Below are 123,354 nucleotides of genomic sequence, written 5' to 3'. Positions count from 1 at the left end.
AAAATTAGTTCTTTTTCTTTTTGTCCCTTTTTTTTTTTTTTTTTTTTTTTTTGAGAGAGATCTGCCTCCTGTGTGCTGGGATTAAAGGTGTGTACCACCACATTCTAAGTCAGAATGGGTTCTTAAGAGGACCCTTACCTAGACTGAGTCAGGAAAGGCTCCCTGAAGGACATGTGCTGAGTCCTGGGGAGAAAGGGGAATTGGTCCCCTACAATGAAGTGGAGTAATTGGTGTGGAGTCAGATGAACTGTAAGGGGAGACTCAGATTAAGGTGGACTGTGGTTCAGAAATGATTGATTGAGGGCATTCTTCCTCCCCCTTTAAGAATAAGGTTTTACGGTCCCTCAGGAGCACTGTCTTGGAGCTTGCTAGGTAGATAGGCTGAAACTTAGGGTGACTGTCCTGCATCTGCACCCTCGGTGTCACAGGTGCATGAGGCCTCACGTCCTTTTCTCTTCACATGGAAGCGTTGGTGCTGCAAGGGTAGTTTCACATTGGCAACCTGGGCTCTTCAGAGGTCAAATCTTAGAGCTCAGCCACTGTCCAAGCCTTGTGCTGTTACGATATGACGTTGCCACCCACACACGTGTTGAGCCTCATCTATAGCTGTCCTGCAATGCATTCCTGCTAAGCTCTGAGAACTTAGAGGGTCATGACTTCAGGCTTTTAACACCAAAAGGCTCAAACTACCTACACTCAAATCAGAGCCAGCTCTGGGCTTTCAAAGCCAGAGGCTTCCGGTTCTAGGCCTGGAGAACTAGATACTCCAAGCTTTCAAAGCTAGAGCGCATAACTGTGGTGCTTAGGTCTCCGACTCTCTCTGTTCTAGGCCTTGCATGGCAGCAAGCAGAACCTAGTGTCCCTCACTTGCTTAGGGTGTTGGGACACTAGCAGGACCAGGGCCTGGGACAGTTGTCCTTGCTGTCAACAATCTCTAGTCCTTTATAGCCCAGCTCTACTGTTTCTGCTGTAGCCATCCCTCCCACCCCTACCTCCCCCCTCCAGCTCCCGTTGCTTTCTCATTGTGTTGGACATGTCTGGGGCTAAAAGCCAAGGAACGTCTTTGGTTCTTTGTGTAACCAGCTCGGCCTATTCCACATGCACAACAGACCACAAACACAATAAAAGGCCATCCGAGAGAAGCCTTTTATTAAGGTTTGATGTAATATCAAGGGATAATACACAGAAGAGAAACCTGGACTGATCTGACAGGGTTGGGAAAGAGCTTGCCTATGTGTCTGGAAAAGAGATGTGGCCCACAGCCTGGCATAACAAGACTCTTAGGCCCCCTGCGTGACAATGGCTACTGGGTGAGTAAGGGACTTGTTTTACTTGTAGTAGTCTCTTCCAAAGGCTTGTACAAGCTGCCTGCGTAGTTATGACTGGAGTGAGACCCCTTCAGTCGTGAATCATGGCTTCCATAGTGGTGAGCTATGGTGGCAGTTATCCTTGTTCTCTCTCTCTCTCTCTCTCTCTCTCTCTCTCTCTCACACACACACACACACACACACACACACACACACACACACTTTTGGTTTTTCAGGACAGGGTTTCTCTGTATAGCCCTGGGTATCCTGAAACTTGCTTTGTAGACCAGGTTGGTCTTGAACTCAGATATCTGCCTGCCTCTGCCTCCTGTGTGCTAGGATTAAAAGGCACAAGTCAGGCTGGAGAGATGGCTCAGTGGTTAAGAGCACTGACTGCTCTTCCAGAGGTCCTGAGTTCAATTCCCAATATTGGCTCAGAACCATCTGCAATGGGATCTGATGCCCTCTTCTGGTGTGTCTGAAGACAGCTGCAGTGTACTCATATACATAAATCTAAAAACAAACAAAAAAGTTTAAAGGCATGAGTCACCATGCCCAGCTTTTTTTTCCCTCCTCTTTTTGAGGCGGAGTCTCATGGAGTTGGCCTGGAATTTTCAGTGCAGACTACAGTTCTTGGCCCATTCTTCCTCCATTTCCTGAGGGCTAGAATTCCATTTATGTGCCTCTGTACCTTGGGTCTAGTTTGCTGAGGGTGATCCCAGAGTGTTCCGAACTCCACACAGCCATGTCAGCAGCCTGCTGTCCTGTTGTGTAGCATGGCTCATTTTAAAGGTGCCACGCAGTTGCTCCTGCCTCCCAGAGAGCCCTGCTGATCTCCAGAGTCAGGCTTCCTCCCTTGAGCTCTCATTGTCCCTTCTGATCCTTTTAAACCATGGCCTCCTCCCAACGTGGTGTGTAGGTCACACTGGCAACCCCACATCTCTCTCAGCCTTTGGGTCTCCTGCAGCCCGTACACCTGGGCACAAAGCAGACGCTCAGCTGCATCTGTGCTGAGAGAGCATCTAAGCCCCTTGTTAATAAGACATATTAACGTAGCAACACTACTGTCTGCTGGGTGCTTGGCCCTTGTCTTATGTTACTTTGCTATTGGAAGGTTGACAATACCCCACTCTTCAGATGGGGAAACTTACTCAGGCAGGGTGAAGGGATATTAAATGGCCAATATGTGTGTCAGAACTCATTTTGCCTGCTCAAGTTAAGATCCGTACGTGCAGATTATATTTACTCCCCAAACCTGGCCTGAAAACAGAACCTATGGTCTTTGCTCAGGTTAACCAAACCTCATCTGAGCCACAAACCTTAGTCCATTTTCAAATTTACATCACAAACCAATCACAGCTCCCCAACCCTAGTCCTATTTTTTAAAAGATTTATTTATTTAATGTATATATGTATATTGTATCTGTCCCCAAATGGAAGAGGGCATTGGATCCTATTGTGGATGGCTGTGAGCCACCACATAGTTGCTGGGATTTGAACTCAGGACCTCTGGAAGAGCAGTCACTGCTCTTAACCAATGAGCCATCTCTCCAGCCCCCTTAGTCTTATTTATAAAAGAGTTTAATAATAGCTTTCAATTTTTAAAAGAAAGGAAAAGTAATCCCTACATGTATAATGTTTCTTATGCTTAAAAAATCTACAGGAAACATTTGTTGGTTTTTGAATTATGAGAGAGAAAAAAAAAAAAACAATAGCTGGTAAAGGTCAGGGCCCAAACTTGACCCATGTGGCCTGTCCCTAAGCCCCTGTTGGTCTCCTTGCTCTGGATCTCTGTGCTATCTGGAGCCCCCCAGGAAGGTGGTCTGCCTAGGGCATGGGTCCCACCCTGGGGGAGAAGGCATTGTGGGTAGTGAGCAGAACCAGGGGAGTCAAAGCCAGAGAACTCAATCTGATGTGGTGGCTCTTTAGAAGCAAGAAGGGAGCCAGGCACAATGGTGCATGCCATTAATTTGAGCTCTTATGCGGCAGAGTTGGGCAGGTCTCTGTGGGTTGGAGGCCAGTTCAGTCTACACGTGAGTTCTAGGACTGCTGGGGCTAAACAGAGGAACCCAGTCTCAAAAACAAAACAAAGAATATAATCAAGAAAGGGGGTGATGAAGAGGAATGGGTTCAACAGTGGGGATGTAGAGAGGCCACAGGGCATGGGCTAGCCCCCTAGGCAGGTGGGAACTGCTAGAGTCCAGATCCACTGGTCTGTGTCACAAACGGGGTGCCACCACAGTGGAGTGGGCAGCAGGAGGGGTGGGACAAAACATAGGGGAACACAGAAGAAAAGTAGAGGTTGGCCTCTGGCTAGCATTTACGTGCACTGAGTTCAGTGGACACCAGGCCCCAGCATCAGGCATAGGAGCCAAGTGCAGTATTCAGTAGGCTTGAGGTTGGGATGAACCCGCAGGAAGAGGTTCTTAAAAATTGTCAAGGCCAGATATCAAAATCTGGCACCTCCATTCTTCAGCTGTGTGTCCTTGGCTATAATGATGACTCCCCTGTGCCTTAGCACTGATAGTTCTAGAATATTCCAGAGGTGAAATGAACAGACAGGTCTAGCTTACAGGAAATAGCTGAAGTGTACCGGTCTTGTTTCTGTCATTGCTTTCCTCCCCTGAGGCTCCTCGTTCCAGAAGCCTCGGCTCCACTGAACTCTGCTTGTGCTCTAAACTGTGTACGTATTTTGGGCACCTGGGTACTGGTGTTTGGATGATGAAGGTCTTCTGAAGCCTTTCTACACTTTCTGCTTGATTAGCTTTTCTCCAATGCAGAGGCCATTGTGAGTATTTCTCAACCATCCTTCTGGGGGTGGCCTCCAATATCTGCCTCTCCAGAAAGTCCTTGGCAAAAGTTCAGATCCATGTCCCCTAAGGTCTTGTGTGAGCGTGGCCTGGAGATCCCAAATTTGATCTGCTCAAATTGTGTGTGTGTGCGTGTGTGTGTGTGTGTGTGCGCGAGCGCGCTTGTGTGTGTGCACGTGCCTGGATCTCACTTGTAGACTAGGCTGGCTTAGTCTAAGAGATCCATCCCTCTTGTGTGTGGAGGCACGTACACATACACACGAGGAGGTCAGGGGACAACTTTTGAGTCAGTCCTAACGTTCTACTTGTTGAGGAAAGGACTCTTGTTTCTGCTGCTAGGCAACTTGACTCTTGAGTCTCCAGGTGACCTCCTGAACTATGTCTTCCTTCTTTCTGGGATTACACGTAAGGCATCTGTCTGTTTGCTTTTTTGTTGTTGTTTTCTCCCTGAGACAGGTTTTTCTGTGTAACAGCCCTGGCTGTCCTGGAACTCACTTTGTAGACATTTGGTCAGGCAGGGTGGCATATGCCTTTAATCCCAGCATCCGGGAGTCTTTCTTTTTCTTTTTATCTTTCCTTCCTTCTTTCTTTCCTTCTTTTTTTTTTTTTTTAAGATTTATTTATTTATATGAGTACACTGTTGCTGTCTTCAGACTCACCAGAAGAGGGCATCGGATCCCATTACAGATGGTTGTGAGCCACCATGTGGTTGCTGGGAATTGAACTCAGCACCTCTGGAAGAACAGTTGGTACTCTTAACCACTGAGCCATCTCTCCAGCCCCAATATCTTTCGTTACTTTTTGCTTTAGACAGGATTTTGCTATGTGGGTCAGGTTGGCCTTAAACTCAAGCACGTCCTGCCTCAGCTTCCTGTGAGTCTACATCACCATGCTGAGCTGCTCCGGGTTCTGGAGAGCTCACCGTGGTACAAGCGAGATGTCATGCAAACAGCAGACTGTCCTGAAGCCACCATGCGGTGAGAAGTGCAGAGAAGGACAGGAAGAAGTCCCAGACTAAGTCAACTGGTGGGCGAGGTGTTTAGCCATTATCTGGTTCCTGAAGTTCTCCACTGACCATGTCTGGCTGCTGTTGGATCCAGTACAAGGGGGGCCCTGAGCTAGATATACATAGCTGAGCCCCCTCCAAGTCTCTTGTGCATTTACATGGGAAGGATTATAAAATGATTGCTGTTACTTTAAGACAGGAAGGTGTGGGCACTTGTTACACAGCAGTGCTAACCCCATGGGTTTCTCAGACTTAGCTGACAGATAATAGTTCCCATTTACTGCTCAGTTCCCAGCACCTTTGGCATGTACCACAGATACTTGGTGTATGAATGAGTGAAAGCTGTCAGGCATGGTGGCTCATACCTGTAATCTCAGTTCTTCAGAGGTTAAACAGAAGGGTTGTCCTAAGTTGGAGGCCAGCCTGAACCACACGGTGGAAGTCTGAAAGGAGAAAAAAAAACACCAGGTATGTTGGTAACACACTTATAATCCCAGCACTTTGGAGGCTGAGGCAGGACACCGGGCTCTCTTGGACTACACAGTTTCAGGCCAACCTGAGCCACACAGTGAGGAGAATGAATGAACCAGTGAGACAGCTCATTGCTACTGAAGCCTGACAACTTGAGTTGAGCCTCCAGTCCACAGCAGCCCGATGTGCACATCTGTAATCCTAGTCTTCTCACATCTGGATAGGAAACAGAAGAGTCACCCACCAGCCTGCAGCACCGAGGGGCAAACACCAGGGACTGCCTCAAGGACTGGAGAGAAGGAAGAGTCCCGAGCGTTGTCCTGTGGCCTGGGCACATCTGCACTCAAACGCCCATATCGTGCGGCTAAAGAGGTGGCTCAGAGGACTTAAGTTCAATGCTGGTCCCAGCACTCACAACTGCCTGTAACTCCAGGGGCTTACAATGGCCTCTTCTGGCTTGTGGGGTCACCCACATGCTCATGGCATACATTCAACCAAACACACACACACAAATCAATAAGGAATAAGAATCTAAAACAACATCCATGTCATGTACACACACAACACACAGAACACACACACATGTAACAATAAACAGTTAAAAAAAAACCATGCCAGGGCAGCATGGTGTGTGAGGAATTAAAGGGCACCCAGCTCAGCCTGGGAGGTTCAGAGTCTCCTTGGAGGGGTGCTGTGTCCTTTGGTAGGGCTGAGGACCCAGAAAATACCTGCATACCTACTAAGTGTGTTTTCTCAGAAGATTCCTGGTTTGGTGTACATCCAACAAGCCCATCCCCACAGCTGTCCCCCCCCCCCCCCCCCCCCCCCCGTCCTTCCCCTAGTCCTCCCTCCCTCTCCAGGCCTGCAGGCTCACTCCTGCCTCTAACTCTAGGTCTGGCTGAGGAAAATTAAGTCAATGGGGAGGGAGGAGTTGACAAATAGAAGGTCTGGTAATTGAATTTTCCCTCTCCCTCTCTGCCCACAGAGCAGGAAGAATGGCTCTCAAGACTAGCTTTCCCTGCTCAAGGGAGCCCTGGCAGCTTCACCCCTCCCTGCCTAAGCCCATGAAAGGGATACAGAAGCAAGCAGAACCTTGTAGCATCTTGAGAGCTAAGCTCTGTACAGAGGAGGAAACTGAGGCAGTGGCGATCACAGGTCTTGCTCCCTGGGTGCACAGTGTGCTAAAACAGAAACCAGGACTGGAAGACATGGGCCAGATAGGTCATCTCTCCAAGGTGGGAGCAAGTTGCTGGGAGGGTTCATGTGCTGTAGTACTGCCCTCCCCAACCGCAAAATCCCAGGGTTCGTACCACCCCCACTCCTCCCCATCTCTGTCAATTCCTGAGTCCAGGTGAGTTTTTCTACAGGCCCGCTAAGTTGCTGGGCTGGTCTTCTTGAAGATCTTTTTTCAGGTAAAACACCTCTATGGGTGCAAACCTGTGTGTGTGTGGGGGAGCAGGCAGACAGACAGACACAGAGGCGGGGGGGGGGGAGTGGGGAGAAAGAGAAAGAGTGTACAGTTGGTGCTGAAGGGTAGAGAGAAGGCTAGGGCTGGAAGTAGCCACAGGCTGCCAGGATCACTGTTCTGAAAAGCGGGGAGAGCGGTATGCACCTCACTGGTTAAGGGGAATTAGAGAGGGCAGAGTCCCTTGTCTGGCTCCCAGTCAAAGGTCTGCTTTGCTTCACTGGAGGGATGAAGTTCCTTCACTGGAAGGGTGAGGTTTCTGGGAGATTAGGTTGTAGTCATAGGCCAAGTGTCAGGAGTCAAACCAAAGAAGCTTGGACCCAGATAGGCTTCGCCCACGCGGAGGCGGCTTCGGGGCGAGGCGGGACGGGAGGGTGGGGAGTGCCCGCCAAGGCAGGGGGGAGCTGCGACGGGCGCCTGCCCCCGCCACCCGGCCCAGCGGGCGTGGGCGCCGCGGCACCGCCTAGCTGAGCGGCGGCGGCTGGCTGCTGCGGGAGCGTTTGATTTATTAAGCTAATGTTCTAGCACATTTTCTCCATCCCGTAATGAGCTGTTTCCACCAGGGGGTGTCTGCAGAGCGACTGCGGCTTCCGGCCGCTCAGGGAGGAAGGCTGAGCTGGCGGGCGGCGAGGGGGTGTCTGTGGGGTGTGGTCTGTGCTCCTCTGGAAGGGTGACTTGCAAAGCCTGGGCGGGCAATCCGCCGGAGAGGTGAAGGAGAGCCACGACCCTGCAGCCTTCTAAGGATGCAGCTTTTCTCTCTCCTCTTGCTCAGATACCTGATATCTGCAGAGGACTGGCTACCAACCCTCTCAGCTCCTGGCATTAAGCCCTGAGTGACCCTCACCCACAGTCTGCCCACTGGTTAGCTAGCTCCCTTGGCTGGATTTCTATGGCTTGACGCAACAGACATGACCTTTGCGTTCAGACACATCTAGGTTCAAATCCCATCCCAGCTACCTTCTAGCAGTGGCCACTGGACGTTTTTTCCATTTTTTAAGTGGTGATGAAGACTGGTCTGTGGGGCTACCGTGGAGTTTAGTGACGGTGTCAATGATCCCTAGACACTAGGGCAGACATCCTGGGCAACTGAGCTGACAACACATGGGACAACAGCACCAAGACCTCACCTGTACCCACAGGCCTCACCTGCACCCACAGGCCTCACCTGTAATTTTTTTTTTACATCGGTTTTTAAAGACATGGTTTCTCTGTGTAGCACAGAGTTTTCTGCACAGAGGGCACTTGATGTTTTCTCCCAGGAAACTCCCTTAGCCTCTTTCCACAAGTCGCTTCTGACAGCAACTCCTTCACACCTGCCCTTTGTTGCTCTTTTTCCTGAGCCCATTCCTGACACCTAGAAGGTGCTTATCAAGATGTGGCCCTTAAGGACAAGTGTTGACAGTGCTGTTCCACTGACTCAGGCCTGGGAGGGACAGTGGCCTCTTGAGAGATGTCTCAATCTGCTTTCTGTTACCAACAGCACAGGGCCACAGGAGGGGTGAGGTGGAAAGAGAGGGGATTTATTTTGGTTTGAAGTTCTGGTTTACTGTTATGGGCCACATCTGGCAATGGCTTTTCTGCTGGCAGTCTTCCAAGGGGCAAGGCATCATGTGGTAAGTCTCTCTCTCTCTCTGTTCTGGTCTCTTCTAAAGTCATCAGGATTTAATCATAGGCCTCTGTTCTGATGAACTTTTCTAATCCAACCACTTCCTTTATTTTTAAAATTATGTTTATTTATTGCGCATGTGTGTGTGTGTGTGTGTGTGTGTGCGTGCGTGTGGCACATGTGTGCAGGTCAGAGAACAATTGCAGGAGTCCATTCTTTCCCTCTGCCATGTGGGTTTTGGGGATTGAACTCAGTTGCCACGTTTCTATGACAAACATCCTTACCCACTGAGACTTCTTGTAGGCCCTAGACATACCTTTAAATAGCACCCTTGATTAAAGTTTCACTCTCTTAATGCCCCACAACTGAGATTAGATTTCAACATGATCTGGTAGGGACAAACCACTCAAATATCAAGTACCATCTCTTCACTGATTAAGAAAGCAAAATCCTGTTCATAGCAGTGAGGTCTGTGGGTGCAGGGATAGGGCTACAGGTGAGGTCTGTGGGTGCAGGGATAGGGCTACAGGTGAGGTCTGTGGGTACAGGGTTAGGGCTGCAGGTGAGGTCTGTGGGTGCAGGGTTAGGGCTGCAGGTGAGGTCTGTGGCTGCAGGGCTAAGGGCTATATCACAAGATGCCTTGACCAGCTCATCTTCCTAGAAACTGGTCCCAGCAAGGGCACGGGGTGACTTGTCCAGCCACCTAGGATAAAGTGCCAGAGCAAAATGGAACACCTGTGGGCTTGATTGTTTTTACTGCTGTTTTTACTTCTCCCTGGAGGCAGTGGAGGGGTCTTGGGTTTCAGCAGCTGAAGGTGTCTCCCAGATTCCTTCTTGCAGAGCCATGACTCTGGGTGGTTGGAAAACTTGAGAGAAGTCTTTCAGCTGGGCTAAGTCAGCAGTGCGGGAGGGGGGCAGGGTCTGCCTGAGGTCCACTGCATGCCCGTACCTGCTGTCTTCTTCCTGTTTCCCTCTGAATTCAGAGCCTCCCTGTGTCTACCTACCTCCCTAAGAGAGCTGAGCCTCAGCAAATCTTCTGTGAGCCGGTGGGACGAGTGAAGATTGGAGCTGAGCTGGGTTAGGCCCTTTTTGGTTGTGAGCTGTATCAAAGAACCCGGAGCCACATGTACAAGGCAGTTCGCTTTCCGGTCCCCTGCCCCGTCTTTCAACTTCATTTCTAGTTGAACATGTTGCCCCTACGCCATTCCCTGTTCTGCTGGGCTTTCTTCTGCCTCTCACTTCTCAGCTGCTACAGCTAATGTTCCCTTTGTGATAGCTTCTCTCTGCTGCCTGCCACACCTCCTTAGCAAGGCTGGTCCTCATCCTTTCCTGACCCAGAGAAGCCCGAGAGGCAGCTTGGCTCCCATCATGTCCTTGTCGGACGCCACTAAGAGTTTCTTGTTTATTGCGTAACTCCCGCCATCCTCTGCCACACTGAAGTATTCTGCATCATTTGAGCAGGGACCTGACTGTCTTGTCCCTAGTGCTTATCTGCCCACCCTGTTTATATTTTATTTGACTAGACAGGGTCTGTGTAGCCCAGGGTAGCTTTGAATTTGATATCCTCCTGCCTCAGTAACGTGAGTCCTGAACCATCTTCAGATTTCTTTCAGGGGAAATGAGACACAAAGTGCAGAGGTCTTGAGAAACCTGTGGCTGAGGAAGCAAGGACATGGGATGTGTGGGGACCAGGCTGTCATCTTAGGGGTTGGGCCATGGAGACGAGGACAATCCTTTTGGCACACCTGGAGGTAACTGTTGGTGGTGGTGTTGGACTTGATATAACTATAGGTGTTGGTCTCTAGATAACTGCTAATGTTGTACTGCGGCTGTGCTCAATTAGAAATTAAATTGAAGATGCAAGAATGACATTCATAAAAGCAACCAGAGCGGCAGATGTCTGAGCATTTAAGACCTTGGAGACTTAGTGTAGGCCTCCCGAAACAACCAGTCCCTACTCAACATCAACAGGGTGTAACTTTAATTTTTTTCAAACCTTATTTTTTAATATTTATGTATTTATTATATATAAGTACACTGCAGCTGTCTTCAGACACACCAGAAGAGGGCATCAGATCCCATTACAGATGGTTGTGAGCCACCATGTGGTTGCTGGGAATTGAACTCAGAACCTCTGGAAGAGCAGTCAGTGCTCTTAACCGCTGAACCATCTCTCCAGCTTTGGTTCTTAAACTCTTTAGCCTCCATTTTAACCCACCACCCACAAGAGGTAGTGGAAAGAAAGGGTGCTGGGGATGTGGACCTGTTTAGAAAGGTTCTTAAGAGCAACTCCCATCTGTGTTGTCTGGAAATCAGCAGTTCAGCTCACAGGTCATCCGAGGCAGTTCGAGCCACTCGCAAACACTTCACAGATACCTGAGCAGTCCAGTTCAGCAGAGTCGAGTTAGCAACAACTGTGACAAGACCTAGCAGAGACAGCCAGTCCTCCGCCTCTGCTTGAGTCAGCAAAAGAGAGCAGCAGGGACATCAGGAGAAGTTCTTGGCTGTGCTTCTCTCAGGGAAGTGAAGATCGTTGAAGAATTGAGACCCACAAGCACTGCGCAGCTAGCTGTGCCAGCAAGCCTAGCTCTGTGTCCATCACTTTGTGGAGTCCTGTTTATACCCTTCAAACATCACGTGTCCTCCATGTGCCTTGCCTCAGCACATGCATCCAATTAGTTCGCAGAGTCCTGACAAATGCAGCTCAACTACACAACATATCACGGACCAATACATGCATGTCATTAACAAAGAGTCCTTTATCATATGTCTTTTCATGTGCTTGCTGTAATAGAACATCCTCTCTCCTGTGTCTGCTTCACAAGTCCGCCTTAGCCTTTCACACCTATGTCCACTTTAACAAATTGTTTCTTCACGTGTTTACCCCAGCAAAACTCCGTCTAAGAGACTTCCCAAAGAATCCTTAAAGTTTCTACTTCAAGAGGGACCAGCAAAAATCAGAAAAATACTGACAAGGAAGGGCCAGTGAGATGGCTCGGTGAGTCAAAGAACCTGCAGCTAAGCCTGAAGAGCAGAGTTCAAATCCCGAGACTCACAAAGTGAAGTAGAGAATCGACTCCCACTAGTTATCTGTTCCCGTCCCTTAATACTGACAGGACAGGGAACTAGGAACTAGGGGTAGATATCATTGGTCCAGTCTTACCCAGCCACTATGTGGCAGATCTGACGTTAAGTCCAGAGAGTCGACTCTTGGCATGCTCTCCTAGACTCCTCCCCCTCCCCCCAGAAACCACATGGTACACTTCTGCTGCTCCCAGGATCCCCACTTCAAGTCCAAACCCAGCACTTATGTTATGTGGAGGCGGGGCATAGCAGGAGGACTGAAAGCTAGCCTGGGCAACATAATGAGACACTGTCTTAAAACCTAACAAAACCACAAAGCAGACTTGTTACCACTGTGTGGAATGTGGCCAGGCTCTTGAAACTTGACTTCTGACTCCCACCCACCATGTACCCTTAAGGGTCCTTCTTTCTCTTTTTCTCTCCCTCTCTTCCTCTCTCCCTACCCCCCTCTCCCCATTCCTTTTCTCCTTTCCTCCCCTTCCCTAGTTCTGGGGCTTGAACTCAGGGATTTATGCATGCTAGGGATGAAGTGGAAACCTTAAGAGTTCTTTGGAAGGTCAGTTGTGTTAGACGTTGTTTTGAAATATGAAGGAACGTTTAGCCGAAGCGGACACAGGAGAAAGGATGTTCTGCTAAAACAAGCATGTGACAGGACACGTGATGAGGAAATTTTTGCCAACAACACACATGTATCGGTCTGCCTTGCATTGTGTAGTTGAGCTCCATGTGTCAGGGCTCAGGCTGATTGGATGCACGTGGTGAGGCAAGACCTGTGCTGAGTCAAGGCACGTGGAGGACACGTGACATTTGGAGGGTATACACAGGACTGGAAGAAGTGACGGAGGCTGAGCGAGGCTTGCTGGCACAGCTAGCTCTCCAGTGCTTGTGGGTCTCACTTCTTTGCTGATCTTTGCTTCCCTGAGAGAAAGGCACGCCTAAGAACTTCTCCTGGTGCCCCTCTGGGTTCCTCCTGTTGACTCGAGCTGAGGCTGAGGACTGGCTGTCTCTGCTAGGTCGTGTCACGGCTGTTGCTAGCCCAGCTCTACGGAACTGGACTGCTGGTGTATCTGTGAAGTGTTTTGAATAGTTCGAGCTACCACTGCTGACCTGTGAACTGAACTGCTGATTTCCAGACAACACAGGTGGAAGTTGCTCCAGATAACCTTTCCAAACAGGTCCACTCCTCCAGTATCCTTTCTTTTCTACTACCACAGGTGGGTGATGGGCTAAAAGGGAGGTTAGGTTAAAGCATTTAAGAGCCATCATTAAAAATAGGATTTGAAAAAGTTCAAGTTACATAGGGAAGTAGTCTACTGTCGAGCTACTCCCCAACACCCCCCAAAGGGTTTCTATCCCTCCCTCCTTCCTGCCTTTGTTCACCTCCCCCTCTTATTCCTGCCTCTATCTTTTTAAAAAAGATTTCTTTTATGTAAAATTTTGTATAAGTTTAGATGTCTGAGTGGTTGTATATACACCATGTGTGTGCAATACTTTTGGAGGCCAGAAGAGGGAGGCAGATCCCTTAGAACTGGCTTTAGGGGCAGTTGTTAGCTGCCTGGCATGTGTGCTGGGCACCAAACTTTGGTCCTCAGTAAGAGCCGCAAGTATCTGGACCTCTGAACTATCTCTCCAGCTCTTCTTTCTTCTGAAAGAACTTGTCATCTTTTTGCCTCCACCTTCTGATTCCAAGCCTGTGCCACGACATTTGACCTTCCAAAGGACTGTGTGTGTGTGCGTGTGCACACACGTGCACTATATGTGTGTTTAGGTGGGTAGTACCTGTGTATGTGTATGAAGACCTGTCTTATTCCCTTTAGATAAGGTCACTTGCTGAACTTGGGGCTAGTGGCCGGAAAGCACTCAAAACACTCCCGTTCACATTCCACCCCAGTATGTAACTAAAGTTACACTAGCACTGCTGTTAGAGGTATGCTTGGCTTTTTCACACTCGTGCAGAGGATTTCGAATTAGGTCTTCATGCATGTTCAGTTTGTGCTCTAACCACTGATCCATTTCTGCAACCTGTTAAAGAGCTTTAAAATACATACAAACACATAAACATACACACACATATATATAAACATACATATGTACATATATATGCTTATATACATTCATACATGTAATGTAAGTGTAAAAGTTATTTATTTTATGCACAGTGTGTGTGTGTGTGTGTGTGTGTGTGTGTGTGTGTGTGTGCAGAGGTCAGAGGACAACCACTGGGAGCTGGCTTTCTCCTTTCCCCATGTAGGTTTTGGGGTAAAACTCAGATTATCAGGCTCAGCGGCAAGTGGTGTTATTCACTGAGTCTCTCGCTGCTCCCCCTTTCCACAGTTCCCGTGACTCCATGGGGCAGAGTGGACATGAGTGACCAGTGAGGGGGCTTACAAGTGGGGTAAAATGACAGGTGTGGGCTTGGACATAGGGACACAACATCTAGTGAGGACAGACCAGTGGCCCACCCTGCTTTCTCTCAGTTTTCAGGCCCAGTCTTTGTTTCCTGGCTTCTGGGCCAGTTCTCCAATGCATAGATGCTGAGCCTGGCTTAGAGCTGAAACCCTGTCCCAGGTACTCTGGGCTGTGAAGAGTCGGGGCATGGGTATCAGGCTAGGCTCCACGAGGCTGTCACCATGTGACAAAGGTAGGGCATTAGAGGAGAGGTGGCAGGACAGTCCGGCCAGTCTGCATGATGTGGGGGTGGGTGAGGCTGGAATGTGGGTCTGGTTTTGCTTTCATTGCTCTGTGGCAGGCCTGGCAGAGCAGGCAGAGGGGCAGCAGCACAGTCAGAGGCACAACACGAGGCTCCATTCGAGAGCAATGGCGATGATCTTTCCTCTGGATGCTCTCCCTACGGCTGCTGCCGAGCCAAGGGCTCTCCATGCTGTCCTGGCTGTGCTGTCCTTTGTAGACTATGTTTGGGACTTCCACAGCCTGATTGAGATGTTAAATCTTGGGGACATAAAAGTGCTGGTGAGTACCTGGCTGTGCTTCCGGCTATCATGGGGGCAGAAGAGGCTGAGCCTGACCCCGTTTTTAGGTCTAGATGACAGCAGTTTTTCCAATTACTGTGAGTGTCTTGGCTGGGGAAACTATCCAGCAGAAGAAACGGGGAGGGGGTGCTGGAGAGATGACTCTCAGGAGCATTGGGGGCTCTTCCAGAGAACCCAGGTTTGCTTCCCAGCACCCACATCACAGCTTACAACAGTCTGGGGGTCCAACTCTGGGGGTCTGGCACCTTCATAGACATATGTACAGGCAAAACATCAATGCACATAAAATAATAAGTCTTTGAAATAAAGAAGTGTGAGACCCTACGGTGGGGGCTGATGGAGCCCAAGGGTGGGAGGGGTCTGTTCTAGGTATCTTTCTTGTTTCAAATTGATTTCTTCCTTAGGGACAAATGTTACTACTACTACTGTTGATTTTATGTGATTATGGACAAAGAAATCTAAACATGGAGGAAGTAAGTCTTTATGATCCTGTTTCCTAGCTATAGTCACGGTCAGGTTTGGTTACTGTTGAAGTTGTTGGGCTTTAGAGAGATCTCTTCTAAGATGCTTCCTCTCCATAGGCTCATTCAAACCTCCCCCCAAAATCTTCCTTTGTGCTAAAAATATAAGGTGATGCTTTTTCCTGCAGACCTGGTCATGCTCAAGGGAAAGGGGGTCCTAGCCCTGCCTGACCTTGGCTGTCCTCTGTCTCATTTAGGGGTTTGCCTAGACTAAGGTGTGATGTCCTAGCTCCCTCTCCTCCTGCTTCTTCCATAACCAGAAGATGCCTGGACTAGAAGGTTCTGTGTTTCCTGTGCAGCCAGTATCCAAGGTGGCCCCAGGATGGTGCCTCAAGGGTCCCTCCAGCTGGAACCTCACATGGCTGCTCTAAGAATACTCAAGTGGCCATGGGGAGAAAGTGCATGGATGGGTCCAGGGTCCTTGGCCATAGCCAGCACCCGTCTGCCTGCCATGGCTCTGGGATGCTTTAGAAATATACACTTAAACTTGGGCTCGAGCGTTGCTCAACTCCAGCTGTTCGGTGCCAGTCTGTGCCAGTCCATGCATCTCAGGCCTGATTCATCCTGTGTACCGAGTTGTGGTGGAGGGCGGGTCAGAGATGACTCAGTTTGAAGCCTGCTGGGATAGTCCTTTACCAGAACCCTGCTGGTTTGTTAGAATCCCAGCTGCACGGGCTGGTGAAATGGCCCAGCCTGGGAAAGTGCTTGCTGCTAAGATGACCCCAGTTTGATGGATGACCTGGAACCACATTGTAGAAGGTGAGAACCAGCCATGGGTTGTCTTCTGACCTCCATGTAGACACTGTGGCACATATCCCTAACCCCCCAAAATAAAATATGTGTGACTTAAAAAGTTTAAAAAGAATTTCTGCCTAGCAGTGGTGGTGCATGCCTTTAATCCTAGCACTTGGGAAGCAGAGGCAGGTGAATCTCTGTGTGTTCCAAGTCAGCCTGGTCTACAGAGACAGTTCCAGGACAGCCAGGGCTACAAAGAAAAACCCTGTAGCAAGCAAGCAAGCAAGCAAGCAAGCAAGCAAGCAAGTCAGCAAGTCAGCAAGCAAGTCAGCAAGCAAGCAAACAAAGAAACAAAAGAATTTCAACTGTGTATCTCTTGCCAACAGTTTCTTATTTGTGTTTGGTTTTACTGCTCAGCCCTGAGGGACAAAGCCATTTCTCCCTGGAAGCATGCATTTATCCCCCAGCCCACCAACTGCAAGCAGATAGACTCTGCTTCCCCGGGCTTCAGTATTTGGTCACGGATGCAAGAGAGTGAGCCCCACTCACTCCTTTTCTGTGTGGCCTTGGGGAACTGTTTTAGCTCCCCTGAGCCTGAGTCCTCATCTGTAAAATGCTGACGGTTCACTCTCAGTGGGGTTATATCACCACTCAATGAAGTACTATACACACCAGTGCTGAGCCCAGAGGTGGCACACTGTGTGTAGGAAAGCCTGGCTATCCTGCAGCCCCCCACCCAGGGAGTCACTGGGCTGGGAAGTCACTGTGGTTCCCACAGGTCCATAAATGTGTTGTGTGTATGTGTATCCACACTATGCTTATGGGGGTGTGTGCTATGTTTGTGTGCACCGAGGGTGGGTATGTGTAAACAGAACTGCGTGGGCGAGCCTGGGCACCTGTCTCCACATGGCTGAGTGCGCACGCGTTTTCCCAGCACTATTAGTAGAAAGCTGTAATTACGCTTTACGGGCGGCAGCAACGGCTGGGCTCCCCTAGCCATTAAGCTGCTCATCTGGGAGAGGGGGGAACCAGGACCACCCGCACCCTCCCAGTCCCTGCATGCTGCATGAGCATGCAGCCACCCCCTCTCTCACCATATGCCTGTGTTTTACAGTTCTTTGGTGCGTGGTGCTCATCGAGTGGCTAATTAGCAAAATGAATTAATTGACATCCATACGTGTAATTAGCAAATGCTTATAAGCAGCTATTCTCCTTGGGATGTCTAAATTTCCAAGGGTCAGATGCTGGGGGCTGCTGTGGGGGGTAAATAAGAGATGAGAGCTGCTAGTGTGAGCTCCAAGACCTGCCTGGGGGGGGGGGGGCTCAGTGTGCTTGCCAGGCTGGAGGAGGGGGGAGGGTGGGGGAAGGAGGAGGAAACTGACTCTATACCCTGGCAGTCAGGGGTCCTGGGTTCTGGTGTCATACCCGTGATTTTCTCTGTGACCCTGGGTAGGATCTTTGCCCCTCTGGCCAGCCTCTGCTTCTTTTGTGTTTTATGTTAGGACGTATGTGCACAGGAAGGTGGAGGCCAGAGGATAGCCTGGGCTATCATTGCTTAGGTGCCACCTGTTTTGTTTTTCTGATTGGTTCAGGGTCTCTCAGCGGCCTGGTGTTTGCTAAGCCGGCTAGGCTACAAGCCGGTGTGTCTCCAAGGTGTCTCCCATATCTTCTCAGAGTGGGATTGTAAGCATGTGTGAAACTCATCTTTTTTTTTTTTTTTTTTTAACATGGGTTCTGGGGATTCAAACGCAGGCCCTCATGCTTGTGTGGCAAACGTGTTACCCACTAAGCTATCTCTCTGGCCTCAGTCTTTGCTTCTAATAGGAACAGATGGGACCTGCTGGTCTCTGAGAAAGTTCCTGGATCCCATCTTCTTTCTCAACCAAAGCTGAGCATTCTGATCACCAACAGGCTGATGCAAAGAAGGGTGTTGTGTTTCCAATTGTTCCAGCCATACATCACCACATCTCACACACATGGGGCCTGGTCCATGCTGTGTCCTTCGCTTCACAAGCTCTCATCCACCTTCTCTGCCACTGGGGCACTGAATGGCTCTAGAGCTATGTTTCTCAACCTGTGGGCCAAGTCCTTCGGTGGGGCAAGGGTGGGGGTGAGGGGTGGTCAAAAGACCCTTCCACAGCTGTCCCCATAACCATGGGCAAATACAGATATTTACATCATGATTCGTAACAGTAGCGACGTTACAGTTATAAAGTAACAGCCAAAGAATTTTATGGTCACCACAACATGAGGAACTGTATCAAAGGATTTCAGCATTATGAAGGTTGAAACACTGTTCTAGAACCTTCTGGAATGATAACATGTTCCAACCTGCCCTGTCCTCTGCAGGGCCTTGCCTCCAACCTTCTGTGACATCCTGGCACTCAACAGCTGACTTTCCAATGCATTAACTTTTCTTTCTGAGTCTAAGCATCCACTGTGGCTAAAGGCCACTGCCCTGGGCAGGAAGGCTAATTTCATTCATTAATTCACCCATTTACTGAAGTGTCTGTTGGACACCTGCTGGCAAGGAGGACACTCTAGGGGGTAGTGCTGCTTCCAGTAGAAGCTCAGATGTGGAGGTGCTGAGGAGTGAGCTGAGTTAGTGTGAACAAGTTAGTCAGAGATGCTGAGTGTGAGCAAAGCCAGGAGGAAGGGGCTACTTGAGCGAGGAAGCCACAGTCATTAGAGTGGTAGAGGTTCCCCTAGGGCTCCACTCCAGGCAGGGGCATGAGATGCCAAGCACACACCTTCCGAGGCCACCAGGCTTCATTGGCTGGAGGAAGACCCAGGGAGGTGGGAAAAGGATGGTCTAGGGGAGGACTGGATGGTACCAGGCATAAGCAGGTTACCTCTCCCCAAGGGGAGACCTCTGCCTTCTCTGAGCTATCCCAGGTTTTCTGTCTCTGCTCCCCAAGGCCTGTTCTTCCGTGCCACTGATGCTTTTGGATCTTAGGCCCCCTCCTGTCTTTTTAATTTTTGAGTTAGGGTCTCTATGTAGCTCTGGCTGGGCTGGGATTGTGTAGATCACTCTGGCCTTGGGTTTTCAGTGATCTTCCTCTACCTTACAAGTGCTGGGATTGCAGATAACATGTCTTTTCTTCGTTTCTCCCTTTCTTTCTTTCTTTCTCTCTCTTTTCTTCCTCTCTTTTTTTTCTGTTTTTTTTTTTTTTTTAAGATTTATTTATTTTTATGTATATGAGTACACTGTCCCTGTCTTCAGACACACCAGAAGAGGGCATTTGATCCCATTACAGATGGTTGTGAGCCACCATGTGGTTGCTGGGAATTAAACTCAGGACCTCTGGAAGAATAGTCAGCGCTCCTAACCATAGAGCCCTTTCTTCAGCCCCAGAGTCATTTTCCATCTCTGGCCCCAGCTGCTTTTCAATAGCCTAGAGAAGTAGGCAGAGCAGGAATCCACATTTTCTCATTCTACAGCCGATCAAGCAGGGACCCAGGTAGCCCAAGTGTTGAAGAGCAGGATCTTTGCCGGTGGAGGCTGTAGAATACAGATGTTGTATATAGCTCTGAGGTCAGACAGCTTGGGTTTCAGTGAGATGTTAGTCTGAGCCTATACTCTTGTTTGTAACACGGAGTATAACTGTCCAGTTTCCAGGGGAATATTCATTTAGTACTGTTGACAGGTTATCCTGGAATCTGATAGGCATACAGAGTTCCTTCTCAAAATGATGCCTAGTTATAGAAGGTTCATAGGAACCCTGGGGCCCTCCAGCCCCCATGGGTGCACTGAGAACAATGGACTCACTCGTAGGTGAAGGAGTGTAAGGAGGTGAAGGGGCTGGGGAGAGGGTGAAGGAGTGGAAGGAGGTGAAGAACCGTCTAAGGGCTGGGGAGATGCTCAGGAGTTAAGAGCCCTGGCTGTACACTCTGGAGGAGCAGAGTTTGGATCCCAGAACTCACATAAGAAGCCAGGTGTCCTGTGTGTGCCTGTAATGCCAGCTCCAAGAGTGATGGTGGAGACAGGAGGATTACTGGGACTTGTTTTCCAGCCTGAGAAAATGGGATCCCCAGGTTCAGGGAGAGACTTGCTCGGAGGAGTAGGTCGAGAGTAATAAGAACAGTAGAGCTGATGCTGATGCCCTGGACTCCTTGTATGTACACGCTCACACCCATACACACTCACATATGATCAGACACACACACACAACCATCCATATACACACCCCACACCCACACTTCTATCCAAACTCACACACATACACCACATACATATGCACAGCATACACACACAGACTACACACACATAACCACCACATATTCATACAGACCACACACATGTACACACACACATACATACTACACACACCATAGACACATACAGATACACACATACACATATACACCACAGACACACTCACACCATATACACACATATCATACCACACATACCACATATCTAGACTACAAACACATCCTCACAACCCCCACCCTTTACACGTATACATACACATAACACATACACCACACACACAGACCACACAGACCATAGACTCATACATACAAAGACCATACCTCTTCACACACACACAATCAGACACACACTACACACACACCACACTTCCACTCACATATACACACCACATACCACACCACACACACACACACACACACACACACACACACACAAGTGAGAGAGAGAAAGACATGAAGTTGGGAGGGGTTCTGAAGGGAGATGGAGGGGTAATGAGAATGGGATGGCAGAGGTAGACATGGTGAAAATACATTGTATTCATGTGTGAAATTCTTAAGAATAAAACAAACAAACACACAAATAAAAGCAAAGCATCGGGCTGGAGAGGTGGCTCAGAGGTTAAGAGCACTGACTGCTCTCCCAAAGGTCCTGAGTTCAATTCCCAGCAACCACATGGTGGCTCACAACTGTCTGTAATGAGATCTGATGTGTCTGAAGACAGCAACAGTGTATTTACATATAATAAATAAATAAATCTTTTAAAAGAAGAAAAAGAAAGAAGAGTAAACTAGGGGAACACCATGGTGCTGAGGTGAGAGAGGGTGGTTGGGAGAAGGAGAACGTTTATGGAGGCGATGGGAGGGGGAGGGGGAGGGGGAGGGAGATGGCATTAAGGGAAAAGGATAACATCTAAAATGTAAGTGCAGAGAATATCCAATAAAAGAAAATTTTAAAATTAAAAAAAAAAAAAGAAAGACGAGCAAACAACCACCAAAAGAAAATGGTTTTAAAAATGAAAATAGTTGTTGAAGCAAAATAAAAATAAAATATTCCAAAAGTTAAAATAATAGAATGGAAACAGCAGTGGAAATTCGAAAGACCAATATTTAATGATTTAATGACAAATTAAAATAAAAACCCCAGAAGAAATAATGATTTCCTAGACACAACCTATAGATGAAAAGTGTCTACCAAACGTTTAGGCAAATCCCCAAAATCCTAAATAAATAACCGAGATGTGAGGCAGGCAACTGCCACCAAGCCAGATGATCTGGGTTTGATTGTAAAACCCACATGGCGGAAGGAGAGAAGTGAGTTCTGAAAGATGTCCTCTGACCTTCACGTGCACACCGTGGCGTGCACGTGCGCCATGGCATGCGCGTACTGCTCCCTCTCCACCAGAATGTAACAAAACTTTTAAAAGAACTTCAGAGGCGCCTGTCATCAAATCTGATGACCCCCGTTTGATCACTGGAATCTACATGGTAAAGAAGAAAACCGGCTCCGGAGAGTCTTCCTGTGACTTCCACACGTACACACGCACACAGAAAACTCCAAGATAAGCAACATAATTCAAATTTAAAAACCGTTCAAACTAGAAGAGAGTGTGTGATCATTTGGTCCAACCAAGTCAATGTGGCCTAGCATTCAAGGAAGAGACCCGCACAGTTTCCCCGTCCTTAGGGGGAGGTGGGGTTGTGTTGTGTGTGTGGCACTGAGCTTAGAGCTGACCACAGGGTCAGAAGAAGACAAGGGCCATCTGAAGGGATGAGGAAAGTGTTGGTGATGAGCACAGAAGTGTGACTTGTCCAGACTGACCGGTTCAGACTTAGTTCGTGGATCAACCCAGAAGACTGGTATGAGGAAGCAGGAAAAGGAGACAGACACTCCTGGGAAAACGAGCAGGTCTCGAGGAAAGGAAAAGCAACGACGGGAACCCACATGGCTCTGACATCACCAACATCCTCGCAGCCCGTAATGAAGCCACACCGTTTGATAGGATCGATCTATCAGTTTTCTGAAGGTTTAATTATGATCAGAGGACTGAATTTTATGTCAGTTACTTTGACAAGCTGACAGTTCAGACAAGGGAAGAGAGATAGAGGGGAGAGGAGAGCTGGGGTAAAGCGAGGGCCTCAGCAGCTTCCGTTTTCTTCAAAGTGTGTGTGGAGGTCGCACACAGTGGTGTGCAGATGATGGAGCAATGGCAAAGGGTGTGTTTGTATGGCTCGCCCTGGCGAGGTAACCAGCCAGGAACTAACTACACGTGTGGATGGAGGGAGAGGGGGCTACAGAGGGGTGTGTACTAGCTTATTACTGACCACAGAGCAGCAGGCCATATGTTTGCAATGTTTAAATTGATAAAGAATTATGGCATGAACACTCTACACAGAAGAATGAAGCTAGGCCCAGCAAGCCTAACCTACTCAGGGGATTGAATCAGGTGGATCTCAAATGCAAGGCCTGCATGGGCTACAGTGGTTTTTGAGTGATTATGCATGCATGGTGTGTGTATGTATGCACGTTTGCACGTGGGTGTGCATAAATGTGGAAGCCAGAGGTTCATGTCTGGGCTTGTCCATCTCATATACTGGGGCAGAGTCTGTCAGCTGAACTCCCAGCTCATTAGTTCAGCTGGTTTGTTGGGATTACTGGTGGGCAGCTGTGCCTGTCCGGCATTTACATGTGTGCTAGGATTCAAACGCTAGTCATCACATGTGCACAGCAAGAACTTCACCCACTAAGCCCTCTGCGTTTTAAAATAACTTTTAAAAATTCATCTTTAGAATTTAATGTAGGACTGGAGAGATGGCTCAGTGGTTAAGAGCACACTGACTGCTCTTCCAGAGGTTCTGAGTTCAATTCCCAGCAACCACATGGTGGCTCACAACCATCTGTAATGGGATCAGATGCCCTCTTCTGGTGTGTCTGATGACAGCTACAGTGTGCTCATATACATAAAATAAATCTTTAAAAAAATAATTTAATTTAATTTTGTCGGTGGGTATGCGCACTTACGTAGAGGTATCTTCAGCCGCCAGAGATCTTGGATCCTTGTGGAGCTGGAGTTACAGGTAGTTGTGAGCCACCTGATGCTGGTGCTGGGAATTGAACTCTGGTCCTCTGGAAGAGCAGTATGTATTCTGCACCACTGAGCCACTAACTCTGTGTATATATGCATCATGTATGTTCAGATGTGGGTTTGTGAATGTGAGTGCAGTTCCTCCAGAGACCAGAAGAGAGCAATGGATCTCTAGGAACTGAGTTACAGGCAGTTGTGAGCCCCCTGGTGTGGGTGTTGGGAACTGAACTCTGGTCTCTGGAAAAGCAGTAAAGGCTCTTGACCAGCGAGTGAGCCATCTCTCTAGCACCTCCTCTCCTATTTTAAGAAGATGATGAGATGAACCCGTGGTTAAAGGCATTGGCTACTAAGTCTGACTACCTGAGTTCAAGCCTCATAAGCCACGTGGTGGAAGGGGACAGCTGCCTCCTGTAGTCACTTCTGTTTGTCTTCCTGTGTGAGACCCAGTAGTACCTGTCTACCAGCTTTTCCCCAGTGACAGCATAGAGAGCAAATTCCTGGACAATGCTGTGTCTTGGGAGCAGAACTAGTGGTTAGGGGGGACAGAGACTGACATTTCACCACCAACTGTAAGTACTCTTTAATTTTCTCTACATATATTTAGGTTTAAAAAAATTAATGAGGGCTTTTGAGATAGCTCAGTGGTTAAGAGCATTGACTGCTCTTCCAGAGGTCCTGAGTTCAAATCCCAGCAACTACATGGTGGCTCACAGCCAGCTGTGATGAGATCTGATGCCTACTTCTGGTGTGTAGGCATACATGCAGGCAGAATGCTGTATAAGTAAGTAAATATTAAAAGTGTATAATTTTTGTATAAATATGTATAAGTAAATCTTTTAAAAGTATAAATAAATATGTATAAATAAGTATATTTAAAAAAAAACAATGAAAAATTTAGTTGTTTAATCTTGGAGAGATGGTTAATTCTTAAGAGCGCATACTAGAGGGGCATGGTAGCCCAAGCCTTTAATTCTAGCACTTGTGAGGCAGAGGCAGAGACAGGAAGATCTCTGTGAATTCAGGGTCAGCCTGGTCTACAAAGCAAGGCAAGGACAGTGGGGCTCTGTTACAGAGAAACCTTGTCTCAAAGACAAAAACAAAAGAATGTGTACTGTTTGCAGAGGACCTATGTTTAATTCCCAGCAGCCATGTCAGGAGGCCAAGAACTACCTCTAATTCCCATTCCACGGGGATTTGGTGCCCTCTCCTGGACTCCTTGGGCACTGCACTCGCACATGCCCATACTCCCCTCCCTCTCCCCACCATATACACATGATTTAAAAATATTTGTTTCATCTTAAACAATTGTGCTTTAGCAAGAGGTTTTACAAAAACAACAAAGAAACTGAAGATCAAAGAAGTAAAGCACATGCCCGGGTTGGACAGCCAGTTTGTGGCAGAACTGGATTCAGACGCGAGTCCTTGGTTTTAGTCTAGGGCTTAGCTCTTTTGCTCACAGAAGTCTCTCTGAGTACATATTTGGGGCTGGCATGGAATCAGATGCCAGGGCAGAGGTGAGTCTTCCCACTGTTCATAGTCCTAAGTGCAGGAGGGCAGACATGTCAAGGAACCCATATAAATAATGTGGTGGGTATATGATCATGTCATCTAAAGTTTGGAAATGAGAACTGCTTTCTTGTTTTTTGAGGTTTTTTGTTTGTTTGTTTGTTTTTTAAAACCACAATCAATTAACACTACTGTCTCTTTATTCTAACCCCCCCTTTATAGAACTCCCACTAATGTCAGGAGGTGTTGGAACAGCTGTGGGCTCTTGTGATGTAGCTACAGAGAAGTGGTGAAGAGCCCACATGTAGAATGGATTTAGTAGAATTTATCTAGGTAATTGGTTTTCAGTCACTCCCAATACAGTTATGTTATTGTCAGCTATCTGACGTTGGACCGGAATAATAATAGATACATGATTAATACAAAAGAAGCAGGAAAGGAAGGTAAAGAGAATATAAGTAGATAGGACAAAGAAAATCTCAACAAAAAAGGTAGATCTAACCTAAGTCTATCAATAACCACATTACATGTAAATAGCCTAAACATTCCAGCAAAATGGCATAGATTGTCGCATTAGATAAAAATACAAGACTCAGGCAGGGCACTGGAGAGATGGCTCAGCCATTAAAAACACTGGCTGCTCTGTCAGAGGGCCTGGGTTAGATTTCCAGCACCCACATGGTGGCACACAATGGCCTGTAACTCCAATTCTTTGGGATTCAGTGCCCTCTTTTGGCCTCTCTGGGTACTGCTGCATGTGGTGCACAGATAGTATGCAGGCAAAAATATCCATACTCACAGAACAACAACAACCACCATTAACAACCAACACCACCAACAAAATGTAAGATCCAAGTACATGTGCTTATAAGTAATATACTTCAAGTATAACAGTATAAACACACAGACAAAACCCAAAAGTTTTATAAAAGATATAGTGTGCTAAAATTAGTCAAAAGAAAGCAGATTTAGGAAAAAAAGAACACCATTATTAAATTAGTTACTTTTTTTTTTTTTTTTTTTTTTTTTGTTACTAAACAACCTAAGGAAATAAAGACTTGCTTTGGTTCACAGTTTGAGGGTAAAGTCCATCACAGTGAGGAAGCCATGGTGGCTGGTCAGAGAGAGAGAGATGGATGCTGGTGCTCACGTTACTTTTTCCTTTTTATTCAGGGTGTGTCTTTTCACCCTTCGATCCTTACTAGAAAAACCCTTCATGGACACACCCAGTGTTGTGATTCCACAGTGAGTCTAATTTCCTTGAAGTTAACAGTCAAGAATAACTATCACATAGATCAAGGATAAAAGAATGTAGTTGGGCCAGAGAGATGGCTCAGCAGTTCAGAGCACTGACTGCTCTTCCAGAGGTCCTGAGGTCCTGGTTTCAATTTCCAGCAACCACATGGTGGCCCACAACCATCTGTAATGAGATCTGATGCCCTCTTCTGGTGTGTCTGAAGACAGCTACAGTGTACTCATATAAATAAAATAAATTCTTTTTAAAAAAAATGATAGGATAATTGTCTTAGAATTTTTATTGCTGCGAAGAAACACCAAGTCCAAAGAGCAAATTGTGGAGGAAAGGGTTCTTTTGCTTACAATTTCACATGCTGTTTATCACCAAAGGAAGTCAGAACAGGAACTCAAGCGGGTCAGGAACCTGGAGGCAGGAGCTGATGCAGAGGCCATGGAAGAATGTTGCTTACTGGCTTGCTTCCCCTGGCTTGCTCAGACTGCTTTTTTTTCTTTTCTTCTTCCTTTACTTAGAAAAGGATTTATTTATTTTCTTTATATTTATTTCTTATATATGTTCCTATATATCAAAAGTGGGCACCAGATCTCACAGATGGTTGTGAGCCACCACGTAGTTGCTGGGAATTGAACTGAGGACCTCTGGAAAAGCAGCCACTGTTCTTAACCACTGAACCATTTCTCCAGCCCAGACCACCAGACAACTTTCTTATAGAACCCAGAACTACCAGCCCAGGGATGGCACCAATCACAATGGGCTGGGCCCTCTCCTACTGATCAGTAGATGAGAAAATGCCTTACACCTTTCTCTCTGATGCCTCTAGCTTACATATAAAACCAGCCAGTACAAGGATCATTTTGTTAATCAACCATAAGAATTATATATGACTGTACACTTGATTTTGAAGAATCAAACTACATGAAATAAAATTGAATAAAACTTCAACAAGAAATTAGCAAATACTTAATTATAATAGATTTTAGTATCTCCTTTTTCAATATTTGGTGAACAAATATCAATAAAGATTAAAAAGATTGGGATTGGAATAATACTACCAGTTCTCTCTCTCTCTCTCTCTCTGTCTCTCTCTCTCTCCTGATAGACCTGGATGTCCTTGAACCCACTATTAGATCAGGTTGGCCTCAAACTCACAGAGATATGCATGTCTCTGCCTCAAAAGTGCTGAGACTAAAGGTCTCACCAACACACAAATATATATATTTATTTTATATATAACTATTACATATAAAATATATCATATAAACATATGACAATATATAAATATAACATACAAATACATAAAATATAGATTATATATTTATAATAAATATATACATATAATTATATAATGTTTTTTATTTTTATTATAAAATACATTTACTTTATATATTAAATATATATATACTTTTATATATTCAGAATATATTATATATATTTCCATTTTTCACTTCTATAAAGTAGGCTTTTAAAGATTGTATATATAAGAGAAGTCAGGTGGTATTTGTAGTTCTGTGCTTGGCTTACTTCACTTAACATAATGCCCTAAGGTTCATCTGATCACTGCAACAAACTGATGTGATAGTTAGCTTAAATTGTCAATTTGACATAATTTAAAATAATTTGGAAAGGGAATCTCAAGGAGGGATTATATAGATTGTTTTATGGGCATGCCTGTTGGAGAGTACCTTTTAAAATTGATTGATTGATTGATTTATAGACAGAGTTTCTCTACATGGCCCCAAGTGTCCTGGTTGGCCTATGTGCATGTCTATAGGAGAGTACATTATCTGTCTGCCTGTCTGTCTGTCGTCTGTCTATCCATTCTCTCTACATAGCCCTGCCTATCCTGGAACTCAGTATCAAAACCAGGCTGGCCTTGAACTCATAGAGATCCACCTGCCTCTGTCTCTTGAGCACTGGGATTATAGACATGGGCCGCTAAGCTCCACTAGTATCTTGATAATTTGAATTGAGGTGAGAAGAACTGCTCACTGTGGGAGGCACCATTCCCTATGACGAGGACTCTCATTATATAAGACTGGAGAAAGCCAGCTGAGCACTACACTGGATATCGCAGTCAGTTGTTCTCTGCTTGTGAGAATGGATGCAATGTGACCAGATCTTTCAAACTTCTGCAGCTGTGACTTCCCTGCCAGGATGGGCTGTAATCTGGAATTAGGTGTCAAATAAATATTTTTTCCCTTAGGGTACCTTTGTTGGGTGTTGTGGTCTGAACATGCTTGGCCCAGGCAGTGGCACTATTTGGAGGTGTGGCCTTTTTGGAGGGAGTGTGTCATGTGTGCATAGGCTTTGGGATTCTTGTCCCTAACTGCCTGGAGGTCAGTCTTCTCCCAGCTGCCTTTGTTACAAGAGATAGAACTCTCAGCTCCTCCTGTACCATGTCTGTCTGCATGCTGCCATGCTTTCTGCCATGATAAAGGACTGAACCTATGAACCTATAAGCCAGCCCCAATGAAATGTTGTCCTTTATAAAGTTGCCGTGGTCATGCTGTCTGCTCAAATCAGTAAAACCCTAAGATATCAGGATATTTTATCACAGTAAAGACAAAGAAAACATAAGCAACTGGATATCTTTACGTTTTATTTTGTTTATTATTGTATATGATGTGTATGTGTTATGTGTTTGTGTGGTGCGTGCGTGTATGTGTATACACACGGATATGTGTATTGAGGGTAGAGGACAAGTTTTGGAGGTCGGTTCTCTCTTCACACTATTAATTTCTGGGATCAAACTCATATCGTTATGCTTTTTTCCCCCTTCAAGACAGGATATCTCTGTGTAGCCCTGGCTGTCCTAAAACTCTTTAGACCAGGCTGTCCTCAAACTCAGAGATCCACCTGCCTCTGCCTCAAGAGTTCTAGCATTAAAGAAAGACTCCACCACCACACTGGTTTTTGTTTGTTTGATTGATTGATTTTTTTTTGAGACAGGTTGTCTTTATGAACTGTCTAGCCTTGAACTCACTATGTGGACAAGGCTGACTTTGAACTCACAGAATTATACCTACTGGTGTCTCCTTATCAATGGGATTCAAAGTTTACAGCACTACACCATTTTAAATTAATTAACAAAATTATTACATTTTATTTATTTATCTTGTATGAGTCTGTGGGTGTATGGTGGGAGGTGTGTGTTTGTGTATGTGTGTGTGTGTGTGTGTGTGTGTGTGAAGGTCAGATGACAATTTATGGAAGCTATTTTTTTTTTCTTTAACTTGTGGGTTCCAGAGGTCAAACTCAGGTTGCCAGACCTGGTAATATGCATCATTCCCTGAAAGGCTGTCTCACCATCCCCAGAGACATATTTTATTTTAAAATTATATGTATGTGCATATGTCTGTGTGTAGGTGTGTGCACACACATGCAGGTGTCCTAAGAGTCCAGAGACATCAGATCCTCCTGCAGCTGAAGTTACAGGAGCAGGTGAGCCATCCACTGCAGGTGCTGATTCTCAGAAGAACAGTGTGTATTCTCTCCAGTTCCTTATTTACCTAGTGTGTGTGTGTGTGTGTGTGTGTGTGTGTGTGTGTGTGTGTAGGTGTGAACGAGGGAATGTACAATGTGCATGTGGAGGGCAGAGAACACATGGGAATTGGTTCTCTCTTCCACCATGTGGGTCCCAGGAATTAAACTACAGTCATCAGCCTTGGTGGCAGGTGTCTTTATTTGGTGAAGTACCTTGTTGGCCTAATAATTCACTTCTAACTAAAGTATAGACCAGTGGTTCTCAACATTCCTAATGCTGTGGTGATCCCCCCAACCATAAACTTATTTTCGTTGCAATTTTATAACTGTAATGTTGCTACTGTTATGAATTGTAGTGTAAATACCTAATATACAGGACATCTGATGTGATCCCTGTGAAAGGGTCGTTTGACTAGGTTCCCAGAGGTTGAGAACAGCTGCTGTAGATCAAGAAAAGTCATAAGAGCCAGACAAGATTCATTAGCTTAGCCACAATCAGCAAGGTTCCAGGCCAATTCTAACCCCAACCCTGTCTCAAACAAAGCGAAAGATGCTAGAGGCGTAACAGCAAAGGATGCCTTTTGACCTCCATATGATGAACCATTCATTACCACCTTAAATGTACCCACTCACGACACGCATGAACACATACCCCACCAATCCAAAACGGTGCAACCAGTATGGCCATTGCTTTTTTTTTTTTTTTAAATAAAAGACAATTTAAGGGGGAGGGGGCTGAAGAGATTGCTCAGTGGTTAAGAGCACTAACTGCTTTCCAGAAGTCCTGAGTTCAATCCCAGCAACCACATGGTGGCTCACAACCATCTGTCATGGGATCTGATGCCCTTTTCTGGTGTGTCTGAAGACAGCTATAGTGTACTTATATATAATAATTAAATAAATAGTTTAAAAAAAAAGACAGTTTAAGGGCTGTGTAACTCATTGGTAGAGTGCTTGCTTGGAATACACAGAGCTCTCTGGGTTAATCCTTCACCACCCCATCAAATGGCACGCCTGTAATCCCAGCACTTGCTGGTGGCAGCAGGAGGATCAGGAATTCATAACCATCCTGGGCTATATAAGATTCTGTCTTAAAAGGAAGAATAACAAGGCAGGGCTGAGGGCTGGGATGACAGAGTCTTAGGCCATGCGTTCACTGCCAGCTGCTAAAAAAGAAGGAAAGAAAAAGAAAACCTAATGTCTATAGGATTTGCCACTTAGTTCTGGTGTCACCTTAAAAGTAAGCCATGGTTTGTAGCAGCCTAGTCACGTTCTGCCTAAGTGAGAAGTTCCCTTCCCTGCAAGATCTGACAGTCCCACAGGGCCCCTGGTGTCCCTGGATGTGTCTCATGTGCACTTTGTAAGTGGCCTCACTGTCATTTGTGTCTTAGACACCCAGGTATCTGTTGAGCTGTGGCTGAGCCTTATTGGTGCCAGCTGAGCCAGAGCTGGTGTGTGGCTGCTGCCAAAACCCATGGGTGGGTACTTGTGGCTCTGGCTGTGAAGCCCTTACTCTTAGTGTGCCATGGTCATATAAGTGAACAGAAAAAGACCTTTGTTGTCACCAGATGTCCCCACTGGAGGGCTTCTGGGACCCAGTGTGAGTGGCTCTCTGTTCACAAACAGCTATCCTTTTGTCCCCTGAGTGTCTTGGGCAGGACAAGTTCCCAAGGGCCTCTTTGGGTCTCTGTTTGGAGGGTCAGACCCCTCCTGGCCTCACATCCTTGTAGAATGCACTGGACTGCCAAAGTCCCCTTCCATTCTGCTTCTCTTTCAGGGATCACCACTGAGATCTATCTGGTCCCGTCTCGGTTTGACAGACCTGCCACTGTCTCTAACATGGAACTGGTGGACATCTTAGGTGGTCCAGACCTACATCTGTGTTCAGTAGCGTGTAATTCATACTGTGTATAGAGTAAGGCAAATTCGGCACTGATGGGGGCGTTGGAGAGATGTGGTGAGGGACTGCATCCTTAGCTCTAGTCTATCTGGAAACCCTTTGTGTTACCAGGGGCTCTCCGTGAGGAGTGCAGTGGGTGGCACAGCCTTTGCCCAGTTCTGAACCATCTATTTTTCTGTCTCCCCACTCACCCCAATAATCCTAAGGGCATACCGGGAGTCCTGTTTAGTACCTCATCCCAACACACAGCCAGGACTGGTAAAGTTGTACTTGAATAGTAGGTACTACTAAGGTTAGTAGGCACAGCTTTAGAAGAAGCTGTCAAAGCCAAGCTGTGGGGGTCACATGCCTTTAATCCCAACACTAGGAAGGCAGAGGCAGGTGGATCCCTGTGAATTCCAGGCCTACAGAGGTCTACAGCACTAGTTCTAGAACAGCTAGGGCTACCCAAAGAAACTCTGCCTTGAAAAAAATACAAATAAGAGAAAAATAATAGTAGTCAGGCTTGCTCTCAGTGGTGACCAGGTGCCCACTATTCGACCTCTGCCCTGTGACCAGGGATTGACAACTCTGGGGCTGAAGTGTCTACTGCCATTCGGGTGGCAGCCTGTCCTTCAAGATCTCCCACCGGGGGCCTGGCCCTCTGGGATCTGCTGACCCCGCGGCCCCAGGCGGCCCCACCCGTTCCAGGCAGGGTAGGGAGGGCAGAGATTGGCCCAGGAACTCGTCAGGCGGCTCCCGCCTTCTAGCCTACAGCCTGCGCTTCCGCCAAGCTCCAGTCTCCCTGCAGTCGCTGCTCCGGGCACCCGGGACGTCCCGGGCTCGGCCGGCCCGCCAGCTGTGAGGTCAGGATTGTCCCAGCACTTGGGGGACGTTGTGAAGGGGCAGAATGTTCTGATGAGTCTGTTCTGCGCGCCGCTCCTCCCCTTCTGGAAGGGTACACGTGTCCCTGGCGTCTCAGCTCCATGGGTCGCCTCTCTGCACGACTCTCCTAGGGCAGGTCAGTCTTCTGTTGGGGACTGGCCTCCACTCAGCCGAGGGGTGCTTAGGCGCGGGCCTCCGCGAGGATGGGGGCGGGGTGGTGTTGAAACTGGACCACCAGGGACCTGAAGGCTCAGACTCCCCAGGTGCAACCTTGTGATGACTCACTTGCCATAGCGTGAGGTGAGAACAATTCCTGAGCAAAAGCTCAAAGAAGCTGGGCCAGGCCCAGCCTCTCAGCAGCGGGCCATGTGGGAGGTCCACCTTCAGCCTGAGCTGGCAGAGACTAGAATCCGTGTATCGGAACCTACCCAGTAGGATGGTTTTTAGGACTGGCTGAGCATTGCTTCTCCGGTGGGCTTCCACCCTCTCTCCACCTCCATCACCGCCGGCTGTCCCTGGGTCAGCCAGTGCTCTTTGCCCCGCCGCTTTTTCTCCACCGAGGGTGGGGTTTGGAGTGAGGGCCTGGCTCTGAATACTGTCACCTCCGTTTCCTCTTCTGCTGGTGTCACTACATTTTTTTCTTGGCCCGCCCTTCATTGGTGCCCCACCCCCATCTTTATCTCAGAAGCTTCCTTTAATCTGCCTGGCCACACTCCAGGGCCCCGAGGCTGGAGACCTTAGAGGATGACAGTATTCTTGCATGCATTCATTCTGGTGTTTCTTCAGTCATGTATAGCCACTCAGTGTCCCCTCCCCTTTTGTATGTAAGACTCCTCCATCCCTCCCTTGCTAGATGCTCACTGAACACCTACTACGTTCAAGGCTCTCATTGTGAAGGGGCAGGGTGTTCTGATGAGTCTTCCACTTCCACCTCCAGCTTTCCTGAGGTTAAAAAGGGGGTGGGGTGGGGACACTGACATAAATCAACTAAAGAGAAAAAAACACAAGATGGGACGAAGTCTTCCATACACTAGGTCCAGCACACAGAGAGATCAGGGCTGTAGAGTTTGCACACAGTGCAGGCTCCTGGGCATACCACCGAGGAGAGGCCAAGGAGGACTTCCTGGAGATGGTGGCATTTCAGCTGCTGCTGCTGTGGTGGCAAACGGTTTGTTTAGTCTCTGAGCCTCATTATCCTGTTCCCACTCTAATGTGCCATTGGTGTATCACGATGGTCCAGCAGAATTTATCTCTAGGGGGTTTTGTTAGACAGGCAAGTTCTTAGGCCCAACTTCTGTTCTACTGAAGCAAAAACTGTGGAGCATGGGGGCTAGAAAGATGACTCAGCAGTTAAGAGCACTGGCTGCTTTTCCAGAGGAGCAGGGTTCGATTCCTAGCACCCACAAGGCTGCTCACAACCACCTGTAACTTCGGACTGAGGGGATCCGACCTCCTCTTCTGGCTTGTAAGGGCACACAAAAGTGATGGGTATACACACATACTAGCAAATATAAAATTAAAAAGAAAAGAAAAAAAACCCTGGGTGGGACACAGCACATGTAAAGGGGCTCTTTGGGCGGCCCTGATGTAGGCTGAAGTTTAGGTCCTTCTAAGACCTAGGATAGACATTTACATATTGGGCTGTAGTCTGGGTACTGGGGAAGGAGTCAAAGATGAGGGAGATGCCCCTGGGCCTCGGTGAGCTGGGAGGAGAGGTGGGTACCAGTGGTACAATCTCTGTAGTGAGAGATAGGCAGACCTGCTGAGGGCTCCTGGGAACCAGTTCAGACAGGATGCAGCACTGTGAGAGCAGGAGTCTCTGCAGAAAGACTAGTTCTCTGTTGGACACTCCTGGGATCAGCCTCACTGGAAGTCCTCTCTGGTGTCGAAGGGAGCCTCTCCCGCTATGAGCCGTGTAGCAGGATCAGGTAAATGTGGCTCTGGGCTTATGGTAAGGACTGGTGTGTCTAGGTGACTCCCACACAGCACATCTTTTCCACCTCAGGGTTTCAGCTTGTCCATGTCTTAGATGGAGGTGCTGGATTGAGGCTGGCAAGCCTGAGGTATGGCGGTCGTCTGGAGAGAGGGGTGGGCGGTGGTGAACTCAGCAGCAGTGTCTGTTACATTACGTGCAGACTCAGTGAGACGAGCTGTTCAGGGACGTCCATCACCTGTTCTGTCTTCCTAGTAAGGCTTCAGCATGTCCGGAATGTTCACCATGCACAGAGGAACCTCAAGACCTCAAGCTTAAGCCCTGTTGCTTGGGCTGTGAGGCCCTCTACGATAGGCTCCGGCTTTCCTGAAGGGTGACGCTCCTCATAGCCCAGGACTGTACTTGTCCTGTCCTGCTAGGCCTTCCATCTCACTCCCAGCCTGCCTAATCCCATTCTGGCTGACTTTATTACCACCTCCTCCAGAAGCCACCTGGATTGTTCTAGTCCTCAGTGCTGTGTGTGTGTGTGTGTGTGTGTGTGTGTGTGTGTGTGCCAGAGTTATGTTCCTCAATTGCTTCTTCATCTTTACAAACGCTCTTTATTTTATTTATTATTATTGACTGTGCATGGAAGTGTGATGTGTGTATGGCAGGGGGCATGTGTGCCACACACTTGGAATGGTCAAAGGACAACCTTCTGCCTCAGTCCTCCTCTTCCGCCTTTATGTGGTTCTGAGGATCAAATTCAGGCGTGAACTGGGCAGGATCTTGGTCACTGTTCTGTTGTTGTGAAGAGACACCATGGCCAAGGCAACTCTTATGAAAGATTGACTTTTGCTCTGGACTGGCTTACAGTTTGAGAGGTTTAGTCCATTATCAACATGGTGGGGGGCCATGTCGGCACCCAAGCAGACATGGTGGTTCTGGAGAAGTGATACACTTCCTCCAACAAGGCGACACCTCCTCTTCCTTCTCAAATAGTGCCACCCCTTGATGTCCAAGCATCCAAATATATCAGCCTATGGGGGCCATTTTCATACAAACACCACAGGCAGCAGGACACACTTTGCGTGCTCAACCAGCTCATGCCTCGCTTTATTTTTTGTTTTATACACAGGATCTCCCAGTGCCCCTGACCCGTTCTGTTAGAGAGGCTGTTCACCGCCGGACTTGTATATCTCTGCCTTCCTAGTGCTGGGATTCCGGGTGCCCATCAGTTTACCCAACTTCTTTTACATGGGTGTTAAGAGCCAAACTCAGTCTGCATGCTTGTGACAACAATCACTTTATTAGCGGGGCTACCTCCTCAGCCCGTACCCCCACTCAGAGAAGATTTACTTTTACTACTGTTAGGTGTAGGAATGTGTGTCTGAACCTGGGTATGTATGTGCGCATGAATGCAGATGCCATGGAGCTCAGAGACACTGGATTCCCTGGCGCTGGAGTCACGGATGTTTTGAGCCGTCTGACATGCATACGGAGAGTAACAGGTGCACTTAACCACTGAGCCATTTCTCCAGTCCCCACCCCTCTTTTTATTTGTTTATTTTTATTTTTATGACAGTGTCTAACTAACATTGTATTATAGTCCAGGCTGGCCTGAAACACAGCACGTAGCCTAGGCTGGCCTTGAACTCATGGCCATCCTCCTGCCTTAGGTTTCTGTGTAGGGATTACAGGCACGAGTTAGCACGATTGGTGTTCATCTAGCTGTCTTTCAGGTATAACTTCAGTTTCTCATTTGCAGATACACAAGTGCAGATAGTTAACAAGAACTCACAAGGAAGGACGTGTAAGTCCCTGATTCCTAGAGCCCAGGCTTTCAGGGAGGAGAGGAGTTTCCCAGAGACACAGGCATGGTCGTGAGCTCAGGGCCTCACATCTCAGGGGTCGTGCTAGTAACTGTGGTGAATGAAACAGAGGCAGGAGGCAGAGGAAACTTCGCTCATCTGTTCCCATCTGCCCCAAACCGGCCATGGCGCCTCAGATGCATCCCTACCCAGGCCCAAGGATCATTCATCCCTGTGAGGTACAAAGAGGATAAGCCTGAATCATAGCAGGGATCCGGTGTTCAGGACTTGCCCTCAGCCATCTGGCCACCGGTTCCTTTTTAGTCCTGCCCAGTGTGTGTCGAGTCCTTTGCCTCCAACCTCTTGCAGAAGTGAGAAAGGAAAGATCCTGGAGGACTTCCCTTCATTGATGACCATGGGTGCTGAATACCACGTGGCTTACTGGGTGTACTTTGGCAGGTGCCTCATTTACAAGAGGTACCTGCTTATAAGGAAGTAGCTGCCGGCCCTTTGTACAGACCCAGTTCCGCAGTTGCTGGACGTGGATAGCCTGGGCCCAGGAGGCAGTGGGAAGCACTCCGGAAGGTGAAATCCTGGCAGGTGGGTCTGGTGTCTCTCTAGGAGGCCTTGGCAGCTCCCTGGCATCCTGCCACACTCCAGCCTGCCCTCTTGTGGATGGATGGAGTTCCTGGCAAAAGAGCTGGAGCTCTGGGATTTCCATTCTCTTAGGCAAGGACAGGGGGTAGGGGGCTACAATAGGGGCTGGAATTTGTCTGGGTCTAAAAACAGTTTGGTGGTCCTAGTAGGTGGACATCAGGCCCCATGTGGCTAGGGGGCCTTCTGTGCTGGGGTTGTTGGGGGGGGTGGCACAGAGGGCGGGTTGAGGAGAGGCCGGGACATGGGGCGGAGATATTAACAGCTGGCTCCGGAGGGCGGGGAACTGGGAGGAGGAGCCAGGAGAAGCCGGCTGCTTTTGGAGCTGCTGGCAGCCTGGGGCTCAGGTGACCAGCGGCCCTTTAGGAGCCTACAGACGGCCCCACAGCCTGGCAACCCAGCAAACAGAGCAGCAATGATCCAGAATGTGGGCAACCACTTACGGAGGGTATGGACTGTGGGTTAGGGTGGTCTGGGAGACAAATGGGTCTCCCGGTGTGGGGCCTAGAAAGGAGATGCTTTATAGTCAAGATCTGCATCTTAAGTATCACTGTCTGCTGTCTGTATTGTTGTCTTCTTCAGAAGAGGAAATCGCAGAACCCACAGACTTCTTAAGTTATAACTAGTAGTCTCCCCAAAGAGCTCCAGGGGCAGTAGGTTCCCTCAGACTGGCAGTTTGTGGTTGAGTGGAATGGAATCTTCTGTAGCAAGTTCTGGAATTCCATATGTGGTTGTGTGTATGTGTGTGTTCTGTGCATAATCCTGCTGCCGTTGTCTTGTATGCCATCCTGAGGCTGCTGCTGTGTGTGTGTCCCCATGTCCTGTGTACGATCCCACTGCCAACTGAGCTCGGGGCTCTGTGCCTCTTCACTTCCCCAGCTCAGGACTCCAAGGCCCTGACAGATTTTACGACGTGAGGGTGTGTGTGTACAAGGCAAGAAGAGGAGAGTAAGAACATGGCCATGTGAGGGACAGGCCATGTGGAAAATGTCCTCTGCTATGACCTTCGGGAGTATTTTTTTCCTGGAACCTCCTAACTGGGACTTTGGAGTTGAGATAGGTGCTGAGGTCCCAGAAACACCCAAGTGCATAGTGGCTCATTGGGGGCCCTTGGCCTGGTGCCTGGAGAAGAGCTCAGGACAGGCTGTACCGCCAGTGCTGGGCAAGAGTGTCTGCCGACTGAGGATGTTGCTGAAAAGGCCTTTTAAAAAGGCCCCGGGGCAAATACACATCTTTCCCATCTTTTCAGCCTGGCAGCATCCTTGCCCAGCCCTGGGCTCTTTGTACTCTTAGGATCTCACCCACTTCCTTTCACCTGCTCTCCCACTCGAGGTTACCTCTGAGAAGTTACCTGTGGCACATGCCACCCACTCAGACTTACCTGGCAGGTCCCCATCTCAGTGACATGCTTGCCTAGCTCTCTCTCCACACCCCACTATCCATCCCTCTGTGTTCACAGCAGCACTGTAGGGTTTGGTGTCTTCTGTCTCAGCGGGCCACCTTGCCTCTCTCTAGCTCTGCAGCTTCCACCAGTGACCTTGGCCTCCCTGCACCTCCGTCAGCCCGCCGTCTCTTTGGCAGTTTCCTTCTCAGCCCTCTGATTCAGCTGGGATGCTGCCTCCTCTGGAAAGCCTATCTAGATTTCTCATGGCCCCATGCACTCTTGGTGAGCCCTGCTCTCACTGGGATGGAATATTGAGTTGTAGCTCTATCTCTCCTACTTCAGTGGACTTTACGAGCTGTGCTTGGTGTACCTAGCCCTGGTCAGAGGCCAGGGGATACCTAGGCCATGAATGTGGACAAGCATTTTCTCCACCATGGTCAGGATGGAACTGGAACTACTGGGTCTCTTGCCTCTGTCCCCTGAGCCCAGGGTAGAGTATCGCTTTGCCAAGCAGCATGCTCAGAGCGTGCACATGGTAGCATGCTCAGTTCAGTGAGGCAGGTCTCCTCCGTCATCCCCGTGATGGCCAATCTTTGCTGTCAGCTGGACTGGCTTCAGAATCTGGGTTCGTCTGTGAGACTGTTTCCACAGAGGTTTAAATGAGGAGGGAAGACCCACCCTGAATAGGGATGGCAGATTCCTATGGGCTGGACTCCATAAAAGGGGAAAAAAGAGAGTATCTTGGTACCAGCATTGCCCCTCTATGCTTCCTGTGGACACGGTGTGACCACCTGACACCATGATTTTCTTGCCTTGATAGACTGTGTTTCCTCAAACTGTGAGCCAAAACGAGTCCTTCTTTTCTTCAACAGTGTTGTTAGGTATTTTCTTATAGCAGTAAGAAAAGTAGCCAATACTCTCTCTCTCCACACTTGTCCCAGATGGGAAATAACTTAGACTCAGAGGGCCTTGCAGCCTGTCTAGGGTCACAGGTCACAGCCTGTCTTCTGCCACAGGAAGTGGCAGAACTGGGATTTAAACTCAATGGTTCTGGTTCCAGAGCTTTCTGGACTCCAGGCTTAGCCAGGCAAAGGCTGACAAGCAACATCCCAACCTCAAGTCCTGACTTAAACTCAGCTAGTATCCAGCCTCTGGTGATGGAGCTGGGTGTTGGGTGTGGAAATTATGCCACAGGGCCTCAGGAACTTCACAGTAGTTGAGAATGATACTGATCACACCTTTGAACTTGTGCCTGGTTGGCACATTTTGGCTTTCTGTGGCGTCTTCTTAATTTCCTTTGCTCCTGTGGGCAAAAGGAGAGTTTGGGGGCATTTTCTTTCTTGGGGACTGAACTGTTTTTATTTTTATTTGAGACAGGGTCTCATGTCACTCAGGCTGGCCTCAAATTTGATGACGGTGTTGTCAAAGATGACTTTAAATTTCTAACCATCAGTTCTAGCCTGGTCCAGATCAGCTACCAATGGTGCTGAGGGACTGTTTTGTCTACACAACTGCCGGTGAGCTATGTGGTCCCCTTCTTGCTAGACTCCTTGCCCAGGTGGTGCTGATGTCAAACTGATGGAGACCAGAACCATCAGTGCATCTGTGCTCTGCTCATAGGCCTGGGTGCTGCGTAGACCTTCACTCGACCTACCACTTACTCTGAGTGTCAGGAGAGCTGGGGGGGGGTCTCCCTACTTCATCCTCTCCAGCCTCAGTAACGTGTAGCCCAGAATACACCGAGGTTTGGGAAATAGCCTTTCCCTCTTCCTTTTTTGTTGTCTTGAAACATAGTTTCACTACATAGCTCAGGACAGCCTTGTACTCCTGATCCTCCTGCCTCAACTTCCTGAGTCACGGGGGTACAAGTGTGTGCTAGGTTTGGGTTAGAATCTCATTTCCAGGTCTGGGAAGTTGGTTCAGTAGAGACACTATGTATAAACAAGAGGATCTGAGTTCAAATTCCACGTGCCTATTTAAAGAGCTCGGCATAGCTGTGTGAGCATTGAAGGGTAGAGAGAGGCAGGTCCTAGGAATGGGTGAGATTTCAGCCTAGGGAAAGTGGCCACAGTTCAATAAGAGACCCTGTCTCAAAGTGATCAGGTAGAGAGGACCTCAGGCATGTGCATGGACATACACACCTGCATGTTCACAGGTCCCACATACACATATACCACACACATATCAAACACATGCAAACATGCACACATACACAGGAAAAACTCATGTTCACTATGTAAATATAGGCCAGGTGTACTTCAGTCCCTGAATCTGGGTGATCCTAGAAAAGTACCCTAATATTGAGTCTGAATGTGAGGAGTTGGTGAACCACTCTGATGGTGGTCCTCTCTGTGTGGCAGGGGTGCATCAGGTGTGGGAGAGGAGGCCTGTAGAGAGAAGATGCTAATGCCTGTCGAACAGCAAGAGCTCAAAGATGCTGAAGGAGTGAGTGACCCCAGGGGCTTGAAGGAGTTGTGTGTGGTTCTAGAAGGGTCTCTCTGGAGGAGAATAGAGGCTCAACTATTAACAGCTTGTTCAGGAGCTGCATATCCCAGCCTTAGCCATGGGCAGATACCGACAGTGTTCTCAGTATGTTTGATGATGTATATTTATCCTTGGAAACCCAGCTCAACCACCACTTCCCTTAGATTCCCCATTCTTTTAGGCCCCAGAGTCAGCCATGTCCCTTAGAATGCTATGCCCAGTGTTTTTGTTCCTTACATGGGTGTTTACTAGGCATTGGGTATATATGTGTATGGCAGGTGCAGAGCATGCTGACTTGTGACGGCACAGATCCCAGCTATTGACCTAATAGATCCTGTGAAGGCAGGAAAACCGTGACAATGGAAGCTGCCACGAATGCTGTGAATATCAGTGATGATAAGTGCCATCCGGGGCTGAGCATGCCTGAATTCAGTCCTTACAACTCTGAAGCAGAGAATGCTCTTGTGCCCTATATTAAAGATGAAATGAGATGGCCCAGAGGTTAAGAGCACTGACTGTTCTTCCAGAGGTCCTGAGTTCAATTCCCAGGAACCATATCGTGACTCACAACCATCTGTAAGGTGATCCAATGCCCCTTTATGGTGTGTCTGAAGACAGCGACAGTATACTCATATACATAAAATAAAATAAATCTTTTTTAAAAAACCTACAAAAAAAAGTTGAAATGGGGCTGGGTGGTGGTGACATACAGCTTTAATCCTAGCACTCAGGAAGCAAAGGTAGGGGAAGCTATGAGTTTGAGGTCAGTCTGGTCTACAGAGCAAGTTTCAGGACAGCCAGGGATACACAGAGAAAACCTGTGTTGAAGAGTCAAACCGAACCAAACCAAACCAGAACACACAAAGAAGAATGAAATGAAAACAGAGAGGTTAAGTCATCATCCAGAGGCCACACGATTGTCAAGTGGCATTGAAGGGTCTCTCAGGAGAGCAGGGACTAAGAGGATAGGCGTGGCATCCTGAGTAGGTGGCATCTGAGCAGGGGCCTGAGGGCTGAGGGGCTGGTTCTCAGAGCTCATCTGGGCAGAGGGAACTGTTCTCTTTAGGAGTTAGGGCAGAGGAGTCTGAGCTCTGAGCTCCGAGCCAGGCATCAGAGCTGCTGAATAAAGTCTCAGTAGTGTGGAGTAGCCTGAGCCTGGGGGGAGCAGCTGACAGATGGCTGAGCTGGAAACTACTCCACTGGCCTTGAGTTTGCAGTATTGTGGCTATTGTCTGCGAGTTTTCTGGGGGTCCACTGATGCCTTGGCTTAGTTTATTTTTTAATTACTTCAATCTTTGAAACAGGGTCTTACTACGTAGCCTTGGCCAGTCTGGAACTCCTCATGTGTACCAGGTTTGGCTTTGAACTCACAGAGTTCGACCTGCTTCTGGCTTCCCAGTATAGGGATTAAAGGAGTGGGCCACTATCCCTGGTGATTGTTCGGCTTAGTACCTGGTCTTAATTGGCTAGTCCTCAGTGGTCCCAGCTACCTTCCTGCCTCCCCCGCTCCTCACAACAGGAAGTTGTGTTAGGACCAGCACTGACAGAGGTGCCTGAGCTTAGACAGTTGTTAGCCTGAATCCCCTTGTTCAGCTTCAGTTTGACTATGGAGGCAACCCCAGTGAGTGGCTTTGCTGTCATTTTTGTTCATTGAGTGTAGGTCAGGGGACCCATGCTGTCTGAGCTGACCCCACAATACATGCTGGAGTCTGAGCTACAGTACCCCACTCATCATAGTGCTATAGTGCAGCCATATTGTTCTCTGGGAGCCTTGGGGAGCTGCCCACTGCTTTGCCGGACAGTGGAAAGGTCCAGAGACCAGCCTCAAAGGCATTAATTCACTTTGCCTGTGTAGTTCATATCCTGCTCTCTGAGCCAGATTCCTCATCTGCAGGCTTCTCTGAGAATCCTTGTTAGAGCTCTGGGGTGGGCCACAGAACCACGGGGTAAATAACCATCTTCTGTTTCTCATCTCATGTGTGTGGGTTTCCTCCGTGGCTCAGTGGCAGGGCTTGTCGGTCAGGTGAGAAGGTAAAATGATGGTGTCTGCTGAGGCTCTGCTAAATGTCAGGTGTATTTGAACCCCTACCTGCTCTGTGACGCTGTGGTGTTCAACTGGCTTCACAGGTGTGAGAGTCAGGCCCTGGCTTTACATCACTTTGAGTTAGAGAATTCAATAATCTTGTCCAGGGGCTGGAGAGGAGGTTCAGTAGTTAAAAGTACTTGTTGCTCTTCCAGAGAACCCAGGCTATATTCCCAGCAACTCACATGGTGGCTAAAAACCATCTATAATTCCAGTTCCAGGGCATCCAGTGCCCTCTTCTGGCCCTATGGGCACCAGGCAAAGCACCCATGCACATAAAATAAAAACAAATAAATTAGAAAAGTCTTGCCTGACCCCAGCTCCAGCTGAGCAAGGCCCTGGGTGCTGTGGCTTCTCAGCATGTCCTAGGCTGACCTGTCTGAGCTGGCAGCCTGATGTCTTTGCCTTGGGCCTGCTGTTCTGAGACTACAAGGACAGATGGCACAGCCAGCTGGGTCCTTTGCCAGTCCTCTGGCCAAAGGCCTGTGTGTGTGTCCCTGCCATTCCAGGAGTAGCTTCCCTGCAGGTAGAAGATGACATTAGACTCATGACAATGTTGAAAAGGACCTGAGTACTTTGGGGACATTGGAATGAGACAGAACAGACCTGTCCTCCAATGCTCCTAGGCTGATAGGACAGCTCAGGTGGGCATAAACGAATAAAAACAGCACATTGTGACTAGACTGTGGCAGAGGAAGGTTGAGGTGGCTCTCATCACTCAAGAGGGGTCCAGGTAGGCTTCTTGGAGTAAGTGACATTTAGCTTAGTATGTAAGCTCTCTAGGGGAGGAGGCAGGGTTCTGCAGAGACACTTGCAGGGGGGGGCAGGAAAGAGCAAGAAAATGATGTGTGACTCCCTGAGTACTGGCTTTCTGGCCCCCTCCTATATGATATAGGTATCTTTCCACAAGCTTCCTCGGTAGCCTTAGCCACCCTCTGTGGGTCAATGAATGCTACTCGAGGCAGCCCCCAGTGGGCAGCACTGTCTCTGGGAGGAAGAGAAGCCGGACTTCAGCTCCACATTCGTGCCTTAGGGAAGCCCATGGACAAGCTTTAGCTACCATCCAGTGCTGGAGGGAAGCCTGTCCCTGGCAGGGTGTATAATGTGTGTACAGGACTCCAGTGGAATGTCTGGAAGGCTGACACACGGTAGAACGCTGCATGCTTGCCTGCCCTCAGCCCTCCTCCACTCCTCAACCCTGCTCGGTATCCGAGACTCCTTGGTCTTGAATTATGTGGCTGAGGCTGTCCTTGAACTCCTGATCATTATCCCTCCAACTCCCAAGAACTGAGTTATAGGAGGGCATCACTATTGACCTTCTTAGGGTATTTTGTGCCTCCTGACATGGACATTTGCTTCACAGTTTAGAAAGTTCTATATGAACCTCACCTTGGTTCTTCGGAGACCTAGGGAACCAGCCCCAGACCAGGGACCCAGACTAGACTTTGGCTCCACACGCTCACTAGAGACCCGTGGGCCTATTCTCACCTATCTCTCCACTCCTTGTCCTTGTCCTATCTGTGACTTGAGAACTGGCTGTGATCCACCCTAGGGTGTGGTCTGGCCTGGGTCAGAGGCCTGAAGGGGGAGCTCCCCATGGGCCTCCATAAGGCAGCTCCTCACTTCCTTCAGATCCTGTCTGAGGCCTGAAGAGACCAGACTAGCATCTTGTTCTTCCCCAGAATAGAGCCCTGTGAGGAGTGTGTGTGTATGTGTGTGTGTGTGTGTGTGAGTGTATGCACATGTCAGTGTCTGCGTGTATATATGTATGTATGCATGCATATGTGTATGTGTGAGTGTGTATATGTATGTATATGTTTCTGTGTGTATGTATGTATGTATGTGTTTCTGTGTGTATGTACGTATGTATATATGTATGTGTGAGTGTGTATGTGTGTATGTGAATGTGTGGGTATATGTGTGAGTGTATATACATATGTATGTGAATGTATGTGTGCGACTATGTGTATGTGTGGTATGTGTGTGTGTAGATGAGAAATTCTGATTAGTTCTTTACTGTTGGTGCATGTGTGTTGCCCACACGTGTGAGCAGTGCACATGGGTGGAGGTTAGAGGAGGACATCGTGCCCTGCTCTGTCACTCTTCTTATTCCCTTGGGACATGGTCTCTCGTTGAACCTGCAGCTAGGCCACCCCCTCCCCATCATATTGATGGGCTTACAGACCCACAGGGCCATTGCTGAGTACTGGGTTAAACTCATGACTGAGCAGCAACTGCTCTTATCCACAGGGCTATCTGCCCACCCCTCTGGCTGGTTCTTTGCTAGTTCTCTCCCAGACTCAGTGTCCTTACTGTCACTAGGAATGTGGGGTCCTCATGGCCCCTGTAACTGAGCAGCTTTATATCATCTGTTTCTGTGATGGAGAAGACTCATTTTAAAAGAGCAAGTGGGGCTGGTAGGATGGCTCAGTGGGTAAAGGTGCTTGCTGCTAAGCTCTGTGACCTGAGTTGGATCCACCTGCAGGAGGGGGCAAATTGGACTCTTACAAGTTGTCCTCTCGCACGCCTCACAACCCCCCACCACACAAATAAATACAATGTAATAATTTTTTGTTCAAAAGAGAGCAAGTGGTGACCAAAGGCTTAATGACTGGGCCAAGGGGAGGGACCATCTTTAAAGGGAGCCGGGTGTGGAGGGGAAAGCCCAGGTTGCTTCCCAGCCCCCCATCAGCCTCTAACCCAGGGCCCTGAGGCCCTCTGAGTCAGCCTAGTCCCACCTTCCTCCTTCTTTGAAGATAAAAGTAAGGCTTCAGGGCAGCAGGGCTGAGGTTTGTCTCATTTCACAATGGATTTTGAGCCTGCTGCATTGGCCCTTTGGATGGGGAGTGTGCAGTCACAGCTTGGCAGTTTGGATGTCTTTATCTGGAAAGATTTTTCAATCCCAGGAGGGACCACTGGTCATACCAGCTCTGTCTGGAACCCAAAAGGTAACTGTGGAGAGTCTCTGCAGTGCCATGAGCTGGTGACCTGATCCTCAGTGTCCTTTTGCAATACCTGTGGTGGGTGACCTTCCCTTTGCCCTTTACTGGCCAGTCATGGTGTGTGAGCGTGTGTGCGTGCGTTCTTTCTCCTGCTCATGCTTCCTTTCCCCCACAGGTTCAGTTTGGGTCACCATTACCTGTTACTGAGTAGAGTTGAGGATGAAGAGGCACACAGTAGGGTCACTCCAGATAGCAGATTTCTTTAGAGGATCTTTGAGCTTGTTGCCTGAGTACTTCTTAGATGCTAGGTACCCATCCTGTGGGCAGCTCTCCGGCTCTGGAGATCCCTCCACCTGCTATACTTGCCAGCAGATGAACAAACTCCAGTATTTCTCAGTCTCCATGCAAGCAAAGCCATTCTGGTCCCAGGTCACCAATCTGTGACTTCTTGTATGGTTCTAGTTTCCACTTGGCTGCCTCTCTCAATCATTCTGACTGGACTCCTCTCAATCAGCTCCTTTCCCATCTTTCTTTATGATGCTAAGCATATCCAGGAGCCTGTCTGGGGCTCTCCCTGCACCAGGCTGGTGGCTCCCTGGGTCTTTTTCAGACTTCTTCATCTCTACCCCTTATGTGGGAGTATGTGTCCCTGTCTACAACCTCTCCAGAGACTGTGTCTTCTGTCATTACTAGGATTGAAATGCAAACCACCCTGAAGCTCGTGGCTTAGCAAACCCATCAGTTTGTGATGCATTGTGATTTGTGGGTTGGAAGTTTGGGCAAGGCTGGGCAGAGCTCTGCAGGGCCATTCATCTGCCCTGAGGGGCTCAGGTGGAGGTTGTCGGCGGTGTTTAGCTTGTAAGCAGGTTCAGTGGGGGCCTAGCTCACTGGCTGCAAGGCTGGGTTTTGCTGGGAATGCTGGGAATCCACCCACGTGTGGATTCTTTGTTGTGACAGTCTCAGAGAGTTAGATTTTTTACCTGGCAGCTAGGTCACCCAGGGTAACAGTTCCAGGAGGCCTAGGAGACGCAGCAAAACTTCCCATGACCTGGTGTTAGAGGCATTGGTTGAAATGTCACTGAAGGTGACTTAGACTCTAGGGAGAGGAGGTGGAGTCCTGAGAGGAGCCTCAAGGCCCTCGTGCCCTTTGACCTACTACAGGTGTAGAATCCTGTGTCTTTCAGAAGGCCCATGTGCTGGTGATTGTGTTTTGCTGGTTGGTTTTGCAGGTGTGTAGCCCTCTTTTCAACAAAGGGGTGCACATCAGAACTGCGATACATCCAGTGAATGTTCAATAATATCTGGAAAATTCTTGATCCTTATCTTTATTTTTTTTTCCTGGTCCCCCCACCTCAGTGCTAACACTTCTTCCTCACATCAAGCTCCACCCTCCCATCTCTCTTCTAAGCATGCGCTCTCTCTTACAGCCTGCAGTGCGGACCTCTGAAATCTGCCCTTGGCCAACACTTTGGGCAGGCCCTGCCCAAGCGCCATTGCTCCCAGCTAGCAGCATAGGAGCACTGAGGACTCTCTTTGTCTTTCCTCATCCTAGAGGACACGCAAGCACACACGTCCAGTGTGGAGAGACCTGAAAGGCAGGTCCCAACTCCTTCCACTTACAGACTCCAAACTTGAGGCAAACTGGCGCTCTGGGGATTTGCCCAGCCTTGGACCACGTGGACCAGGCTACCCTCCTGACTTCTCACCTACTGACCTCTGGTGGTCACACCTATCCTCTTGGGCCTTTGCATGCTCTCTTCTTAGAACTGCCCCCACACCCCACGCCTTTCCTAATAGTGCCTCCCCATTCATTCATATATTGGCCAGCTCTCTGCTGGAACCCTCCTACACGCTTGCCTCAGATTGAAAAATTACCTTCTCCCTCCAACATATCCCCTCTCCTTTTGTTTTATTTCTTTTTTTGAGACAGGTCCCCTCTCCTTTCTTTCTTCTTTTCTTTTTTGAGACAGGGTCTCATGTAGCCTAGGCTGGACTAAAACTGTTTTGTAGCTGGGATGAACCTTGAACGTCTGATCCTCCTGCCTCTGTCTTCTAGATGTTGGGATAGTACCACAACTGTTTTATGCAGTGGTGAGGATCAAACCCAGGGCTTTCTGAATATTAGGTAGGGATGCTACTCACTGGGTCACACCTCTTGCTGCTCTGTGTTTTCTTCCTTTCTTTAAATGGTCTTGTGAGAGAAGAGATTCTCTTCAGTGTTCTGGTCCCACAAGAAATGAGTGGAACTTTTTTTAAAAAAAGATTTATTTATTTTATTTTATGTATATAAGTACACTGTCGCTGTCTTCAGACACACCAGAAGGGGGCATCTGATCCCATGACAGATGGTTGTGAGCCACCATGTGGTTGCTGGGAATTGAACTCAGGACATTTGGAAGAGCAGTCAGTGCTCTTAACCGCTGAGCCATCTCTCCAGTCACATGGATGGGAGTTTACAACAGAGATAAACAACAGTGATCTGTAAGTTGGTTTCTTTCTACCTATCTGCCTTACCTGGAATCCTCCACGGCTGGTTTCTAGCCAGCCCTCAGACCTGCAGCTAGAGACCTAGCCCAGGCTGCAGGCCACGCATAGATTGTGCCCTTCCTGTTCTCCCTCCCTTTGTCCTTTCTGAGGGTTGTCACATTCCTTCTGGTTTCTGGCTTACAAGGTTGGGCCTCAAGCAAAACCCCAGCCTGGAGCTGCCTCCTCTGCACTGAGTCATTCCTTTCTCCCCTCCCCCACCCTACTGGGGCGGCAAGCCTCAGCCACCACAATGCTATGCTTTGGTTACACTAAGAGCTGCCACAGTTGAGTTTGTGGATGGATGAAATCATGAGGCTGTTTCACATAACAGCTATTATTAAGCTAGAACCAGCCCAGTGCATAACCAACCTAAACCAAGGGGACGGTGACAGAGTGCTGGATGCAGGTCCCCTTGCTTTGCCTTTTGTCCAGCCTTTCAGGCAAGTGCTGATGTCCAGGCCCGTCTTCATTCCAGCCATTTGATGCAGTACTGAGTCGAGAAGGAACGTGGGGCTCCATGGGACTGGTCCAGGGGCTCCACGGGAAACCCCTCTGGGATCAATCTCCAGTTCCTCACTGAGCCCCGATGATGTTTTGGCCTTGTACAGATGCAAAAATTTGAAGATAGATTATTCCTGGCTCGCGTTCCTCCCAGTGCCCACTTGTTCCCACCGACACCCCTCCCCCCAGCTTCTTTCCAGTAATCACAGACTTTGATTCCCAGAGTCTGGATGGCATTCTGGCCATCATCATCTGTGGATGTCTGCAGAGGACCACAGGCTCTGCCTGTCCAGCCGTGATTCTCAGTTTAAATGAAGCCCTAATATAGAAGACAGCTTTGCGTTCAGTTGGCAGTAATGGGAAGAACGGGAATGTTTTTCTCACAGGTCCCAGCTGCCGTCGAAGTGTGTTCTGCATGTGTAGCTGTCCTGTATCCCTGGGACCCACAGGCTGCTCTTGTGTCTTTCTGCAGTGCCTTAGCCTTTTAACAACACAAAGCATAGCAGTTTTGGTCAGGACCTTGTGTAAGCAGTTAGTCAACTGCCTTTCTGCGATACTCCAGTTCCCATTTTATAGATGTGAACAGTGAGGTTCAGCGTAGCTTAAGTTATGTATGACTCAGGGTTCTTCAGCAAACATCCAAAGTATCAAGAATCTGCTGGGCTTGGTCACAGACCTGTTGCCAATCACCCCCAAGCCTTTATTTGTCTCTCTTTTCTTTCTACCTTTCTTGTGTTTTTTTTTTTTTTTTTTAAAGCAAGCTTTCCTCTTGGCTCACACGGGGTAGGGACTAGTAGGTGCTGGGAGGCCAGGACTCCCCTGAGCCAGAGGCTGGGGGAGGAATGGGGTTGTAAGGACTGAGTGCCTGCAGAGCTAGGGAGGAACCGGGGATGTAAGGAGTGTGCCTGCAGAACTGTCCGCAGAGTGTCTGGTCCAGCCTTAGCCATAGATTGCCTTGGCCCTGCTCAGCATCTCCTACACTCCCTGTGTGTAAGTGATGTGTTCAGTTGGTAAATCCTAACCCCTGCTTCCGCTGTTCTGCAATGCTCCTCCAGAATGGCTTTCCCCCTTTCTGCCTGTCTGCCTGCCTGTCTGTCTGTCTTTCTTTCTTTCTTTCTTTCTTTCTTTCTTTCTTTCTTTCTTTCTTTCTTTCTTTCTTTCTTTCTTTCTCCCTTCCTTCCTTCCTTCCTTCCTTCCTTCCAGATTTGTTTATTTTATGAGTACATTGTAGCTGTCTTTAGACACATCAGAAGAGGGCACTGGATTCCATTACAGATGGCTGTGAGCCACCATGTAGTTGCTGGGAATTGAACTCAGGACCTCTGGAAGAGTAGTCAGTGCTCTTAACTGCTTGCTGAGCCAGCCATCTCTCCAGCCCTGGAATGGTGTTTTAAACACAGAAGAGAACTAAGTTGGGTTGATCTAGAGGAGGCTGGGTGGGGGTGGGGGTGGAGAGAACAGAATGGCAGGAGAATTTGAGGGGTGAGAGAAGGGTCCCCACTTGTTGGGGGAAGGCCTGGGCACCATTCCCTAGCAGGGTGGAGGCTGGAGGGCTGAGGGAGCAGCTGGAGGGGCCCAGCCAGGCTGCCAGCTTCCTGGGACAGGAAGTCTTAGCTGCCCAAAGTCTCAAAAGCTGTGAGCAGCTCAGGCCCGGGGAATGTGCGGTGTGGAGTGGGGATCAGGAGGGGCCCCTTTCCTGTTCCTCCCCTCCCTCTCCCTCTCGCCCTCCCTCTCTTCCCTATCACCTTCCCTCTCCCCCTCAGTGCATGCGCTTTTCTACTTGTTTGTTCCCTCCCAGCCTGCTTCTCCCCCAACCATCTCTTTTCTGTTCTCCTTTCCTCCTCCCTGTGCCTTTTCTTCTCTCTCTGATTGTTTTGTTTCCTCCTCTCTCTGTAACTGATTTCTCTCCCTCTCTTTTTTTTCCCTGCCCCTTCCCACTTGTTCTTGTTTCCTCTCCAGAAGGAATTGTGGCTGCTGTGCCCAGCTCCCGGGGGTAAATGAAGTGGCTTGCAGGATGGTAGGGCCTGGGCCCACTGCCTCGCTTCCTGTTGCTATGGTAACACAGAGACAGGGGCAGACTGCATTCTTGGCCATGTGGTGGGGAGGGTGTGAAGGGTTCTGATGGGGAGAAGCCAGGTCTTGCCTTCACAGTCCCCTGAATGGCAGGCTGACTTCACTGTCAGGGTTCTGTATAGAGAAATTTCTGAATGTCAGTGGGGGTTTTGGGCTGGGTGTGGCCAGAATGTTGGGGCATAGGGGAGGTAAGTTCACACTAGGGTTGGACTGCTTGTGATCAAAGCATTCTAGTCACTCTCTAGGGCTCCTGGTGAACGGGGGTGGGGTTTGGGGGGTGGGTAGCCGCAAACAGTCTAATGTAGGAGGCCCGCAGTGAGGTATAGAGGCCGAGGGTGAGAGATGAAAGCACTGAGTCGGAGAAGGCTTTACAGAAGGGAGAGAACCCTCTGTTTTGGGGGCAAGCAAGCTCATGCTAGACAGCGGTTGCCAGAAGGTGTGGTGATCAAAATAAGGTTCCTGACCAGTCTGTCTAGATGGACAAAGTCGTTTCCAGCATTTCCCTCCTTGGTGGTGGATCAGCAAACAGTGTTTGAGAAAGTTTTGATCCAGGTCCTGATACCATCATTATCCCTGTAAGAAGACATGAAGGGATGTGAGGATTCTCAGGAAACCCAGATATAGATGTGGGTGCTGGCCTGGCCTGCCTGTGGTGGAATCAAATGCCCAGAGACAGAAATGACGATCCCATCTGCTAGATGGGAGAGAGTACAGTGTCAAGCAGCCTTAGAGTCTGAGCTGCACAGGTGTGCACCCAGGTCTCAGTTCTGTCCTTGTCAGCTGGGAGGTCTGTGTGCAGGTGCAAGCAGTTTTCTCTTCTCGAGCCTTCGCTTCCCCATCTGTAAAATGGGAACGGGGCTATTATGGCTGTGTGAAGATTAAAATAGTAAATGCAGCTGGGCATAGTGGGTGGAAGTCTGCAACCTCAGTACATGGAAAGGTCTTGCTAGTTTAAGACCGGCCTGGGCTACATGGTAAGTCAGCTTTGGCTCAGAGTGAGATCCCATCTCAAAAAACCAAATGTCTTCAAAGGAGGGTAATTATTCTCCTTACCTGCCCATTTTTCCTCCAGCTTCATGAAGTAAGGCATCTGAGTTCTGAGAGGGTGAAATTCTTGCTCGTATCGTATAGGCTGTTAAGTTTAGGTACAATGTAGGTATAATGTCCAAGCGATACAGAGACGTTGGAGCAGGCATGCAGTCCGGGGGAAAGCTGAGTCCTGGTCACATGACCCCTGCACCCTTGGGTGTGACAGCATCTCCTATGTTTCTTGCCTAGTCTGTCTCTCATCTGGGCCCCGACTCTGGGATGGCAGCTGGCTTAGATGCACTTACTCAGGAGTCTGACCCAGCCTGGTGGCCTGCCCTGGAGCAGATGGAGGTCAGAACCACTGTGATTGGTTATGCCCTCTTGTTTACACCTGGGGTCAGTCATGCTGAGTCTTTAGAGTCTCCTTTTACAAAGAAAACTGGCTTATTGGAGTGCCAGGTGGCTGTTGAGCAAAAGAATATACATCTAAGTGGGCAGAAGGGAAATGGGCAGAGATACTTGGGCTGGACTAGACTCAAATGCCGTCCACAAACTCCAGAACCTCCCTTCTCCATGTTCCTGTCTCCCACAGCGGGAGATGAGCTGCTAGGTTCTGGGGTAGCTAGTTACTTGTTCTCCAGCCTCTTCCATGTAGTGCACCCCACCATGGCACCTCACCGTGAGCCTGGTGCCCATGGTTTCAGAGATCTGTGTTAATCCTCCAAACGCCTTGGATGGAGCTGGGGGCAGAAATGTCTAGATTCGTGTGTTGCCATAACTCGTCGCCGGAAGCTTCAGGTAGATGTGCGACAGTAGAGTGTGTGCTGCCGTCTTTGGACAGCTGACTTGCTGCGGTTTTAGCTTTGGGGTTGGTGAAAGAGTGGAGGATGTTGGTCTGCTAGGTTAGTTACACATCCCAGGAGGCTTCCTGGGAGTTATGAGTATGTCGGGTCACATATGGAGATGATTATGATGGCTTTGAGGACACCTACAGATGACTATAACCCCAGCACTGACACAGGAGGAAGGTTGTGAGTGTGAGGCCAGCCTGAGCTACAAAGAGAGACTTTGTCTCAAAGACAGCTTTGGCCCATCTGTCCACAGTCACAGTGTTCAAGTCAGCCAACAGCCCTGCCATTTTCAGGACCTTCACCATAGATGTGGCTTCTTTGAGTTTGGTTCAGAGGGGATGACCCTGTGATGATTTGAACTTCTGGTTTTGCTCACTCATTTAAGACCTGGGACAGAGACCTTCTGTGGCTCTGTTTGGCCACTGATGTTTCACAATAGGAATTATTAATTCCTCAGCCCTTCTCAGCATTGAGGTGCTGGACAAAGGCTGCAGGTAGCCAAGGAGGAGGCATAGCCTCTGGTCCTGGCTCTCTGACATAGAGCTGAGCTCCCTGGACCCCCTGTTGGACCTCTTTGGGCTCCAGTACATTTCGTCCGTGAAAGCTCTTCTGGTATTTGTCCATGAGTCAGGCGGTGTGTGTGGGGATTGCATTTAGACAATCTCTGTTTGATCTGATCCCCTGCCAGCCCCTTGGTGGGCCTGGGCAGTTCTGGTGACTGGCTGATAGCAGGCATCAGATTACAGACGAGGTTATTTTTATCCTTGGGGCGGAGGGAGGCAGGTAATGTCTGCTGAGTTCTCGAATGGGGTGAGGAAGCAGGGGCTCACGATCTGCATTCATCCTGCTTGTGGCGTTAACTGGAATGGGGGACCCGTTGAACAAACTCTTGAATTTGCTTCACAACAAGCCAGACTTTTGTCTAAGGCCACGTGGGTACTGAGAGTGGAGGGAGGATTCCTGCCCGTGCGTCATCTCTAACATTCCCACAGTTAAACACTCGTGTTGTTGTGGAGAGCAGAGCTGGGGGGGTAGACGTGCCTTGGAGGCCTTTAAAGCAGTTCTTCCTACAGGGAGCCTTTCAGGGCCGGAAGGTCTTAAAGACAGTTTGGCCACGGGCCATTTGAAAGATGAGAAAGTGAGGCTGGAGAGCCGTGTTCCTGTCCTTCAGGCTTCCACCACGTGCCAGATGTTATGCTGGCACACCCTGCCTTCAGCTCCCCCAGCTGAACACACGAGTGTGGGAGTGCAAGTGTGTGTGACTATGTGCAGGTGGCTGGGGTCAGAGGTCAATGCCATGTGTCTTCCTCAACATCTTCGTTACTATATTTGTTATGACAGGGTCTCTAACTGAACTTTGAAGCTTGCATACATGTATATTTTGAGGACCTATTTTGGTTTCTTTAAAAATTAAAAAAAAAAATTGGGGCTACATTAGGAGTAAGAGGGTTTAGACAGGAGGTGTTTCTGTTTAACTTTGAAAAGTACTTTGCGCGTGTAGGCTTGTGCTTATGTGGTTGCTCACGGGGGTTGGGAGAGGGTGTCAGAGTCTCTGGAGCTGGAGTTACAGACACTTGTGAGCCTTCTGAAGTGGGTGCTGGGAACTGAGCTCTGGCTTTCTCCAAGACCTTCACACTCCTCCCTTCTGACCAGGTCTCCAGACCCCCCTATTTAACTTTCTTCTCTTTCATGGGTGCTCAACCCTCACACATGTATGTCTGGACACTATGAGGCCATTTCCATATCCTGCCCAGCACTTATTTATTTCCCACGATTTTATTGTTTTTTTTTTTTTTTTTTTTTGAGACCGTGTCTGTCTGTCATACTTTTTGTTGCAGTGGCAAAAGCACAGTGACCAAGACATTAAAAAAAATTATTTAATGTATGGAACCCACTGTACACTCCAGAAGAGGGCATCAGATCCCATTACAGATGATTGAGAGCCACCATGTGGTTGCTGGGAATTGAACTCATTTGGAAGAGCAGTCAGCACTCTTAACCTCTGAGCCATCTCTCCAGCCCCAACCAAGACATCTTTTAACTGAGAGGTTTGCTTACAGCTTCAGAGAGGGAGCCCATGACCAGCATAATGCGAAGCATCACAGCAGTCAGGAAGGCATAGAACTGGAGAAGTAGCTGGGAGCTCACATCCTGTGTGCAAGAAGAAGGCAGAGAAAAGAGAGCGCTAACTGGGAACTCTGGGGAGTCTTTTTAAACCTTAAAGCCCAAGCCGGGTGATTTATTACCTCCTCCAATAAGGCACCACCTCCTAGTCCTTCCCAAATAGTTCCATCAACTGTGTGTGGGTGAGGGGCAGAATATGTCGACCCAGGGCAGACATACAAATATATGAGCATACAGGGCCATTCTTATTCAGAATACCACCGTGTCTCTGTGTATCCCAGACTGGCCTCTAATTTGCCATTTCCCTACAAGAGCAGCCCCTAAAGTGCTGGGATCACAGGCCTGCACTACCATGCCCAGTTCCTCCCTGTGGCATTGAGTTCAGCTTTCCCAGCGGGCTCACTAGCCTCAGGCACTAGGCAGATATGGAAACAGATGAGAGTGACCCGCTCAGGTCTCCTGGGACCGATTTATATTCAGCTCTAGGAGGCTGAGTGGCAGGACTGAAGACATCAGCTGAGGCTGGGCTTTGAGGGGCAGAAGGGGAATGCTTGTCCCTAGCATAGCCTTCCTTTCCTGCTTCTTCATATTGAGTTCAGGTATTTCTCCCCCTCTCCACCCCAGAAAACTCAGGGAGAGCTCAGAAGTAAGGCAAGCCCACTGTCTGCACATGTAGCACCCTGATCAGCTCATCTCAGCCCATGGCCTCTGGTGTGGGACGCAGGGCCCTGCACTCTGTTCCTTTCTCCGTCACTGGCTGTGTGACTTGGGGTCATTTTATTCACTTCTCTGAGTCTCTGCCCTTCTTACATCTAGGACTTGCAGAAATGTTTCGAGAGCTACCCATGATCCTTTGCTGGTGGTCTTGGGATGACTAGAGTACCACGTGCCTTCTCTTCTCTGTGCTTTGTCAGTTAGAGGTCAATGCTGTACTGTGCAGGGTAGATAATAAAAATATAGAAACACCTATCATGGCCCTGACACTTATGCTGACATGGAGAAGATGCCTAACCAAAAAACACTGGCTCTTTGCTCTCCTGTTCCCAGACTTGAAAGGTACAGTGCCGATACACTGTAGCAAGAAAGAATGTCTAGATGCTTGCTTGGGTCCTGCTGTATACCACCTGTGTAGCCTGGTGGTATAGACAATGGGAGGCCTGGGGAACCAGCCTCTGGGCTCTTTCCTTCCAATCCCTTTTTTAGGATTGGAAGTGTGTGTGTGTGTGTGTGTGTGTGTGTGTGTGTATGTGTGTGTGTGTGTGTGTGTGTGTGTGTAGCTGGGATCTCTGAAAGGCTGGGGCCATGGCCTCCTTTATTAGGACAGCATCCAGTTTAGGCAACAGCATTACATGGCTCGGTGCAGGCAGTTTCAGACAATGAGGCCTTTCACGAGGCCTGCCTGGTGGCTCCCAGGGTGGGCCAGAGGGCTCTCTTCCCACCTCTTTGTGGGATGCTCTTCCAGCTCTCCCTGGGGCCTTGGAAGAGACGGGATGGGGGAAGGGAGGGAAGAACTCTGAGTGTAGACTGTGTCAGAAATTAAAGCCTTGCCTTGTGGTTCAGGGGTCCACAGATTGCTGGTGTTTCAGATTCTCCCAGCCTCCCTTCTGGAAGCTCATGATCACCATCCCCTAACCCCTGCCCTGGGCTGCCCTGTGGCCCTGCGGTATCTGTGGTAGAGAGGACAGCGTCTGACTCAGTTTCATAGTACTAAAAGTAAGTGCTCAATAAATGTCTGCATGGATGGAGGACGCCAGGAATGTTTCCTGATTGACCTTCTTAGTGTCACCACTTGGAGGCAGGTATTATTATTATCTTTGTCGTTGTTGTTTTGAGACAGGGTCTTTCTATGTAGCTTTGGATGTAGCTATGTAAACCAAACTGCCTGCCTCTCCTCCCAGTGACAGGATCAAAGGCATGTACCACCAGGCCTGGCTTATGATCCTATTTCTATGGGTAAGAAAACTGAGGTTGAACAGCTTGCCTGAGTTTGTACAGGTTCATTATATAATTGCACTCAAACCTAAGCCAAGTGATCTCAACACCTGTTTCATGATGAGTTACCTCAAGGGCTTCTTAGCCAGTGTCTTCCTCCAGGATACTACATCCCCCTTGCTGTAGGACTGCCACTCCAGAAGGGGCCCATAAACTCTGTGCTCCCTGTCCTCACTAACCACTGTAGGACATTCCCTTCTGCAGGGCTTTTCAGGATTGAAAGGGACCCCCCTCGGCTTGGCCTTCAGTCACCTAATACCATCCGTCTCCTTTCTTCACTCTGTATCTGATAGTGAGGAATGTGCCTGGTGAGGACTGCTCTTTAGGAAGGGTGGAATGCCACAAAAAGACCTGAGGCAGGGGCATTATGAAGATCTGATTAGGTCTCCCTAGGCATAGCAAATGGCTGTAGTTGTGGGCTTTTAGTTGAGTCTGAGAATGCCCAGTAGAGTGTGGGGGCCTGAGGTCAGGCTGTGAAAATACGTACAGTTAGAAATCCAGGGTCCAGAGTGGGCAGACAGTGAGCTGAACTGAGCGTTTGAGGAGCTGGGTTCACCCGGACTTGGCTACTAGGACCATGGAGGAAATAGATGGGACGCCGTTAGGTTGCTTAGCAGCAACCCTGGCTCCTAAAGGTTTCTATTGGCTCCTTATCTAGAAATCACTGGGCAGCCTTTCCCTTTATGTCTCAAACCTCACTGTAGAGGGTTTGGGCAAAGTGGTCTCTTCTGCTCTGACCCAGTGGGGTGACAGGGCCAGGAGGATGGAAACCAAGTTCACGGCAAGGTCAGTTGGGGTCAGGACTTAAATCTGGCCAGGTTTGGGGGTGACCCGGGGCCAGTGCCTGGCATAGCTGCAGCCTGGGAAGGGCTGATTCTGACCTCCACATGCCCGCCCTCCCTGTCAGCTGTTTTGGCCCTACATGCCTGGCCCTGACTTTATCTCAGCCTTCTGCCGTCTTGGGAGGAGTGGCCATGTTCTAGAGTCCCCATTGGCTAAAGCTTTCCTGGCCTTCCACATTCCTGCCTCCTGCTGGCTGTCTGCCCACCTTGGCTCTGGGAGTGAGCAGATTGCTTTGGAGCTCAAGGAGCCAGTGGAGTCCAAGACAGTTATGCGATAGTAATTGGAGGGCCTGATCCTGCCGCCTGAGCCCTGCACCCCTCCTTTTGCAGAGTAGGGGGACAATAGCAGCACCCTGCTTGCTTCAGGCAGGCACTGAGCGCTGCTCACCCGAGCACGGCCTTTCTGGTTCACAGGGTGATGGCCCTCATAGCTTTCCACTGGAGACTAGGCAGGTCAGAACTCAGGCTAGGACCCAGAAGCTTGGATCTAGGGCTTGGCTCAGGGAAGAAAGGGCCTTTCTTTGAAATCGCATAGTGTCTGAGGGACAGGATGGGATTTGTACTTAAGTCTGTTTCTGTCTGTCTCTCCGCTGAGGTCTTACTGTGTGCTGGCCCAATGCATCTTGTACCCTTTGCATTTGACTTAGGGCCCAGTGTGCAGAAGAGGTGCTTGTCAGGTGAATAAATGAATGAATGAATGAATGAATGAACAAAAGAGTCACGGAGTCATTAGTCCTGTCTTTAGACATTATGGAGTCTGGGATGGCCACATTCCAGCACGGGAAGAGGGAGGCTCTCAGGATTGAAGCAGAGGAGCAGAGAGGCTGGATCCCAAGTACTGACTACTGGCCTGGGCTTAGCTGTTCTCCGTTTCCTCATCTGTAAGATGGGCCACGGTCCCTGCATTCCTGGTGAGCATCCTGTGAGGCCAAGGATGTGGTAATGCAGGACACCGTGTAGGCATGTAGGTCTTGACTGCGTTCGCGATCACCAGCAGGAATCCCCACACAGACTTCTTTTGTTTGCCTACCTATCCTCTGCATCTCGCCTCCTGCATTTCCTCAGCTCTCTCAGGGCTTCTGTCCAGAACAGTGGTTTAAACCTGTGGGTTGTGACCCCTTGGGGTTCCACCAACCCTTTCACAGGGGTCGCATGCCTTATAGCCTGCGTATCAGATATTTACATGACGATTCATAACAGTAGCAAAATTACAGGTATGAAGTAGCAATGCAATAATTTTATAGTTGGAGGGTCACTATAACATGAGGAACTGTAGCAAAGGGTTGTGGCATTGGGAAGGTTGGAATCACTGGTCTAGAATGTTCTAAGAGCTTCTCACCCTGTAAATGATGTGGGAAAACAGAACCTACCTTTCTGGGCCACCACACCCAGAAATCTAGCCACCTGCATCAACATCCATGTAAGCTCCCAGTGCACAGGCAGGCTGGAGCCGCCTTTGGCAGTGGTTTCCATGGCAACAGGACCTGCTGCTTCAAGTGTAAGCAGGCAGCCTTCAGGCTGCCTTTGAGAGCCTGAAAGATGGACAGCTGTTTGGTGTGGACTCCCACCCAGGCTAAGAGTCTCTAGGTCTGCTGTCTCCCGCTCCCACTGCAGCCCAGCACTATGCGTGGCACCCAAGGACTCTTTCCCTATCTGTCCGTCGGTCCTACCTTCCTTTTTTGTATGCATTTTCTTCTTTCTTTCTTTCTTTCTTTCTTTTTTTCTTTCTGTCTATCTTTCTTCCTTTCTTTTCTTCATCTTCTTCATCTTTCTTTTCTTTTCTTTTTTGAGACAGGGTTTCTCTGTGTAACCCTGTTTGTCCTGAAACTCACAGATTTGCCTGCCTCTGTCTCCCAAGTGCTCAGGGACTCTTGGAAGAAGCTGCATCTCTGGCAGTTCTGGGTCAGACAGGCCCAGATTGTCTCCATCATCCTAGCAGTCATGGGCTTTGAATGACTTACCATTTATGCTTTGAAGTCCTCAGGTTAGCTGCAGGACACGTATGAGAGCCTGTGGCCCACCAGCCAGCTGTGCTCTCATCCCCTGTGAGCTGAGCTAGGCTCATACCTGTCACTGTCATACCAACACTTTGTGCTGCTGCTTCCAAGGCCCAGAGCCTTAGCCTCCTCTTGTCCCAGGAGACTCTGGGGGCAGTGTGTACAGCTCACAGGAGCTCAGATCACATCCAGACCCCTGAGACTGCAGCTGGGCTTTGCCTTTGACTCCAGCCTCAGTTTCCTTGTCTGTGACATGACAGCTACCTCACAAGTCTGTTGTTGAAATGAAATTAGATTTATCCGTGTGAAGCACTACAGAGAGTATTCAGAACATAAGAGCTATCTGCCAACCCTAGGGTTCGCTTTTGTTTTCATTGCAGTTGTTAGTTGTTTATGGAAAGAAATGACTTCTTAGCCCGCATATTCAGGAGCACGGCTCAGTGATGAGAATCTATGGAACTCAACCCGAAGAATTCTTTACTTTCAGAAATCACTTTGCCTTCCTCATCTCTTTAAAATCTTTCATGGAATCATGGTTTCTGCATGCGCCTTCTTTTTTTGGTTCTGCCATACCAAATTTACAGGAAGCTGCAATTCTCAGGGCCACCGTGATCCAACAGTATGACCCTGCAGACGCTTGGCCTGAGGGCCGTGCAGCTGAGGCTTACACTGGGAGTCATGGAGAGCCTTGGGCCTCAGTGTCTGCAATGTGGTCAGCGTCAGATCAGATCTTACTGTTCTCAGTGCCATTTGGCAATCAGCTTTTACTTTGCTCTGTTTGTTTTAGAATTTACTACTCTAAACATTTCTCTTTCCTTTTCTTCCTTTCTCCTCCTTCCTCTTTGTCTTTCTTCTTTTTTAAAGCACTGTCTCATTATGGAGTCCTTACTGGCACAAAGCTCTCCATGTAGTTATGTCTGGCTTTGACTCAACAGAGATCTGTATGCCTCTGTTTCCCAAGTACTTGGATTACACACATGTACCACCACGCCTGGAAATTAAAATGTATAGATTAGTGGGATTAACTGCTGATATTGAGTACCCTTCACCACTCACTAGCTCCAGAGCAATTTTTAAAAAAGATTTAGTTATTTTATGTATGTGAGTACATTGTCATCTCCAGACACACCAGAAGAAGGCATCAGATCCCATTACACATGGTTGTGAACCACCATATGGTTATTGGGAATTGAACTCAGGACCTCTGGAAGAACAGCCAGTGCTCTTAACTGCTGAGCCATTTCTCTAGCCCTGCCTCCAGAACTTAAAGTCTTCTTGAACCAGAGTGTGCCCTCTGCTCACCCCTTTAAACAGTAGCTCAGCTCCAGTTCATCTCATTGTACTATGAGTTTGATCCAAGGATGTCCTATGAATGACATCTGGTGTTTGTCCTTCTGTGACCTCTGTGTCTCAGTATAATGTCTATACTTTTCATTTATTTATGAGACTATGTCAGAATTTCCTTGCTTTTTGATGCTGAGGTAGAGACCTGTGACTCCTTCATGTGTGTACCTGCTACATTAAAAAATGTATCTAATTAGTTTATTTGTATTGTCTGTGTATGTGTGTGTGTGTGCAGGTGTACCAAAAAAAGGCGTCAGGGTCTTTATTTATTGCCTTCCACCTATACCTTTGAGGTCGAGTTTCTCCCAGAGCTCGCATTTTCTTGGCTGGGATGGAAGCCAGCAAGCCTCAGGTTTCCTCAGATCTACCAAGTATGGAGCTCTGGGTAGTCATTGCCAACCATTTGACACATCCGAAGAACCTGGAACCCACATATGAGAGGTGCGGCTTCAAGCTTGGTGACCCTTCCCTGTTCTCAGGCAGGATGGTCTCATGAATGCCATACTTTCTCTCCTGGCTCTGCCAACCTTGGAGCTAGGGTTCCAGAAGTTTGTAAGATGCTCAATGTTTTAGTTACTTTTGCTGTGTAGAGCATCATGACCAAGGCAATTTTTAGAAGAGTGTACTGCAGCCTCACAGTTTCAGAGTGTGAGTCCATGACCATTTTGGCAGCAGATAGGTCAGCATGGCTTGGAGCAGTAGCTGAGTCACAACCCTGAGGCACAGAGCCACCCTGGGAGTGGCATGGGCTCTTGAAACTTCAAAGCCTGCCCTAGTAACACACCTCCTACAACAAGGACTTTGGATACTTTATGGGTTCTTCTTTCTCCCACCCTTCTCCACCCTTTCAACTGATAATACTAGATAGGATAGGAAAAAAAAAAAAAAAAAAAAAAGAGGGGGAAGGGGGTTATGTTATCGTTAGATTACTTCCTGCTGAAGTTGCTCAAGTTCCTTGGGGCAAGTTTCATCTTCACTGACAGGATATCTAATTTCTTACTGTTGTTTCTTCTTTGTGCACAACTACTTAACAAACCGTGACCAACAACAAACAACCAACAATCCAACCGTACCCCCATCCCCAGGGCCTTAGCATTTATTTATATACCCTCAGAAAAGTCTACTGAATTCCTAACATTGCAAAATCATAGAAACTCTTTGATGCTGGAAAAATTATGCCCCTGTTAAAGCACGAGGCAAATCATAGTCAGCTGCTGTGGACAGTCTGAGTAGCCCCATATTCCACACCTGGGATTAAAAAATATTCTTATAAAAATATTCTTATAAGGAAACAACACTTCCTGATCCTTTCTAAACAGGACGAGGGACCAAACATTCACATATATGAGCCTCTAGGGGTGTGGAAGGACATTCTTACTCAAAACACCACACTTAGTTTGTTATGTGGGTGCTGGGATCAGAACTCTGGTCCTCGGACTTTGCAGCCAGTGCTTTATTATTTTTTTTTAAGATGTATTTATTTATTTTATGTATGTGAGTCTTCATACTGTAGCTGTCTTCAGACACACCAGAAGAGGGCATCAGATCCTATTACAGATGGTTGTGAGTCACTAAGGGGTTGGTGGGAATTGAACTCAGGACCTCTGGAAGAACAGTCAGTTCTCTTAAGCACTGAGCCATCTCTCCAGCCTCAATAAGGGCTCCTAACTGCTAAGCTATCTGTCTAGCCCCCCACCACCTTTTTGACCCCTCAAGAGTGAAAGTAAGGAATCAAATATGGCAGCATGTCTATAATTCCAGTTGTCTAGAAGCCGAGGAAGAGCAAGAGCTCAGAACCAAAGCTGTGGAGCCAGCTTTAAAGAAAGTCAGTGTAAAGGAAGACTTTAAAAGTCGTCCACTAGCTGTAACAAAGAAGTACACAGTCTCCTAAGAGGGAGTGGGCACAGATAACATTCCCCTGAACTCGGAGATCCTGGGCTAGCGTGGGTGGTGACCACTCCTGATGAGGCTGGTGGGAGCTGGTCCTAGCAGCTTCTCCCATTCTGTATACTTGAGGTGTCAGGGTTCGGCAGTGCAGAGATGTGCAGAATGCTGACCACACTGTCCTCACCCGTCCCCAGGGCTTCGCCTCTATGTTCTCTAGTCGCACGTCCCGGAAGTCAGTCTCTCATCCGGGGCCTGGAGACGCTTCCACCATGGCAGAGGGTGAAGAATACCGGAACCCTACGGAGGTGCAGATGAGTCAGCTGGTGCTACCATGCCACACTAACCACCGTGGGGAGCTGAGCATTGGACAGTTGCTCAAATGGATTGATACCACAGCCTGCCTATCAGGTGAGGCTCGCCATCACCTCCCCGCCGCTTTCCCTGTAGAAACTGGGCGGGGCCTCAGTTTTTAAAGCGGATCTCTTCCTCCCTCATCATTACCACACTGTTACCTTCTGTCCCTGTCTGCCTCTACTGCGCCCTTAAGCACAGCGATTTTCCAATTGGCAGGCTGGTAAGGGCGGGACACAGGGACTGACCGTGAATGTTCACGATCCCTTCCATGTTCAGCCTCTAGGGTCTAACAGTGACTTGGCTACACCAGCAGCGTTTGAGAGGCCCTGAGGCAGCTGTGGGGTCAGGGAAACTGCTCCAGAGCAGACCCAGGACTAAAGCAAGGAGGCAGAAATGGGGGAGGAAGGATGGGAACTCGTTTCGGAGAAGCCTCTGGAAGATGCTTGGTTAGAGGCTCGTGTGGCATGGGGTGGCTGCTAACATCTGGCTTTCTTCTCCTGAGGTAGCGGAGAGGCATGCTGGCTGCCCCTGTGTCACAGCCTCCATGGACGACATCTACTTCGACCATACCATTAGGTAAGAGGCCCTCTGGCTTGATTGTCCTCTTGGTCTCTCTCCACCCCCCAGCCCAGGGCCTGCATCCCAGTCTCCCCACCCAGCAGACTGTGTGACACTTAGAGCTGACTCAGTTGACCGGTGGTGTTGGAGGGTGTCTTGGGTGTGGGACATTCTTGCGCAGGCGTGTGGGACGGCAGTGGGTTAAGGGTGGGCTTTTGCTTTGTGCCACTTTCTGGTCAGGGTGGGGCCGGGGAGATTGGCTGAGGTTTGTATTGGGAAAGGCTCCTCTGGTGGAGTATGGAGACCTAAGACCAGGCTGTGGAAGTGTGCAGAGCCAGCAGCTTGGGTGTCTGTCATGTGGTGCTCTGTGACTCTGGGTAAGTCTGGTTCCCTTTCTGGCCCTTGCTTCCTTACCTGGCAAATGAAAGGACTTGGCGTTGGTCAGGAAATAGCTCTTTTAGCTCAGATATTTGTTCCTGGTCACTGGGCTATAGGGAGTACGGCCGGACCGACTCTAAGGAGCCAGCCCCTTTAACAATGACAGGTCGACTTTTAAATGGCAGACTCTTAACTGGCTCATCTCAGTACACATGGTCACCCAGCACCGTCCCGCCAGGTGGCTTTTTAGTTATCACTCTTTCAGTCTTCTGGCTCTTTCCCAGAGTCCTGTCTCTGCCTGGATTTTCTGCCTGTCCTCTCCTGTTCACCTACAGGCCCTCCAGCTCCTTATTAAACCATCCAGAAGGTGATGGAGACGTTTACAGAGATGGGATGCTTCATTGCACAGTACACAAGAGATGATTCCGAAAGGGAGGCCCCTTGACAAGGCACCGATGTATCTATGCTAGAGGAGTGAGCTGGCAGCCAGTGCTCCACACCCCTCCAGCTCTTACTCAGGGATACCTTTATTTTTCAGTGGCTGTACCGGGTCCCTCACACGCTTTGCCACTGAGCCTCATCATGCTGGCACACAAGAAGGCTGCTGATCCTTTGGCCCAGGACAGGCCTTACATAGCTGCCAGCCCAACCCTAGATAATGCCATCCATACACAGGTCATCAAGTGCTAAGGCCTGATTCAGTGCTGCCGGGTGCCCTGTGTGTGACTAATAAGGAAAGTCGGCTGGTTCCTGTACTATGTTCCTTGTTCAGGATTAGTTAATGCACTGGCTAGTTTTATGTCAACTTGACCTAAGCTGTCATTTGGGAAGAAGGGACCTCAACTGAGAAAATGCCCCTGTCAGATTGGCCTGTGGGGCATTTTCTTAATTGATGTGGGAGGGCCCAGTCCACTCCTGTGATGGTACTCTGGGAAAGTGGTAAGCAGCACCCTCCATGGCCTCTGCTTTAGTGTCTGTCCCCAGGTCCCTGCCCTGGCTCTCTTGGATGATGGATGAACTGTGGTGTACGACTGTGAATGAAAAAAATACCCTTTCCTCTTCAAGTTGCTTTTGGTCATGGTGTTTCATCACAGCCATCGAAACCTAGTTAAGATAACTCAGAGGTTAAGAGTGCTGAATGTTCTTTCAAAGGTCCTGAGTTCAATTCCTACTAACCACATAGTGACTAGCAACCATCTGTAATGGGATCTGATGCCTTCTTTTGGTGTGTCTGAAGACAGCAACAGTATCCTTCCTTACATAAAATAAATAAATAATTCTTTAAAGAAAGGAAGAAAGAAAGAGAAAGAAAGAAAGAAAACCTAGTTAAAGATAGTTCAGAGCCTTAACTAATCCAGAAAGCACTGGTGTCATGCTAGGTTTGCAGACACAAACAGCCAGAACACAGTCCTCATGCAGAGGAACAGATAGAAAAATGTCATTTGCATTTGCAGTAGGAAGTTGGGGGTTTAAGTGTGGCTCAGTGGTAGAGCATGTGTTCAGCATGCAGAGCCCTGGGTTTGATTCCTACCACTACCACAACAAAGACAGTGAGTCTGGTAAGCTGCCGAGTTGTCTTTTTTTTTTTTTTTTATATTTATTCCTCAGTTTTGGGGATCCATCCCAGCTTGAATCAATTTGATAAACAGTTTCAGCTTGACAAAAAGGCTTTGTCCTGGGAGCTGGAGAGATGACTCAGCAGTTAAGAATACTGACTGCTCTTCCAGAGGTCCCGAGTTCAATTCCCAGCAACCACTTAGTGGCTCACAACCATCTGTAATGGGATCTGACGCCCTCTTCTGGTATGTCTGAAGACAGACAGTATACTTATATATAATAAATAAATCTTTAAAAAAATATTTCAAGCGAGGTATGGTGGTGCACACTGATAGGCTTAGCACATGGGAAACTGAGACAGGGGCATTGCTGTGAGTGTGATTCAAAACTGACTTAGTTTATATAACATAATAAAACCCTGTCTCAAAAATAACCTCCAAATAGACACACTACTTTGATTAAATAAATGAAGCATTTCAAGAGATGCTCATGTCACTCAAGACCTGAGTAGGAGTGTCCTGAGTTCAAGGTCAGCCTGGGGTACAACCCTGTCTCAAACAATAGAAGACAAAACAAAATCTTTCCAAATATATCTGGAAGGACTGAGAACTCATTTTAAACAACTTTCTCATGATCATCACACCTGCAAAATGGCCAGTTATTTTTCCCCACCAGTGCTGGTTGTGCTGTTAGCTTACGGCCATGCCGACTTGTGAGTTTGTTTTGCTGTGTTGTTATTTTTTGTTTATCCCAATAAGGCTGGAAATAAATTTGCAAATCAACGGAATCTTCTAATGCTCCTGACTCTCAACCTCTTACCCCAAATCAGTTCTGTTGAAGGGGACTCTGTGCCTTCCATCTCTTTCTCCCTCCCTCCTTTCTCCCTCGTCTCCTTCAGCACCCTAAAACCAAGTCACTCCCAGCCTTCTTCTTTAAAAGGAAATAAAAAGACTTATTTTTATTATTTTAAATTATTTACCTGTCCTGGGTAGTGGTGCAAGCCTTAAATCCCAGCACTCAGGAGGCAGAGGCAGATGGATCTCTGAGTTCCAGGCCAGCCTGGTCTAGGACAGCCAGGGCTAGTAAAAAAAAACAATGGCAATATAATTATTTACCCCCCCTCATGTGTGTCTGTGTGTCTGTATGTCTGTGTATTTGTGTGTGTGTCTGTGTCTCTGTGTCTGTGTGTCTCTGTGTCTCTCTGTCTCTCTCTCTGTGTGTGTGTGTCTGTGTGTCTGTCTGTGTAAGCACAGAGGCCTGTAGAGGCCAAAGGCTGAGTCTGTAGGTAGGTGTGACCCATTGGACATGGGTGCTGGGAACTAAACTCAGATCTACAAGGACAGTATATGCTCTTAAGTACTAAGCCATTTCTCCAGTCTCCTTAGACTTCGTTGAACATCACAGAAAGATAAGTTCATTTTAAATCAGCAATCCCCTATCCCCTGTGAGGATCTATTCCCAGACTTCGGATGGGTGCCTAGGACCCTAGGACCCTGATGGGTACCAGTCCCTACACAGACCATGATGTCTCCTGTGGATTCGCAGCCATGGTAATGCTTAATTCAAAATTATGTGCAATTAGGCTTTAACAAAAACGGCTAAGCCAGGCCTGGTGGTAGTTAGATCATGAATTCAAGACCAGTATGAGCTACAGAGTGAGTTCAAGGTCAACCTGAGCAACTTAGTAAGATTCTGCCTCAAAATTAGGTTAAAAAGAACACTGATGACTCAGTTTAGTGTCAGGGGACTTCCTGAGGCCCTAGGGTCAACCCAGTGCTGGGGTGACAGATGGGAGACTGACAGTAAAAACAATCAATTGTAACAATATGCTTTAATGAACACTCCAATCTTTGAAATTTTCCTTCTCTAGCAATTATAAAATACACTTTCATAAACATTAAAATCTTTGAAATTACCTATTGTTGGTTTGAAACTACCCTACTACTAGGCATGGCCCCTTGGGGAGGTGGAATTCGGGGAGTTGGACCAGAGTCTGAGCAGAGAGGAAGTGTCCAGCGTTGTGAGCAGAAGGCACTCACGGAGCTCCTGCACTGACTAGTCAGGTGTTGGGTTTGAATCACCCCGCCCCTCACTGGGAACATCCCCGTGAGTTCTCAGAGCTATACACACAAGGATACAGACTCAGAGGTGAGGTGACTTGCTGCAGGTCATCAATTTATGATGGGACAGTTGAAGCAGAGCATGACAAACCTAGGCTTGTGTGGCCACACTGGCCTTGTGACGGGCACATTTCTTGGCATGGACCCTTCCAAGCTTCTGTGGCGGGCAGTGTACTTGGCATGTTCAAGAGCCACTGGGCAGAGGGTAAGAGACTTCTTGAGGTCATAGGGATTGAACTCTGCCAGGTTTCTAGCCTTTTGCTCTCCTCATTAGCTGGGCATACTCTGGGCACAAGGCAAGGTAGGTGGCTCCCAGGAGATTAGTGTGGACATAGGAAACACTCCCAGAAGGACAGAAGAATTGGGCTGGTTCGGTCAACACAGCCCATTTAGAATCCTTGCCCTGCTGTAAGTTATTTGGGTGTTAGCCAGGTGACCTCGGACAAATGCTGAGTCTCTCTGAGGTCCACTTCCCTGTAAACCTGTCTCCGAGTTTGTTTTGAGATTCAAATGTGGAAACGCACACATAGCACTTTTAAGTGTCCCGTAACCCTGCCCACTCCTCTCTCCAGCCACTGGCACTTGGAAAGCATTTGGTAAATACGGATGTATTACTTCAGTCTGTCACCGTTTATGGAAGTCTCACCCTGCCTCATGTGTTTGGTGTGGAGATGAGCAAAGCATACACCCCCTGGGCTGGGCTGGGACTCACAGGAGAGCATGTGGCTGCTCTGCACAGCTTCTGGTTTCTTCGAACCACAGAAATGAATCAGGAGAGAGCACAAAAGCCAGGAGCTTTGGCCCAGTGCAGTTTAAAGGCTCAGGAGGCAGAGGTCATACTCCAGGGGAAGTGCTAGAGGGGGAGCTCTGGCCACTGGGGGTAGGAGGCTGCCCCAGGAAGGGGGCTGTAGAGCAAAAGAAGACTCTAGCTAGTAGACTGGGGGTAGGTGGGTGTAAGTTAGCTACCTATGGAAGCTCTGACTCCCATCTATGGAACGAGTGCCCATGTTGTCTGCTGGCTTGGTGACATTGCAATTGTGTAACTATGTTCTGGGAGTCTTGAGGTTCTCTTGCCAGTCCTCCTCCCCTCACTGAGGTGTGGGTGTCTGAGGTGCCTGTCCTCCCTTGGTTCCTCACTGAGGTGTGGGTGTCTGAGGTGCCTGTCCTCCCTTGGTTCCTCACTGAGGTGTGGGTGTCTGAGGTGCCTGTCCTCCCTTGGTTCCTCACTGAGGTGTGGGTGTCTGAGGTGCCTGTCCTCCCTTGGTTCCTCACTGAGGTGTGGGTGTCTGAGGCGCCTGTCCTCCCTTGGTTCCTCACTGAGGTGTGGGTGTCTGAGGTGCCTGTCCTCCCTTGGTCCCTCACTGAGGTGTGGGTGTCTGAGGTGCCTGTCCTCCCTTGGTTCCTCACTGAGGTTCAGGCGTCTGAGGTGCCTGTCCTCCCTTGGTCCCTTACTGAGGTTCAGGCGTCTGAGGTGCCTGTCCTCCCTTGGTTCCTCACTGAGGTGTGGGTGTCTGAGGCGCCTGTCCTCCCTTGGTCCTTCTGGAAGGCTTATCTCCTGCTTTCCTCTCCTTAGTGTCGGCCAAGTGGTGAATATCAAGGCCAAGGTGAACCGGGCCTTCAACTCCAGCATGGAGGTGTGTGTGGCTGGCCCTGCCTGGGGGTGGGATGGCCTTCCTGTTCCACTTCTGTCTTTCAGGATCCAAGCCAAAGCCCCCTCACATTGTAGGACTCTGACTAGAGTTCCAAGATGGCTGGCTGGGTAGGGGGACCCTAAGGTCTTCCTTGCTAATATACCATAGCACAGGAGGGAACATGGAGGCTAGGTCAGGGAAGGGATGTGCTCAGGGCTTACACACTCCTGGTCAGGCACATTCAGCAGCAGGTGTGAAGGCAGAGGAAGGCCCAGCCTGGGTGGCTCTTCAGCCTCACTAAAGTTGCAGGCCTTGAGTCCTGTCCCCCCCCCCAACCTCTCCTTCAGGTGGGAATCCAGGTGATCTCTGAAGATCTGTGCTCTGAAAAGCAGTGGAGTGTCTGCAAGGCCTTGGCCACCTTTGTGGCCCACCGGGAGCTCTCCAAGGTAGTCACTCTCCCAGCTGCTCTGCCATACTCTGATTACCCCAAGTGGGACCCTCTGGGATCCCACCCAGGTGCCCCCACCTTTCCCCATCTCTTCCTGCACTATGCTCTGTCGGGTTACAGTGGAGACAAGAAAGTGGGCACAGAGGGGAGAGACCCCGGGAGCCCCTCTCTCACAGCAGCCCAGGCCCACCAGGTTCCTGGCCAACAGGTGAAGCTGAAACAGGTCATCCCTTTGACGGAGGAGGAGAAGACGGAGCACGGGGTGGCGGCTGAGCGCCGGCGTATGCGACTGGTCTACGCAGATACCATCAAGGATCTCCTAACCCACTGTGCCATCCAGGATGGTATGTGTGTAAGAGGGCAGGCAGGTGTACGCAGGGGGGAAGCAGTGTCCTCACACCCACTATGGACCCCTGTCCCTGGTGGCTTCAGGCTGTTCTGACCTCCTTGGCCTCATGACCCCCTCCAGGGAAAGCAGGTACTGGGGCCACTCACTCACAGCCCAGAGGCAGTGGAGTTGGAATGGGTCGTACAGAAATCTCTGTGACCCATAATGTCCTCAGGCCTCTAGGAGAGTTGGTGTGTGTGGAGGTAGTATTGGGCTAGGCTTTGAAGACCTGCAGGGATTTTAAAAAGCATCTCTGTGTAAATGTGTGCGTAAAAATAAAAAGATGAAAAGCATGTCTCCCTCCAGGCTTCCTCCCAGAGCTCAGGTCATCTCCTGAGGTAAAGGCTGCTACCTGGTTTTCAATCTGTTTCTTGGGGTTCTTTCTCTAGGTCTAAGCCAAGTGTTATTTAGTCCCCTGAAGGGAACACACAGAACACATTGTTCTGTAGCTTGATTTTTATTTTTCCCTCTATTGATGGTTGTTCTCTCGTCGGTGCAGGATGACCTGTCTGCCTTGGGCTGGGTGGGATTTTGGCAGGTGGTAAGATGAGGAAGGTCTTCTACGGAGGATGACGGCCCTGGGGGTAGGAAAGGGACCCTGGGGTTCTTTGTCCATCTCCGTGTTCTTGTGTGAGATCTTTCTTGGCATTGAAATTGAAGGACAAATAAAAAAATTTCAAATAAAAGGTAACACAGCTAAGCAAAGTGACATTCACTAGTAATCTTAGCACTCTGGAGGCTGAGGCAGAAGGATCAGGAGTTAGAGGACAGCCTTGATCACATGTGAAGTTCAAGGCCGCCCTGGGATACATGGTGAGATCCTGTCTCAAAGCAAACAAAGAACAACTGCTGTTGGCTGGCACAGTGGAGCACACCAGCAGTTCCAGCAGTAACACTGGAGGCTGAGGCAGGAGGATCAGGAGTTCAAGACTGCTCTGAGCCCTGCTGTGCGGGGCTTAGGGATGGCTGGAGGGAACCCAGCTCTTCCAGTCAGATTCATGGGTCTGTCCATTCCCTAACAGCCCCCTCAAATCTGTCCTGTGCAGACAGCCTACCTCCCAGGGTCAGTCTCGATACCTCTGCCTGGCATGCAGGCCTCAGACTCATGTGCCAGCCCAGTGCATGTGTCCTCCCTCAGTTCAGCCAAAGGCCTCGCACCTGCCAACACCTACTGCAGACTTGGGCTTAGATCATTTTTATCTTCCGCTTCTCTGTCCTACATCTCCGGTGACGCTTGAGTGAATGTCACCTTTCTGCCGAGTGCTCTGTGGAGGACTTTCTTGGGATTCTGGAGGATCCAGTCCTGGCTGGCTGGGGCTGATATTTGCTCCTTACAGATTGGTGTCTGAGAGCCAGTGGTTGGCTTGATGTATCCAGTGTCATACAGCCTGTGTTCAGGGGAGCAGGGGTTGGCTCAAGCTTGCCTGTCTCACAGCTGCGCTGACTGCTGCCTTGTGGCAGGTTGATGTCCTTCCTCCCAAGCCCTCCCATTCTTGACCTAGGGCTAGTCTAGGCCTTGTAATCACTTGATGGTAGTAAATTCATGTTTCAGGTAGGGAGGATTATTGTCCTGGGGCTTCCATGGACAGTCTGTCCTTAGGGACCCTCTCGTCTGCTTGCCTTTATTCGGGGACAGATCTGGACAAGGACTGCAGCAATATGGTGCCAGCCGAGAAGACCAGGGTAGAGAGTGTGGAACTGGTGCTGCCTCCTCACGCCAATCATCAGGGCAATACCTTTGGGGGCCAGATTATGGCTTGGATGGAGAACGTGGCCACCATTGCAGCCAGGTGAGAAAGCCTCTGTTTGCCTTCTCTCTCCCCTGTTTCCAGAGGCCGTTTCCTTGTCGAGAGAAAGCTTTCCTAGTATTAGTACTCGAAGCTCCAGAAGCTTGGGTGTCCTGCTGGGATAATCCTGGTTTTCCATGCCTATAGAGCCAGAGAGGAGCTATTTCTGTGAGCTGACTGTGTTTCTTCCTTCTATCCACCCATTACCACATTCCTTGTAGAGACTGTACCTGAAGCCTCCCCTTGATCTGGCTTTATCAAACTCCTGTAGTCACTGTTCCTTCAGGATCTCTCCCTCTTCCTCAATGCTTCCAGCCTCTGATTTTGCTCCTGGTATGACCTCTCAGGATTCAGCGTACTGTCCAGTCCACCATAAAGCCACCTTGGACTGATGCCTTTCTAGTGGCAAAAATAAGTTTTATTTCCTCCTATAGCTCCTGAGCATGACTGTGGTTCCTGGTACCCTGGATGTCAGGGATTAAAAACCAGGCAGTGGTGGTGCATGTCTTTGATCCCAGAACTTGGGAGGCAGAGGCAGGTGGATCTCTGAGTTTGAGGCCAGCCTGGTCTATAGAGGGAGTTCTAGGACAGCCAGGGTTTCACAGAGAAACCCTGTCTCAGAAAACAAAACAAAGCACAACACTAGTTGTGATCACTGGCGGTCCATACTGGACACCTTGTGCCTCATGACTTTGCCCTTGTTCTCTTGGTACACCATAACCTGCTTCACTAGGACGGTTTTCATTCTGAGGGCCCAGCCCAGGCTACCTGTCCTCTAAGGTTAAGCTGAAGGTAGTGTCCAAGCAATAACCTTTGCATAACCTGGCCTCTAAGTGTGAGGAGACCTGAGGAGGTCCAGGGCCTGGATGATCAGGGAAGGCTTCCTAGTGGAGGAAGACCTCATCAGGAGGGATGGGTTTCAAGGTATCAGGGCACACAGATAACCAAGACAAAAATGCCAAGTGAGGGAAGGGAAGGGGTCTGCTTTACATTATACTCTATGCTTGCTTTTTTCTGGCCTCATATATGTGAGTACACTGTTGCTGTCTTCAGACACACCAGAAGAGGGCATCAGATCCCAGTACAGATGGTTGTGAGCCACCATGTGGTTATTGGGAATTTAACTCAGGACCTCTGGAAGAGTAGTCAGTGCTCTTAACCGCTGAGCTATTTCTCCAGTCCTATGCTTGCTTTCTTCTGGCTTCAAATTCAGCTCCTCCCTAGCCATGCACAGTGGCTTCAGCACTCTAAGCTGGAAATAGCTTATTGTTCTGCATTGAGTAGAATTGTCCCAGGGCTGGGCCAGAGGACCAGAGAAAGCTGGCCCAACCACCTTAATGCGGTACCAGCCATTTCTTCCGTCTCCTCGCTCTTCCGTGTAGCCGGCTCTGTCATGCCCACCCAACACTCAAGGCCATCGAGATGTTCCATTTCCGAGGCCCATCTCAGGTGGGGGACCGTCTGGTGCTCAAGGCCATCGTGAATAACGCCTTCAAACACAGGTGAGGTATCAGGACGGATGGGCCTGGGCCACCGAGGGTTGAGAGTTCCTCCTGATTTTAGAAATCACCTGACGTAGACCTGCCAATCCTTTCCCCGGCTGATGAGGTCTGAATTACTGGGCAGATGTAAACAACCATGTAAAAGCCCAAGTTTAGCTAACGTTTCCTCTTCTGAATGTTCTATGACTCCCATCTGTTGTCCAGTGGTGGGACTGGGGTCTTCCATAAGTCTTCTGTGGGTGCCGTGCCTCCCACTCACTGGGAAGCCGTCCTGTACCTGTGTGCTTCCTCCCTCTTCTGCTTGGCTGGAGGACTGAGCTCTGGGGTTGCAGAGGTCACAGGGCCTCTGCTTCTGTTTCTCAGGTCCTTTCCTACCTTTCCTAAAACAGGTATTCTGCCGTCTCACCTTGGAGTGAGTTCTGGGGTCTAGTCTCACCACAGCTTGCTTTAGCTAAGGGCTATATCTGAGAACTTAGTATGCCTGTTTATGATGAAAGGCAATCCGGAGCTGGGTGGCCTGGGTTCAAGTTCAGCTTCCATTCTCACAGGCTGTGTGTGTGTGTCTTTGAGCAAGTTGCTTAATGTCTCTGAGCATCCGTTCTTTAACATATAAAACGCTCACATAGCCACCTCACAGCTGTGAGGATTGGCTGAGGTGTTACTAGAAGAAAGCCAGAGAGGGTCAGTGTCTGTGCTGCGGAGCTTCTGGCCATGGCTGCTGCTTCAGGACCTTCCCAGGATGGCCTCCTTCTGAGACTTGGCAGTTTCTCTACGGCCCACATCTTCTAGCTGTAGGATTTCCTGGCTTTGCCTATGTTGGACAAATGCTCTACTATATCCTCGGCCCCCTTTCTATCTTTTATTAGGTTTTCTATTTTTAAAAATTGCATGTGTGCCTGGGGTGGCCCACACCTTTAACCCCAGCACTCTGGAGGCAGAAGCAGGCAGATCTCTGCATTTGAGGCCAGCCTGGTCTGCAGAGAGAGAGTCCTAGATACCTAGGGGCACAGAGAACCTCTGTCTCCAAAACAAATATGTGTAAACCTGGCGTGGTGGCTCCCACCTTTAATCTCATCACTCCAGAGGCTGAGGCAGCAGGATCTCTGTGAGTTCAAGGCTAGCGTGGTCAAGTTCCAGGGCAGCTAGGGCTACATAGTGAGACCCTGTCTCAAAAAACAAAACAACAATAAAATGTCCATGTATATATGTGGGTGTTTGTGTAGGTGTTCGTGTATGTGTAGGTGTTCAAGTGTGTGTGTGTGTTCATGTGTGTGTAGGTGTTCATGTGTGTGTAGGTGATCATGTGTGTGTAGGTGTTCATGTGTGTGTAGGTGTTCATGTATGTGTAGGTGTTCAAGTGTGTGTGTGTGTTCATGTGTGTGTAGGTGTTCATGTGTGTGTAGGTGGTATTGAAAGCTGGAAGATAACCTTCTCAGGCACTTTCCACTTTACTTTGTGGCAGAGTTCCCTCATCAGCCTGTAGCTTGCCATGGTTAGGTTGGCTGCCAGCAAGCCCCAAGGATGCTCCTTTCTCCATGTCCCCAGAGCTGGGACTATAAATGTGCATTACCACACTCAGCTTTTAGATGGTGTTGGGGCTTGAACTTGGGTCTTTCTACTTGCACTCTACAAGTTGAGCAATCTTCTCAGCTTCTATTATTACCATTATTATTTTTACTTTGAGTTTTGAGATGGAATTTTACTCTGTTATTCAGGTTGGGCTTCAGCTCATGTCAATACCCCTGTCTCAGCATCCCTAGTGCTGAGATTACTAGCACACGCCAGTGAGCCTGGTTTCCTTTGTAATTCCGATGATCTAATTAAAAAAATTACATTTATATGTATTTACTGTATATGTGGTATGTGTGCGTGTGTGTGTGTGTGTGTGCGCGTGCATGTGTGTATGTGTGCGTGTGTGTGTGTGTGTGTGCGTGTGTGTGTGTATATGTGTGTGTGTGTGTATATGTGTGTGTGTATGTGTGTGTGTGTGTGTGTTGGGGGTTGGTGTGCCAGAGTGTGCTATCTACCTTTATGGTAGGTCTCTGGGATCAAACTCAGGTTGTCAGACTTGGCAGCAAGTGCCTTTCCTGCTGAGCCATCTTGCCTTACCGTATGAAGACTTTTGGGTGTCTTTGCTTTTTTGCTTCGTTGACTTTCTGGGCTGTTAGCTGGAAGCCTGGCTGGGCAGTCCATCTCCTCTGTGAGATTACTTAAGAGGACAGATATAGTTCTGGCCATTTGGGTCCAGTTGGAAGAACTACAGAAGAGTGTGTACACATTCTGTGTGCACTTGCCTGCCTGTGTGTGTACTTGTGCGTAAGTGTGTGTGATGTGGAAGGACATGGCTTGGGAAGGTCTGACTTCCTCTTTCATTGGGCCTTAGCATGGAGGTGGGTGTGTGTGTAGAGGCTTACCGCCAGGAGGCTGAGACCCAACGCAGACACATCAACAGCGCTTTCATGACTTTTGTGGTCCTGGACAAAGATGACCAGCCTCAGAAGCTGCCCTGGATTCGTCCCCAGCCTGGGGTGAGTGGTTTATTTCTAAGTTTCCTCAATGCGTGACAGTCCCATCCCCAGCTTTTCTCACTGAGGTACAACCAGATCGGACTGTCCTGGTTTCACCCAGGGATTCTCCTGTGAAGTTGGGTACCCACTCCGCCTACCAGACTGGAGCATGCATACCATGGGGGCTGGCTCATGTTGGAGGTACCTGGACCTTAACAGCCTATATGCTTGCAGAGACTCCTGGTTTGGGCACCACAGGCTGGTTGGGCCTCACCCCTGCCACATTCTTGGACTCATATCTCTGAAGGTTTCGGTCTTTATCTGTAACTAGTGTGTCCGTGACTTCTGCCTTCTGGGTTGTGGTTGTGGGAAACCAACTGGCTGCACAGCCTTGGAGCCCTCGAGAAGTGGTGACAGCCAGCCTTACAGGGACAGGGGCAAGGGCACAAGGATGACTGGGTTCTGTGTCTGTGGAGATACCGTCTTGGCTTGCCATGGGCCAGTTGCTGTCTTTGTATTTTTGAATGGGGGTGAAGTGTAAAGGAATGGGAAGAGGTGGGCTCTAAAGTTGGCCTTCTGAGTTCTGACTCTGGCCCTATACCATACTCCTATGACCTTGGGGAAACCATCCACTACTCCCTCCCCAGCCTCAGTTTTCTCCTGTGTAAACTGGGACTTGAAGGTCCTAGGCTAAGAAATGTGCAACAGAAAACAGGTATGGTCTTAAGCAGAGCCCTTGTGAGGACCCAGCAGGTGCCCAGTGAATGTGGCCCTGGGCACCACAGTGAGGTTCTATCATCATTTCATTCTACATTGGAAGAAACTGAGGCCCACAGAGGGGGGGGGGTCAGTGTATCCAAGGTCACCAAAGGCTCCATGCAGAGCTAAGGTATAGCTTGGGGGGGGGGGTCCTGGAGTTTTCTCAGTAAGCCATAGCAAGCTCTAAGCTTCTCCAAGGGACTGCGAGAGGCCCTCTGGCCCTAGGGGACAGGGCAGAGATATGGGTCCGCTGGTCATCCCACCTGTACCACAGCATGTCCCTGCTTCCTTCCTAGGAGGGTGAACGGCGATACCGGGAGGCCAGTGCCAGGAAGAAGATCCGCCTGGACAGGCGAGTAGGGCTGGACACTGAGAGGGACGTGCTTCAGGGCTGGACTCTACCTACTGGCCCCGAGAGAATCCTCCTGGGCTCAGTACTGGGCTGTCTTTTCTCATTCTCCTTTTAAATTTTATTTTATTTTGAGTCATGATCTTACAATATAGCCCTGTAGCCTAGGCTGGTCTGGAACTCACTAAGTAGTTCAGGCTGGTCTTGAACTTTTAGGATTTCTCTTGCCTCTGTCATCTGCAGTCCTGCGTTGGCATCTTATGCTCTTCTAGACACCAGGACACCGAGGACAGAAGGTAGATCTCTTGTCCTCAGGACACAGTTGAGTGAGATCTACTGTTGGTCCTGGCTTAGTCTGGGTGATTTTCACCCATTTACTCTGAGTAGTTTGCTTGGCCGTGAAAGGGTTAAATCTCCACACTTGGAAGAATGAGGTAGAGGATTGCTACAAGTTCAAGGCCAACCTGGGCTACATAGAGATACCCATCTCAACTAAAACAAATGAAAACAACACAGAAAGGTCTTGAGCACAGACCCAATGGCTCAGGACATGTAAACTGGTCTGTCTGAGCTCTTGGTAAAGCACCTTGTAGACTATTCAGCATGTTGTAGATGCATCCAGGCTCACACATTATTTATTAATAAATGCCTGCGTTTCTGGGACATTTACCATACGCTAAGCTCTTGCAAAGCCCCTTGGATGTAGAGAAGGCATGGATTCCATTCCAAAGAGGATACTGAGGAGTACCATGAGTGACAGGGAACCTGATCTTGTCCCCTTTCCTTGTCAGTCCCCTGTGAACTTCCTAGAGTGCTGTCTTTTCTTACCTGAACTCCTGTGTTCTCAGCTGCTGTTTTCTGTTTGCCAGTGTGCCAGTGTGCCCATAGTCCTGCCAGGCAGAGTCTCCCACCCTACTAAGCTCTCACTGGCCTGGCAATGATGTCTGCCAAACAGCGTACTGAGACCCAGACTGCCCTCTCTCTTCTCAGGAAGTACCTTGTGTCCTGTAAGCAGGCAGAAGTGGCCCTGTCTGTTCCCTGGGACCCTAGCAACCAGGTAAATCTTTGTTTCAAAGCCCACTGGGTCCTTTTTCTTTGGCCAGAAGAGTTTTGAAAGAAAAGTTGCTAGTCTAGGGCCATGGAGACCCCTCTGCCCTGCTCCATGATTGCTGTCCACACACACACACACTCATGTGTGTTCCCTGTTTTGCAAGAGGGTGTGGCTGTGTGTGGACTTGAGGGAGCCTGGATCCCCTTTCAGAAAGCCCAGTCCCTTTCCCCATATCTGCAAAGCTCCACCCAGGGATTCCTGGGGCTGGAGAAGATAGCATTTGCATGTTTTTCTCAGGTCTACTTGAGCTATTACAACGTGTCCTCTCTGAAGACGCTTATGGCCAAGGACAACTGGGTGCTGTCTGTGGAGATGAGTGAGGTATAACCAACCCACCCTTCTTTTCCTCACAAGCATCAAAGGCAGTATCTCCAAAGCAGTTCAGCAAGGTCACGAGGCCACCCAACTGTCTCCAAGGATGCTGAGTGAAAGCCCCGGTTTCTTTCCTCCTGCCTTGAGCCCCCACTGCTTTTCACAGCTCCTCCCTCCCCACTTTCTCCTTTGGCTCCACACACAGATCAGTGCAGGGGTGGGACAGATCACCTCCCCACTTGTCACATTAGTCAGTTGGATGAAGCCAGACTCTGGGGACCTGCTACCGCAGTGACCACCTCTTTTGTTTTTAAAGTTATTTATTCTTATGTGTATAGTGTTTTATCTGCATGTCTGTGCACCATAGGTGTGCCTAGTACCCAGGGAAGCTAGAAGTGGGTGTCATATAACCGAGATTGGAGTTACAGATATCTATAAGCTGCCATGTGCTCTTAACCACCAGCAGCATAGTCTGGGGCTGTGGTGAGACTGTCCTCTGTGCTCCGCAGGTCCGCCTGTACATTTTGGAAGAGGAGTTTCTGTCCTTTCACTTGGAGATGGTGGTAAATGTGGATGCCGCCCAGGTCTTTCAGCTGCTCTCAGACCTGCGCAGAAGACCAGAGTGGGACAAGCATTACCGGTGAGGGGCCAGCACTAGAGCAAAGTGGGAAGATTGCGTGGCTAGAGCCTAGCTCTGTGTTACATGGCAAAGTCATGGCTATGTTGAAGCCCTAGGGAAGGGACTGAGCCTGGAATTGGACCCGGAGGCCTCTGTTTAAGCCCTGTATCTGCTTTCCATAGTTTGACATTGATCAGGCTGTTTCTGACCTGAGGGCCCAGGGATTGAACTCAGCAGGCATGGTGGCAAAGTGCCTTACCCATTGAGCCAGACTCGTGGGGTTGGGAAAGTTAATGTTTAAAGTGGTGTGTTTGTTCAGCATCCTCAAAGCCATCTTCTTTCCTGCCAGTGCTGTGGCTCAGCCGGAGCCTGCATTACAAGTGCTTCCCTAGGCTACTGGGAACTCAGCAGCGGGTCACCCACAAGTAGCCTGCTCCTTCTGAGTCTGTCCTCAGCAGAGTGCTCATAGCCATTCATACCCCGGCTTCCTGCCTACGCCTTCTTTGCAGCCACAGCTGTGCTGTGTTGGGGAGACGGCTTAGTAGATAAAACGCTCGCACACAAGCATGAGAACTTGAATCTTACCCCCCCCCCAGGAGCCACGTAAAGCTGGGCATGCAGCTCACGTCTGCAATCCCAGTGTTCCTTCCGTGAGACAGGAGGCTCCCTAGAACCTCTAGGGGAAGTTAGTCTGGCACACAAATAGCAATGACATACCTGAGACCGCTACCCACAATGCAATGACTGCACTCAAACACACGTGCACACTCACACATACACACAGCCGTGCACACAAAGCAAGAGATCAAACAGTGGCAAGGGAGAGAACTGTGTTGTTCTAACATGCTGTGCATTGGTAACCTGGACCTGCTAGCAGGGTATTCTAGAGCTGAGAGCTGATTGGGTGACATAGGAAGAACCCAGCACACTCCCCTAGGCCTGCACAGCCAGCCTGTTCTCAAGCCAACCCCTGTGCAGTAAGGGGGTGGGGGAAGGTGTGGCTGTGTCATGTGACTGCCCTTGTGTCTGTGGGTACCAATGTCAATGGCTGTATACCTACCTGAACAAGTGTGAGTGTACCTGGGCTTGTGTTGTCTGTGTTACCTGTCAGGCTGAACACCCCAGCCCTGTTTCCTCATGAACTCTGTAGCCCAGAATGGCTTATCTCCCAGCCTCAGCTTCTCTACTTAGTGAGGATGCTAAGATTGTCCACAGCAGAGGGCCGCAGTGGAGGGATGCTGGGCGTGATCCCAGGTGTATAGCATCTGGCACACACTGGGAACGCAGGGACAGTATGTACAACTACTCAGCTACTTAGGGGTGTGTGCATCTTTGGGTTCAGCGGTGTCTGGGTACCTGTGCATGTATGCTTATGTTTGAGCATATATGCCTATATGTAGCTTGTGTTCCTGTGTAAAGTCTCTTTGCCCATAGCGAGTACCTCTGTATATGTTTGTGCCTGTGTGTCTGCTCTGGTGCTGTACAAGCACATGCCTGCATTCATGCATGTACATATCCTGAAGGGTCCCTGCCCTTCCTCTGGCGCTGCTGAGCTGTGTGTATAGAAGGGACCCACTCCAGGGCTGCTCAGAAGGCAGCAGTCTGCAGGAGCCTGGCAGAGCTGTTCCCCATAGAGAGTTGCTGTGGCTCCTGAGTCCTGACCGCAGCCTCCCGACAGGAGTGTGGAGCTAGTGCAGCAGGTGGACGAAGACGATGCCATCTACCATGTCATCAGCCCTACCCTGGGTGGCAACACCAAGCCCCAAGACTTTGTGATCCTGGCCTCTAGGCGGAAGCCTTGTGACAATGAGTGAGTGCTTGCTCCCTGAGTGGGTCAGTAGAGGTGGGGAGGCCTCATCTCCCTCTCCTGGGAGGAGCAGCAACATGCCGGTCAGAGCTCTCCTGCCCACTGGTGGTTGGACTCAGAACCCACGGCTGTTTCTAGGCTGCCAGTGGGAGTTCATCATACTGGGCAAATACTGCTCCTGAAAGCAAGGCTGGCTGTGGCTTTTGTGGCCACAGATGGGGGTACCTTTTCCACGGGTATCCCTTGCCCCCTGTCCTCTGGAAGGTTGTGGCTGTTACCTGAGACACAGGTATGGCCAGGCTAGATAAAGACCAGAAGAATGAAAGCTCCAAGGTATACAGGTCCATGGGGACACATGGGGCCTGAACCTGATGCTGCTAATATAGATGTGCCCTTCCTACAGCTGACCCTGAGCAAGGCATCCTTGTGGGTGATCTTTGACTCCTTCTGACTCTGACTCTCCTCCAGGGACCCCTATGTCATTGCCCTGAGGTCTGTCACACTGCCCACGCACCATGAGACACCAGAATATCAACGTGGAGAGACTCTCTGTTCAGGCTTCTGTCTGTGGCGTGAGGGGGACCAGTTGACTAAGGTAAGACCTGGTGTCCCCTCTGCCCTTCTACCTATGGGTGAACCAAACTCTATACTGTTGGGCTGGGATCCTTTCCAAACCCCCTATGACCTCCCAACTTTCCCAGCCTGAGCAGAGACTGAAAGGAACTCTTCGCTGAGATTTAGTGCAGTCAGAGAGCGGCAGCTGCTGGGTTTTAGAGAAAGCTCTGGACACTACAGAAAAGCCCAGCTCTGATCTAAAATTCTGCCATTGTTTATTTATCATGTCTCTCTTCTTGTCTAGGAGGGCTTTATGTGGCTCTGAGGGCCTAAAGCTGAGCAGGGTAGTCAGTATTAATTGAAAAGGTGAGGAGTAGCTGGAGGCAGGAATGCTGTAGCCCCCATCCCCGGCACGCAGTTTCCCTTGCAGCCTTAGATTGGCTTTGAGCCTTGCTAAGGACCTATGCAAAGAACATAGTCCGAGGCTTATGTCTACCATGTATCTGTGACACCCCATCCCCCCCAGCACTTTGATATAAAGTGGATTCAGGTATCAGTTTTGGAGAGTCAGTCCCTGTCCCCTGGGGCCACCTGGCCGGCAGGGAGGTGTACAATGCCCTTACATTGTGCTGGGATAGGACAGTCAGGGTGGAAGTACCGAGTATCTGGGGGACCTATCGAAGGAGTCTAGGTCTACTACTCGGGCTGTCTAACTGATCTCAAAGATGCAAGGTTGTACCAGCTGTCTCCCCAGAAGGCAAGCAAGGCTGACTCTTCACCTTCCCAGACGTCCCTGAACCTCCCATTATGCTTCCTTAAATGTGGCTTCTTGCCCTGCAGGTTTCTTACTACAACCAGGCCACCCCCGGCTTTCTCAACTATGTGACCACCAACGTGGCTGGCCTGTCCTCGGAATTCTACAACACTTTCAAGGCTTGTGAGAGTTTCCTGTTGGACAACCGGAATGACCTGGCCCCCAGCCTCCAGACCCTCTAGACACCACCCCATGCTGCCCCAGGTCTTACACAGTGCGTGGAGCAAAGCAGAGACATTCATTCACCTTGACTCCCCAGGGAAGCCTTCCACATTAGATGGTCCAGTCCTACTGGACGCTCGGTTCCTGTTCACATCTTCCAGCAAGTCTTTCCGGTACTCCTGGGGTATCCTGTAATAGACTCGGGTCCTGTCCAAGGCCCTGGCCGCCCACAATCCAGCCCACACATCTGCATCGCTGTTCCCAGCAATGCTGTGGTACACTGTGACAGTGGCTCTAGGGGAGAATGCCAGCAGCCTGGCCACACTTTTGGCTGGACTCTGGCCCAGTGGCCCAGCCTGCAGCTGGAAGGACACGGGTTGCCGGAGTCCCTTACACAGCTCCAGCATGTCTGTGACCATCTGCTCCTGATAGCCACCGCCCAGCATCTCTTCAGGCCAGCCTGGTGCCACGGTCACATGGGGAAAAACTTCAGCCACAGCTGTGAGCAGCTCTCTGCCAGCTATGTGGCCAGGGACCACAAAACTACCGTGTGAGACTGTGGCCCCCACCCACACAGGCCAGGGCAGACGGCCAAGGGTGGAGAGGTATGCTAACGTGGCCAGGGAAGGCCGGAGAGCTGCGGGTTCCACTATGTTCACGTGGATTCCCCAGCGCTTGGGGTGAACAGCTAGGTGCAGCAGACATGACTCCAGTGTCAGGACAGGACCTGGGGTGTGCACGATCAGCACTGGGTTCCCGGCTTCAGGTTCCCGGAGGCCGACGTTGAGTAGGATCATGCCTTCTTTATCTGGAAGAGGCAACCGTGTTTGGAGTTCCTGTCATCATGGGATGACAGTGTTGTTGAAGGGGTAGACATGGGGACATGTCCTGGGGACAAAGAGGAAGTGGTGCCAGCCATTCTTGAGCATGCCAGCCCCATCCCAGGCTCCAAGTGTTTGCTGTGACTGGTGACTCTCAGGCAGACACAACAAATTGCTGGCCTCAGTTCTTGGCCTTCCTAGTGAATCAGAGCTGGACCACCACCCAATCCTCTAGTCACCGTGCGACTGCGGACTCGAGGCTGTTGGTCTAAGATCAGGAGTCCTGCTCTTGACATTACTTCTCCCACTTTGTATCCAGTGTGAGGCTTAATCATGTTGCCATGGCAACAGAGAATCAAGTTACCCACCCAAGCAAATGACAGACCTGTGCGTGGGTTAGCCAGGAGCTTTAGAGCTGCAGGCAGACTCACCAGGGGCAGCAATGACTGCACTTCTCTCACTGCCATTCACTTCCAGATTCAGCCATTCTACCTCCAGACCATCACCCCTGGGCTGCTGGAGAGCAGGGATCAGGCTGCCACCTGTATAGTAGGTTCGCTTCCGGGTGGTGTTCACTGCAGGACCCAAAGTCGCCAAGGTGAAGGGACCACTCTCTACAAATTACCCCGCGCACACCCTGGCTCTCCTGCAGCCTAAGCCTTGTGGCTGTCAGGTCCCCCCTGGGTAGACTCGAAGTCATCGTCTCATGGTCTGACACTCGGCAGAGTCTACTGGGCCAGAAACCAAATGGAGCTAGAGATGGTGGGCCCCAAAGTTTGTCCCCTCCCTCCCCTTCCTGGGCATGGCTCCCTTAATAGGAGCGGAATCTGATGTGACCCCTTGGGATGACTCAAGTGTAGGTGCTCCTAGGCTCAGGGTCAAGAGAGCAAGAGATATGCATAGTGGCACCTGGCACACAAGATGACACTAGTGCTGGTGAGTGGTGTTGTGGAAGCCAGGGTGTGTGTGTGTGTGTGTGTGTGAGAGAGAGAGAGAGAGAGAGAGAGAGTGTGTGTGTGTATGTGTGTGTGAGAGAGAGAGAAAGAGAGAGAGAGAGAAAGAGTAAGAGAGAGTGTGTGTGTGAGAGAGTGTGTGTGAGAGAGAGAGTGTGTGTAAGAGTGTGTGTGTGAGAGTGTGTGTGTGTGAGAGAGAGAGTATGTGTGTGTAAGAGTGTGTGTGAGACAGTGTGTGTGTGAGAGAGAGAGTGTGTGTGTGAGAGAGTGTGTGTGTGAGAGAGTATGTGTGTGTGTGTGTGTGAGAGTATGTGTGTGTGAGAGAGTATGTGTGTGTGTGAGAGTGTGTGTCTCTCTGTGTGTGAGAGTGTGTCTATGTGTGTATGTGTGAGAGTGTGTGTGTGTGAGAGTATGTGTGTGTGAGAGAGAGAGTGTGTGTGTGAGAGAGAGTGTGTGTGTGTGAGAGTATGTGTGTGTGAGAGAGTGTGTGTGTGAGTATGTGTGTGTGAGAGAGTGTGTGTGTGTGTGAGAGAGTGTGTGTCTCTCTGTGTGTGAGTGTGTCTATGTGTGTGTGTGTGAGTGTGTGTGAGAGAGAGAGTGTGTGTGTCAGCTAGGTTGTGATCAGACTGCACTACTCCAAAATCCCTGTAGTTCTGGACCTCCATTTTCCTCTCTACCAACCAGACTCCTGCTCTGTGGATATGGGAAGCTTGGATAACATATTATCCCAGACAAATTCTCAGAATAGTTCCTGTCTCCTGTTCCACCCAGAATATTCCCCTTCTCGACCACCCTTTCTTTGCTCCATGCCCACCCAAGGCTGCCCTGAGTAGAACACAGCCCACACCTCCCCTCCCAGGTCCCCTCTTACAGGCCAGCTGCTTAAACTGCGACAAGACGGGTTCAAAGAGGTCATAGTAGATTTGATGAGCGGCACTGTTGTCCCGGATGAAGAGGAGATCTTCTACTGTCACGGGGTCTGAGGCACCCTGCCACAGTGTCAGGCTGTACCTGGGACCAGAGCGCTGACTCAGGACCCACTGGGGCTGGTAAAGACTCTTGGCTCCACTCCTGGGCTCAGAACCGAATAGTGGAAACACCGGTTCCCTAGCTTCCCACCAGCCAGGATGACGGAGAACAGAGTTCAGAGGGAAGGACAATGTGCTTCCCTGGGATGTTTCTGTGGCCAGAACAAGCCAGAGGTAGAGCACGGGAGGTTGTTAGGCCAGTGGAGCTTAGACAAGATGATCTCTAGGACCCCTCTTGCCATGTTCATCTTGGGTCAGAGCCCAGGATAGGTTTGGGACCAGTAGAGGGGGTTTTACCTCTCAGATTGGCTCAGAAGCCAGCTGAAGTGGGGCCAAGCAGCCCGTGTCATGACAGCCCGCACTGGGAAGGTGACCTTCTGTGGCAGCGCTCCGACCAGCTCCTGCATTGTTTCCACCATGGCTTGGGTGTATGTGCTGTTTGGCAACTGAGGCACATAGAGAGTGGTAAAGCCTGGAGAAATGGTGGCCTTTGGGTACTTCTCCTGGACAAGTGCCAGAAACCTGCAGAGAACAGAGATCCATCTTCTCACTCCACTCTGGTCCCTTTTTGTAGACTCTTGCCAAGGTCTCCTGAGTCTGTGCTTGGAGACTGGTTTGCACACCCTCCTGCTGATATAACCACCCTGTGCGGTCAGGAAGGTCTGGGCTCAGGTCTCTACTCTGCATCTGGAGGTCACGTCAGCCTCTGATTCTGACAATGATCGTCTGTCAGGGCAGCGTCTTTTAAACATCCCCACATGGGCAGAGCGGCTTGAGTGAGACTTGTAAGGTGTGCAGACCTGCACGTTCCCAGATGACTTCCAAAGTTTCAGATTCCTGATTTTTTTCCCCCCGTGAGGAGATGAGTGTGATGCACTTGGGGGGTGGGAGGCAGGAGGATCAGGACATCCTTCATTCCCAGCTACATAGCAGATGCAGGGCTAGCCTAGGCTACGTGAAACTGTCTCAAAGCAATAAATCGAAAGGAATAATTTGAATTTTGTTCTGATGCAAATTTTCAATAAGAAAGTAATGTCACCTACTGCCCAGCCTCCAGATATATAAATCAGTGCCCCTTGGAGAGAAGCCTTATCTGTCTTGGGCCCTAACCATTTTTCAATTATATCTCATTTTGAGAATCATAGTAAATATTGGCTGGGCAGATAGAGGTGCCTACAGAGCACAAAACTAGGAGGAAAAGAAAGGCCTATGGGACCCTTTGCTCTGCCATTTTGTAGACTAGACAGGCTACTTAACCTTCCAAAGATTTCTGTACTTAACAAGATGAATAGGACTAACCGCTACCTCATTCTCTAAAGAGTTCTGCTGTTTTCTGCAAATAAAATGCTTGAAACCCTCCCTGGGGTACAATAACCAGTCAATAGAATGCTTCTGTCACTGAATTTTCACATCTGAAAAATGGGGAGAAGAAAAAAACCATCCAAGCCTGCCAGGGGTTGGGTCTTTTGGAGAACTGGGGAGGGAGCTGTCGCTTTACAACTTTCTAGTAGACCAAGTCCCATGCGTGTCACTGGGGAGACAGAATATGGTCACCATGGAGCAAGAATGGCTATCACATAAGTCGGCAGAAATGGTCCAACTGAATCAGGCCGAGGGGCCGAGTCTTCAGGACCCTGGGATGCTAGTGACACTTCTAAAAGTGGCAGGGATTGGGAAAAGGCTCAGTAGAGCAAGGAGGAAAACTCAGGTGTAGCAGAGATGGAAAGGATCAGGAGGTCAGGTCCGGCAGGAACAACATGCACAGTTCAAGGCTGTGCAGGGCTACATGAGAACTTGTCTCAATCCTGTCTCCCACAAAAGAGGTACAAAAACAATCAGCAAAAACCACCACCACCAACAACCACCACAACAAATCCAAGAGACAGTGGCCCATAACTGTAAATCTGGCACCAGGAGATAAAAGCAAGAGGATCCCGCAAGTATGAGGCCAGCCTGATCCTTACAATGGGTTCCAGGCCAGCAAGATCTACATAAATCCGTGTCTTAAAAACACATAAAGAGATGAGGCCTGAGAGATGACTCAGGTTAAGAGCACTGGCTATTTTTCCAAGGACACAGGTTCAATTCCCAGCACCACATGGCAGCTTATAGCTCTCTCTACCTCCAGTTCTAGGGACCCAACACCCTCACACAGATATACACACAGACAAAACCCATAAATGCCCATAAAATAAATTGTTAAACACACACAAAGGGGGCAGGCATCCAAGATAAGAGAGGACCCGGACAAGCATATACAAAGGTGGCTGGTGAGAAGGCTCAGCAAGTAAAAGTGCTTGCCACTGAGACTGATAACCTGAGATCAAGCCCCAGGACCTACGTGCTGAAATGAGAAAACCAAGTCCTTCATCTCTGACTTCTACACTATCGCTGCAGCACACAGGCAGAAATACCCACAAAACAAAGGAAAAGGCTCAGAGGTGAGGTCTCATGGCGGGCCTGGCAAATGCTACAAAGGTCTCCCAAGGTGCCTTTCCATGCTCAGTGCTTACGGAAAAGGGCTGGACTCAGCTGGGGAGAGGGTGGGCACTCACTGGGTAGCATTGACCTCAATTGAGATGGGCACATTGGGGCCCTTCAGGATGTCAGCATTGATCCACACTGGTCTCCGAACTCTGCCAGCCTCAGTCAGCTGTCGAAGGAGGTCCAGGGAGGGGCCTACAGCCTTGAGACTCTTGAAGTCCAGTTTGATGCCTGCAGGAAAGGGGCAAACAACGGGGAACTGGGCGTCAGCTTGCTGGGTAGAAAGAGCAGGGAACGGTGGTTGGGCAGTTTGAGGCAGGGAGAGCCAACATTGAGAAGAAGGGCCCCCTCTTCATCTTAGGTAGGCAGGAGCAAAAGCCAGCTGAAGGCCTCGGCTGGTGCAGGAAGACTCGGGTAAAAAGGGGCTTCAGTTTCTGGGCAAGGCAGACTCTGGGACCCTGAACTACAACAGCCCATGAGGAGTCCAGTAGCCCCCCAGGAAGGAATGTCTGAGAGGTTGACTAGATAGCAAAGGGACCCAGTGTGAATGAATGTCCATCTTAACTGTGGAGACACGAGGCTTCCAAGTTAGAGATCCTGAAAGCTATGCCAGGCTAAGGGGAGCCTTGAAGGGTTAAATGGAGGGTCCTAGATGTATGTGGCAGTTAGATGACACTGCCTGCATGAGAAATGATGTGACTATAACTGGAGTTATAGCCAGGAGGGACAGCTGTTGGGCAGATGAGGAGGATGAAGAGGATAAGGTTTTAGGGCAAGGCCTAGATCCAGACTGGAAAGGGGAGTTGGAGGAAACAGGGTTTGGCTCTGAACACATTATATCCAGTTCTGCAGACCCACGAGGGACACTTTGATGTTGTCTGGCTCTTTGCACTTTATTCGAGCTTCCATGTCCCTGCTTCACCCATGGGTTCTGGAGAGCACATTTCCTCTTGCCCACCTCGCATAGCTCCCCAAACCTGAGTGGTAGAAACCTGGGGAGTGGGGAGCTCAGGGTGGGCTCTGGCTTCATTGCACCCTAGGGAAATCCCTATTTAAGGACAGAGGTCTGGGGGCCGGTCGGGCTGGGAGAGGAATGACTTACCCTTCTGAGATGAGGCCAGTACAGCTTCCAGCCAGTCCTGCAGGGTATTGTCACTGTAGACGGCTGGCGGGTGGGCCATAATGGGCACCTCCGTCTCGTTGACTGTGTTGAACCCTTCTACAGTGACATCTGCTTCTAAGACCATGACATCACCTATTTATAAGAGGCAGGACTCAATCAAAGCTGTAAAATATTTTATCTGTTTGTTCTGTGTCCTCATTCACCACGGCTAATGGGTAGCGGTCAGAAGACAACGTGCAAGAGTCGGATCTCCAGCTGTGCGGGTCCTGGAGCTCACACTCCCTCACACTCGAATCGCCAGGCCTGGTGACACTTGCTTTTACCCGATGACCATACAGAGGCCTCTCAATCAGTACCTTTTTTTTTTTTTTTTTTTTTTTTTTTTTTTAAATAAAATGAATCTCTGGCTGGTCTGGAATTCATATTTAGCCCAGACTGGCCTCCTATTCAGAGATCTCCCCTGACTTCTGAGTGGGAGGCACCAGGCCTGACCTGCCTTAGTGTATTGATTATGTTTTATCCCCCTGAATAGAACTTAGGTCAGGACCATCTGAAAGCCACTACTGCCAACTTACTGTGCAGAATGGTGGTTTTGGCTGGTGCTCCTGCCTACACTTGTCTACCAGCTGTGTTCTCACTAGCAACTAAGACATTGCTTTTATCTACTAACTTCTTACAGTTAACTCAGGCCTTTGGCACCAACTTTAACGTGCCCAGCCAACATGCAACCATGAAATTGTAGGCTTTAATCTCAAATTTGGAGCGGAGCTTGAGAGCCTCGTCTGTCAGGTGCTCCCCAGTTAGTCCTCCATTCTGGGGCCTTGGCTGAAACCATCTCTTCATAAGGGGACACAGCTCTCCTGAGTTCTCCCTCTACGGTAGTGGAGCTGGCTAACACCTGGAGCACTTTAGAGATGAATGTGGGCAAAGAAAAGGCAGCACTGGTGTGCTGATTTATACCTGTGTCCAAGTAATTTGTTCAAGATGGCAGGGCAGACTGTGCTATAAGTCTGAGGCCCGTAAGTTCAAGTTCTGCCCGGGCCAAATGCTGAGATCTTGTCTAAAAATTAACACAGCAAACTCAAGCGAGACAGCCCATCTAGTATCTCTGAGAATTTTTAATTTTATGTGCTGAAGTGACCTCCTACATGTATGTGCACGTACGTACCTGATGCCAATGGAGAGGTGGAAGACACAGAGAGCCTCTGATCCCTTGGGACTGGGATGATAGACAGCTTTGAGCTGCCATGTGGGTGCTGGGAACTGAACCCAGCCCACTGCAAAAGCAGCAGGAGCGTTTAAACCCTGAACCTTCCCCCCAGCTCTTGTGCCTGAGAATTTTATCAGGCTTCTTTAAAATTCGGGGGCTAGGTTTTTAGGAGGGAGAATGAAGTCAAATATAGGCTGTTGCTGACACTGATTTTGTTTGTTTCCCGGGACAGTCTTACTCTATTGCCCTGGGTAGCCTGGAACATACTGGGTGGTTCAGGCTGGCCTCTACCTCCTAAATTCTGGCATTATGCGTAACATAACTCATGTCCAGCATCTTCTGCTTTTGAGATGGCCTTGTTTTGTGGCCCAGGCTGGCCTAGAACTCGGATCTTTTCCGTCAGCACCCCAGGGCCAGGATCACAGGAATGAGGGGGTATGTCATCCATCCTATCCCTGCACTATTATAGTCTGTGTTTTGGAGTTGAATTACTGTTCCCATTAGTGAGAGGGTGCAAGTCCCAGGCCTCAGAGTGCCGCCAAGGACCTCAAAACCCAATGTGAGCCCTGAAGGCTCATGGATGTCATGAAAAGAACTTTATTTTTGTGACTCAAACACAGAGTTGTTTTCTCTTTCTCCAAGACAGGGCTTGCCCATGTAGTCCTCACTGCCCTGGAACTCACTCTATAGACCAGGCTGGCCTCAAACCTCCTGAATGCTGGAATTAAAGGCATGCACCACCATTACCCTGTCCAAAGATGTTTTTAAAGGCGTTTTTAATCTACTTTTATTTTATGTGTATGAGTGTTTTGTCTACATGTATACATGTGTGACATGTGTGTGCCTAGTGCCTCCAGAGACCAGAAGGCATTGGATCTCCTGGAACTGGTATAACATACAAGTATGAATCGTCTTGTGAGTGTTGGGAATCAAACCCAGGTTTACTCTGAGCAGCAAGTACTCTTAATCTGAGACGTCTCTTCAGCCTCTATAAATGTCTTAACTTTTGCCTACTTGGGCATACAGTGCTTAGGGACCATGGTTTTGGGACATAGAGATCTAGGCTTGAGAGGGATACCTTGAAGCTATTGGTGTGGTTCAAGCTAGGTGGGGTGGTACACACTTGGAACCTGGGGGCAGGGAGTTCAATGCTAAGCTGGGTGTGGTGGCACACGCCTTTGATCCCAGCACTAGGGAGGCAGAAGCAGGTGGTTCTTTGTGAGTTCAAGGCCAGCCTGGTATATACAGTGAGTTCCAGGACAGCCAGGGCTACACAAAAAAACCTTGTCTAACCTAACTTGACTTCAATGCTAGCCTAAAGAATGGGGTTTACTGAGGATGCAACTCATTGGTGGAGTGCCTGAACAGCATACTAAGGCCTTGGAATTAACCTGCAACATTGCCAAAATAAGATCATTTCAAGGGAGTCATGGTTTATGTCTGTCATCTTAGCAGGGACCCTGTCATTGCTCCGTGAAGGGGATGAAGACAGATACTGTGCTCGCAACCTGACTGGCCTCCCTGAGATGGCCGCTTACATGCCCTGTCTTCCTGGAAGTGTCCCTCCTTTAGTACAGAATGTTGTGGACTTTCTAGAGGCTGGACTTGGGGCTGACCGGGGAAGTGAGGGGAGCTTGGATCCTTGGGATGGCGCCCTCCAGAGGGCAGGAAGTGTGCAGCTACCAAGCTCTCTGGTCACCCGCCATTGACCCAGGTGAGCATGGTGGTTAAATGGGCAGACTCTAAATCCACACACCTGAAAGCTGTGTGACACAAGCCAGATTACCCGACCTCTCTGTGCTTCTTTCCTCGTCTGGGAGAATTAAATAGTAACGTAGCCCAAGTTAGGCATTCACTAAGTGTTAATTATTATTTACACGTACCCAGGGTAACCCAGGACCATCTGGTGTACTTCTGCTGTCTCAACACAATTACTACTAATGACCTTGCTTGCTTATACAAGCACGCCCCAGTTTGGATGACAAATGACTCACCGCCAGCCCAGGAGGAGAGGCCACTAGCCTGGAATCTGTGCTGGTACTCCCTCATCCCACCCCAGGGTCTCTTTTAGCCCAGGCTAGGCGTGATCCAGGATGACCCCCGAAGTCTTCATCATCCTTCTTCTCTCAGTGCAGGGATTACGGGTGTGACCCACCGTGCCTGGTCAGAATCATAGCCAGTATAGATGTGAACTTTCTGCGCTGCCTCCACCCTGGTTCCCGCTGTCTAGTCTACCCTAGCTCTGCCAGCTTCCTCAGAGGCCTTCCCAATGGGGGCCTGGCAACAGGACACTGCTGAGGGTGGGTGGGATCCTGATGGCTCCTTCTAGTACTTGGGGTGAAGCTAGGTGGTGGGTTCTCTTGGGATCCCCTCAAGCTTTACCCCCTACTTCTCTCTGACCTGGCTCCTTTCTCAGGGTAAAGGGCTTTCTGTTCTGGTGTGTGTGTGTTTGTGCACGGGCGTGCATGTGTGGCAGAAGCTCACCCTTCTCCAGTGAGAAATTCTCAGCACAGAGAAAAAGGAAGAGTCTTTAGTTAGTTAGTGTGCACTTGTAGCCCTATGGTTTAAAGGCCCAGGCCTGATCAGAACTATTTTGTAGCTTGTATAGCAACAGGCACTGTCACCCTCTTGTCCCTGCAACCATTGACCATCCCAGAGTGGTCTTTTCATCCCTACCCCCAAGGATAATTTTCCCGGAGCTGTGCAGGTTTCCCACAAACTAAACACTGCAGGCTCCTGGTTACGACAGTGTCATCTTTGGCCAACAGGATTTGCTGTCCATGCTTTTCTTCAGAGAAAGAGGGGGCTGGCAGGTGTAAGAAACAGAAGTAGGAGCTCAGTGGTACCACTGTAGTTTCAGATAGGGGACATTTCTCTTCCCTGTGTCACGCAGTGTCTCCTGGGTAAGCTCGAGAGGCATGGTTGATGCCAAAGCTTTGCTATTTCTTCCTCTCCTGCATTCCTGGCCACCAGGGCTCAGCGGCTGGAAGACACAGCTGAAGTTGTGGTGGCCTGCGGCTCTCCCGGCCTGGCCTGGCTTTTCCCACTTGTCATTTACTCACTCATCTAGTGAATTTTGAGGCCACATGTCAAGCCCGCTGTATGGCCAGAGCAAACGCCGTAGTCTGATGGCCGGGCCACCTTCACTTCCGACCTGTGTGACCCTGGATGATACTCCAGGGTACTTATCTGAAACCAGGTCTCCCTCCTTTCTCCTCCTCCCATTTCTTTCTGACACGGTCTCAGTATGTAGCCCATGCCAACCTGGAACTGGTGATCCTCCTGCCTCAGCTTCCTGTCTTGGGTTACAGGTCAGCAAGAAAATTTTTCCTGAGTGGTGGTTCTCATGAGGTCCTAAACAACAGTGGTCCAGGAACTCTCAGGCCACGCCCACAATGCTGAATGGGGGATCTGAAATCCTGAAGCAAACGTAAGCTAGGGACCATTACCCCAGTCCTCCATGACTTTTCAACAGCCACAAAGAGATTGTTTCCCTGTGATCAACCCAGAGACTCAGATCACAGACCTTGGGGCCTATGTTGGCTTCATCTCTCTCTGACAGCAGAACCTAAGTCACCTAATTTCTCTGAGCTTCAGGTTTGCTCCCATGAGTGATTTTCATGAGCAGATTGCAGGGGTTCCAGGGGATCTCCTTGCAGTGCGAGGGGCGTGTGTGCCTGTCACTGACAAGGACACCGGGATTGTTTTGATGCAGACTCTGTGGAGATGCTCAGGTGTCCTTCACAGCCTGTTTCAGAAACACTGGCTGTCAAGTTCAGAACATCTCTGGCTTCTTAGTCCTGGGGGTCAAAGTCCTCCTCAGCAAGGGCCAGCAGTCCCTGACAGGCTGAGGGAGGGCTGTTGGCGTGAATGCAGTCTAGTGTTAGCACTTAGCCCATAGCCCTGTTCCCTCAGGGAGACTGGCAGGCATATGAAAATAGCCTCCATAGAGTTGCCATAACCACAGTGTCAACTGTCCCCTGACCCCAAGCAGGATGGCTGGACTTACTGCTTAGGGCGGCCTCCATGTCTTTCTTGCTGTTGGCTGCATGGTACCAGGTGATCAGGAGGCCATCCCGGTGGCTGATCTGGCCTGTGCTCAGCATGTAGTCCAGCATGTCAGCATCAGGACGGCAAACTGCACCATTCTTACAGCCTGGAACGAATGCCAAGGGGTTGTAATCGTCATCTCTTGCTCAGCTCAGGATGCTCAGCCGTATCATCCTGAATCTAGCATTCAGTTGGTAGACAGACAGCAGGACCCACAGCCCCTGGTGTAGTAAGGTACAGGGAGTCTAGCCTGGTGGTACAGCAGTTGTGAGGCCACGCAAGGCCAGAGGGTTGGCAGTAGTCTGAGACCAGCCAGGACTACATACATAGTAAGCTTTAGCTCTTTCATATGCTTTGCTTGTTGTGGCATATGCACATCTGTCATTCCATCACTAGGGTGGGTAAGGCAGGGCAATCAGAAGTTCAAAGTTGGGACTGGAGAGATGGCTCTTCCAGAGGTCCTGAGTTCAATTCCCAGCAATCTCATGGTGGCTCACAACCATCTATAATGAGATCTGAAGGTGTCTGAAGACAGCTACAGTATACTTACATATAATATGTAAATAAATCTTTAAAAAAGTTCAAGGCTGTCCTTGGATACAAAGGGGGCTGGGGACCAGTCTGCGATACACATGAGTTCTTGTCTCAAAAAGTCAGACAAGGTCTGTGGAGATGGCTCCACAGGGCACTTACCTCCAGAAGGCCTGAGTTTAATCAGGGAACCCCACATGGTGGGAGGGAGGAAACTTACTCCCACACACTGTCCATTCACACACACACACACACACACACACACACACACACACACAGAGAGAGAGAGAGAGAGAGAGAGAGAGAGAGACAGAGACAGAGACAGAGATAGAGACAGACAGACACACACACAGATACACACACACACACACACACAGAGACAGAGACAGAGATAGAGACAGACAGACAGACACACACACACACACACAGAGAGAGAGAGAGAGAGAGAGGGAGAGGGAGACAGAGATAGAGACAGACAGACACACACACAGATACACATACAGAGAGAGACAGAGACAAAGACACACACAAAGACAGACAGACAGAGAGCACACAGAAGACAGAGAGCTGTATGGCGGCTTCCTGGGCCACGGAGATCTTCTTGTTGGCCTTGGATCATCAGGAAAGGGAACACTTAAGAGAACAGGGCCTGATTCTGGACTGATGATTTTGGACTGAAAGAACAGTGAAGGCTTAGCCATAAGAAAGAATGTTTGTACAAAGGAATCTATTGCCTGGTCCTCATTGAGGAAGGAAAGTTATCTCCAGTGGAGGGCTGGGTCTGTGTGAGGCATGCTACCATGGGAGTTTAGGAAAAGCTTTCCGGCTGCAAAGAACAGAGACTGGTAAGAGCTCACTAGAGACAGAGCCCTGCGTGGATCTGGGAGAGAACCCTGGGGTGCTAAGGGCAGTGCTGATGGAAGACAGGGGAAGGGTGGAGAGCAGAGCCCCCAAATCAGGATAGACTCAGGATTGAGGCACAGGCTTAGGGAGAGTCTGTTCCTGGAAGGCTGGAACAGCCTTTTATCAAGGAAAGATTGCAGAGACCAACAGGTGTGTAGGAAGAGTGACAAGGCTTCTCAGTGCTCACAAAGTCTCCAAGAAGCAATGTCCTTCCAAAAGCACAGGAGGTCTCGGCTGAAGGCTAAGATTCGGTGAGCAGGTTAAGTCAACAGCACCTTCTGCTCTGCACTTGGTAGGCTGAAGTATCAAAGCAGAATAGAGTTGGCGACATAGGCAGAGCTCGGTGAGGTAAGAGATGAGAAGGTCGGTGCCTGGAGCAGAGAGGACCTACCTGGTTGGGTGCCCTGATGCAGGGTTAGGCCCAGGATCACCAAAACGGCCAAGACCAATGTCACAATGGTGCTGCCAGCAAGGATCCACTTAGCCTGGGTGCTGGAGCAGCACTTCTTGCAGGACATCGTGATGCTCACTCAAGAGAGTTCCCCTCAGGACCCCACAGCCACAGTCCCCTGGGCTCCCTGCAGCTGAGATCTGGTGGGAGGCCCGGAGCCTGCAGAGTATTTAACTCAGGTCTGGCCACTCCCGCTGCCTGGGTGGAGAGAGCTCAGAAACCCTGCCCTCCTCCTCGCCCTCATTTTCCTCTCCCATGGCAGATCTTATCAGCTAAGCAGAAAATCTGCCACCTCCCAAATGAACTTGGAGCACATCAGGAAGCAGTGGAGGACTGGATACAGCCCCGACCCCTGTGCAAGGGGGGACCTATTCCAGCCTGGGTTTCATGGTGGTCTAGAGCAAGCCAGAGTGTCCACCCTGGCCTTGTTTTATCCCTGTGTGAAAGTAAGCAGTGGAACTTGGCCATCTCTTTACTCCTCAGTCTAGAGCTGCTCCAGGGAATCCCTAGGGTTGGTGACAAGAGCAGATTAGATCTGCCCTAGGGACATGAGTTTCCTTTTATCTGAGATGGTGGCTGATAGCCTGGGGTGGAATGGGACTTGATAGCCCTGGCGGGTGAACCTGTGCAAGTGCCTGCCTCCTCTGAAGCAGGGGCAGGGCTAAGGCAGGGCTAAGGCAGAGAGGGTTCTAGAGGCAGTGGAGGAAAGAAGTTAGGGACTTAGGGAACATAGAGGAGTCAAAAAGCCAGCTTTGAGAGTGTGCAAAGGAAGTTCAGCTTAGAGGTTAGGAGACAGCAGTGTGACAGGGGACAAATGAGTGGGTGAGGGGCTCTCTCGGTATTGCCAATAACAACAAATGAAATGTAGTTTTTGCTTTTCTTCCCCACCCCCATTTCCTCCAGGGTTTCTCTGTGTAAGATCCCTGCCTGTCCTGGAGTTGCTCTTAGACCAGGCTGTCCTTGAACTCACATAGATCCACCTTCCTCTGCCTCCCAAGTGCTGAGATTAAAGGTGTGTACCATCACCGCCAGCCAGATGTACTTATGTTTATTGTATGAGATCTGTTTGACACTGGTCTGACAGTCACTGTGAAGGTCCTAAAAAGGCATCAGATTGCCAGGAACTGTAGTTATAGGTGGCTATAAGCCACCAGGTGGGTGCTGGGAATTGAACCTGGGTCCTCTGCAAGAACAGCCAGTGCTCTTAACCACTGAGATATTTCTTCAGCCCCCTTTAATTTTTGAGACAGAACTCTTATGCAGACCACACTGGTTTGAACTTACTTTAGATTCTCAAGAGCTAGGATGATAGATGTGAGGCTTCAAGCTTGGATTAACACTTAATTCTTCAGGAGAGCCCTTCATGTTCAGAAGTGTAGATTATATGGTAGAGACTGGAGTTCAAGGCCATCCTCAGCTACATAGCAAGTTTGAGGCTATCCCGGAAACCATGCGACTCGGTTTCAAAAATTAAACCTAAAAGTTCTGGAACTCTCAACAGTAGAGCATTTGCCGTGTGTGTGTGTGTGTGTGTGTGTGTGTGTGTGTGTGTGTGTGTGTGCAATCTCCAGTACTGGGGAAACAAAAGATACCTGGAGACAAGTAGGGCTCTCATAATGTTCTGTTTCTTTATTCTTTTGCATATATATGGTAGGTGCATATATCTGATTAAACCTTTTCTCACACTTTAAAAAAAAAAAGAAGAAGAAGAGGAGGACGTGTTTGCCCTACAGAACATCAGCTGTAAACCTGGACAAGGGCTGGGGCTCCCATGATCATGAAGACATGATTTACTATTTAAAAAAAAAAAAGGTTTTCTGGGGCTATAGTTTAGTGGTAGACCACTTGTCTAGCATGTAGTAAGTTCTGGGATAAATTCCCAGGCTTGTAAACAAATGAAAAATGAAGACTTTACAGAGCTAAACCTGGTAGTGTACGCCTGTAACCATAGCTACCAGGAAGGCTGAGATGCATGATCACAAGTTCATGGCCCATGTGGGCTACAGAGTGAGTTCAGGTCCAATCCGGGCAACTTAGACTTTGTTCCAGAATACAAAGTAAAAGGAGGGTGGAGGAGCAGCTCAGAGGCCACACTTCTCCTGGTGTGCAAGCTCACTCCAGCTGCATCCTGAGAACTATGATGGCTCAGCGGTTAGGAGCACCGAATGCTCTTCCAAAGGTCCTGAGTTCAAATCCCAGCAACCACATGGTGGCTCACAACCATCTGTCATGGGATCCAATGCCCTCTTCTGGTGTGTCTGAAGACAGTGACAGTGTACTTACATATAAAATAAATAGTTAAATATTTTAAAAAATTAGGAAAAGTAGGAAACCACATATTCTATGGCAAATATAAATGAGCATGGCTTGGGAACATGGGTTCAAGTTTCCCTACGTGAAAAAGGCTGTTTGGATTTTGGGAATGGCAGAAAGGATATCACCATATTTATAGAGCACAGTGAGGCTGGAGCAATGTAGGGCCCGGGGTAGATTGATTGATTGATATTGATTGATTGATTGATTGATTGATTTAATGTATATGAGTACACTGTAGCTGCCTTCAGACACACCAGAAGAGGGCATCAGATTCCATTACAGATGGTTGTGAGCCACCATGTGCTTGCTGGGAATTGAACTCAGGACCTCTGGAAGAGCAGTTGGTGCTCTTAACTGCTGAGCCATTTCTCCAGCTCAATAGATATTTCTTAATTCCAAGTGCAAAATAAAGGGACTGCCTTACTTTAATGGATTAAGGGAGTAGTCTCTGAGTAGAGGTACAGCCTTCCCAGATGGGGAATGTCTGTGAGGCTACTATGTGCTAGTTTATTGAAGCACTAGATACGATATGTAGCCATAAATCAGGAAACTGCATCTCCTGTCTGGCTTCACCTGGTGTCTCCTGTGTTCACAGCTGAGAACTTACCCTCTGTGCTAGGGGTGGGAGGGAAGTTGCAGATGTGGCTGATCTCACAGTGACAGCACCTGTACCCTGACAGGAAGAACCTCCGTTTTTTGTAGTTCTTAGGATTGGACCTGGGGCCGCACACATGCTAGGCAAACTCTCTACTATAGAACTTAGCGCTGAGCTCTCCTTTTACCGTCTGAGACATCATCTCACTGAGGTGCCAAAATGACCTTAGTGAGATAGCATCTGGTCACCTTGACTCTTCTGAAGACCATTCAACATGTAATCTTCCTGTCTCAGCCTCCTGGGTAGCTAGGATTGCAGGCATTTGTGTCTAGGGGCATAAATACACCTTATAGATCATACTGGCCTTGAACTCATAATCTTCCTAGCTCTGCCTCTTATAGTGTTGGGGCTATAGGGGTGTGATTCAGCTGAAGAAGGACTCTATTGTTTTACGTGTGAAGGCATTTTGTCCACAGCTATGTCAACGCCCTATGTGCATGACTGGTGCCCAAGGAAGCAAGTACTGGGTACCTCTGGAATTTGTTACAAATCATTGTCCACCACTGTATGGGTGCCGGGAATCAAACCTCGATCCTCCAGAGAAGCAGTCAGTGCAGCCAGCCACCTCTCCAGTCCCAGGAAGCAGTTTTCTAGGCAAGAGAAAGCCTAGCCATGTTTCTAGGCTATGGGACAGGAGGAGAACTTCTGGCTGATACCAGCTCTCCAAGCAATGGAAGGGAACAAAGGAGCTGGGCCTAAATACGGGTAGCAGCAGGAAGAAGGCAGGGCTGAAGTCAGGCAGGAAGAGTGAGTCTAAGGTAGACAGAAGAACATTCAAGAGTTCCAATCAGGAGCCTGTGAGAGGTTCGGCTAGTAAAGGCATGACCTGTGTTTGATCCCTGGGACCCACGTGGTAGAAGAGAGAATGGGTTGCAGCAAGTCTGACCTCCATATGCTGGAGTCATGTGTATTATAAAGAGCACACACATGCGCACACACAGAATAAATGTTAAACCAATGCCTGTCATTCAATGACGGGAGCTGAGGATGCTGAGGACATTGAGACAGTCTGATGAGATCAGTCCTTGGACAGCAAGTCTCTGAACAAATGTCTCATAGCTAAGAATACCAAGATTTGGGCTGGAGAGATGGCTCAGTGGTTAAGAGTACTGACTTCCAGAGGTCCTGAGTTCAATTCCCAGCAACCACATGGTGGCTCACAACCATCTGTAATGAGATCCAATGCCCTTTTCTGGTGTGTCTAAAGACAGCTGTGGTGTACTCAAATACATAAATAAATCTTTAAAAAAAATACCAAGATTCATTGACTTGAGTCCAAACAAGAACACAATCTCAGGCATAGTTTCACTCTTGTTTTGTGAGGTGCCTTCAAAGTCTTTCTGTCTTTTCCTAATCATTTACTTACTGCTCATTATTAAAACCATGTTCTTGGAAGAGAAAGACATGGGGCCTTACTCTCCTCACCACAGAATCTAGTCACATACGGTGTGTATCTCTGGGCTCTGTCCTCCACCCCACCCCAAGCTACACGTTATCTATCAGTCCTTGGATGAAGCAAGGTGGGGCAGGGAAAAGATCAAGGACTTGATCTTTTGACCTTTCTCATCAAAGATTGCCTGGCTCCAAAGCACTTGTCACCCCAAGATAAACAGGGGTATAAGGTCACTGGAGATGTTCTAGGGTTCTTTGAAGGCCCCCTGACAATCAGCCTTCCTTTGAGTCAGTAGTAGTGGGGTTCTGAAGACACATCTCTCTTTCTAAAGATTCCTTTGCTCCTCTGCATTGTGTGGGCAGAAGCAGGAGTCTTATTGGCCAGGGGACTTCCGGATCATGGTGACCTCACAAAGACTATAATCCCGGCCTGGGCTGTGGGGAGCCCAGGTAAGCTGAAGGGTGGCTTTGGGACAGTGCCAAGGGTAGGGTCAGCCTTCACAGCCTTCCAAGGCAGTCACTACCTAGACCCCACCCTGTTAGGTAAAAGTCTCCCTGTCTGGTCTAATTCCACAGTTCTTTGGATTAAAGTTGAATTTTCTGTTGCCATGTGGATGCCCCAGGTGGAGGTAACACACCAGCTGCTCAAGGCTCACAGAAAGCCATTTGTCTCGAGAGTGGAGTGTGGGAGAACAGGGGAGGTGAGGGGAAAGAGAATAAGAAGAGCCAAAGGGGATGCCACAGACCAGGGGTGGGGTGTGTGCGTGCAGAGGCCCTGGGGCCAGAGCTGCTTCTTTGCTCGTCCAGGGAAGGATGGGATGTGGATGGACATTTGTGGAAGGCAGGGTTTGTCCCAAGTGGCAGAGGAAATGGGGTGATAATCCAGAAGGTGCTTTTCCCACTAAGGAATCCCTAGAAATCTCTACGGTACTGTCGGGATTGAGATGGGGAGTGAGGGTTGAGAAGCAACACAAATCACCAGCTCCCTGAACAGTCCCAATTAATATATAGGTAAATAAGGGCAGTAACATCTATTTTGAAGAACTGTTCATTCATTCATTCATTCATTCATTCATTCATTCATTCATTCTCTCCGAAATGCTTTCCGAATACCTGCTCTGTGCCAGGCAGTGTTGTGTTACGGGAAAACCAGGAGTAACAAGATAGGCCCCCAGTTCGTTTTCTAGGATGGAGACATTAGAAAACAGAGATCCACCTCCAAAGAGGGACTGATCGTGGAAGAGGGTTCCTCGAGAGCATTTGGGATCTCAGGAGGATTATCTGGCGGAGGGAAGCACCGGGCTGGTCTGAAATGTGACGGTGTTAAGCATGAGGCAGATGAAGCACTTGAAGGTGAAATGAGGAGCTGAGGGGTCTCATGGGAAGGAGAAAGACATTGGATGTTTCTGTGGCAAGAGAGAAGCCAACACACTGAGACACCAGAGAAGTTGAGAATAGCTGAAATGTGGGCTTAAGGCCGGGGGCTGGAGAGATGGAATTCCCTGTTCTGAAGGCCCTGCTGAAAGAAACCCAGAGACCCATGTGCAGACTCCTCCCTGCCATCAAAGTGCTGCTCACCCGTAGGTAATAATACCATCCTGTCTGGTTGCTATCACGATGTTTTCTTTGAAAATGGTAGCTGGGTGATGCAAACTTTCAATCTCAACTCTCAGTTGCTCAGGCAGGGGGATTATCAGTTTAAAAACCATCTAGGATACATAGTAGTTTTAAAGGCAGCCTAGATTGCATTGTGAAACCCTGTCTCAAAAAAAAAAAAATATCAAACCAACTAAACAAACAAAAAAATAAAGCAGCAACATTCTTTTAGTTGTTGTCTTTAGTGTTTTTGGTATGAACTTCTTTAGGCTTGCCCCCTCTTTATGAGTCTAAGATTGTGTATCGTTTATTTGGAATATTTTCAGCTATTATTACTTAGAATACTTCTCAATGTCCTTTCTCCTCCTGAGACTCTGAGTGTAGGATGCTAGATACTTTGTTATTGACCTCAAGAGTCTGCTGTTTCCCCTGTGGCTTATATTAAGTGAACTTTTTATTTTATATTTCTTATAGATTATTGTTTATTGAGAAACAGGCTCATTATTTAGTCCTACCTGGTCTGGAACTCTCTAGTAGAGAAGATTGGCCCCAAACTTACTGATATCTGCCCGCCTCTTGCTCCTGAGGGCTGGGTGTGCACCACCGTGACCTGCTGCTTTGTTTTATTTTGTATGTGTGTATGCGTATGTGCATATAAGTTTACTATGTGCATATCTGGTGCCTGTGGAAGCTGGTTGAGGGAGTCAGATCTCCTGAGATTGGAGTTAAAGATGGGTGTGGGCTGTCATGTGGATCTGGGAAGCAAATATGGGTCCTCTGAAGAGCAGTCAGTACTCTTGTCAAGCCATGGCTCCAGTTCCCAGACTCGTTGTTTGTTTGTTTGTTTGAGGCATGGAATCCAGGAACTTGCTATGTATTAGAGAGTGACAATCTGGTCCCTGTGCATTTCCATTCTTCAGCGCAGGAATGCAGACCTGCCCCTTCATGCCTTGGTGGATTATGCAGATTTTAGTGATTTGTCCTTGGATTCAGGATTCCGTCTTCAGTCTCAATGTACTACTGAGTTCATCAGACAAGCTTTTCAAAATTCGGTTACTGGGGAGGAAGAAGTGGGAGGCAATGCTTAGAGGGTGTGTTTCAGTGATACTGGAAGAACACAGCTAAGGAGATGCATGGTGTATTTAATTTTATTTCTTTGCTTGAGATAGGGTCATATCATAGGTTAGCCTGGAACACATTATATAGCTCAGGCTGGATGCAAACTCATGGTACCTCTACTTTTGCCTTGCTAGTATAGGTGTGAGCCACCATGCCTGACTTTATTGTTGTTTGCAATAAGGTCTCTGTAGCCTAGGATGGCCTTGAACTTATAATCTTCTGTTATCCTCCTAAGCATTGAAATCACAGTGCCTATCACTACACCAAGCTCTAAGAAGCTAGATCTTATATGAAGTTTTGGTTGTTTTCAGACAAGTTCTCTCTATGTAGCCCAGCCTGTTTAGGGACTCACTGGGTACTACAGGTTGGCTTTGAACTCAAGATGATCCCTCTACCTTGGCTTACTAGTTCTGGGATTATAGGTGTGCCCTAATATGCCCAGCTAGTAAATGTTTACACCCACACACTCATATAGAGATTGCTGAAACAGAAACATTCTTGAAGGATATGTTAAGTACTTTGGTTGTGGTGATGGTATTACATACACATGCATATATCTAAATTCATCAAAATACGTACATTAAGCAGACACCATGTTTTTTTTTAAAAAATAGAATTTATTTATTTCATGTATATGAGTACACTGTAGCTATCTTCAGACACACCAGAAGAGGGCATCAGATCCCATTACAGATGGTTGTGAGCCACCATGTGGTTGCTGGGAATTGAACTCAGGACTTTTGGAAGAATAGTCAGTGCTCTTAACCACTGACCCATCTTTCCAGCACCATCCATGTTTCTTTTTGTAATGCAAGGTCTTGTGTAACCCATACTGGCTTTGAAGTCCAATCTTCCTGCCTCTCTGTTTCTCAAGTTCTGGGATTGCAGATATCTGACAGTCTCTGCTCCTCTTCCTGTTAAAGATTAATTTCAAAAATATTTTATGGAAATGGGTGCTTTGTCTGAAATATGTTTGTACCATGTGTGCTTGCAGTACCTGAAGAGGCCAGAAGAGGGTGTCAGATCATCTAGAACTGGAGTTAGAGATGGTTCTGATCCACCATGTGGGCACTGAGAATCAACACTGGGTTCTTTGGAAGACAGCCAGTTACTCTCTTGACTACTGAGCCATGTCTCCAGCAAACAACCCTGCCCACTCCCACCCTCACCTCCACCCCCACCCTCACCTCCACCCCCACCCTCACCTCCACCCCCTGATTTTTTTTTTTTTTTTTTTTTGAGACAGGGTTTCTCTATTTCTCTATGTTGTTTATGACTAGCCTGGAACCTGCTATGTAGACCAGGCTGGCATGGAACTCACCGAGACCATCTGCCTTTGCTTCTCAAATGCCAAGATGAAAGGCATGAGCCATCACACCCTGCTTCCTCTCAGAGGGCAAATCATGAGTTGCCTTACACCTTCAGGACTCTCTGAAGATTTGTCTTCCTGTGGCAGGATGGAAGAGGAGAGCTGAGGGAGTAGAAATGTGTCAGAGAGAGTTGATCTGTCCTGTCAACCTGTCCTTTGGAAAAGGGAGGCAAAGCCAGGCTTGAGACTGTGTGCTAGGCCCAGGCCCTACTCACTGCCTCACAGGCCATACTAGTCTGTATTACTCCAGGTCAAAAATACCTTCCTTTGATAGCCATAGTGTGTGTGTGTGTGTGTGTGTGTGTGTGTGTGTGTGTGTGTGTGTGTGTGTAAGCAAGAGCATGTGCAAACACCCGTGTATATGAGATAGAAAAAAAAAAGATGAAGATGAAGAGCAAAATGTGGGTCTATCATCATCATGTAAAAGGAGGAAAAATTATGAGTATAAAATTAAGACCAGGGCTTTGCAAAGGACTGGACATTCAGGAGCCCAACTCCTTGGTTACATGAGGCAGATTTTGGAGGCAATGGTAAGGCTATTCCTGCTTTGTAGGCATCAGGTATTAGGAGTGCATTTGGCTCCCCCTGGAACCGAGGTCCTGACTATCACAACCTTTAGCAAAAAGGAATAGAAATATTCCTTTTAAAGACAGGGAGCTACTGACAAGCACAGGGCCTCGGGGAACAGGCTCTTGTCCAGATTCATTTGCTCACACTAGTAAGGTGAGCTGATCTATGAACTTGGGACTATATGACATCAAGTGTATGCCCCTCCCAAAGACAAGCCATAGAGATTTGGGTTGGTGGAATGTGCAAATGGTCCAGGGAGCCAGTATGGGAGTGAATAAGAAGTGAATGGGAAGGAACAGGTGAGCACAGCAATGTTGAAGAAGGCAAACTGAAAACTCAGGTGGTACCGAGTGCTTTCTGTGTGCAGGGGCTATGCCAAACATCACAGAGACCAGCAGTGAGCAAGGCAGTGGCAGTTCCTGCGGGCATCGAGTTTCTCGCCTAGTAGGGAAGCCAGATGTGTGGCAAGGAGAAGCCAGCAGGATGCTCGGAGAGTTTACAGGTGGCCTCCACCTGTTTGGGGAACCTGCCTTACAGGTGGCCTCCACCTGTTTGGGGAACCTGCCTTACAGATGGCCTCCACCTGTTTGGGGAACCTGCAAGGGCCAAGATTTAAGTGGGAGCTGGGAGCTGGGGCAGGGAAGTGGAAGAGAGGCTCCCAGTCTGTGGAAGGCCCAGACCTGTAATGGTGGGGTGGCAGGAGAGGAGGGGGCTTTAAGAAGAGCCATGAAGGTTGATACCAAAGACCCCTTTAGGTTCTGCTAACAACTGGGAACTCTGTTCTAAGGATAGCAGGAAGCCATAGTTTAGCCGGTGGGTGTGTGGCATAGTCTTGGTCTCTCTCGTCCTGACATGACTTCTTTTTTATGCCTTTCTAGGGGCCCACTCCTGATTAAGAACACCATGCTGTCTGGTGAGCTGCTCTTACAGATCCTGTGGGGGAGGGTGGGCTGAGAGGTGGGATCAGGTGCCAGAGGACTGGGGAATTTACCCACAGTTAGATTGGTAAGTTCCATTTTTGTGACTATGGTACGCCCTCTTGCCTGGCTGTGGGCTGGATGATCTGTCTTTGAAACTCTAGACTGTGACCACATGTAGACTAGTTCTAATAACTTAGGGGTTTGTCCCAAGGATCCTTGTTAGTGAACTGAGGTCATATGAGGTTGGCTGAGAATATGATAACCCATAACAAAGTATGTTCTTCTCTTTCAACCTGTAAGTTGGGGGCGTTGTTCATTAACCAGTGTATTGTGACTGACTTGTGTGCTTGTCTGGGAATTAGAGATGCTCCGGATCCAGGATACCCATAGTTTCCTCCTCCCTGCATTTCCTCTCTCCATCTCCTCCTCCCTTTCCCTTCCTTCTGTCCCATTCTTACTTATGTTTTTGGAGACAGAGTCATACTAATAGCCCAGGCTGGCCTTGGGCTATCCTCCTGCCTCAGCCTCCCAAATGCTGGGGTTACAGGTGGGACCCACCCTGTCTGGCTAGAATAACTGCAGCTCTTGGCACCTAGAGCTTGTCTCTAACAGGGCTCAGTCATTATTAGCACGAAGGGGAGGAAGGATTATGGTAGGAGAGCTGAGCTTGGTAAGGGATAGTGGGAGGTACCAAGCCAAAGGCCATACAGTGTTCAGGACATGAGGTGGCAGGGAGCAGAATGTGGTCAGGAAGTCGGTACCCACACCATGGAATGGAGAGAGGAAGGGACTGGTATGATGGAGCTATGAAGGGGGACTGGTAGCAAGAGACCCTCAGCTATGACAGCTATGACAGGTGCTAGCCTGCTGTGTTCTCTCTCAGGAGAGCTACAGGGAGCCCCACAGTCAGCAGCTGGAGAAAAGGACAGTGGCCTTGAGAAGCTTCCAGACTGGGCATGGCCCTGAGTCGGGGTGCTAGTCTCATTCTACATGAAGACCCCGAGAAGATCCCAAGTCCTAACTCCTGTGAGGTTTCAGGAATAATGTCCAGCACCACATCTAGGCCCACCCCAGACCCGGCCCTTGCTCCTCCCCCAGCACAGGGAGTGGCTCTCACTCCAGCCCTTCTTCCGATTCCTGACCCAGACGGGGTCTCTGGCACAGTGTCTGATGACATCCCTAGCCCCAGTACCAGTGGGGTCACCACTTCATCCGCTATCCAGATCAACACTGTGGACACCGCTGACCAGGGTTTGGCCCACACCTCCAGGCCAGACTCAGCAGGGACTCTCTGCCCAGACTCACAGCCAGTTCAAAGCCCCAGCTCTACTCAGGCCACTGTTTTGAGTCCAGAGAATTCTCCTAAGCCATGCTCTGAGGATGCCCCCAAGTCCCTCTCAAGCAAGGTTTCTGGTTTGGGTCAGAGTAACTCTAATCCTTCCAGGCCTGAGCCAAACCTATATATAAGGGCTCTTTCCAGAGAAGCCTTGGTCCGGGGTCATAACATCTCCAGGCAGGGCTCACAGGTGCCTCTTCTTCTCCCCTCTAACACTTCCTTGGACCGTCTGCACTCTGGGAACATCTCCAAGGTGAACCTGGGCATAGCTCCAAACTCAAACGAGGCCATCACGTTGACTTCCCACACTATTTTTGCATCTGTTTCTAAAGAAGCCTTGAGTGCGTCCCGGAACACAGGCTCCAAGGGGTCCATCAACTCGACTTCCAACAGCCAAGCCAAGTCTGGTTTAAATGTGACAGTCACCCATGCTTCTTCACACGTCAGCCTGATTCCTGGTTCCAGCGAAGGCGTCAGCCTGTACTCAGATGCCCGAGTGCCCAACTCCACTGTCTCTCCATCTTCCTGCATGACGCTCATCATGGGCTCTGAGTCCCTGAGCATGGACTCCAGCTTTGTGGTGACCGACACCTCCACCCTGACCCTGAGCAGCCATCAAGATTATTCTGAAGACAACAGCATCCGCACCATGCCCCTGGAGGAGAGTCTGGGAAAGTGGGACAGCCTGCAGGGTGTCACAGCTTTCCGAAGCCCCCCTGAGGGTGAGTACGGAAGAGGAGCTAGTCTAGAAGGACTATATATCAGAACCATAAGGCAGGGAGGGCAGTGGAGGGGAATAAGAAGGGAGCCTATGGCAGTTATAGCACTGTGGTGATCACCATGCTCCCTAGCAATGGCTTGGGAGTTACTCAGCTTTCTTAGGTGTCAATTCTTTAACTGTAATATGATAATCCTTCCATTTTTTGTTTTCTTGACAAGTTCTCAATATGTAGCCCTGACTGGCCTGGAACTCCTTCTGTAGACCAGGCTGACCTCAAACTCACAGAGATGCCCTGCTTCTGCCTCCCAAGTGCTGGGATCAAATATGTGTGCTACAGGGTAATGGTCCTTCCATTCTATCTAAATCCTGAGCAAACCCACTAGTCATATGCCCCACTTAAATGTCAGCTCTTACTCCCTAGGCTGAAGTTTGATCAGAGCAGCCAGGAGACTCTTGGCCTCTGCCCTATCACCTCTGTAGAGATTTGAGGAGTCCACTCAGGCTTTGACCCCAGAGCCTACACCTCCCTGCCAATATGCAGGAGGTCTGTGTTGTATAATCTCTTAGCTGGTATTTCTCTCATAGTTTATGGAGACAGGGTCTCATGTGGCTCACGCTGGTCTTAAACTTGCTACATACTGGAGAATTAAGCTGAGCCTCCCCGATTCTCCTGCCTCCACATTTCAAGTGGAGAGATTACAGGTGTGTGTCACCACATCTGGATCAATTAACATTTCTTTTTTGTTTTTGTACCAATGCCATATTGTGATGTGATGTGATGTGTGTGTGTATATGTGTGTGTGTGTGTGTGTGCATGTGTGTGTACAAAGGTCAACCTCAGATGTCTTTCCTCATGAGCCATTCACCTCATGTTTTGAGACCACCAGGGTCCCTTGGCCTGGAGCTCACAGAGTAGGCTAGAGGATGGCTGGCTGGGCATCCTCAGGGATTGACCTGTCTCTGACTCCCCAGCACTGAGATTACAAACACAGACTACCATATGAGGATCAAACCCATGTCCTTGTGGTTGTGCAAGAAGTGCTTTACTGACTAAGCTATCTCCTCAAAACCCCATATAGTGATTTGAAAAGCATTGACTTCTAAGCATGGTGGTACAAGGCTCTCAAGAAGAGAAGGTGTCGAGATCAGGAGTATATGGCCTGCCTGGGTTATATAGCAAGTCGATGAGCAGCCTGTGTTGTGAACTGTCTCAACAGATTGAAAAGCAAGCAAGCAAACAACCCCATGGCTTTGTAACTATGCATGCATACCTACTAGGGTGAGACCTCACTCAGATTCACTGGCCATTAGTAAACTTTCACTCTTCCATACACTTTCATTCTTACCATTGTTACTTTGAGACAAGTTCATGCTGGCCTCAAACTTGCGAACCCCTGTCTTCCAGATGTGGGATCCTAGGAGCTTGCAAACTACCTCTGGGCCTTGAAGACTTTATTTTAAACTGACTAATAAGTTTTTGATACTAAGGATTGAACCCAGGGCCTTGGGCATGTTGAGCTCCTGTCCCAACACTGAACTGCATCCCTGGGCTGTACGTTTTAGACAAGTGGAGTTCTAAAAACTTGTGGCCTTTTGTGATTGGTTCATTTCACACAGCAAAGCATTTTCACATTGCATTCACACTGCAGGATGGGGCAGCTCTTCATTCTTGTGTCTGGAGAATATTCTCTTGTATGGGTACCTACACTTTGCTTATATCTGTTACCAGTTGTCATTATGATGATAATGATGGTGATGAAGATGACGGCGACAATGATGTTTACCTCATATTATCACCTTTACTTTTTGGAATCACAGAACCAATGAAACTGATCCTCGGTTGACCAGTAAAAGTGAGGTTTAACCTTGCTATTAGCTCAGACTAGACTCCAACTCCCAGTCTTCCTGCCTCAGTTTCTTTACTGCCACTGTGCCCACATGAAGCTTTGTTCTTGGCTGAGTATAGGAGAAGCAGAGAGGAGCCCTAACATATGAGCTTCTTGAATTGTCGACAGTGAAGTCAAAGATACAGAGTCAGAGATGAGAGCAGACATGGTCTGAAGAAGGGAGAAATGGTCACATCTTTTTGAAAATCGCCCGGGAATTTCTTCTTCTTTTTATTATTTTCCTGGGTGCTCTCCAGGCAGATGTGCACTGTCATGGTAATGATGGGGGTATGTGTGTGCTCATGACGTCAAGATTTAGCATAAACATGAAATTGTTATAAAGTTAGGGGTCATATGGAAGTTGTATTTCAACTCATTTCAGCTGGTCCACATGGAGAGACTACTGGTCCACAGACATCAAACAAAGATAATTTCAGGGCAAGATAGAAGCTCAGCTGAGTAACCTAGGAAAGGTGACATCCTGACAGCCACTGCAGTTTTCTATATATCTGGTTTCTCTCTCCCTCCCCCCTCTGTCTCCATCTCCTCAATCTCTGTCTCTCCCTCCCTCTCTCCCCCTCTCCCCCCATCTCCCTTCCTCCCTCTCTCCTTTCTCCATCTCTCTCTTTCTCTTTACAGACAGGATGACAGGGTGTTTATACTCCAGATTGGCTTTGAGCTTCCTTGAACTTCTGCCTCTTCTTCTCCCTTCTCTGGAATTTGGGGATTACCTGCTGGACTTATACAGTGGGGATAATACTTGGAGCTTTGCACATTCGAGGGAAGCATTGCCCTAGCAGGGACACACCCTCATGCCTCTGTTGGCTATTTTACTTTTTAAAGTTACATTGATTGGTGTGTGTGTGTGTGTGTGTGTGTGTGTGTGTGTGTGTGTGTGTGTGTCCCACAGTGTGTATGTGATCAAAGGATAACTGGCAGGAATCAGTTCTCTCTATCAGGTGGAATCTAATAGGCCATCAGGTTTGGTGTCAAGTACTTTTACCAGAGGAGTCAACCACAGGTTCTCTTCTGGTTGTAAATTAATGCTGCCTTGTCAGAGTTAGACAGGCAAAAGCCCACCTCCAGGAAGTCCCCGTGCAGTGTCATGACACGTTCCTTAGAAAGTCCAAGGTGAGCAAAAGGGAACTTTCTAACAGCCTCTGGAAGTTCAGGCAAGATCCTCTTTGAGTCCCAGTTTCCCACATTCTGGTGGGAATGACCCGGTGGGGAGGAGAAATGGGAACATGGCACAGGACACCATGCTGTACTCTGTCCTCTTTCACTGAACCTGTAACGTGTGTGCAGGAACCTCAGAAGACGTGAAGGTCCATGAGCCAGAGAAGAGAGACCAGGACAAGGAAGCATCTCTGGTATGTTCCTCTCCCCTCCTTTCTCTCCCCTTCCCCCTTTCCAGACAGAGACTCGGTGTGTAGCCCCAGCTGGTCTGGGATTTAATGTGTAGAACAGGCTGGCATCAAGCTTGTGGCAATCCCCCTGTCTCTTCCTTCTGACTGGTGAGACAACAGGTTTGTGTCACCACACCCAGGCCACGGCCACTTTCTTGTGTTGGCCTGGTCCATTGGTCTCCTGCAGCTCTTCTTCCTGGGGACTCGGAGCTGCTCGATGACCTGCGTGCTCACCAGCTCCTCTCGTCCATTCACCTCCTCAGAATTTAGTTTGCCTCCCTGTGTTACCCGGCGGAACAGTTTAAGGGAGGAAAGGTTTATTTTGGCTCACGGTTTCACGGGGTTTTCGGCATTATCACCGTGGAGAAGGCAGAGTGGAGCAGCCCATTTTATCGCAGTGGGGGTGTGTGGTAGACACTGCCATCCAGAAGAGCAGGGACAGTGAGGCAGGAAGTGAACCATGTCCTGGAACCCTCCCCACAGTGACTGGTTTCTGCCATTCAGACCCTACCTCCTAAAGGATCCACAGCCTTTCCTAACAGCATCACCATCTGGGGATGGAACATTCCAAACAGGGGGAACATTTCAGATTCTAATTACAGCAGTCTCTCCCGTAGAGTCTTCCATAAGCCAGGAATCTTTGTCTGTCTAATGGCAAAGTCTTAGGCAGAACAGTGCTTGGCACACAGCAGGTTCTGAATAAACGTGGTAACAGCGGAGGGGCTTGTGGGAGGGGCTCTGGAAGGTACAGAAAGGCTAGAAATAGCTTTGCTGTGTAAATAATCAGGTCTGACCCTGGTCTGGGCCATGCAGCAGAGGAGGCTAGGCCAGGAGGATGACCTAAATGTGGATATGTGAGATTAGCCTGGGAGTCAGGAGCTGTGTCCTCATCTATAGAATGGAGTTGACGTGAGGACCTTCCAGACTCAAGCTCGGTGCCTGGACAGGGAAGCCAGTGACACAGGGAAGGCAATGACTGCCTCCATTCAGCAAGCCTGACAAGGCCCCTACAATGGACTGGATGCTAATCCCAACTGCAAGCACAGAATAGCAACCCAACATCTGGACAAATAGACCTTTTCTTGTATTCTTGTTACTCAGAACTCAGCCTGAATGTCCACACTCAGCTGTCTCTGGCTAGTCATTCTAAATTGGCACCCTTCCCCCTTTCTGAACCCTGAAATATAATATATATATATTAATATATATAATCTCAATTCAGCCGCTGCTGGGAGAGGGGTAAGGATTCAAGGGGTGACCTCGTAACCACAGTTAGGGTTCAGCTGGGTGGTTCATCTGTTTGTTCTATATTGTACAGACAGATTACATTGGAGGCTGAAACTTGATTGTCCCTTATCTGCCAGGTTCCTTCTCTACATGGGCTCATTACTTCTTAGTGTAGCCTGGGTTTCTTTCTGGCATGGCGTCTGGGTTCCAAAAAAGGAAAGCATGTTCTGGGACAATACATTCCTTCTGCAACAATCTGGTGTTCCAAAAAAAGGGACAGTGTGCTCTGGGACAATACATTCCTTCTATAACAATCTGGTGGCCGGAGCAGAAGGAGATTCTGTCCACTAATAGGATATCTGCAAAAGAACTTGTGACCATCATTAACCTTCCATATTCTGAATCAGATCAAGGTGGTCTGTTTTTTTTTTTTCCTTCACTGTATAATGTTAAGGGATTCATTTTTGTGGACTCCTGTCTTCCTTCTTAAGATGATGGGAATCCATGGATTGACCCAGGCTCCCTCTTCCAAGCAGCAGAATACCTTCATCTGTCTAGACTTTACTAAAAGGCTCAGAAGTGTTACTGATGGAAGCATTTCGGGTTGAGGTGTATAGACCCTTTCTGTCCTTCGGTTGATTAGTGGGGGAGAGGTGCTTTATAGTCCTTCACATCTGCTCCTCCAAGTGCAGACTGCAGGAGCCATCCTTCCCATCTCACCATCCAGAGTCTCTGCCCAAACACCCCCTGCAGAAACATGTCCCTTTTCTTGGGCTGTGATACTTTTAATTGTCAGTTTTACATAATCACAGATCACCTGGGAAGAGAGTTTCAAAGAGAGATTGCCTAGATCATGTGCATATGTCTGTAAGGGATTATCTTAATATTATCAGCTGAGTCATAAATTTCTACCCACTGTGGGAAGTGTCATTCCCTAGGCAAGAGGTCCTGAATTGCCCTAAGAATGGGAAAAGTGAGCCGAGCACCTGACTACATGCATTCTTTACTCTCTGCTCCTTGACTATGGTTGTCATGTGACCACTAGTCTAAAGCTTTTATTCTGTGACACTACCACCACTATGTAGGGTCTCCTTATGTAGCTTTGGCTGTCCTGACACTCATTACATAGACCAAGTTGAACTCAACTCACAGAGTTCTGCCTGCCTCCGCCTCCGAAGTGCTGGGATTAAAGGCATGCCCCACTATTTTAGGTTTTGTTTGGCGTGTTTTATCACAGCAGTAGGAAACCAAACCTAGACATGGGCCGATGCCATGGTTGGGTGATTGGGGGATGTAGGTGTCTGGGTGATGCGTATGCTGCCTAAGGAGAGGGCGGGACTCAATGACAGTCTCACCGAGTGGTTTTGCTTCCCCCTGGCTTGAAGGTAGAGAACATCCTCACTTACCAGAAGAAACAGGACACAGTGGAAATGAATGGAGAAAAGGAGACAACCGTGAGGATGATGATGGTATGGGAGCAGAGGTGGGACTGTGGGACTGGAGTGGAGTTCTGAGGATGAGTCAGGAAGAGGACGGGGACAGGAGGCAGGCGCTTCAGACTCCAGGCTCAGTTCTACCCACCTCTCACTGCCCACACCTGACAAGAGAGAGTATGGACAATTACTTCCCTTCTCTGAGCCCTGGTCTTCCCATCTCACAAATGGGTGAGCTTATGCCTGCATCTTTGCTTGTGGGAGGACACACCCAGTGGCTAGTCCACTGGGAAGTCTGCAGCTGAGGACTGTCATTAACCCATTCCCTCACCTCTCCCCCCACAAGAAACCCTTCTTGATGTCAACTTCAGAGGATTCCCTAAAGCAGTCTCCTCTTAGCTATTCATTATGAGGAACTGGACACCGGTGACCATGGAGACTTACATAGATATATACGGCTTTGTGATCCTTTGTGAGAGAGAAAGGAGTTGGGAGGCTAGCTCAAAGAGTAGCATTTGCCTCATAAGAAAGAGTCCCTGAGTTTGAACCCCAGAACACACATGAAAAACAGTCATGGTGACACATATTTATAATCCCAGTGCTGAGGAGACAGATACAGGCTCTCTGGCCAATCAGACTAACCTAACTGACCAGCTTTGGATTCTAGCAAAAGCCCTTGCCTCAGAAACCAAGGTCTATAGCTCCTGAATAACAGATGATACCCTCTGACCTCTGCATACATATACACATGAACACACACACACACACACACACACACACACACACACACATCCCTTGCATATATATCTGCCCATACATACTACTTTGATATATTTAACTTTAACTAACATAACTTGAACCCCTACTGTGTATAGGTAGTAGATACAAAGCAAAAAAAAAAAAAAAAAAAAAAAAAAGGTGATTTGAGGAATTTGATTAGACAGCTTTCAAAGGCCATGACTCACACTTATTACTTGGGTCAGTTCCATGGTTTAGCTGTCAGTCACCAGAAGAGCACCATGGGAATTATTTCCACTGTGCTTTCTGTAGGGAACTCACAGATCAGAGTGTAGCGTGTTTCGAGTGGCCTTGAACTGGGGGCCTTACATTGATCCGGGCAGAAAGCTGGCTCTCTTACCTGCCCAGTGGGAGAGTGTGCCCAGGCCAAGGGCCTGCATGGCTTGCTGCCGGAGATGGCTCTCACTGGCTCTGTGGTCCCCATCCAGAGACAGATTGAGGAGGAGCCGCTGGATTCCCTTCTGAGTCCTGCTCGACGGCAGGCCATGGAGATCCTGGCTCAGCTGAGGTATTCCCGCTCTCTCTCCTCCAAGCTTTGCCCCTTCTCACATGCCTGTCCACTCCGAGCCTGCCCCCTCCCCCTCCCCCTCCCCATGGAGCATGCTCACACCTCAGCTTGTCCTGTGGATCTAATCTCGGGGAGCCTACCTGCATCTTCCTCACCCTGCATCCCCGGGCTCCCCTCACTCCACCCCTGGTATACTGTCTCTCCCAGTCACACCCAGCCTATCCTGAGTGTGAGGGAGAGGGTGGAGCTGGTGAACACCTGTGTGCGGAGCGTGTTCTCACTGCCCTCGGTGCAGTCCATGCAGGAGAAAGACGAGTCCAAGGCAGAAGTCATCCAGGTGAGCCGGACCCTCCTGGCCAAGTCTTTGGGTTTAGAGACATCCTCAGAAAGAAAGAGTCTCTCGCCTCACCTGTGTCCGTCCAGCAGAAGAGTGAACTATGCAGTAATGGTTCCCGTAGTGAGTCCTGTCCTGTGTCAGGGATATAGACAGATGCTGTACGGCCGTGCGCAGGATAGGAAGACTGGGGGAAACTGGGCAGAGACCTGGAGAACAACCTCAGAGGGAGTTTGGCAAGCATCTTTAAGTCTCTGCAGAATCATTCTGGGAGGCAGGAGAGCAGGGCATCCTTGGGTGTAAGCTGCACAGAGAGCTAGGGTCAAGTGGGAGGTTGAGTGAGAGGGGGTTCAGATGTTCAGCTACCCTTTTTCTCAGCAGGTATCAGCCATGCTCCTCTCCAAATCACTGTGGTAATCTTGCAGTAAGGGTGTGAGGGTGGAAGAGATGGAAGCCATAAAAGAACAAGTCAGATCCAAAAATCTCAGGAGTAGGCAGTGCTACAAGCATAAATTATGGAATATCAAAAAGAGCGTGTGGTCAGGGACATTACCTAGGGAGGATGGGGAACGGGGCTTCCTGGAAAAGGGTCGAATGGAGAGCCATAGAGAATTCATGCCAACTGCCAGGCTGACAAGAAGCAATGTGACTGAAGCCTGGAGGGTGAGACAGGACCTCTGAGAAGTGAGCTGTAGAATGGGTAGGGGTAAGGCCACACAGACAGACAGATAGCCTCTGGGGTCTGGATTCTCAAGCTGGTGCCCTGAAAGGACCCAAGGCAATGGCCAGCCAGAATCCTTGCTGTGGGAGGAGCAGGCAGCCCTCTTGTAGTTACAAGTATTGCCAGCAGAGGGCAGTGGTGTCTAACAAGCTGCCGCAGTAGAAAGGACGAGGGAGGTGGTTGTAGGGCTTGCTTGATGGTTGTGGTGTAACCCTAAGGGCCACTGGAGTCAGGAAAGCTTCCAGTGTAGAATCAGAAAGGGGGATAGACTTGGGAAGCCGCCTAAAGATAGGGGGTAAGAAAGAAGAAAGCATTCCCAGAGCAGATCGAAACCACAGCTCAGCCTTGGCCGACTGTGGTATGGGCAAATGGGAGGAGCCTGGGCAGAGGTGGCATGGGTTCTCTAAGGGTAACCTGGGGATTTACGTGGGCCTAGAAGGCAGCCAAATTACAGGCACTTGTCTGGCACTAGGTGCCCGGCTCCTTACTCCTCCCCTCCGGTAGGAAGTCCAGGGACATGAATCCCCAATTTGTTGCTAAAGAAATTAGGTGAGGCACAGAGGTGGGCCCAGGAAGCAGCTTTGGTGTGTCCAAGGGCGCCCTCCTCCTGGACACTACACCCCGGGGGGTTGCCTGGGGCTGGTGGCTGTGCTGGGAGCTCCCAGCAGCTCTGTTCTGTTCGCAGACGCTTTACCACCAGACCTTGGATTCCTTGCAGAAACTTCTGAATGCCCTCTTTATCGAAGACCCCACTCCTGCTGGGCTGAAGAGCATCCTGGAGGTGCAGGACGCGGGGCCGGGGCAGGGGGAGGAAGGGAGAGGGAAATAAGAAAATGGCTTCATGCAAGAGGGAGGTGGACCCTGAAGGAGTGACGACATCTTGGACCGGCGCCCTGCTTCCACGTTGTGTTCTATGGCGTTTCATTTAGTTTTTTTGGTAACACTGAAGATTGGACCTAAACCTTTGTACCTGCCAGGCAAGGACTCTGCCTCTGAGCGACAGCAGGGGCTTCTTCCATTTTTGTCTGTGCACATTGTCATACTGAATGCCCAGCACGGCCCTGAACTTTTGATCCTCTGGTCTCAACTGCCTGAGTAGCTGGTATCCCAGGTTTGGGAGGCCAGGCCTTCCACTGTCTGCTGTTCTCCTACGGCCACTCCCCTTGCAGCTACCGGTCTTGCCCCGCCCCCTTCTCCATCGTCATCCCTGTCTCTTCTGTCTTCATTGACCTCCGACTCTTCATTGACCTCCGACCCTTCCTTTGCTCTGAGTTCTCTTCTCAGCTCAAACCCCATCTGTCATTGATCCTCGGGAGAAGAAGGACTGTGGCAAATTGCCTTCTTACTTCCTCTGGAAGCTTTTTGCAGATTATTGACTTACCCATGGGCAGCAGGGGCTGGCAGACCATGGTAGCAGAGTCTCTCCCTTGTCCCCACAGCCCCTAGGGCCCTGGATGAATTCTGGAAAAGCACATGAGCGAGCCCGTGCCGTGAACAGCAGTGTCTCTGTGTTGAACCACACGCTTGTGACCCTGCCATTCTTCGTGAGTGTTCCTGAAGGGGCAGGCACTCCGGTGGCTTTTCAGTTGCTCCTCTGTGGCTGGGCAGGTCTTGCCCTGTAGTATGTAGCTACAGACTCCCTCCCTGTGATTGTGACACTCACAGATATCCTCAGGGTTCCCAATGCTGGGTCTTCTACTTGGGAGGCTTCTTCTTCGAATCGGGGATCCTGACGAAGAGATCGGCCGGGAGGCTCTGGACGGCATCACCATCCTCTACACCATTCTGGATCTCCAGAAACGTATGCCCAAGTCAGGTTCCTAGCCACTGCACAGCTACAGTTGGGCAGTTGGAGGCAGGCAGCAAGGGTCAGATGGGGATTGGGAACTGATGGGAAATGCCTATCTCCATGGAACCAGGGGCAGAGACACCAACTAGCCATTGTTTTTAATGTTTTAAGGTACAGTCTTACTATATATCTCTGTCTGTCCCCCACTTTAATCCTCCTGCCTTAGCTTCTCAGCTACTGGGACTACAGGCATGTAGTGCCCTGTGTAGACAACAAATCTATTTTGACAGAAGCCGTCCTTCAGTGAGCTGGGATTTTCCATATTGTTCCAACCTTAATTTCTTAATCTCTTCTTCCCATGGTACCATGGGAACATAGGCATGATGACCCTGATGTCTTCTTCTCTTGTCTGCCTTTCCTACTAGACCGTAATGCCATGAGGGTGAGGCAGGATTCTCTGTTCTTTCTGAGTCTAGCCATGGGCTGACATATGGTATCATTCAGTGAGTACACATAGGCACTAATGAAGACCAGGTCCTACATCAGAGTCTGGAGTCTGCAAGTGAAAGAACATCCTGAGATTAGGTTTCGGGGAGCCCCTGAGATGGTATGAGCCCGCAGTTCCCAGGGCTACACAGCTCAGTTGCCTCCAAGCTCTCACCTTTCTTTCTCCTTAGACCTGATTTTATCACAACCAGGAAACCTTGGCTGGCTGCTTAGTTTTTCCTGACTCTGGAGGCAGCGTGGCCTGCATGTCAGGCCTGACTTTGGCCCTCAACTTTCAGCTGGGTGACCTCTTCATCACACTTCTCTGTAGACTTTCCTCATCTGTATAGGATTATGGTAGAGTGTAATTCGTAGCTTTTTGAATATTAAGTGGTATTCTTCAAAAGAGTTCATGGGAAGAGAGCAGTTCAGGGTCCCTTGTCAAATGCAACTCTTTTCTCTTTATGTCTCCGCTTTCTGGGTTATGTCTGGGGTCCCTGCTCTTTCTCATTTCTAGCATTTGGGGCAATGTTTCCTAAGAGATTCCTCCACTGGCCTGGTGGGTAACCATAGGCTGCAGTGTTGATTAGATTTAGGACAGAGATAGTATAGTCCAAAGTGAGGCTGCCAAAGTTGGCTGGAAATGTGGGGCACCCAGATTAATTTAATCCACAGTCAGTGGACACCGAGTCATTTTAATGTCTTTGCGTATGATCTGTGTGCCGCTATTCAGGTTGAGCCAAGCGCCTCGTATTCTTTGGGAGAGCCTCAGACCACAGTGATGCTGAGGAAGGAGGGTTTTAGCTTGGGTTGGCCATCTCTGGAAAGTGGAGGGCTGTGATCGGAGCCGGCTCTGCCTGCTCACAGAAAGCCAGTTCTCTTCCTGCCTCTGAGTGCTCACACTGCCTCAGTGAGCCTTTCTCGGGCTCAGTCTCTGTGTACACTGAATGGATCCAGGCGGGACCAGGCCTGACTCTGATATGGGCCTAGTCCCTCTTCTGTATCAGGCCCTGCTCTAGTTCTGGGGACGCAGCCTTGAAAAGAGATTCATTAAGCACCCCTCCCCTTGGCTTACCTTCTCGTTGCCAAGAGGCAGACAATAGGCAAAAACAAACAAAGTGCGGAGGAAGTCAGATGATAAACTCTGAGGGAACAAGCAGTTTCCAAATGTTCCTCTGGTGCCAGGCCTGATGGCACATGCTGGCAATCCCAGCACTGGATGGGCATCGAGGGACCATGCTGGACCGGAGACCCTGCCTCTAAAATCAAACAATATGGACTAGGTACTGTTGTGCAGAGGGTGGAGGCAGAAGGCTCAGGAGGGCGTTGGAGGCCAGACTGGATTATGTGAGCCTCTGGGTATAAACAAAACCAAACAAAAGCAACAATAAAAAATACGGCCACCGACACAGTACCATCTCAACCCAAAACCTGTATTGTAAAGCTATGGACATTCAGGGGTTACAGTGCCTGTCCAGTGTGTACCAGGACCTGGGTTCCATCCCAGGACTGAAAATGGAGAAGGAGGCAGGAAGAGGCTCACCGTTAATCCCGGCACTCTGGAGGCAGAGGCAGGTGCTTCTCTGTGAGTTCAGTGCCAGCCTGGTCTGCAGAATGATTTCAGACCAGTCAGGGCTACATAGTGAGAATCTATTTTTACACACACACACACACACACACACACACACACACACACACACACACACACACACACAGAGAGAGAGAGAGAGAGGGCTGAAGCAGCAGGAACAGTCAGACTGCTGGTGGAAACAGGGCTGGGAAACTGTCTCGTAGATCTTGGGAGGGTGAGCCTGCGCCTGCTGTGAGCCATCTCTCCTGGTGCATCCCTGGCAGAAGCATCGGTAGATTCACCGGGAGACATGCCGTGTGTTCAGGGGGGTCTGGAAGCAGCCAGAGGCGCGTGCCAAGTAAGATAGGCACACGCACTGCAGGTCCGCCCAGCGTGGAAAACCGCTCCACACTGAGAATGAATGGGAACCAGTGCTGGAGCTGCAGGGTGGAACCAGGCACCAGGGCAATGTTATGTGAATCCGTGAATGAAAAGTCCAAAGCAAAGAACTCTACCTAGGGGTTTAGAAACCAGGGTAGTGGTTGCCCTAGGTGCCGAGAGGGGTCAGAGGAGGGGCTTCTGCAGCGCTGCTTGTGAGGTTTCTTGCCTGGGGTACTAGCTATCCGCGTATGTTCACTGTGTGAAAACGGGCTGTGCTGGTGAATTGGTCTTAACGCACAGCTCAAAGCCATGGTTGGTCGGGGTTCCTCAGAAGGGTTCCTTCTCCTGCAGGGACCAAGAACAAGGAAGAGACCAACAAGAAAGAGCTGTGTGAGAATAACAAGCGCTTCCTGGGGCCCTACAACCCTGTCAGCCCATGCCAGAACATTCTGCGTGTCATTGCGGTGACTACCAGCAGTCCCAGTTCCCAGGCTAGGAGGGGAGGGAACTGGGGTTGCTACTAGGAAGGCCACTAGGAAGTATCGTAGGAAGGGTGCCTTCTTCAGCTTCAGGGCCTTCCTGGGTGCCCTCCTCCTTCCTCTATGTTCTAACCCAGTGGTTCTCAACCTGTGGGTCGCGACCTCTTTGGAGGGGTCACATGTCATCTATTGTGCATATCAGACATTTGCATTATGATTCATAACAGTAGCAAAATTACAGTCATGAAGTACCAAAGAAATAATTTTATGGCTGGGGGGTCACCATACCATAACAGTATTAAAGGGTCACGGCATCAGGAAGGTTGTGGACCATTGGTCTAGCCCATGATTTTGTTCTCCCAGGCATATGACAGCCAGTTCTGGGTGCAGGGACCACAGATCTCCTGCTTGCTTTCCTCCTCCTCCCTCTCTTCCTCCTCTCCTTCCTAGTCTCAGATCCCTGGGCTCACCTAATCTCCAGCCTCCCAAGCAGCTGTGGCTCCTTGACGCCTGGCTGTCCCTCTAAGCTCTTCTCCAATGGCTCTAACATTCGTGCCTTAGAGAATGCGTGTGATGTTTGGCACTGACCTTCTCTGCGAGTTAGCTGGAGTCTGCACCTCTACAATGCTTTGGGGGACCTGCCCTACTTGGCAGCATCAATACCTCTGCATCTATGTTTCAGGAATTTGGAGACTTCCTGGGGCCCCAGCAGGTACGGGACCTGCTGCTAGCAGCTTTGGAAGGCCTGAAGGACATCTCTGAGGTCCAGGGCAAGGACTCCGGCGAGATGATGCAGCTGGCTTCCGAGGTCATGCTCAGCTCAGTGCTGGAGTGGTACCGTCACAGGGCACTGGAGGTGGTAAGCTGAGCAGTGATCTAGGAAGGAGCACGTGCCACCCCTGAGAGAACCCAGATGGCTGGTAGGAGTGGGGAGATCACTCTCAGGGGAGCAGCAGGCCCCTGGCACGTCTTTCCTCCCACTTCCCTACAGCTCTGAGCCTCCTCTCCCCTGTCCTTTTGATCCCCTCTTGATCTATCCATGTGCCTCACGCCTCTCTCTGCTCTTCCAATGGGCCTTCCTGCGACCTGCTCACGGCTATCTCCAGATCCCAGAAATCATGCAGGGTATCTACATGCAACTGAGTCACATCCAAGAGCCTCGGGCGCGTGAGGTGGCTCTGTTGCCCATCTCCTTCCTGGCCAGCTCCTTCATGACTGAGGTTGTGGTAGCTCTGCTCATGTGCCCCCTCCCACTGGACAGGTACCGAGCAGGGAGACGCCCATCCTATACACCTCAAAGGGCCGAGGCAGCCTTGCCCCGGACTGAGACACTTCTTACGCAGAGAATCGCTGTCCTCCCCTGCCCCTGCTACAGTCTGTGGTACTTACGACAGCCAAGAAGTCCTTTCTCAGCACCGCTGGGTCTGTACTGAGTATCCAGAGTCTCTCATTCCCGACTCAGCCCTGTTCTACAGATGTGGAAATGAGGCTCAGGAGACATTTCTTGGCCTCCGTACCTGCCGAGGCATTGCTAGAGTAAGGATCTAGGGTCAGGTCCAACTGACTCCAAAGCCTGGACTTCTTTAATGGTAGCTGATGGTGTTGGGCGTTCATATTCTCTCTGGGCTTCGGTTTTCAGGCGGCTCCTGGCTCACTGCCTCCATGGAGGTCTGTGTCTGGGATGGAGAGGAGGCTAGCAAGATGATAGGTAGCCTGTCTTTCTCCCTTTAGCCTGTTGGACACAGCCTTTCAGCCCAACCTTTCTTTAAATAAATGAAACAGGGAATCGGCCACTTAGGACGGTTGTCTCTGAGTAAATGTGGTATGGTATACAAAACTGGGCAAGAGGGGTGTGTCCTACTAGGGACAGACAGGCCAGTTAGAGCCAAGATCAGTGGGGACTCTGGGGACCCACTATAGAGCCTAAGAAAGTTAGCCATTATAGTTGCTCTGACCACCAGGGGGAATGTCTCTCTCCGCCTCCCCCCTCTCTACCTCCCCCCTCCGTGTGTTTGTGTGTGTGTGTGTTTGTGTGTGTGCGTGTGTGTGTGTGTTTGTGTGTGCGTGTGTGTGTGTGTTTGTGTGTGCGTGTGTGTGTGTGTTTGTGTGTGCGTGTGTGTGTATGTGTGTGTGTGTTTGTGTGTGTATATGTGTGCGTGTGTGTGTGGGTGTATGTGTGTGCGTGTGTGTGTATATGTGTGTGCGTGTGTGTGTGTGTATGTGTGTGTGTGTTTGTGTGTGTATGTGTGTGTGTTTGTGTGTGTGTGTGTAATGTGGTGTGTGTGTGTGTGTGTGTGGTGTGTGTGTGTGTGTGTGTGTAGAGGGAGAAGAAG

General features: G+C 49.2%; 3 protein-coding genes across 3 annotated transcripts in view; 2 read left to right on the top strand and 1 right to left on the bottom strand.

Annotated features, from left to right (window-relative positions):
* The first annotated feature begins 37,004 nt into the window (after positions 1-37,004).
* ACOT11 (acyl-CoA thioesterase 11) lies at positions 37,005-82,620 on the top strand. The gene is made up of 16 exons (XM_080921750.1): positions 37,005-37,126; positions 62,932-63,145; positions 63,598-63,667; positions 69,278-69,338; positions 69,683-69,781; positions 69,992-70,127; positions 71,808-71,961; positions 73,341-73,460; positions 75,844-75,988; positions 77,023-77,078; positions 78,066-78,132; positions 78,424-78,507; positions 79,008-79,138; positions 80,796-80,927; positions 81,393-81,519; positions 82,320-82,620. Exons 1-16 carry the CDS (start codon positions 37,094-37,096, stop codon positions 82,473-82,475), a joined length of 1,785 nt encoding a protein of 594 aa, XP_080777876.1. The 5' UTR covers positions 37,005-37,093; the 3' UTR covers positions 82,476-82,620.
* On the bottom strand, positions 82,536-96,076 carry FAM151A (family with sequence similarity 151 member A; the record flags this gene model as incomplete). Its single annotated transcript, XM_080921751.1, has 8 exons — positions 82,536-83,263; positions 83,708-83,851; positions 85,101-85,240; positions 85,555-85,779; positions 87,813-87,972; positions 88,844-88,996; positions 94,084-94,230; positions 95,950-96,076. 8 exons carry the CDS (start codon positions 96,074-96,076, stop codon positions 82,536-82,538), a joined length of 1,824 nt encoding a protein of 607 aa, XP_080777877.1.
* A 10,826-nt stretch (positions 96,077-106,902) lies between these two features.
* Positions 106,903-123,354, top strand: part of MROH7 (maestro heat like repeat family member 7) — a gene marked incomplete at both ends in the record, with an annotated part of 34,374 nt that continues 17,922 nt past the window's right edge. Inside the window, 11 exon segments of the mRNA XM_080920708.1 lie at positions 106,903-108,004; positions 111,195-111,262; positions 113,914-113,991; positions 115,182-115,261; positions 115,469-115,598; positions 117,002-117,097; positions 117,756-117,860; positions 117,982-118,117; positions 120,894-121,006; positions 121,704-121,880; positions 122,128-122,282. Of these exon segments, the coding sequence (XP_080776834.1) occupies positions 106,903-108,004; positions 111,195-111,262; positions 113,914-113,991; positions 115,182-115,261; positions 115,469-115,598; positions 117,002-117,097; positions 117,756-117,860; positions 117,982-118,117; positions 120,894-121,006; positions 121,704-121,880; positions 122,128-122,282 (2,240 nt within the window).

Source organism: Micromys minutus, assembly GCF_963924665.1.
Source record: "Micromys minutus genome assembly, chromosome: 9".
NCBI lineage: Eukaryota > Metazoa > Chordata > Mammalia > Rodentia > Muridae > Micromys > Micromys minutus.
Note: the sequence above shows the minus strand (reverse complement) of the source record. Positions and strands in the feature narration are given on the sequence as shown.

Bases quoted from the DNA above. Each gene is read 5' to 3' on its own strand.
- ACOT11 (XM_080921750.1), top strand. From the start codon at position 37,094: ATGATCCAGAATGTGGGCAACCACTTACGGAGG. The intron at 69,782-69,991 runs GTAGTCACTCTC...CCTGGCCAACAG, and splicing joins CCCACCGGGAGCTCTCCAAG to GTGAAGCTGAAACAGGTCAT. The intron at 73,461-75,843 runs GTGAGGTATCAG...ATTGGGCCTTAG, and splicing joins AATAACGCCTTCAAACACAG to CATGGAGGTGGGTGTGTGTG.